The sequence below is a fragment of the Adiantum capillus-veneris genome, chromosome 15, assembly GCF_014529385.1.
Source record: "Adiantum capillus-veneris isolate H3 chromosome 15, ASM1452938v2, whole genome shotgun sequence".
Classification (NCBI taxonomy): Eukaryota; Viridiplantae; Streptophyta; class Polypodiopsida; order Polypodiales; family Pteridaceae; genus Adiantum; species Adiantum capillus-veneris.
In genome coordinates this window covers 144,571,301-144,715,479 of record NC_140945.1, presented here as the reverse complement: position 1 = coordinate 144,715,479, position 144,179 = coordinate 144,571,301, and the positions used below count along the sequence as shown (strand labels likewise).

At 43.2% G+C, this 144,179-nt stretch overlaps 2 protein-coding genes across 7 annotated transcripts; both read right to left on the bottom strand.

Annotated features, from left to right (window-relative positions):
* Positions 1-22,529: 22,529 nt before the first annotated feature.
* LOC147441617 (uncharacterized) lies at positions 22,530-25,500 on the bottom strand. The gene is made up of 3 exons (XM_086483461.1): positions 25,402-25,500; positions 23,313-23,436; positions 22,530-22,752 (listed from the first exon to the last, which is right to left on the bottom strand). Exons 1-3 carry the CDS (start codon positions 25,498-25,500, stop codon positions 22,676-22,678), a joined length of 300 nt encoding a protein of 99 aa, XP_086339587.1. The 3' UTR covers positions 22,530-22,675.
* Positions 25,501-26,876: 1,376 nt separating this feature from the next.
* Positions 26,877-113,784, bottom strand: LOC147441616 (uncharacterized). Of its 6 annotated transcripts, XM_086483193.1 has the most exons (5): positions 113,566-113,783; positions 29,404-29,527; positions 28,035-28,304; positions 27,625-27,727; positions 26,877-27,504 (listed from the first exon to the last, which is right to left on the bottom strand). In XM_086483193.1, the coding sequence occupies exons 3-5, from the start codon at positions 28,266-28,268 to the stop codon at positions 27,371-27,373; spliced, it is 471 nt and encodes a 156-aa protein (XP_086339319.1). In that variant the 5' UTR covers positions 28,269-28,304; positions 29,404-29,527; positions 113,566-113,783; the 3' UTR covers positions 26,877-27,370. The 6 variants fall into 4 exon arrangements, with proteins under 6 accessions (XP_086339319.1, XP_086339320.1, XP_086339321.1 ...); XM_086483194.1 differs by lacking the exon at positions 29,404-29,527 and having other exon boundaries at positions 113,566-113,784; XM_086483195.1 differs by lacking the exon at positions 29,404-29,527 and having other exon boundaries at positions 28,035-28,273; positions 113,566-113,784.
* Positions 113,785-144,179: the final 30,395 nt, after the last annotated feature.

Sequence of the window (144,179 nt, the reverse complement as noted above, 5' to 3'; positions counted from 1 at the left end):
AAATTTTGTCCAATTGCGAACACTTGCCAAACCTCACTGTAATCGGAGAAAGTGAGCAGGCGTGTGATGGAGTAGCTGGCGACTAAGCCCGAGAGGACGTAACCTACTCTGATACCAATTGTTGGAATTAGGGTTGCAGAGAAACGCACACAGCTTGGAGAAGACAAAGGAAGCTCAAGGCACACAATAGAGAGTGTGTTACTTAGTGTGCAATGGAAAGATAGATAGCCCTAGAGTGATGGACGTATATACAATGCTCGGGGGGGAAAACCTTCTAAAGAGGGGAAAAATGCCCTAGCGGTCCTAGTGTGTTCACACACATCACTACCACATGTATATGGTAAAAATCGCAAGGGCCCACACCCCTTGTGTGAGTGCATGGATGCATGCACGTGTGTGTGTGTGTGAAGATAGCATTGCAATCTAATTGCTTTGGTAGAGATGAGTGTTAATCATCTTGCTTGTGTGCGTGTAAAGCAATCAAGCTCTTGCTCAATTCGGTCTGCCCCAATGGAGTAGCGTTGTCCACTGCCTACTTCAATTGAAGTGTCTGTGTGTGTGTAACCAACACACAAGCGACTCCCTCCAAGCTTCTACTCCTCGCTACCTGACCTTGATTTCAAGCTTGTTAAGCTTTCAAAACTTTTGTTCTTGTTAAGCCTTGCAGCTCCTTGCTTGGTTCCGTAAGCCTTTTAATTCATACCCACAATTGCCCGACTACAACTCGGTGCCCAATTTGCTACAAAATGCCTTCAAGCTCACATACCCAACTCTCTGCAGATCCACCCCAAGCTCTAAAGATTTTTACGGATGTAGTCGAGGATGCCGACAAGCATAGCCTATGATTGAATGAGTGGCAAACTACTGCAATTGGCCCAATGGGATATTTTATCTGCTGTCGAGTTGCATGCGTCGGTGGATGTTCATCGATTAGAGCTTGATTCCTTCAATTTGATACCAATTGTTGGTATTGATGGAGGGGGCAAAAGCTTCGTAGGTGCTCGATCAGGGATGTAGGGAGGGGTGTTCTTTTTTCTATTGTAATTGTGTGCGGGATTGCTAAGCTAATGGCAGTGCTAACCGGTTCGGATACTAGTTGTTGGATAGAATGGGGTTCAAGGTGGCTTGAAATAGAAGATAGCCATGGCAGTGAAGAAAATAGAGACAAAGAAGTACACACACTCCTTTGTAAAGTGGACTCAATACACCAAAAGCATATAATACATTTTAGCATAGTGTATGTACAACATAGGCTTGGGCTTTATTGATGCATAAAGCTGGAGTGGCTATCCGACTGATAACTCTCCATGTAGCCCTTCTTAGAAGCTTACAACTCATAGGACAAATGCAAATAGCAAATAGTATGCACATGTAAAGGTGTTTCCCATAATCGCTGAAGAAGGACATGCTAATCTCAACAACAACCTATAACCTTTTCTTTCAACACTATAACCAACAAAAATACATTTGACAGCCTTATCATCTAATTTTATTCGTTGTGTTTGTGGCACCAAATCATATGCCAAACAACCAAAAACACGCATGTGCTCAATAGAAGGCTTATTATCATGCCATGCTTCATATGGAGTAATATGCTTCATATGGATTAATAGACTGCAAAGCTTTTGTAGGACACCTATTTAGTACATAAGTGGCACACATGATGGTCTCAAGCCAAAAAGAATGCGGTAAAGCTTGACTTTTGACCATACATCATGCCATTTTTGTAAGTGACCTGTTTTGCCTCTTAGCAACACCATTTTGTTGAGGTGTATAAGGCATTGTACATTGGTGTTTTATCCCACGACTAGCCAGAAATACATTAAATTCATGAGACATATACTCCCCTCCTCAATCGGAACGGAGGGTGCCCATAGTACATTTTGAGACATTTTCAACCATAGCCAAAAATTGTTTGAAGCCATAAATACTTCGGACTTTGCTTTAAGCGAAAATACCCATGCATGCCTGGAGTAATCATCAATGAAAGTCACAAAGTAAAGGTAATTGCCCAAGGACGGAGTTTGCATGGGCCCACAAACATCACTATGCACAAGCTATAACCTGCATGTGGCCCTAACTAAACCATCCTTTGGAAACTTAGAACGCTGCATCTTACCCAAAATACAGCCTTCCCAAACGTGTTTGACAAGTGTTGCAAGAGGCGGCAAAGAAGCAACCATATCAGATTTTCGCAAACACAACAAATTGGCAAAATTTGGGTGTCCAAAACGTGCATGCCAAAGTTTTGCATATGAAATAGCCTTAGAATCCAAAACTGCATTTGCAAAATTCTACCCACATTTGTCATAAAAAGTGAGCTTATATGGCCCACATCATAAAATGCTAGATGCAACAATTTCATCACAAAAACTGAGATCATGTACTGTACATCTGTCATCCACAAATTTGACTACAAGAGCAAGTCTAGCAAGTGCAGATACAAAAAAAAGATTCTTCTTGATCCCAGGTACATAAAGTGCATCAACAAGTGTGAAAGAACTGCCATTTACAGTAGTAGGCACAATATTTCCAACTCCCTGAACCGGATAACAGGCATTGTTGGCACATGTAACTGGATTCCCATGAGAGACAGACCCAAGAGAGGTGAACAAATCACGATGTGAGGTAATGTGCTTTGTAGCACCACTATCAAAATACCAAACATGTACATCTGCAGCAAATGACATGCATGCATCATGGACAACAGGATTATAGGTACACTCTGCACTAAAAGCCCATTCCAAATCAACATCAGCATCACAGTCTCCTTTCACAGAAGACTCACCAATAGCTGCATTTGTAGTGGAACAAGCATTTGCAGTGGAACCACCCTCTTTCTTTTTAGCCTGTTTGGCCTTAAGCTTAGGACACTTCTTAATCAAGTGATTCATTAGATTTACAATAATGGCAAGGCATCTTCTTTTTTCCCTTATCACCAGAATTTCCAGACGAATTGTTGCCAACAGAAGCATTAGGAACATATGATTTTGCACTTGCAGAAGAACGATAAGAAGTGGCTGCATTTCTGTTACCACCCTTTCTTTGAAAAGCAATTAAAGCCTGTTCAACTCCATACTGTCTAGTCCTGTTTTTTTTGGAAAGTGACTCTTGCAACAGCAATGTGCACAATGCATCAAACTTGACAACTTCAGGATTTCCTTGGGTCATAAGTCTCCAAGTACTAGCAAAAGTCAGGTAAGAGTTTGGCAAGGCATCAAGAACACTTTGCGCAAGGAAACTGTCTAAAATGACTTCACAGTAGAAATAAGTTGCTCATTGATATCCTTGATACTAGCAAGGAAAGTGTCCATATCATCTTCCTCAGCGTGGTGTGGTGCGGTGCGTGCAGGGAAGGGGAGAAGCACGAGACGTTGTGGTTGGAGCAACCTCTGGAACTAAGTGTGAGGAGCTCCTTATTCCTTCTATATGAAGAATAAGGGTATGTACACACGTGGGCGAGCGGGCGCCCGGACATCGGATGTCCGGTCTCTGGCAAAAGGCGTAGCATCTTTACCCCAACAAACTCCCACTTAAAGGTGATGCATCAATAAGTGAGGCCTACTAGCTAAATTACTAGTATGTACAAGAAACTAAGTGAGAGACTCTCTCATCCTATGCCCACTGGCTCACTTTGTCGATCTACACGCAGTTGTATCGGCTCTGGTAGTAGGCGAGCGTGCATACCCACATTAGAGCCTGCATGTAAATCCTGCAGACTACTTTGTATGGTCTACAAAACTCCACTATGCATCTTGCTAGTGCTAGCCATCGCATGACTGACAACCCCTGTTGCAAATGCTCCCATTCCAGCTGCTAGGTTGGGCCTCGACACTAGTAAGTCGAACATGAGATGCCCAAATGCTAAAGAAATATGTACAAAAATGGTTCTACTCGCCTCCCATGTGCTATCTATAATCACTGCATCATTAGGACTACCCATCACGTATGGATGTGTTAACACCAACACTGGGAAACCTACGTCCCTGTCACCCATAGGAAAAATTGTGTGTCCTAGCACCAACTCATCATCCTCTAGCATGAGCATATCAAAGAACTCCATATCTATCAGCTATGTTTGTGTCTCTAGGGAGCAGACCTTCTCTACCTCTACCTGCACAAACTCTGACAACACCTGTCACTAGAGCACTTCTGCTCTATCTCTGTCTCTATATAGTCTACTAGCATGTCATGCACATCTAAAAGCTCTATATTATGAGCATGGTGGATCTCACCTACGAAAGAGATACGTCTCGTCTCTCACTCAAAGCATGCCATCAACAAAACCAAGACTATGTTGCCTCGTACCTCAGACACATGCATAGATTATACCAGGTCACTGCGAGCTTCTTTGGCAATCACTAATGAACCGCAATGCATCAGGAAAGACTGCTCTCTAAGCAGTATCTGACAACCAAATTTTGCTAACTATCTCACTCAGATCAAGCTCTATCTCAGCTTAGGAACATAACACACATGTTGTAGCGTGTATGATGCACCACTGGGCAAAGACAAACAACCATCTCATGCACCCTCTATGTCAAACGCCAAACCATCGGCTAAGTGTAGACAACCAAAACTCCCACTAGAGAAGGTGCTAAACTAGTCACGATGCAGTGTGACATGGAAAATTGCATCCTCATCTAGAAACCAATGTGGAGAATTGCCAGTGCCCAAAGACGTGTAATCAGGAGGAATGCTAAAGGAAAACGTGACATCACCGCCACTGGCATATGAAGCCACTACTCTAGCATGTGTCAAAACCTCATGTGCACCATGCATAGATCTGCGTTGCGGCAAGAACAAGACCGTCATCTCTCACTGCCACACATATCTGCTGCCACAAGTGAACGTGGCAAAAAAAGTGGGAGGTAACTCGGACCACTACACAATCATGAAAACCATGACCAATCGCATTAAACCGATGCTCACATATGCACAAACAACTCCACAATCTGCTATTTGCAAGCATAAACTGGGACAAACTGCTCAACCGAGCATAAAGCGCATAATCATATATGCAAGTAGAGAGCAAACTAGCTCAAAATGCATCCCACAAGAGAAACTACCTGCAAAAATTTGCAAAAACTTGTGAAACATGTGACTAGCAAACTGCCACACAAGCATATGCTAATCCTCACTCCTACGAGAGTGGATAGAAGAACACCAAAACTGTGTCCAAGTTGACAAAACCTATCAAAGTGAGAGTGAACACTCGATCACTATCAAAGTGGGAATATATCAACCACTGTACAAGATGGCATAACACTCCAAACTTTTATGGTGAGGAGAAGAGAAAAAACGAACAGAGTTTCCTTTGCAAAATGAGTCAAAACTCAAGGCAAACCACAAGCAAAAAAACTACAGATAACTGCCAGAGTGGGAGTCAACTCGAGCACTAAACGATCAGAGAGTAAACTGCAAATACGTATAAACCATGGAGAGAATCTGGGAAAAATCCGATAGAGTTTTCCCTGAAAGCTGAGCAAAAACTCAAAAAATCTCACCAAATTGCATGAAAAATAGACACTCAGTGTCTCAATAGCAAAATCCACAAATGGCATACATAGCACTGCCAAAATCCTGGCAAGACAGCTCACTCCTAACTGAGTGGCTCTATGGCCGTATACCTGTCCAAAAATACTTGTAAACCTGTGAACTTGCTACCTATGAGCTATACCAAGATCAAACTGTATCCGCATAATGCATACTTAGCATGAAAGTGCACAAAGACCGTGCCAAAAGCTCTCTGCAATGCTCCACACAATCGTTCATAAGCACTACATGTGCTACATAAGTTGTACTGCAAAGATTGTGCAACCTGTGAGCAAAACCACTGGAAACCTGGCAAACACTACCTCATCGATCGATAAACACGTCGATTGGAAACACTATTCAAGAGCCAAGTGTGCTCAAGGAAAATCCCGCTCCAAAATGGGTCGTCGAAGACGTATGTGTTGATATGTGCCATTGAAGCCGAGAACTAGAGAATCGTTGAAGTCGAAATGCCACGGAGACTACGTCGGAGCTGAGCTGCTTGGGAATGGGCACTAGAGGAGAGACGATGCCATTCTCGCTCTATGGTCTTCTGATGTGTTGAGGTCAGGAAATCGTCACCGATGCGTCTTCCGCCACCGAGCGGAAGCACGCTAGCCAAATAGCCGCTGATCGGTGTCAAAACCGATGCGCCAAGCTAGTTAACGCAAAATCGTAGAGAAAGACGTCGGATCCCCGAGAAAAACCGCCAAAATTGGTGTTAAAACCGATGTCTGAACGACTAATCATCAATGCTCAAAGCCGAGGCCGAGTCGATGCAAAACATCAGGAAGAACGCTAAAGCTGAGCCACTAAATTAGTGTCAAGAATTGATGCCAATAGCCCTAGAGGCATGCTGAGAAAAAATGAATCAGTGTCAAAAACTGATGCCGAGGTCGCCTCCCATCGTCGGATGGGAATCTCCGATGTCAAAGGCCTACTCTCTCTCTCTCTCTCTCTCTCTCTCTCTCTCTCTCTCTCTCTCTCTCTCTCTCTCTCACTTGGTCGCTCTCTTACACGCTCTCTTTCGTTCCCTTTGGCGGTGAGAGGATCTCCCGGGGTATTCACTCTACATACAAAACGGGACGCCACCTGCGAGCGGAAAACTTTGATAAAACCCCTATATACGACTTATATTAGGGAATATGACCCCGCTTTCTACGCTTATAAGACAATCAATGCAAAAAACTATCATACCCCTATCTTACATATTTAGGTCTCACATGATCTAACTAAGTAAAACTAGTCAAAGAGCATGTACTGCCTGGAAATGTACTAAGGAACCACTTCTGTTGATAATTAGATGTACCCTCAATGTGTCTTAGTTTGACTTTCAAACTATGTGCCCGTTTAGCCTGAACTCTAGCTACTCGTCCAATTTTGACCCATCTAAACTACTCAAAAAACATGGTTATGAAGTTGTATTAGATTATTTGTGTAAATTTGCATCTATATAAACTCTTTATAGCTTTCATCCATCAACAAATGAACTATGATCACAAAACAAGCAATTGATACAAAGCAATGTTAGTTCTTGCATGTATCTTTGCAGCTAGTGACTCACAAGTTCAAGGGAAGACTCTTTTGGGAGGCCATAATTTTGAAACACAAAAGCTTCCTCTCAATTTTCCCTTTCCTCCTCCACCCCCCCCCCCCCCCCAAATGTGATACCCCCTTCCTTATTTTTAAGCTTGGGAGATAAGTTATTGGGGGCCTGTCCCTAACTTATATGCTTATGTCACTTGTAAAAAATCCCCCTCCCCTGGACTTACGTGGTGCGGTAAGTTTTTCATGGTGAATCCCCCGGGGAGGATCTCTCTCTATCCCAATCTCTCTCTCACAGCTCTCTCTCGTTCTCGGGCATGTGCGTGGGCTGGGTGGACCGGAGGTCGAAAGGTCCGCGGGGGGGGGGGGGGGGGGGGGGGGGGTCGAGGGCCTCTGCTACCAATTTTTTGCATTGCCCGTTGTTCGACCTGATTTGATTTGGTTCGTTTGCAAAACCTACTAAGCTAAAAGCCCCAAGTCCTTCTGCCTCATTTGCAGTGTTGCCAGCTGCTCCAAATTTTGTTGTTGTTCCTTGCAAGCCTTCAATGGCAAAAAAAGGTTTCCCTTGCCTTGCTCGATGGCGAGCTCTTAAGACCTCCCTGCTCAACTCACTGCTAGCCTTAATGGCCCACCCGAGTTCCTTGTTAGACTCGCTGCTACCAACTTGCTTCTACTAGCGCTGCCCGTTTGCCTCTCTCTCTCACTGCCCTGTGAATTGATTGCAAAATTCAAAAAGACTTGCCTACAATTGCTTGCACAATCTCCTGCTTTACCCTATTATGATCATCAACTGAGTGTGCTCAACAAGCCTTCCACACACTCTCAAGCTCGATTGTGGGCTTGATTCACTGATGACTGCTCCCCCCTTTGAGTCTACTACCAACCTGCTGTTCTCCCAAGCTTTTTTTCCTATAGATCTATTTTTCTACAGAGATTTCCCCTTCTCCTCAAGAGGGGTTGTGCATGCAAGAGAAGCCGAGATCCACAATCTCGTTTGGGTGCTCAACAAGTAGCTCCAATCCGATGCCACTGAGCCGGATCTACTGCTGCCGAGCTCAAGCCGCCATGGCCAAGCTCCATCGCTCCCGTGTTTGTTGCCTGGAAGCAATCGCGCATGCATCGTTTGCCGTCATAGCTCTGATACCACTTGTGAGTGTGCGTGTGTGCAGATGCGTGCGTTCGTGGTGCGTGCGGGGAAGGGGAGAAGCACGAGATGGTGTGCGTGGAGCAACCTTTGGAACTACGTGTGAGGAGATCCTTATTCCTTCTATATGAAGAATAAGGGTATGTACACACGTGGGCGGGTGGTCGGACATCGGATGTCCGGCCCCAGGCAAAAGGCATAGCGCCTTTACCCCAACACCTTGCATCACAGGGACCCACACCATTCCATTCAATGCCTGCTTTGCCCGAGACTCATCGCCAATTCACAAGTAGCCGAGCATCTTCTAATATCACATCACAACGTTCATCTCAAGGTAGTGAACACCGTGAGAGGTGGAGTGAGGGGCTGTTGTTGAGATGCTTGTTTTGGTGGTGGAGGGGGGACGAACTCCCCTGTTTCAGAGCATGGTGCTCCAACTATAGAGTATGAGGACAATGATGCTCCCGTGCGAAACATGCATGGACACTACTACAGGGTTCAAAAATCAAAAGTTTCTCCCATCCATGAGCCCAAAGCAACATGCAAAAAGTCAAGGCCAGTATAAACATGCAAAAAGTAGAGTGCATAAGACTTTCCTTCTTTCCCATTCTTTGCTAGCTCTACTTTCTACATTGATCCATGTGCAAAAGGGGAGGAGAATATATATGTATAAGGCTTTTGACTTTGACAACACCCGCTGTGTCTCACTAGAGCAATTTCACTCACCTTTGCCTTGGCAAAATCCATTAACATGTCTTGAGTTGCATGCTCAATCTCTTGAGTATATTGGAGCTTACCCACAAATGAGACACACCTAGTCTCTTGCTCCTCACATGTCATCGTCGTCAATGAGACTATGTCATCTCACACTTGAGAAACTTGCTATGGGTAGACGATGTAGGATGTAGCTCCTCCCGTAATGACTAGCAACACAACTGCATCTAGAAAGACTGATCTCAAAGCAGTATTTGACAACCATTTTCTCTCATGAGATCAAGCTCTATGCAATCTTAGGAACATAACGCACATGTTGTAGCACCATTCAAGTAGACTTTCATATGAACCAATTTTCCCCTCAAGTTTCTTGGCCTACCCTTTGATGTTTGGTGATCCAGTTGATAAGCCGTAAAATCCCTCTAAAAGCTCTACTACCCGGCTTCAAGCCGTGCCAATCCCACCACTATTGAACATTGCCAAGCCCTCCAACTGAGATGACAAAGACCAAGAAAATCATATGATTTCATATGGTTGGCAATCACCGCCGACTTTGAACTGCAATATTTCATCGATCCAGGCTCCGATTGATGAGCTATAAATTCCTATGGCCTTCAAATACCGCACACTTTGCATACAATCTTTGGTGAGGCTGCAAAATCTTCAGATGGCACACTGACTGAGGCGACCAGTCTTGCATAGAACTGGCCCCCCCAATGAAACTTCAACTGGCAATATCTTGCCAATTAGAACTCCAATTGCCAATCTAAAAGATTGACATGCTCTAGATGATGAGCACTTTAGGCCCATGCACTCACTTTAGCCCTGATTCTTCACCAAACAGATGCCCAATCCGGTACAAATCTGCAATGTACCCCAAATTCAAGCTGCTATATCTTCCTCACTGTAGCTCCAATCGACGAGCCATAATGACACGTCTATGGAGTGCTTTGAGTACTACAGTTCTAGTCCATAAAGTCCCATATATGATCACTTCAAACATTCTCTCTTTTAGCATCATTAAGACAATTCATGTCCCCTTAAAGCCTCATGTGGCATACATTTAATATAAAGCTAGCTTGTTATCAAGCCCTGATAATAAACACATAGCCTTCAAAGAAGCTTAACTTGCATCTCTCTGCTTATTTTCCCTTCATGGAAGCAAAGCTGCACGACACTGTAAGTTTACCTATAGCCACTACGAGTATACCATAAATTCTATCCTAAGAGAGTGGATACAAGAATACTAAATATGTGTCCAAGCTGACAAAGTCCCTCAAAGCGAGAGTAAATACTCGATCACTATCAAAGTGGGAGTAAATCAATCACTATACCATCATAGAATAAGACTATAGATACGTGCAAACATATGGCAAGAATCTTGAATAGAGTCTCCTTTGCAAAATGAGAAAAATATCAAAGCAAATCTCAATCATAAAAACCCGCATCCAAGATGCCAAAGTGGGAGATGATTTCAAACACTATAAACTAACCAAAAAATTGCCACATGTCCCAACATAGACAGAGTGCCGTAAAATACGAACAATGGCTCCATAGAAGCGTACAATGGTAGTTATCACATATAACATACATACAAGGCAAAATTGATACTAAATGTAGTAGGACATGTGCTCAAGCTGGTCCATGTGGTGCAAACAGTACCTATGGGGATAGACACTCTCAACGGAGTTCAAATCGTACTTCTCCATGCCATACACATAGAAACTATATGCATAAACTTCCCACACCTATGAACTACTACAAAAGCATAACTTGCCAAATACTTTTCATTTGCAAATCTATAATTTGTCAAGAGCTATGATAATTGACTAGGCTAGAGCAAGTCAAACCACAGATGTCATATATCGTAGCCCAAAAACAAAAACCACATATGGCAATGAAAATTGGCTCTAAAACATATGGAGAAAGGAAAGGAGTTGTCAAGTATTTGTGCATTATGGTGTTTTGAGTTTTGAGGTTTTGTGCTTGCTTTTCTTAGAAGTATATGAGCACTAATATGGTGAAGGTCAATCTTTGCATGTGAGTTTGTGCAGTGTTCAAAGGGATTGCTTAAGGAGTGTGTGTTGAATGGTTGAAGGGCATTTTGTGTTGAAGCACATAAGGAAGGTGTGAGTGTGTGTGTGTGTGTGTGTGTGTGTGTGTGTGTGTGTGTTGTATATGGTTTTTTTTGGTTTCCTTCTTTCTCCATAAAAGAGGGTGGTGCCCCTAAGAAATATGCGTGTGTAGGGTCTCACGGAGTGGTTGTCTGGTGGGAGCCTTGAGTTGAGCCCCATCTCACAAAATCCGCTCTCATAAAAGTGGTGCCCCCACGGAGGAACTTTCCTAATTGCCTTCTATTCTCCTCATGAACAATAGAGTTGCACCATATGCTTTTCATTTTTCACAATGCATCAGAATTAACATTTGTGTAGATCGCAAATTTTTTTACCAACAACGCATTGTTTTTATGTTTGGAGCAGAAAGACTTAGTGAAATCTTGGCATCTCCAAATCCCATCATTCTTCCATTCATTAATTATGATGATTCATTTGATGTCCATGTTTTTATTTTGTTTTGAGGCAGGGACAAGAGGCGCTTAGATAGCGATCCACTCAAAGGAAACTTTCTTCAAGAGAAAGAAAAAGGAGAACACATTGTCACATGAACCAACCTGGAGCTGCTTCTCCTTTTACACCCATAGCTCGTCAATCTGTGCACATCATAATTGCTACAAAATTTAGATTTCAAGCAACCATTAGGAGAATTTTTGGACCCACTCGCCTTAATGAAATTAATGCCTCAATCAACCCTTTTATTTTGCCTATGATAAATTATGAACTAACACTTGATGTATATATTTTCATTTTGATGTGATCACTCATCGTAGTCAAAACTTTGTGGTCCACAAGCCTCCTTGTATTGTAAAAATGTCAAGCACTTTTCCTACCTTTCATTCTAAAAATGGTGAGGATGCACAAGAATTTCTAGATAATTTGGAGATGGCACACCTCATCTCTGGGAGAGATCAAGAAGAGGTAAAGCTGCGTGCTTTTCCACTCGTTCTCAAAGGGGAGGCTAAGGCATGGTACGAGGCCTTGCAACCTCAAAACAAAACCAATTGGAAGAGGCTACGTGCAATTTTTCTTGCCAAATTTGGGCAAGGAGATACTCCAGAGGGTCTTTGGAAGTGTCTACTTCAACATAAACAGGTATTCCTTGAAGACTACCCATCTTATGAGGCCGTTTTCCTTAACCTATGGGATAGATGGGAGGCTACCTTACAAAACCAAGGTGCTACACCAAAATTTCTAAAGAAAGATAGGTTCATGGCTAGCTTGTATCCAATTTTGAAGACCAAGGTAGAGTTAAAATTCCCATCAACATTTGAGGAAGCACGTGAGGTGGCCATGGTCAAATTCAAGAAGTTAAATTTTCAAGCACATAGAACAAGGGACCTAAATGAAGTCATTGAGAGGGATTCTTCACCAAGCATGGGAGCACAAGTTAGGGGCTCTCTTGCCCAAACTTCACAAATAGGGAAAGGATCACAACAAGAGATCTTGCAAAGATTAACTCAACAACTAGAGAGTCTCACCTTGAATCTAGTGCAGGGCCTACCCCAACAATGACAACCAAGAGAAGGGAATCGCAATCAACGACGTCAAGCACAAGAGTTGAGATGCTGGAATTGCAACAAAGTTGGTCATGGCATGTATAATTTCCCTCACCCTCGAAGGCTTCCAGGGGACATATACCCTCCTAGACCCCCTCCGCTCATGGTGCAGCAAGAGCATGCTCAAGCCCCGCAAATTCTTCGTCGACCACCACCACCTCCAGTGGCAAACATCCCTCCTGTCCCACCAGTGGAGGAAGAGAGAGGAGTAAACGTCATAAAGTTGGAAGAGGAGATAGAGGTGAGCCCTATACATTTTGATGTTATGCCAGCAGAAAAGCGCACAAGAGCACACAACAAGGATGAAGACACAAGGAATGAAGAGTCAGAATCTGCAAGGAAGGAGAGGAAGAAAAAGTCAAAGAAGGAGGAAGGAGGCAAGAAGCAGAGGTCAAGGCGAAGGGAGATCGGCATCAACGATTTTCCATTAGGAAAGAATATGGAACCCTACAACATCTTAGAAGATTTGCAAACTCAAAAGCCCAATATTTCTTGGCCTCAACTCCTACATCTATCACCCAAGGTGAGAAAGCACTGGTCCAAACTTGTAAGCACAAGACTCCCAAGAAAGAAAGAAAAGGTGACAGTAAAGGCATTGACTTCAAAGCCACAAGAAGATGTGGAACCTATTGTAGATGCTTATGTAAGGGGTAGGAAGGTATCCAATGTGTATGTTGATGGTGGAGCACAAATGTGTGTGATCACGGAAAGAGCCATGAATAGACTAGGGCTTGAAATCACTAAATCCTCTAATTGTCAAGCTAGGCTGGCCAACAATGCAAGTGTGAAGTGCCTAGGGATCATCGAGAATGTAAAATTTTATGTATGTAATATAGATGCACGTGTGGACATGTATGTTATGCCAGCCAAGGGGGAGGGCTATCCCATCATCCTAGGGAGGCCTTGGCTCATTGCTGTGAATGCAGATCAAAAATGGGGACGAGGACAATTGATTCTCAAAAAGGGGCAACATGTAGTATACGATTGGCATGAAGGAAAGCAGCTCGACATCAACTATGAGACCACAGATGATGAAGAAAGAGAAGAGAGTTTTGGCTCAAGCGACGAGGAAAGTTCAACCACTACATCCAATAGCGAAGAAGAATCATCTTTGGAGGTAATGGGAATCATCTTCAACACATCAAAAACTCCATCAATAGAGGTTGACCCAACAAAAGAGCAAACAAAGGATGACAAAGGTGACCACAAGCACTTTGAAGACTTTGAGAGGATGCTTGCAAAAGATCTTACCCCTGAGGAGAAGCGGTCCTACATCGATATGCTCAAGAGGTATCCCAATTTGTTTATCACTGATTACTCACAAATTAGAGGTGTGGATGTTATAGAGCATGGCATAGAATTAAAACCAGGTACTAAACTTGTGGCTCAAAAGCTAAGGCGCCTAGGAAAAATACAACAAGAGGCACTTTTGACAGAGGTTAACCAACTCCTCAAAGCTGGTTTCATTTACCCTGTGTCTAACTCTGAGTGGGTGTCCCCAATTGTAGTAACCCCTAAAAAGAACGGAAAATGGAGGGTCTGTGTTGACTACAAACCGCTCAATGCTGCAACAAAGAGGGATCATTTTCCTCTTCCTTTCCAAGATGAAATCTTAAACGAAGTAGCCGGCTATGAATGTTACACAGTGTGTGATGGGTATTCAGGGTATTTTCAAATCAGAATAGCAGAAGAAGATCAGTTAAAAACCACTTTCATCACACCTTGGGGTTGCTTTGCCTATAGAGTGATGCCATTTGGGCTCACAAATGCTCCTAGTACCTTTATAAGGTTTACAACTCTTGTCTTTCAGCCCTTCTTTGGAAAGTCAATTAGGGTTTTTATGGATGACTTCTGTATCTATAGTAGCCAAAGACTTCATTGCCAAAAAGTTGAGGAGGGGCTTAGGAGGCTTCATCAATTTGGGGGACAGCTTAATCCTGAGAAGTGTCACATTGCAGAGTCACAAGTGGTATTGCTAGGTCATGTGGTTTCTTTGCAAGGAATTCAAGTGGATCCATCAAAATTAAATGCTCTCTTGTCACTACAACCACCAACGACAACCAAGGAGCTCATGACTTTCAACCACAAAGTAAGGTACATGTCTCGTTTCATTCACCTTCTAGCGGAAGCTATTGCACCTTTGCACAAGCTAGCAAACAAACCCACATTTGAATGGAGAGAGGAACACGAATTATGCTTTACTGAAGTAAAGGGTATTCTCAACTCTCTTCCAACAATAATGCCACCAAATCCAAAGGATACATATTACATCACGCCAAATGTAGTAATGGAGGCCATCGGTGTAGTTCTCATGCAAAAATACTTTGCAAGCAAAGTCATGACCGCTGCAGAGAAGGGCTACACCGATATGGAGAAGGTGGTATTCACAATTATGTTTGCGGTAAGAAAGTTCCAATCATATCTCTTACCTGCACCATTTGTCATTCTCACCATGGAAAACAATTTACCATATGTTGTGCAACACATGAGCCTCTCATCTAGGATAGCCAAATGGGTTCTAGAACTTCAAGAGTTTGAATACGCTTTTCTTGTGGAAGATAGCACAAGGGCAGGTCTTGCAGACATTCTCACATACAAAGTGAGAGAAAGGAAAGAGTCACCAAAGGCAGGAGACAAAGCTACACCACAAAATAATGAGGAGGAGATGGACAATGCACACATTTTGTGCTTTGATGGAGCTTACCGACGACAACACGATCAGGCAGCAGGGGGGGTTCTTATTCTAAGTCCACAAAGGGAAGTTCTTGTTAAGAAAGGTATCACCTTGGAAAATGTTCATTCTAATAATGAGGCTGAGTATGTCACCTTAAAGTTGGGGCTTGAAGAATGCAGAAAACTTGGCATCGAAAGACTTATAATAAGAGGTGATTCCTTACTAGTTATTAGGCAAATCCAAGGGATATGGAAGTGCAAGAACCCTACTCTAGTGGAGTGGCTTAGACAGGTGAAGGCTTTGATAAAGAACTTTGAAGCTACACAGGTACAGCATGTTGTGAGAACCCTCAACAAGGAAGCAGATTATCTCGCCAATGAGAAACTTCAGATCATGGTGGGAGGTGTGAAGCTCTACGAACCAAAGTACCAAGGCCAAGAGGAATTGAAGGACATCATATTTTTCCTCCAAACTGGTGAGTGCCCTAAACACTTGGATAAAGTGCAAAGGCATAGGTTGGTAAAAAAGGCAACTCCTTACCAACTCATAGGAGATGATCTGTATCATAAAGGGAAAGATTTGGTGCTAAGAAGGGTGCCCTCTATTCAAGAAATAGAGAGAATCCTCTTTTCATGCCATGATAATGTCTGTGGGGGTCATTTTTCTCATGATATTACAAACAGGAAGATTTTGCAAGCAGGGTTTGTTTGGCCAAGTCTACACCGTGATGTCCAGCATTGGTGTAAGTCATGCAAAGGTTGTCAGATTGCTGGAAATCGACGACTCACTTACGAACCTTGAATTCCAATAATTTCGTATGGTCCTTTTGAGAGGTGGGGTGTGGATGCAATAGGCCCCTTACCTCGCACATCTACCGGGAAGGTCTTCATCATTGTGGGAGTAGATTACATGACACGATGGGCGGAGGCAGCAAGTACAACACGAATTACAGCCGAGGAGGTATCAAAATTTATCTTTGATCACATATGCAGTAGATTCGGCACACCATTAGAGATTTTGTCAGATCGTGGTCCAGGGTTTAGAGCAGAGCTCCTAGATAATCTTTTGACAAAGTTAAAAGTCAAACATTTTCATTCTACACCTTACTACCCTCAGTGCAATGGGTTGGTTGAAAAGGTGAATGGAATGATATGTAAGATCATTTCTAAGCAGGTTGCAGATCGACCAAACGACTGGGATCGTCATTTGACCGCAGCTCTATGTGCATACAGAACATCTTTCAAGGTATCCACTCAATTCACTCCTTTTCATTTGGTATATGGACAGAAGGCACTCCTTCCTATTGAGGTGGAGATTGCAAGCCTACGCATTCTCTCACGGGGAGCAAAGAGGCCAAAAGAAGCTTTGCAGGAAAGAATTTTAGATCTTCAACGACTTGAGCTTGATAGAGAAGAGTCCATCGACTATTACATTGCCCAAGCCACAAGCCAAAGGGACAAAATCAACAAGAAGCTCAAGGGGAAAGGATTGAAGGAAGGTATGTTGGTTCTTCGCTATGATAACCGACTTGATACTCGACTTGACAAAAAAAAATTGCAAAGATGGGAGGGACCTTTCATGATAAAAACAAAGTTTGTGAATGGTAGTTACAGATTAGCAGATTTATCAGGAAAACTCCACAAGATCAGAGTCAATGGATGGAGATTAAAGCCCTACTTTCAATGTATCAATCCGTTGATAGGAAGTCATCTACCTACATCGTCTAAGCTCCAAATTGGCATGGCTCCCTTCGGCTTGGCAAATGCTCCACCTATTTTTAAAGCTTTGATGTGCAAAGAAGAACCAGCCTTGGAATCTCAACATACCCAAGGCAACCCTCCCATCTCCGATTTATGGGATTGAGGTAATGAAAAGCAGGTCTAATCGAGTAAAAGAGTGTATATCACTCCTCCTTTTTTTAGAAAAAATAAGAAGAAAAAAAAATAAAGAAAAGAAAAAGGAAAAAACTCTTTTGTTTCATCTAGGAGCATGAATGATCCTAGATGAAGGGGCAGGGCTAATATGAGTAGCGTTAAATGGTAACCTTGCATTTGAACTACATTTCTACTCAAATGTATATATTTTTTATCAAAGTTTTAACCTAGTGTTCATTCTCTCTTTCCGTAATAGCCTTTTTCCATACAAACACCTTACCCTTCTTAGATCTTTATGCATTTACATCATATTTCTCTCTTCATGCTAAATGTAAATAGTAAACTTAATTCTACTCTCCTAGTTTTTTTATTGCATATTCTTTTAACTAATTACCTTTACTAATTTAAATAGCTATCTACATCCCATAATTTGTAAATAAATAATTTATGGGCACTTATCTTACCCATCTTCTCTCAAGGGTAGGGTTAACCTTGTAGGCCTTCCCTTCCCCACCACTATGTGACCCAACTCTTGGATCATTTACTTGTGTTGGTCAACAAATCTTAAATATAATGTATATCCCCAATAAATCAAACTTTATTGGAGCCTAGCTCATTTGTTTAAGGTGGATTCTCTTTTGAAAAAAGCATGCTACACCTTGGATGCATGCTAAAGGGCCCGCTTGGTATTTTCATTGCCAAACATTATTTCAAATTGAGCATAATACAAATAATATCACCATGTTTTCAAAGCAAACACTATTGCATAGGGATCTCTTTCATAAGCAGAATAATTCTACTGCACATAATCGAATTTCTTGCTGCAAACAAAATTGGCCATTCTTCTTGTAGGAGAACTGCTCCAATAACTTGATTACTAGCATTTTTCATGAGCACAAAAGGTTTCATTGGATCCACAATAACTTAAGTGTATCAAAACTTTTCTATTGAGCCTCCCCCCAATTAAAGAATTTTCCCTTGAATTTTAGTTGTTTCATCACAGAGACAATAATTTTAGCATAGTTTTTAATGAATCTATGATAAAAAGGTGCAAATTCCAAGAAAATTTGGAGCTCTTCCATTTTTTGAAAAAATGCCAATTACAAATGGCATCCACTTTGGGTTAATCCATATGCATACCTCCATTAGAAATTACATGTCTCAAATAATGATTTTCTACTTTCAAAAAATCACACTTGGATTCCTTCATATAATTTGTGTTGTTATAGCAAATCAAATACCTACTTCAGATGTTGTAAGTGCTCTTTCTCACATGCATTATACACTAGAATGTCATCGAGCAAAACAATGATAAACTTTTTCAGATATGTTCTGAAAACGCTATCCATGAGTATCATGAAAGTAGATGGTGCATTGGTTAAGCCCAAAGGCATAAGCAAGAACTCATAATGTCCAAATCTTGTTTGAAAAGTAGTTTTAGTTAATGGTTTAAGGAAATGCAGACTTTACAAAGTCATGGATATGTAGAAACTGGGGATGATACTACACATCCTATTATGCATATAGGAAATGTGCCATTGTGTATGACAGGTGGTAAAGTGAAGTATCTGGATGATGTACTACATGTACCCAAAATTACAAAGAACCTGGTTTCTGTTGGGTAAATGGTTGAGCATGGTTTATAGTTCAAGTTTAACTCCGATGGTCTCTTTGCCGAAGAACATAAGAAGGATGGAAGGCTAATTGAGCAAGGAAAGAAAGTGGGCAGAATGTCTACCTTAGATGTAAATGTGCCCAAAGTGAATGATACCATGTTTGAACGAGGTGCAGATGTTGTTCCGGATATAGAGATTTGGCACAAATGTATTGGTCATGTAAATTTACAGAGACTAAAAATGATGCAGACTAAAGAGATGGTTACAGGTTTACCGATGTTTCGAGTTGTTGAAATGCAGAAAGTGTGTGAAGCTTGTCAATTTGGTAAGCAAGCAAAAGAATCATTTCCTCATGATAAGTAGGTAAGCAGGAATTCATTGGATTTAGTGCATATAGATGTATGGGGTCCAACAAAGACTGCATCTATGGGTGGATGTAGATACTATGTGAGTTTCATTGACGACCATACGAGGAAGGTATGGTCTACTTCATGAAGCACAAAAGTGATGTGTTTATTGACTTATGATAGTTATATGGCTTGTCATTGTGTGCATTTATGGTGAAGATTACAGAGGAAGTAGAACCCACATGTTTGAGGATGCTATCAAGGATGAAAAATGGCAAGATATGGATGAAGAGATGGTTGCACTTGATGCAAATGGAACATGGGAATTGGTGCCATTACCAAAGGATAAGAAGGTGATTGGATGTAAGTGGGTTTACAAAATAAAGCATAATCTTGATGGTAGTGTGAGCAAGTACAAGGCTAGACTTGTGGCCAAAGGTTATGCATAGACTTATGGGATTGATTATGAGGAGACGTTCAGCCCTGTAGCTAAGATGGATACCATTCGTGTGTTTATTGCAGTGGCTGTCGCATTAAAATGGGTGTTGAAACAAATGGATGTAGAGAATGGTTTTTGAATGGAGACTTGGAGGAAACTGTGTATATGGAGCATCCACAAGGTTATGCAAATACGACGCTACGTGACCTTGTATGCAGGTTAAAGAAAGCATTGTATGGGCTGAAGAAAGCACCTAGAGCTTGGTATGAGGATTGTGGCATCTCTCATTTCATTGAGCTTTGAGATGCCTGATGCAGACCATTCATTCTATGTGCGGAAGAATGAGACAGGAATTGTGGTAATATGTATCTATGTGGATGATTTATTGATGGAAGTGATAAAGTGGCATAAATAGAGGGCGTGTAGGCTCTACTACTTATGTAGGAATTTGACATGAAAGACTTGGAAGACTTGCGGTATTTCTTGGGCATTGAAATTATCCGCACGGAAGAAGGTGTATGGCCTTCATAAAGGCAAATGCTTTGGATATGTTGAAAAAGTATGGTACGGCTAATTGTAAGCCAGTTTCAATGCCCTTAGATCAAAATTTGAATTTGGGGAATGATGTAGGTCAAGTGCTTGAAAATGCTACCCTGTACAAGAAGATTGTGGGTAGCTTGATCTACTTGACTATCTCACGTCCAGACTTGAGATACACAGTTGGATTGGTGAGTCAGTTTATGCAGTCTCCCAAGAAACCACACTTGGATGCAATGAGGTGCACTTTGTGCTACGTGATTACTTTGAATTATGCACTCCTTTATAGGGCTGATGTGGGGTTTTAGCTCTATGGCTACATAGATGCGGATTAGGCTGGTATTACATATGATCGTAGGTCTACCAACAGATTCATGTTCTCACTTGGGAGTGTTGCTATCACATGGAGCAGCAAGAAGCAACCTACTGTGGTGCATCCAAAGTTGGTCGACCATAGAAGATGGCATGGATAGGGATGTGTAGGCTAGCATATGCATGGCAAAGACCTAGAGCAGCTACAAAGATCCTAAGCAGATAGGTAGCAGCAAATGTGTATGCCTGATGCGGTTTGTAGGCCAAGAAGAGCTCCAGAAAGGTAAAATTTAGATGGCAAATGAAAGAAGTTAAAGGTGTAGTCTTTTTGCCTGGATGTAGAGCTTGCGTTACTGAAGGACCAAGTCCATAGGCTCATCAAACGGAGCTACAGAGCCCAAGATATATTTGAGTTTGAAGGTGCAATGCATTGCAGATCTAAGACGGACGGGGCAGGTGATGCCAGGTAGTCTGAGCCGGTGTTAGTGAATAGACGTGTAGTTCTTGATTTATGCAGCCTGCTGGTCTTTTCAGATCGGCAATCTGAGTCATGGATATCAAGATACAGAGCTTCGAAGTTGTGTCGGGGACCAGGTGTACACTGAATGTTGAAGGCAAAAATAGCACTAGCGAGCTCACTGTTGTCAAAAAATGAAAATTGAAAATCTTGCGAGCACTAGTTAACTCAATGGTGTGGAAGGACCCCCCTAAACATCTATCTCATATCCCTCTATTTATCCGCAATCCTTCCCTCTCTTATCAACCCAACCCTACTCTCCAGACCTCTCTCACTCCTACCCTCTACTATATCACTATCACATCTACCTCTCTGTTCCATATATGCTATATTTCTCTGCAATCTACCTCTCTCCTCATTCCATCCTCTATCGCTCTCCTCTGTCTACCCTCTACCTTTCTTGTCCCTCTCACTCTTTGTCCCCCTTCTATCTTTTACTTCTCTCCTCCCTATACACTTTCTCCCTCCACACATATCCCTTCCCTCCTGCCTCTCGTTCTTTTATCCCTCTCACCCTTCATTCCCCTACCCTCTATCTCTCTCAAATTTCTCACCCTTTCTTCACCTCATTCCTCTATATTTTCATACAAGTGTTTGGAATGAACATAAATCACAATATGTCCATCAACAATTTAGTTTGTGTGATTACGAGATCAACATCTTTTTGCAAGGCAAAAGGGTGAAGTAATATGTTTTTTGAGTTACTGTAAAATCTCTATCAAGTTTAAGAAATCAATTTTATTATTTTAGTTCCTATCAATAATGCATTTGTCAAAGCTCGTAATTTTTAGAAAGATTTTATGGCACATTTGACTTCAAACTTTTACGCATAACGTTTTCTCACATAGAAACACGTATTGATAGAATCATTGAGAATAGTTGTGTAAATGCACTAAACCAAGACAAATTCTTTATCGTGGGTGAAGATATAATGCACAAATATGAAAGAGATGAGAGAGAGAGAGAGAGAGAGAGAGAGAGAGAGAGAGAGAGAGAGAGAGAGAGGGGTTACCTAAGAAAAGAAGGGAGAGAGATGGCGGTAGATAATAGAGATGGAACTACTTAAGATAAATACATACATAAATGGAGGAAGGGAGATAGAGACAAAGATACAGAGGAGGGATAGAGAGAGCATGCTGTGTGGGGGGGGGGGGGGTGTGTGTTGAGAGAGAGAGAGAGAGAGAGAGAGAGAGAGAGAGAGGGAGAGGGGGGGGGGGGGGGGGGGGGGGGGGGGGGGGGGGGGGAGGCAAATGAGAAAGGAGGAAAAAGTAAAGGAAAGCAAGGGAAGAGGAATCAAAAGAGATAGTGCGGGAGATGAAGAGAGACATGAGAGAGAGAGAGAGAGAGAGAGAGAGAGAGAGAGAGAGAGAGAGAGGGTGGAGGGGGGGGGAGGGGGAGGGCAAGTGAGAAAGGAGGAAAAAGTAAAGGAAAGCAAGGGAAGAGGAGTCAAAAGAGATAGTGTGTGAGATGAAGAGGGACATGGGGGGGGGGGGGGAGAGAGAGAGAGAGAGACTCATAAAGGAAGGAAAAAGAAAGGAGAGGGCGGGGAAGAAATCAAGAGAGATTGTATGAAAGACAGGGAGAAGGAGAGAGAGATAGATTGATAGATTGTATTATCGTCCACGGAGGTCAGATATGACCTATCGGACCAAAGACAAAACATTACAAACATGGGGGGATTGTGAGATACATCTCAGTTAAAAATTGAGGGTCAAAAAAAGATAAGACAAGATGAAGATGAAAAAAGTCTATGTAGAAGGGGGTGAGGAGGGAGCCGGTTTGGGAGTTTGAAACTCTTGAATAATAGCTTTACCTCCTCGGTAGACTGCCCATTTCCTTGTTGTACGCGCTTCTCGCATCTTTTGTAGTTCTACCTTCTTTTGCTTGAGTTGAGCGGGTGTAAGGTCTTTTGCAAACCACAATTTTTTGTCCTTGAGAAGCCTTGATTGCTCAAGAAATTTGATTCAGTCCACCTTGGTTTTGAAAGTGTAGATTGTATGATTGGTGCGAGGCTCGTGTGCAAGAGAAGTGATTGTTGCTGGATCACACTGTACCATGGGGATTGCGGATTGGATGCAGGCAAATGAATCGTGAAACTTGGGGCTCCCCTCCCTCCAATCGCTTGGGAGCCCACCAATGCGAACATTGAGGGCGATATCCTCCTGTTGTTGCCGTTCACACAGCGTGGATGTCACACGGTCCTCGACCTTGCTAGAGATTACCTCTTGTACTTGAGTTTTGACATCCTTTGTGACATGCATCTCTACTTCTTCTTTGGCCTTCATGAATTTGATTTCCATCTACGCGGCATCAGGTGGTAGTGAATGGCAGGGGCGGTGGGAAAAAAAACTCACTCCACAATTTGCTTCGCCAAACTCGCTTCACATCCATCCCCTTCTTTAGGGAGCGAATTTTCTTCCAAGCCAGCAAGTCTTTTCTTATCCTTCTGTTGAAAAATGTCTCCACTTTTATGCTCCATTTCCCATGTCGCAGCATGGTCTACAAGCTCCTACGATTAGAGCAAGAATAACGATCAAGGGAAGTGTGAAACTTAATATGCAATCCCCCTTGAAACTTCTATAGTTTTTTAGAGCTGTATTCAAAGCAACTCCCAAAGTCTCTTCATGTAGTCTTCTAGTGATTTATTCTTCAATTGCCACTCCATCTTTACTAGTTGTCGTGCATTCCAATTAGGTATATCTTGCCGCCTAGCTTTTTTCGACGGATTGATGTTCAACTTTGAAAGCCTCGTCTCCATCTCATGTTTGTGACGTTTCATCTCCTTCATGCATCTCCATCCTCACCACACTCATAGCTTACCACACACAAGCACATTGTGCATTTTTTCACTAACATCAAAGCATTGATCGATGGACGAAAACACGACACTTGTATTTCAACGTTGCATCAATGGCATCCACATCTGATTTAGAGATAACATCTATTCCATTCAACTCGTGCAATCATATTTACACACGGTAAGTGCTTTTTTTTTATATAGAAGTACACGAATGCACACACAAACACTCTCACACACATATGTATTCAGATTTTTAAAAACACTCACACATTCAAACATTCATTCATGCATGAATAGTTTCACAATTTCAAACAATGAGATGCATATGCATTCATCATACTCTCATCCAAAAATAAATCCTTACATGCACATGCAAAAATACAAAGGTTTGTACTCTCATCCAAAAAGATAAAAAGGGTTAAAAAAAGGAGAGGGATAAAGAAAGATTGAAAGAGACGGACTGCAGCATAGAGAAAAAGAAAGAGAAATAATGACGGATATTGAGAATGAGAGAGAGAGAGAGAGAGAGAGGTGTAGAAAAGTGAAGAGAGAAAGGTAGGGCTACAGGTAGAGGATGGAGAGAGGTTAAGAAAAATAGAAAGAGGATGAGAGGTAGAGTGAGAGAAAGGGAAATAAAGATAGGGAGAGAGTAGAAACAGAGATAGGGAGTGGAGAGATAAGGGGGAAAGTTGGAGGTAGGGAAACTTACTAGAGATTGGATGAAAGAGAAAGAGGTCAAGGAAAAAGGGATATTGAGATAAGGGAGATAGGGGGGGGGGGGGGGGGAGGGATATAGAGAGATTGAGAGGGTAAGAAGGGGCAGACAGAAAGAGGATGAGGAGAGAGAGGTGGGGAGGTGAAGAGGAATAGAAAGAGAGAGAGAGAGAGAGAGAGGGAGTTATTAAAGATTGGATAAAGGGAAATAAAAATAGAGAGAAGTAAAGACCATAAGAAAGACATAAGGGAGATAGAAGCGGGAGTTGAAGAGAGATACATACCCACAATTATGCAAGCAAAATTTTGGGAGTTGAAGAAAGATATATACCCACAATTATGCAAGCAAAAGTAGTTGATAGTCGAGAATCGCACTTACAACTGCGAAAACACTTTTCTCGTTCCACTGTCTTTTGTTATAAGTATGCTCATTGTTGTGGACTTATTCTTTTATTGTGGATCTCGGGGTGGCACGATCATATTCCAATCTTGTCCAGCAAGTGCAAGCTAAATCAGTTAAATGCAAAGCTACAAACTTGATCTTTTTCTTTTCTTTTAAACTATCACAGCCATACATTATTTCAATTTCACACATACTTAAGAAGATCATAATTGCTTACTGAACTTTATCCTCTTCTCAAGTTGGGAGAGTGCCTTTGTCTTCTTATTGTGCCTTGCCCATGTCGAGATCTTGAAGTTGAAGGAAAAAAGCTCATTCAAAAAAATGAGAAAGAGGGTAAAGAGTATCGGCGCCTTTGCTTATGGTGAGCTTTTGCTTGATTATGAAGTAACTCCGCACAACGTGATGAAGATCCATTTGAAAAGCCACCAAATGCTTTTGAAGAGTAGGATAAGCTTTGACTTCCACAAGTTCTCTTGCTTTGCTTTGAAGTAGAGCATCCACTTTTGCTTAAGTTACTATGTTGCCTTTGCAAGGCTCCTCTTCTTCACTTCATTCACCTTTTCATTCTCCTCTATTTTGAGAAGTTGCTCTTGAATGTATCCATCCTCCTCTTGAAGATTTTGAAGGGCTTGCAATATACTACTTTGTTTCTCCATTTGCGAGCACTACTAGTGCAAGAATAACAAAAAAAAACCAAAGCTTTAATGCCACTATTAGTGTCTTGTATACAATAGTATGTGTAGCAATAGGTAGTCTTTCTCTAAAATCTAAAATTTATTTGAACATTCACGACTTTTGTGATTTAAGAGAAGAAGAAGAAGGAGAGTTTTAACATCGTAGGAAACTATCCCAAGAGACCTTAAAGATCTAATCGTCGACGAGGAGAGTTGAACTCAAGACCTATTATTCAAGAGGGAAATGGCATAACCAATCTACCACACTTCGGTGATAGAAAGGTTATACCATTTTCCTCTTCTTATTATCACACACACACACACACACACACCCGCCGAGAAAAAGAGAATTTTAACGTCGTAGGAGAGAGAGTTGAAGATGGAGCAACCTCTCCCTAAGGAAATCATATTTTTGCTCTATTTAAGGACCTTAGAAGCTGAACTATAATCACTTGAGAATGAGAAGAAGACTTTCCACCCATGCATAACATACGATGTGCACTCACATACAAGCACCATGTAACAAAGAAAGAAACTCGTAGTTACTTGACTTTGTAAAGAGGTATACCTCAAGGAAGAAGTAGGGGGAGAGATTTCAGTTGAGAGCAGAATTTATAGGAGAAACAAGAGCACACAGGTACACAGCTTAAATTCAAGACAGCTAAAGAAACTATATAATTTCAACTGGAGATGACTTGAAGGTAAAAATTATGACTGAAGAAGAAAAGAGACTTGACTATGCACTTGTTGAAGAAGAAAAGAGTGCACTTAGACAACTTTAAACTCAAGACAACTAAAAATACTATATAATTGTAATTGGAGATGGCTTGAAGGTAAAAAAGATGACTGAAGAAGAAAAGAGGCTTAACTATGCACTTGTTGAAGTTGATCGAGCACCTTGGTGAATTCCATAGGGCAAACAAGTAATGTTACTCATTCTCGTGGAAAAAAAAAATAGTATTAAATGTGCATCAAATGGTTAAACCACCATGCAACATGCTATTCAAATGAAAACCCTTTTCGAGCACATTACAAATACGAATTTGGTGTTCTTTACAGTTTGAGACAAACATAATGAGCATTCACTATATATTAGATGAGCTCCTAATCATGCCATCTTAGTGGTTGCAATTGTTTTTTCTTTCATAGATTTAGCCAACACTCAAAAGAACTTATCTTGGCGTGCCATGCTTGAAGTTTACAACCACAACCACCCATGAACTACCATTCTTTAACACACTATGGGTTCACCAGTAATTTTGGCCGCTCGCGAGTATGTATCCCTTATTACACTATTATTAATCCAATTGTATCAGATTGATATAAACTACCATCATCTTACTTAAAGAGACTTGATATATCAACTTCAAACACATATTTACAATGCAACAAAAACGATATCAATAAGTTGACTTACTCATGGAGTAGTGACATCCGCTGAGGCCATTCTTTATCTATGGTGGGTCATCGATGACATGTAGCCATGCATTGGCAAAGTCTATGAAGCCATGGATCAAATAATCAGGAATCTGAAGAAGCTTGTGGAAGACCAGAACGATTGAGAGGAAAATCAAGTCCTTCCATGTTTCAAGGATATATTACTCTCATCTACATGCAATGGTTGGCGTAATCGTAGTCAACCCCGAATTTCATGGGAACCGCCAAGAGAATGACCAGGATGTGAGCAATGGATGGTGCATTAGCTTGGATTGACTTCCATTAGGCGCAAGGTTAGAGGACTTAACAGTATAAACACTCAAGGGTTGTTACCTCCCTTAATAGGGTATTGAATTCTCCAAAGATTTCCTACTAGGTTCTCATATGATTTTGGAAAAGAGTGTTTGACAAGCCTCTAAAAAGAAGTATGATTGCTTGATTGCCTCATTTCATTTTCCTGTGATGTCCTGCTGGCTGTCAACTTTTCTTCGTTGTGGACACTGGCCAACGTTCTCACATGATCCTTCACCAGCTCTTCAATGACAATGCCTGCAGTTCAAGACAGCCTCAGTTCATTATATTGAAGTAAACAGCCTTTCATACCTTTCATATACAAAACCTAGATCATTACAAAAGATGCATAACCATGTAAACATGCGTAAAACCAACCTATTGTCCGTAGTGCTGATGCAGGTAGAACCTCTTCTAAGCCAGTTTCACCAGCAGATATCAAGCGCTCCATCGCCAGCTGCTTGATGCGCACTAGTAGATCCTATGCAACAGAATACAGCCAAGGGGTACTGTTATTGGTGGTGGAGGTGGTGAAAGACCCGATTTTACCAAAGGAGAAGAAAACACGCCATGGCACCATATATTCCTAGTAGCCTTTGTTGGACACTGCACGTTTAGAGAATTTGTGCATAACCATGCAAAGGTAATGGCCTTTTCTGGATTCACTATGAAAATCATGGTTTGAGCACAAGGCATAATTATGGTTCTATTAGGTTACCATTAGCAACTATACTATCAAACACTATGGAGCACTTCAAAAATTGGAGAAATCGTTCTGAAAAACACACCAGTTGTGCTTCTGACAGTGCGTCTGGCCAAGAAGTATCCTGTTCTCTGAGCTCTGCATGTGCCCTTGAGTCTTCAAACTCCACCGTCGTACTTCGTGATAATTCTGCTGTACGCAAAGCTGTCGCAGAACCTTCCCCACAATCACTGCTGTTGCACTGACTCTTAGTCTGTGACATAAGCTTCCTCCTCTTGCTAGGAGGTGCAGCGATACTATCCATTTCAATTCTTTGCATAATCACTAAAGCAAGAAGCCACGGAAAATTTCAAGCCTGAAACACACGCATTATAATATCTGAAATTCCTTGTTCTCATACTGGGAACTTCAACAAACTTTTGTTACATGGACCCAAGAAGAGTGCCACAGAGAAAAGCCAACTATCAGCAAGCCCTGGTAACAGCAAAGAACTGTAACTAAATGTAGATTGGAACATTAGGGGCAATAGAGGCATGCTGTTCACATTCACGTCTAGCAGTCGGAACAAACCAAATGCCACTCACCTTGCAACTTCCCTAAACAGTCTCAGAAATGTGAACCACAGAAACAAAGGAGGATTTGAGATGTATGAACGCTTGCAAGAATGACAAGGACTGGCAAGAAAGTTAGAAACTCAATTACTTGTTGCGAAGACAAACGTGAACTGTCACTCGCACTGTGTGTAATCTAGACATATGTAAACGCCCCTCGTGTGCATGAATGGCTGTGAATGTGAGGGGTATGTACTCAATGCGTGCGAGAGAGAGAGAGAGAAAGAGAGAGAGAGAGAGAGAGAGAGAGAGAGAGAGAGAGAGAGAGAGAGAGGACATGTGTCCCCCATCTATCTGGAAAAGACAAAAGTACGAAGTAACAAAATGTGGTCCTGTGGTAAGGAGGAGTGGGTGATCCATGGGAGGCTAGGATGCAAGATAGAGAGTTTATTCTTAACATCCGGAGGAGGCTAGAATGACCTATGAGACCAAAAGGTTCCAAACATCTGAAAGAAAGATACATTAACGTCTCTTAAAGTCTCAAAACAGCCCATGAGACCAGAACAAGGTACACCTGATGCCCATATCTGCAAGTGTTGTGAAAAGGAAAGCAGAGTCCTGACTGAAGGCCTAGCTGTCTGTAAGACGGTGAACTAAAACGCAAAATTGAAAAACCTGGCCACAAGCAGCTAGGCACTGAAGAAATGGAGCCAAATGTAGCAAGGATACAGAGATAAGGGAGCTACTCGGGGGCAATGATATAACAGGTGAGCTATCAATATCCGAGAGAGAGAGAGAGAGAGAGAGAGAGAGAGAGAGAGAGAGAGTTGGCACAAACATCAAAAACCAAAAAAAAGGAGAAATCCTTGCTTTTATTGATTGGAAAGAAAATGAACTACTCACTTAGAAATCAGGCAGATTTGACATTTCTAATGAAAGCGATACTGCCAAGGACCCATGCGATGAAGCCAAAAATGCCCACTGCAACCATGAGTGACATGCCAGCACAAGACAAGTCAAGTACCACCTGCACCAAGCTCCCCATCACGGCAACGATGTCCTTAGCCAAGCCAGAAAAGAAAAGATTTAGAAAAACAAAACGTGAAAAAAAAGCATATCTGAAACAGGATCGTGGTTGACACAAACAGAATTACCGCAAGCATCCAACACACAATAAAAAAGAAATATATTACTCACACACATGAACTGGTAAGCAAGCCGGAGGCAGAACCATGGTAAGGGTAAAGAGAGGACTGGAACATCAACAGCATGAAAGAATAAGGAAGCCTAAAGAGGCATGGACACACAGTTTCCTACAAAAACATGTGATAGGAGTCATGACCCTTGCTGTGCAAAGTGGCTGATAAGCCTGTTTATCACAATTGGATCCTACTACAGGATTCACATTGTCCTTCAATTTCCATAGTGGGAGCTATAGCTCTACCGACCACTTGGCTCCGTGTTACAGTTGTGGGGTGAAAAGGAAAGCTGTGTATTGATGATCCTCAACTGGCAGGTTGGATTTGATAGGGTAGACCCTGATGCCAGCTTTCCTTGCTCGTCACCACTTGAGGATCCTAGTGTGTAAGGTGCAGCGGAATGAATGTTGTTCTTTCTCAAGATGGGTGACCCATATTTGCTCAAGGTTCCTTTTAATTCTTATCGAAGGGAGAGCCTTCCGTTCTTAATGGAGAGTGCTATCATCACGAACAAAGTGAGTGGACACTGTGCGTGCAAGTGTATGAGACTGAGAGATAGAGAGAAGAGAGATACGACACCAAAGACGTTGTAAAAGCCTCCTCCGAAGGCCCCACTCTCGTTGACGAGAGTGGTCTACTTATGATTGCACGAAGTGGTACAATGATGATGCATGGAAACTGATGCAACTCGGGGCTAAGTCGGTGACGACAACGGGGATGGCGACAATGACCTAAGTGCTGAAATCTGCAAACTTCTGATGGCTGTCCAAAAACGCTATCTGCTGAAAATTTGCTGCGAGTTGAAACACTGATTTCGAGGCTGTTTTTATGCTGCTGAAAACGCTGAAATTGCCTGATGAAAACGCTGGCCTGCTGCTGCGTTATAATGCTGAAAAACGCTGATTTGGTCTGCTGCGTTTTGGGCTGAAAAACGCTGATGGGACTGCTGCGTTTTGGGCTGATCTGGAAACGCTAGGTGCAAGGGAATGTTGCGGTCAAGCCAATGCTGAAAACGCCAAGGCAAGGGATGTGCTAGCGATGACAAAAACGCTAGGGCTGGTGGTTGATGGAAAATCGCCAAGGCTGGTGTTATGTCCCGCTCACACGAGAGGGGATCTAGCCCAGATGCCGTCGGGATGGGCGTCCAGTGTCCGAGCGGACGTAGTGTGAACCCGGCCAGTGTGGCCGGCCATTATTATAAAAGGGAGGCGGAGGCCTCATTTGCAGTTATCGACCCCCACTGGCAGAGCGCCAATGGTTAGCCCGGAGGCTAGGAGTGCGCGAGGTCACCTCGAGGAGGTGAGGCCGGGTGGTATGGGACGCCCGGTCTTACAGGTGCACGCCTACATCCTCGGACGCTGGCCCCAACACGAGGGAGCTGCCGGATGGTGGCTATGGTCGGGTGGTTCGTCCGACGCGCATCTGTAGGTGGTCTGTGTGGCCGGGAGATCCTATCTCCTCGTTCGTTTCATGGTATCAGAGCCGGCTTGGCTGCACGAAGGACCATGTGCACACCTACGGGCTGATTTGAGTCGGATAATCACTGTTTTTATGTAATTTTTTATGAATTAATTGATTATTTTCTTTTCATGAGCATGTGTACAGGTGAAATTTAATGCTTACTTTACTGATTTTGGATAAGAATCGGTGTCTTTAATCGGCGGGAGTGTTTAAAATCAGCAATTTTACTGACTTCTTGTGTTTTCTTGCAGTAGAATACAAGATTTGCTGATTTTTTTTCATGTGGTTTTCGATGAAAATCACTCCATGGCTGTTTAATTTGCTTTTGGGCATAAAATTCAGCAAACTCCCTCTCTGTGTACTGCTGCAGTGAAGAGCGAGAGAGAGTACCTCTCTGGACATTCAGCGCTAGAGAGAGAGAGAGAGAGAGAGAGAGAGAGAGAGAGAGAGAGAGAGAGAGAGAGAGAGAGAGAGAGATATTAATGTCTCGAAAGAGCCAAAATGGCCCATGAGACAAGAAACTATACAACTGGTAATACATCTCTCGTCTACCTGAAACAGAAAAAAGATCTACTCAACATCATAGTGATGTTTGAGTCTACAAAGCTAAAACTAAGCTAAAACTGAGAATATGTACAAATACATGACTGATCCCATCCAAATCTGACCATCAACTTCTATCTCCCTGTCCTCTATCCCAGGATATCCCAGATGGGTAGATCCAGTATAGAGAGGCCGCTGAAAGGTGGCACTCGTCTCCGATTTCAAGCGATGATGCCTTTGATTTGGTGCAAATGGCGGGGTCTGGGTCGAGGCCCGGGTGGTCGAGGACGGCGAGGATGACCCTGTGCGGTGGCCTGATCAAGACGGACTCCTCTAGGCCTCGATGGACGTGGTCCTGGGGGTGTGGTTGTATCCATAGACGGAGTCTGCGTCCCAAGGTTCTCTCCCTCTCTACTGAAGAAGTCACGCATAGTGCGCTGTCGATCTGTTGGTGGAGAACTGTCTTGTAATAGTTTGTCCCTGTGCCTCCTCAGCTCTAGTAAAAAGAGTCCGAGGCATCTCTGGTCCTCATAATCCATCACCCAACGTAATGGTCCAAATCCCTCTCTGAAAAGGCAATGGTATCTCCCCTTGATCTCGTAATAGACTGTGCAGCGGCAAATGTAATGCTCCTCAAATTCCACCTCTTGGTGGCATAGCTGACATGTCCTATCTGTCCGGGCCATCTGCATGTATCTGCCTGTCTCGATGCGTAGTTGATGGGAGGAGGTACGAATCTGTCCAATGGCACTGCGCAACCCATGTGAGAGATGTACATCCATGTATGCTGGCCGAATCACAAAACCCTCCAACGAAACATGCAAGAAGTGGTCCCTGTAATGGGCCATCTTCGTGCCTAATGGCTCTGGAGGTCGCTGCCAGGTCCTTTTTGTCTCCAACTGCACAATATCTGATCTGATCACCCGGTTGCGCTCAGTGCGCGTAAGCTGGAGGTGCGGGCAGTCCAAGCTATACTGGAAGGGTGGAAGTGCATCCATCTGTAGTCCATGTCTCCCAAACCATGTTTGCATCTGTGCATACCAACAATCATGAACCCCATCTTCTGCTAACTGTCTAGAGGAATCTAGTGCCAATCTCGAATATCTCTCTGGGGGGAGCTCCCATATGCGATGTAGGCCTGTCACACTCTGAAATATGGCCTCTGTCACTATGGAGGATGCTGCCATCTCAGCTCTGACAATAGCATGTGGTATTGATGCCTTGCACCGGATCATCTGTGCAATCATCGTAACTAGTGGTCTCTCCATACGCCTCCACTCCTCTGTACTCAGGCTAGGCCCCCACACCATGGATCCATACAACAATGCCGGGGTGACCAACGAATCGAACAACCAAAGCTTCGTGTGCGGCTCCTGAAACTGTACATGAGCACACTGCCTCTCAAGCCTCCCCAAAGCTGCGAAGCCCCTATCCAACCTAGCATCTGCTGCTTGCTTCAATGAGAAGCGCGGGCCTGTAAAAGTCACTCCTAAGTATACATAAGACCGTACCTGCTCCACCATCTCCCCTCTAAATGTGAACTGATGCTCTGCTCAAGTGACCCATGCCTGTGTGGTGTTGAACACCATAACCTTGGTTTTCCCAAGGTTCACTGTCAAGTCCCTATCTGCACAAAATCTCTGGAGAGCATCCAACTGTCTCTGTAGCCCTTCTGGAGAGTCCGAAATCAATACCACATCGTCTGCATACAAAAGAAGTGGTATCATCACCCCTGCCAGGCTAGATCCTGCATCACCATATGTATCCACATACTCTAAGAGCTCATCGATGTAAATCCCAAAGAGAGTGGGAGACAGTGGGCATCCTTGTTTCACCCCAATGGTACTTCAATAGCATCTGAAAGTCCACCTGGGGCCCTCACCCTCCCAGTCACCGACTCATACAATGCATAAATCCCCCATCGGATAGCCTCTGGAACTCCTATATCCTGTAGCCTCTGCATCAAACGAAATCTCGGGACAGAATGAAATGCCTTGCGGAAGTCCACAAAGCAACAATATAGTCTCCTCCTGTCTCCCTCTGCCCGCCGCTCCTCTATCAATGCCCGAAGAGTCAGTATGTGATCCATAGGGGAGAACCCTCGTCGAAAACCAGCCAGTCCTCTAGCTCTGTGTCCATGTCTCTCTGCCCAGACACTGAGCTCTCTCTCTACAATAGACCCATAAATCTTGGCCAGATAATGCCCAATCATAATGGTCCTATAGTTGCCCTGTACCATCGGATCCCCACTTTTGAAAAGTGGGACTATGGTATTGGCCGTCCAACTGGCTGGAAAGCCCTCACAAACCGCCCTGTTAAACATGTGTGCCAAAAGGGGGGCCAGTTCCCTACATGCATAGATGAAGTGCTCACCCACTAGCCCATCCTGATCTTGGGCTCTCCCATGCTGTAATCTGTTGATGGCCTCTGCTACCATATGTACAGTAAAGAAGTCGCTCGTGTGCGGTCTAATGTCCCCTGGCTGTGGAATGGGGGGCTGTCCTGGGATATCATATAGTGCCTCTGCATACGCTCTCCATGCCTCTGGGGTTGTAATGGGGGTACCCGGCTGTCTCTCCTGAAACATCCTCCATGCTCTCTTGCTGTCCTGACTCAAGAACAACCGGTATATCTCGTCCTCCAAGCGTATCAGGTAGGCCCTCTTCTTCCACCGAATAAGACGGCGGAAGATCGTCTGTGCATGCTTATGGCTACATGCCCCACAAGCCTCCTCTCTCTGAAGCCTCTTCCGGGTCTCCCGGCACTCATCATCATACCAGCTGTTGCACGGAGCAGTGCAACGCGGAGGGGCTGCTGATGGCATTGTACATGGGAAGGCCAATCCCGCTGATGCATGTAACACATGTGCCATACCCTGGGTGAGCTCATCCAATGTGCGATGCGGATCCAATACATACAGCCTATCCGACATTGTGGCCCCATAGATGTCAGTAGTTGCTGTAGTAAACTGATAATGTGGATGTCTAGGGGATGGGTCTCCCTGCAGCTCTGCATCTCCACCACCCATCAATGTGAAGCTCAAATACGCATGATCTGCTGCCAAAGCCAGGGGACACCCTGAAATAGTAAAATCTCTGATGTCCGGAATCAGTCATGTGATCCCATCAAGTAGTCTACCGTACTCGAACCCCCTTTGGGGTTCCAACATGTAAGAGCATCCGATCCGGGCCATCGTGGAAGGCCATTATAGATGAGCAACCCATGGGCACTGCCTAAAGCTAGAAAATGCATGCCGTATTCTGTCACATTCCCAGCATCCTGTGCCATCCTATGCATATCCAAGTCACATGGGTTCAACTCGCGGAGCATCTCGTCCTGAGTATCATACATTGCCGCTTGCTCCGTGCGAGTGCGTGCATTGAAATCCCCTGCCAGAAGTATGTCCCCCAGGCTGGCAAATCTCACAATATCCTCATATAACGGCAAAAACGGTGATTCCCCATGAGAAGCATAACGCGAATGAGCCGGTGGAAAATAGCATGCTGCAATGTACAAGTCCCTATTGCATCTCCTGCATATTCGAATCCACATATAGCGTGCCTCAGGGTCTCTATGTACAATATGTACTCTGTCATGCAAGGCATCTCTATATAATACTGCCACCCCTCTTGAGCCTCGAGTACCTCCAGGCGTCCGGGGCTGTGGACGGAACACGGATTCCCATCTATAGCCACGGACGTCTGGTAGTCGTCTCCCTGCACACTGATGAGTCTCTGTATAAATAGCTAGGTCCACCTCCCTGAATGTATCCTCAAAGTATCCTGCATCTAACCTGAGCGACCCGTTACAATTCCACACCGTGCATCTCAATGTCTCATGGGCGGCTAACCGTCAACGAGCCTTCCGCTCGGCAATGATCACCCGTCCATCTCTGTAAACAGCAAACTTTCCTTGTTTTCGGGCTTCCAATACCTTTGGCATACATTCCTTACGGTGTGCAACTTGGGCGGGGGTAAGATCCTCATCCAGGTAGATTTTCTCACCCTTCAATGCTGATCGTTAAGCCAGGAATGTATTCTTTTTCCCCATGTCCTCAAATTTCAGCATAAGGATACGACCCCTTTTGTCTGCCACATCCCCAACCCGCCATGCATCCAGCACTAATGACGACTCAACTCCCAATTTGCTACATAAAGCCGCGGCATCCTCCTTGGCGGTCTTTGCCTCCTCCCATCCCACCACTCTTAACGCGGAGGGGCCCTAACTTTGCGCTTGGCTTCCTCTTCAAGTGTAGCATTCATCACTTCCATTTGATTAGAGGGCATGCCTTTGTTTTTCTTGACAACCTCAATCCAAGGAGCGCATTCTTTCACCTCTTTGTCCACCGCATCTTTCGCCATTTCAACCCATGTGTGTACCTTTTTTTCAACATTCTCTTGCACTTTTGACACACTTGCTTCCACCGCTGTAATTGCCTCCTTGCTTTTTTTAATCTCATTTTCCATTGCCGTGGACACCTCCTGCTTGCATGCCTCTTTCATGGCCTTGCCTTCAGCTTTCAACCCCTCTTGTAACAATTTAAACATGTCCTTGGCCATGAAAGCGTGTATCTTTCCCTCAAGAGGGACCAATTCAGCCTTGAGTTGAGCTGTCATCTCCTTCTGTGATTTGCCTTCATATGTTTGCATCTCCTCCTTCCATTTTGCATACATAGAGATCCCAAGGGTGTGCATTTCTCCCCTAATCTCCGATTTAAATGCAGTCATACATTCCAGTATTCGGGATTCAACCTTTGCCATTTCCTCCTTCACATAAGCATACATCTCATCTTTGTCCACTGGTGCAGCTCGTGTGCGGGCTGATTTTGACAATCTCTTGACTGAGATAGGCGTTTGGCCAACCTCTCTCGCTCTTCTCCATACATACTTATTGAATGGCATTCTTATGTCAGGACTGAATGCATTGTTCAGATTAATTTCCTTCACAGGGGATACCGGGGGGGTGTCAGGATGCCCCTCAGGGTCCGAACGATCCATATCTCTCTACTGCATACCCAGAGAGAGAGAGAGAGAGAGAGAGAGAGAGAGAGAGAGAGAGAGACCTACCTGCGCTGCTGCTCGCTGTTGTCAATTCCCTTCTATGCTGCCTGTGTAACCTTGGATAATAGAACTGCTGTGTCCAATGACTCTGGATCCTGCGCGCTATTGCTCACCATGCGCGCGCTGTTGCAGAGAGATAGAGAGGGCCTGCTCGCTGCCCTGCTGCCCTGAGACCTGCTCACGGAGAGAGCTTCCCTCACGCTGCCCTTCCCTTCACGCGTGCTGCTGCCTTCCCTTCACACGAGAGAGAGAGAGAGAGAGAGAGAGAGAGAGAGAGAGAGATTAAAATCGTCATTACAGGTGGCAGGTCGTTGCCAAGCGTACAAGGGGCTTTCACTTGTGACAGTGAGAAATGCAGGACATGAAGTTCCTTACACTCAGCGCTAGAGAGAGAGAGAGAGAGAGAGAGAGAGAGAGAGTACCTCTCAGCGCTGCTGAGTTTTTCTCTCTGAGCGGGCAATTCCAGCGTGGAAGCTTTGGTATGCACTGGCTCCAATGTGGCGCTCGTGGCTTGTGCTGGGCACGCATACCCACGGGCCTGGATATTTCCACCTGGCTTTATTAGCTCTTCAAGGACTTTTTATTAAGCGGCCAAAGGCCCTTGACTTATTTTAAAAAAGGGGGGCCTGGACACACTACTTTTTTTTTAAAGAGAGTATGAAACCTATTGATTATTAAAAGTCACTTACAGAGACTTTAAAGTTTTCAAAGAAACTCATTTTTGGGCCTCTCTACTTCTCTCTACTGCTCCCTTCTCTCACCCGCTCCCGCGCTCCCGCCATCACCTGCTCACCTTCAGGCGCTCACGCCGACGCGTGGAGCTTTTCGCCACTTCAACTTTTCACGACCGAAAAGTCCAGAAAAGGCTCGGTTTCGCGTGAATTTTCCAATTTTTCACGCACTTCGCCATGGATTCCTCCAACTCGGATGTGCAGCGTCATGACACGCCAGGTAACATTCAAATTCCATTCACGCATGCTTTCTACACATGGATTACAAGCACTTTCCAGAGCTTCGACCAGCGTGTTATCGCTTTGGAAAATGCGAATGTTCAGACGAACCTTCGCCTGGCCTCTCTCGAAGGGGTTGTACAGGGGCTCAGTTCCTGACTTTCTACTCTCAAAAATATGGCTCAGTCGACAACTGCACGTATTTCCGAGGGCGAAACCCATCTCCAACATTTGCGGACGCAGATTGCTGCTTTTGGGCGTTAGCAGGGTGGTCCGACTACCACAATTCCGTACAAAACTACAAATTTCTTAGGTAAAGAGAAGGAGTGTACGGAATTGGCTGTAAATAAATGGCTGCACCAGTGGACCACATACTTTGATCTCCATGGGGAGCATGATGAACGGAGGATTCAGACGATTCCTCTTTATCTGCGCAGTAAGGCGCTTACCTGGTGGCGTGACATGACAGAAAAGCCTACGACGTGGGCTGATTTTTGCGTGAAATTCAAGAAGGATTTCGCTAAAATGGACCCTTTGAAAGCTTACGCCAAACTGCAGAGTCTTTCGATGAAAACTCTATCTTTTGATAAATATACGACAGCTTTCAAAGAGGCGCTCACCTTCTGCAAGGTGGATTCCACACACGCCGTGCACATGTACTTGCTGGGGTTACATGAAGATTACCGTTGGGCCTTAATCAAGGACAAAGCCCCGACTGATGTCGAGGATGCAGTGGCAAAGGCCAGGACGTTCCATTTGATAAATGGAGCGAATTATGAGAAGAAAAGAACTGCAGACCATCAATCCAGTGAGGGTGCTTCAAGGAAGCGACCCCGATTCCAGCATAAGTCCAAATCACCGCCGAGATCTTCTCAAGAAAAGAAGAAAGCCAGAAACGCTTCAGTTGTAGATGTAACAAACTTGGACACTCCAAGTCAAGAATCAACCGCGACAGCACCAAATAACCACTTCAAAACAATTCACAGATCACAATAGATTTGCACTGGCCCGGCGGAGTTCCGTGCCTAGAGATATTGGCCCCAAAGACTGGCGCCCCTTTCGGTATTTCTTTTTGTATTAATCAATCATCAAAGTACAAGAGAGCGGTTAGGGTTTCACTCTCAGACTCTGCGTCCAAATGTTTTGAGAAGTGAGGCCCTCACCACTAATTTAAAGGTTACAAGGGATGCCCAAAAGCAGAGCCCCAAAAGCTTTTAAAATCAAAAGCATCAATTCTCTCTCTCTCTTAGAGACTCTTTTCTTTTTTTTTATAAAAAAAAAGCAAAAGCAAAATTCGCGTCGCTCATCATTTTCCAAAAATATATATATTTTTTTATTTTTTTATTTTTTTATTTTTTTTTTAATAATCCGCCTCCGCGATTTCCGGAATTTAGGGTTTTTGGCAAAAATTAGGGTTTGCAGGAATTTTAGGGTTTCTGGCAGAAATTAGGGTTTCTGCTGTCCGCTACGTCATCACTTTGTGACATACCCCCCTCTTGAAAGCATTGTAATCGACCGCGATTACGCCTGCAAAACCGACAAAAGCCATAAACCGTCTTAGCAGACACTGACTCTTAGTACCTACGTACTAGGAACACACATCTAGCACATGTACAAAATCGACAGTCACATCACACGACATCACAGGACATCACCAGACATCACAGGACATCACATGACATTCAACATTCATTCGGATCTTAGACCATGATTTATCGGCAATGTAGCTAGCAATCACATCTAGGTCCAATCGGGACCTCATCGATGTCCGATTGACTAACCCCTATTGCAACCATGTCTATTCGAGATCAATCAGACCAAAATGCTGCAGTCATTTCGGCTATCAGTTCCTGCACTCACAAGAAGTCAAGAACAAATCAGTATCATAATCAGGAATTCCATTTCATAAAGTCATCCAGCAGAATACTGTCAGCTCTCAGTATCCCTGAAGCTCAAAGAGACATCAGTGACTTTAGTATCAAAATCGAGGCATCTGTTGACAAAGGAGTGGAGTGACTCCCCTCTTGTGCATCCCACTGCACCAAATCTCCGGCCAAGCTGAATTCTAGGTTCCGTTTGGAGTAGACTATGCTAAACCAAAACATCGAGGTAAAGTTTCACAATCCGAGGAGTATCTACTAGGTCCTCCTCCTCCATCCACTTCGCATCAAATGCAGGAAAGTTCTTGAACTTAACCAAGAACCGCCTTCGGACTTTACCCTTATTCTTCGTATCATTATGTGCCAAAATCTGTTCAGGAACAAGGATCTCCTCGTTTTCTTCCACTTTGGGTTGCTCATCAGGCTCCCCATCATCAGGCACATCACCCTTAACAGGGTTCAAGAGACTCACATGCAATGCATTGTGAATCCTCCAAGTATCTGGCAGTTTCAGTCGGAAGGAGACTTCATTTATCTTTTCAGTAATCTGGAAAGGGCCGTAGTATCGCATACTAAGCTTTGGAAAAAGCCTCTCCTTTCCCTTGTTCTTTCGTAGGCGTGCCTTCTCAAAGCGTAAGAGCACCCAATCATCCTCCTTCAATTTCATGTCGCGACGATGGCGATCCTCTGCTTTTTTTCTGTCGTTCTTGAGACTTCTGCAAAGTCTCGCGAACCTTGGCAAAAGCCGTATCCAAATCTCGCGAATATTCATCCGCTTCAAATTTCTAATCTTTCGTGCTCAGGAAGGATGGAACCTTCGCAACAGTTTCAACAATCTCACATGGCGTCTTCCCCGTCGAAGAGTGTATCGTGTTATTGTAGGCAAATTCCACCAAAGGTAAGTTCTTTTCCCATTGAGTCTTCTGATGCGAGATACAAGACTTCAATAAATCTAAAATCACTGAATTGGCAATCTCAGATTGCCCGTCAGTCTGCAAGTGGAACGATGACGAGAAGTGCAACCGCGTGCCAATGTTCTCCCAAATTGCCTTCCAAAACAAACTCATAAATCTAGGGTCTTTGTCGGAGACAATCGTCTCAGGCGTGCCATGTAATCGGAAAATCATCGTGATCATTCTGTATTCTCGGGAGATCAAAAAAATGAAATCCATTTCAATATTTTCCCAGGGGCGGGTGGGTATGGGTAAAGGCTGTAACAATCCCTGTGCTTTATGCCTGTCAAACTTGACCTTCTGGCATACCAAGCAACTGCGCACAAACTCTTCCACATCCTTCTTCAGTCTCCACCAAAAGAAATCTCTCTCTACCCCTTTCATGGTGGTAGCAATGCCGCGGTGACCCGTAAAAGGTGGACAGTGGCAATCAGTCATAACCTTTTCCCTCAACGGCTGTGTAACGCACAACATAGTCTTTTTCATCAAGTAGCCTTCCCGAAGGGTGTATCCAGCTACTGTCTCCCCATCCCGTATCCGTGTGAAAATATCTGCAAAATCTGTATCTGTGGCACACTGATCGACCATATCCTCGAAGCTCCTATGATGTATCCCGGAAATAGCCAGAACCAACGGTTTCCGAGACAAAGCATTTGCCACCACATTCTTCTGTCCCTGCACATGGACAATCTGGAAGTGGAACTGTGACAAGATGTTCACCCACCGCATCTGCTTTTCCGAAAGCTGCTTCTGTGACAAGAAGTAGCGCAAACTCTGATGGTTTGTAAAGACAGTAAAATCCGCTCCGAGTAGGTAATGCCGCCACTGAGTAAGAGCATGGATAACCGCCAAAAGCTCTTTCCCATAGATCTGTGCTGTCATCTCCGGCCTAGAGAACAAACGACTCTCGTAAGCTATGACATGGCCTTCTTGCATCAAGACCGCACCCAGACTATGACCACAAGCATCACAAAATACTTCAAATGACTTCTGCAAGTCCGGCAAAGTCAAATCTGGTCGTGTAGTGAATTTCTCTTTCAATGTCCGAAAGGCAGTCACCTCTGTGGGTCCCCACGAAAAAAGGTACTCCTTTCTGTGTCAAGGTATGCAAAGGGGAAGCAACCTCTGCAAACTTTCGTATGAACCGCCTGTAGTACGAACACAGTCCCAAGAAGCTTCTAACTTCATGGACATTCCTCAAATCGGGCCAATCACGGATAGTCTCTATCTTGGCCGGGTCCATTCGCACTCCTGCTGCTGACACAATGTGTCCCAAAAAGTGTATCTCTAGTAGGAAAAATTCACTTTTCTTAGCATTAATCACTAACGTGTGATCTCGTAATTGCCTGAAAGACTTGAAGCAGATGATCTCTGTGTTCTGCCTCATTCTTGGAGAAAACAATGATGTCGTCAAAGAAAGTGCCAACAAATAGTCTGTACTCTCGAAAAATCCTGTCCATCATCCGGTTAAATGTCGCAGGAGCATTGGTTAAGCCAAAAGGCATCACCAAAAACTCAAATAACCCAAAAGTCATCCGAAAAGCTGTCTTGTAGACATCTCCTGGTGCTATCCTGATCTGATGATATCCACTCTTCAAGTCAATCCTGCTAAAGCACGAGGATCCCTGTAACCTGTCGAGTATATCATCGATCCTAGGAATCGGAAATCTGTTCTTGATGGTGATTTCGTTGAGAGTGCTATAATCGATACACATTCTCCAAGATCCGTCTTTCTTCAAAACCAACAACACTGGAGAGCAATACGGTGAAGTACTAGGCTGGACAAGACCCTTTTCCAAGAGGTCTTTCACTGAGTTCATAATCTTTTCATTCTGTACTCGGCTCACACGATAAGGTGGCCGATTCGGTGGCGTGCTTCCAGATATCAGATCAATGATATGATCTTCAGGCCCTCTCAAAAGCAATCGGCATGAGCGTGGAGAAAAAAATCTTGGCGTTCTTTTCTTCAGGTCAAAACATATTCAACTTTTATCCATCGTTCAGTTCTCCCAAAAGAATGAGTAAGAAAACTGAAGTTCATCAACTACAATCTCTAAGCCCTTCATTTATCAAAGTCGCTTTCTCGGCCCGGTAGTCAACCACGGCGTAGTTCTTGTGGTACCAAGGGATCCCGAGTAGAACGTCACTCACGTGCCCTGAACACCCCTGTCATTGCAAACGAAGTTTGCCAATGCTCGGTGTAATGGCAACATCCCATCCGGGTGCCAGTCAAACTACCTCCGCCTGTGGCGTCAGTCTGTCGAGCGTAGTTCCAAATCGAGCCGCCAATTCCAAGTGAAAAGAAGTTGGCCTTGGCTCCTTCAAAAGAGCTTCCTGATCCTTCGCTTTGCCCCGAAAGCGGCAAAGTTTGTACTTTCATTAGATTCGGTGCAGGTCCCACACCATGTGGTACCAGTTATGCTTTTCTATCTGCCTTTTCTGCCACATTCCTCAGCTGCTCTCGAACTCTCAGACCTGTCGTCGTTTTTATCATGCTGTTCTTTCTGTGCGGTATCAGGGCACTTCGTGGAAATATGTCCAGTTTCCCCGCATCCAAAGCACTTCCCCTCCCTGATGTAGCGAGTCCTCTCCTCAGGCGTAAGCTTGGGTCGTGCATCCTTTTTTTTTCTCTGGGTTGCTCTTTTTCATTCTACTTTCATTCCCAGGAGTCTGTTCGGCTCGTTGTGTCATGGTCTCATCTGTGGGGTAGGTCAGACTGCCAGAGTGAATGGCAAAGCTCCGCTTCGCATGACTCATCAACTCCTGAATAGAAGCTGACTTCTGTTCCAAGCAGTGATCTCGGATCTCTGTAGGTAGACCCAAGGTAAACCGCTCAATCTGTTCTCTGAATGAGATCTTCTTGAATGAAGAGGCGGGTAGAAAAGAGCTCCAGAATCTTTCACAATAAGAATTCACTGTATCGCTCTTGGTCATCCGGAGATGGTTCCAAGCAGCTCGTATATCTCGCTCAAACTCTTGAGTCAACCAAGAAGAAATAAAAAGCCTCTTGAATTTCAGCCATGTAACTGGCACAGTCTTGCTTGATAGAAGCGTGGACCACCAAGTATGAGCATTCCCCTTAAAGTAAGAGGCAGCTCTCCGAATCTTGGAGTGCTCTGAATAGCGTCCTCCCGCGAACGCGATGTCAAAGACACAGCCTTCGAAGCATCTGAGTCTCCTGAAAAGTATCAAACTTGATCGAGTGGCCACCTTCCTTAAACTCTCGGACTTTCTTGCTTTTATCTTCGAGAAAGTCATACTGGTTGGCTTTGTAAAAATTCTTCTTGTTCGCATAAAACTTTCCGTCATCGGAATCTGAGCTGTCTGTAGACGAGTCCTCAGTAGAACTGTCAGTCTCTGGGCGAGATGTAGCCTTCTTTGCCTTTTTCTTGCCCTTTCCGAAGCTTTGTGTCTTGCTTCGCTTTTTGCTTTTTCTGTCTTCTTCGCTCTAATCCGAGGAGCTAGAAGAACTGTCAGAAGAAGAAGAAGAAGAACTGGGTACTCCTTCAAATCGAACACGCTTCTTCCGTTTCTTTGCCTTGTCAAATGTCAACCGACGACCTAAATATCCCGGGAAGTCAGTGCCTTTCTTCTGCTTTTTGCCGTGCTTTTTGGCTTTCTTTTGCGTGTCAAAAAGCTGAGCAATCCGTGCATCAACCACGTTCTCCAGTTCCTTCTCCGTATATTTCTTGGAGACAGAAGGTTTCTTGAGAGCGGGTTTCGAGAGTGGTGTTGTGGTTCTCTGCCACTCCATCTGTACCTCTTTCAAAGAGGTCTGGTTCATATATTTTGCCATCTTCGGGTCCTTGGCAAAATTGAGCATCATCTTTGTTGCATCGCCGATCAACTGGCGACGCTCTATCTCTCGCCGCTCCGCCTAAGTAGGCCAAGGCGGGCCATATTCTCTGCCTGAATCTTCGTTGTGATCCCAGCCCGCATCTCCAGATGCAGAGGGAGTCGACTGATCATTGCCTGAAGCCATAGGTGCCGCGGAAAAAAAAATTCGGGGATCGGATTTCCCGTAGAAGAGAAATCGGCCAGGCTCTGATACCACTGTAACAAACTTGGACACTCCAAGTCAAGAATCAACCGCGACAGCACCAAATAACCACTTCAAAACAATTCACAGATCACAATAGATTTGCACTGGCCCGGCGGAGTTCCGTGCCTAGAGATATTGGCCCCAAAGACTGGCACCCCTTTCGGTATTTCTTTTTGTATTAATCAATCATCAAAGTACAAGAGAGCGGTTAGGGTTTCACTCTCAGACTCTGCGTCCAAATGCTTTGAGAAGTGAGGCCCTCACCACTAATTTAAAGGTTACAAGGGATGCCCAAAAGCAGAGCCCCAAAAGCTTTTAAAATCAAAAGCATCAGTTCTCTCTCTCTCTTAGAGACTCTTTTCTTTTTTTTTATAAAAAAAAAGCAAAAGCAAAATTCGCGTCGCTCATCATTTTCCAAAAATATATATATATATTTATTTATTTATTTTATTTTATTTTTTTTAATAATCCGCCTCCGCGATTTCCGGAATTTAGGGTTTTTGGCAAAAATTAGGGTTTGCAAGAATTTTAGGGTTTCTGGCAGAAATTAGGGTTTCTGCTGTCCGCCACGTCATCACTTTGTGACAGTAGATGCAGTGAAGGAGGGGGCTTGCTTCGGATGTGGCCAAACGGGTCACAAAATCAAGGATTGCCCTAAGAAGAAGAAGACACAAAAACCGCAAGGCCGTCCTTCGGTTCAGATTCACGAGATCTCAGGTAACTCTGATGTTGTTCAAGTTGAAATCTATCATTTAGCGCACAGTTCATGCACAAATTGTACTTTTAGCACCAAGGTGTTTGGTAAGCACGATCTTCTCCGTTTCCCCGGGAAGATCAATGGTCACGACGTGACCGTACTCCTTGATAATGGAAGCTCACACAATTTTGTGGATGCAAAATTGGTGTAGAAACTAAACCTGCGGACGCAGGACAGTGACCATGAGTATCGCGCGAAGATGGCTCGTGGTGTGGATACGGATGTATGGAATCGGATGGTTCCAGACTTGTCGCTCGAGCTGGCTGATTACAAAGAGAACCTGGACTTCCACATCATGCACCTGGACAGAGCAGATGTTATTTTAGGAATTCCATGGTTTTATGATAAACAAGACTCATTGTATATAGACTATGTACATCACTCTCTTGTTTTTATTAAGCAGAACATGCCTCATGTATCTGTGTCACTTTGTAATCAGAAGTCTATAAATAATGGTTTTGCAATACCAGTTGTTACTGCTTTGGAAATGTATAAAGAAATAAAGTCTTCTGATGTTGACTTTTATCAATGTGTACCATCTGCTTGGTTTGATTCATTAGTGCTTGGGACTTCTGATTGAATTTCGTAAAAATGTTTCATGTTCTTCTGTTGAGCTTGGGGATTCCGACGAATCCAACCTTATCCGGGAAATCATGAGTGATTTCAAGGATGTTTTTCCTGATGATCTACCTCCTGGCTTGCCGCCTTCGAGAGGAGTAGATCATGGCATTGAGTTGGTGGCGGGTAATCAGCCCTTCTCAAAGCAACCATATCGGTTTAGTAAAACCGAGGACGAGATTCAGCGACAGCTGAAGGATTATCTCGACAGGGGTTTTGTTCGGCCTAGCAAATCCCCGTGGGGAGCGCCAGTGCTACTTTCTTGAAAGAAGGATAACACTATGCGCTTCTGCGTGGGTTACAAGGGGTTGAATAAACTTACTGTCAAGAACAAATATCCGCTCCTGCGCATGGACGATCTGATAGATCGGATCCATGGAGCGTTGTATTTTACGAAGATAGACCCGCGATCAGGCTATCATCAGATAGGGATCAAACTGGAAGATATTCCTAAGACAGGCTTCCATATGCGTTATGGTCACTACGAGTTTTTGGTCTCGCCTTTTGGTTTGACCAATGCTCCCGCTACGTTCCAGCAGATAATGAATGACCTGCTGCGACCATTTTTAGGCAACTTCGTTGTTGTATTTCTCGATGATATCTTGATCTACAGCCGAAGTTTGTCTCAGCACCTAGTGCATATACGTACTATTCTCGAAGTACTGAGAACTGAGAAGCTTTACGCTAAGGCTTCTAAGTGTGAATTCTTTAAGAAAGAGCTTCTATACTTGAGTCACATCATTACTCGCGATGGAATTCGCGTCGACCCTTAAAAGTTGGATAAAGTGCGAGATTGGCCCATTCTGAATAATGTGCGCCAAGTAAAGTCCTTTTTAGGCTTTACTGGATTCTTTCACAAGTTTATCAAGGATTACTCTAAAGTTGCTACTCCGCTTACGCAACTTTTAAAAGGAGGGATGAAAGGGCCGAAGACTTCGGGTCCTCGTCGTAAAGGTAATCCCCCTGTTGTCTGGAATGAGCGTCTCGACGAGAGCTTTCGGACACTAAAGCACTTGGTGACTACTGCGCCAATATTACACATTGTGGATCCTAGCAAACCGTTTGTGGTTGAAACGGATGCTAGTGATTATGCTATTGGTGCGGCATTATACCAGGATGGACGTCCTGTTGCGTTTGAAAGTAAGAAGCTTTCTGACGCTCAGATGCGTTATCCAACGTATGAAAAGGAGCTTTACGCCGTAGTCCACACCCTGAGGAAATGGCGGCACTACTTGTATGGCTCTACGTTTGTTGCGTGGACAGATCATCACTCCTTGCGCTATATCTGTGATCAGGGTGATCTCAGAGGCCGGAAGGCTAGATGGGTTGAGCTTATGCAAGAGTTTGACTTTGAGATCCGTTATAGGAAAGGATCCAGCAATCGAGTTGCTGATGCGCTCAGTAGGATTCCTGAGGTCAATGCCTTGTCTATGACTGAAATCTTGACGGATTTCTATCTCTCTCTCCGAGGGCTATGTCGTTCTGACCATTTTGGCAAGATATGGAACGAGGTCGAAGTGGGGCATGACTCGCATACAAGCTTGGGTGGTCCGGAGACCCAAGTGAGTCGTGCTGGAGAGACGAGACAACGACAATATTCCATTAGAGGTGGACTATTGTTTAGAAATGGTAAAGTCTACATGCCGGAAATCAATGAGATTCGACAAAGGATTTTATGCGAATGCCACGATGTTCCTAGCGCTGGGCACCCAGGCATCCAGAGAACTTTGGCTTTGGTCAAGCGATATTTCTATTGGCCAAGAATGCGCTCTTACATAGAGAGCTATGTGAAGAGATGCGCTCAGTGTCAGGTCAATAAGGCAGAGCGCCTTAGAAAAGCTTTCCTGCTATACCCATTGGAAATCCCAGATGCCAAGTGGCAGAGTATTTCCATGGACTTCATCGTTGGTTTGCCTAAATACTAGTCAGGGCAATGACGCTATTTGGGTTGTGGTTGATAGACTCACAAAAATGGCAAAGTTTATACCAACGAAGTCGACAGTAAAAAGCCATGAGTTGGCGGTTTTATTTGTCGATCAGCTTTATAAGCTCTATGGTCTCCCAGAGGACATCGTCAGTGATCGAGATGCTAAGTTCACTGGCCGATTTTGGCGAGATGTGTTCGCTCATCTTCAGATGAAGTTGAGTATGTCGTCTTCTGACCATCCCGAGTCCGACGGACAAACTGAGAGAATGAATCAGACGTTAGAGGACATGTCGAGAGTCTATGTCTCTCACAGGCAGTCTGATTGGGAAAGGTATCTTCCACAGTTAGAGTTTGTCTATAATAGTAGCAAGCATTCTACTACTGGATTTAGCCCGTTCATGCTGATGTATGGATTTGAGCCTAAATCCCCGATTGCTATTGGCTTAGAGAAAGTCAAGGACCGCCAAGCTCGTGATTTCCTGTACGACATGCAGGAAATGCTCGAATTGGCCAAGGATAGCATAAGAACGGCTCGTGATCGAGTCACTACTTATGCTAATCAAAAGAGATCTCCAAGGACTCTAGATGTGGGACAATGGGTTTATTTGTAGATACCCAAGGATTCCAAGACTATGCGAACAGGAAAGCATTATAAGCTTTCAGCTAGATATTGTGGTCCGCTCTTGATCACAAAGAAAATTGGCCAGGTTGCCTACAAACTAGCTCTTCCTTCGGATGTTACTGTACATCCAGTGTTTCATGTCAGCCGCCTTAGAGTGAAATTGGGCGAAGCTGATGTTGTCGTGTCTATTGAGGAAAATGTATGGCAAGATATGCAAACTGAGTATATTCCTCGAGAACCAAAAGCAGTTTTGGATCATCGTACCCGTCATTTGTGACAAAAGACTTACGACGAGTACTTAATCAAATGGAAGGGTCAATCTGAAAGGTTAGCTACTTGGGAACCTGTTAGAGCTTTGAAAGCTCAGTATCCCCACTTCATTGATGAGGACATCAATGGTTCTTAAGGGGGGAAGTATGTTATGTCCCGCTCACAAGAGAGGGGATCTAGCCCAGATGCCGTCGGGATGGGCGTCTAGTGTCCGGGCGGTGAACCCGGCCAGTGTGGCCGGCCATTATTATAAAAGGGAGGCCGAGGCCTCATTTGCAGTTATCGACCCCCACTGGCAGAGCGCCAGTGGTTGGCCCGGAGGCTAGGAGTGCGCGAGGTCACCTCGAGGAGGTCAGGCCGGGTGGTATGGGACGCCCAGTCTTACAGGTGCACGCCTACGTCTTCGGACGTTGGCCACAACACGGGGGAGCTGCCGGATGGTGGCTATGGTCGGGTGGTTCATCCGACGCACATCTGTAGGCAGTCTGTGTGGCCGGGAGATCCTATCTCCTCATTCATTTTAGCTGGGGGGGTTCTTGATGGTTCTTGCTGAGAAGGTGCCTGTTGAGCGGTGGAGCTCTTGCTGCCTCTTCTGCCATTTAGTGCTAACTTTGGTTTGCTATTATATTTCCTTATCCAAATTGCCCTCCCTACTTTTGTTGGAAAGTCACTTAAATTAATAAGTGAAAAATGTCAAAAATAGGAAAAATAGGCTAAATGCACTAGAAAAATCCCTTAACTGATTCTAATGGATTCTGATGGGAATACTGATGATCATGTTGTGTGCAACCAGAGGATATGCATCTATGCTAAGTGACTGGGCATGCACGGTCTACGAATAGACTCACAAAAAGTGTCAGATCACTTTTAATCTAGACTGACTGGACTAGACGGAAACCTTGTTATGGTGTAGCTTGTCCACGGACACATAGGATTGGATGTGTCACGTGACATCCCCTCTTTTTAAAGTGAGGTACTAGTACCGAACTGTATGGCGTCGAGGGAGATCGCCAACAGCATCCGGAATCCTGGAAGGGACTCTTCGCCGGCCCACTCTGCTGTGTGGGTCGTGCGGTACTTGAACTTCATAAAGGTCTGCAACGCTTGCTTCTTTGGGCCGCGCCAAAAGCGCCACAGTCTTTTGTGGCTCCTTCGATGCTTCAACTTCGTCTAGAGTCGTGCTTCTTCCTTCTTCAAGAATCTCCATGGCTGAAAATTCTTGAAACCATTTCCAACACAAAACCATGAACATACACCCATTCCATGTAAAGTGAGTGGAAAAAATCTTGTCTTCTCTAAAGACTGTGTATGCAATGTAGATGAACATAGAGACGGAGTGACAACCTGTTCATCAAACACATGCAAACAATGAGACCGAATCTTTCTCTTATGATCTAGAGCAATCAACTGTGGCAATTCACAACGGAAATGCCCATGCTTGGTGCTCATACTGTCATGTGCTCGTTCTACGAATGTGTCATGCCAAGAAAGAGACATGGAATGTGACTTCCTTACATACATACCTTTCAGCTTTTCATGAAAAATCCGCATACACTCGTACTCATTCATGAGAGAAACGTGCTCAACGTACAATATGTCATGCCTAGGAAAAGGGATCACATAAAGACGCTGACTAAAATAAAGGAAACGATCACGAATGAAACACTCGAAAAATGTGTGCGTATCAATCATGCGAACACCTAATACTTCCTGTGAGGGTTCTTGAGACCTAGGCTTGAGAGCCAAAATCGGTGCTTCCTGAAGGGGTTCTTCCTGAGTGGGTTCTTTCTGAGGGGGTTCTTGTAACCTAGACGCGAGAGCCAAGATCGATCCTTCGTGATTGATCGAATCTGCAACGAGGTTAGCTTCGCTAGAAAAAGCATCAACTAACACATCATCCTTGTGAACAATCACGTCATCTTCATGCAACTCATCATGCTTGTGAGAAATCACATCTTGATCATGCAAATCATCATGCTTGTCATTATCATCCAAATCATTATGCTCATCATGCTTGTCATTATCAATCAAATCATCATGCTTTTCACAATCATGCAAATCCGGTGTGTCATGCTTTGGACAAAAAGAGATTGAGAGAGTCTCCTTCTCATGAATCCATTCAATCTTGTCCTGCATATTAGCAATGAGAGGTGGAGAATGAACAATGGCCTCTCCATGAATGACAATGGAAGAATCACTTTTGGCATTTAGAGTGAAAGTGTTAGCCTCCCAATCAATGAGAGGGTTAGCATCACGAAACCATCGAATGCCCAAAATCATATTACATCCTAAAAGAGGAGAGACAACAAATCTTCGAGTGAAGGCAGCTTGCTGAATTGCAAACAACACATCAAGGCACTCCTCCGTGATGAGAGTGTCCATACCAGGAACAAAGCCAGAGACCTCGATAGGAGATCTCTGACTAACTTCTAGACGAGCTCTCTCAACAAGAGAGGGACTGATCACATCATGCATACTACCTAGGTCAAACAATATAACAAAACGCTGCCCCGTCATAGGACCATAACATTTAATGAGAGAATCATCAATGGGAGGGTCATGAGAAACTTGGGGCACACTCGTGTTATCATTAATTGCATTGACAGAGGAAGTGGGTTCTGTGGATTTTTTAGATTCATTCGATTCAAGCTTAGGACATGTTCTTTTTATGTGATCCTTAATGTGACAATGAAAACAGCAACCTTCCTTAGAATAAGTGCTTTGTTCTTCCGACGTGATGTATCCTCCTACAATTCCTTGTGCTACCTTTTCATCTCGAGTAAGCTTAGGTTTAGCGATTGTGTTAGCCTTACCCTTAGATTTATTGGAAGAATTCTTTTCTGAGAGACTGTTGGAAGATTGGTTAGAAGAGTTACCATTCTTACCGTTCTGAGGGTTCTGAGAAGTCTGCGAGATACTTGTGGACGTCTTGTTCTCCTTAGGCTTTCCCTTGTTGTGCTTTATCTCCTGTGCGAGAGCAATCGCTACCGCCTTGTTGAGATCGATTCGATCGAAGACTTCTACATCAAACTTGATATAGTTGTCTAACCCAAAAAGGAATGCCTCTTTGCGTTCATCATCCGACTTGCGTAATTGGATACCTAGCTGCAAAACACGATTAGAAAAAGACATAACCGGCATACCATTTTGCTTGAGAACGTGCCAATCGTCCTTCAATCGTGCGAGGTACTGAGGTGGCATAAACCGCGCCTTGAGCTTGTCTTGGAAATCAGCCCAATTGAAGTAAAGGGACGTGAGTTCGTCAGCTTCCTCTAGGTGCGAGGCTAGCTATGCCTCTTGCCATGCCTGGTACCAATTGATGGCATCATCGGCAAGGTACATAGCTGCCGTCAAAACCTTGCTATTTCCTGTCTTCTTAGTTGTCGCAAAATAAGCATTAAATTAATGCAACCAAGAATGAATAACCGTAACATCCATCTTACTATCATACTTACTGAAAGTCAACTTCTCTGTGACGGGGTTGTTGGAATCCGCATCATGGCTTGCGCCACTTGAAGAACTCCCACGATCTTTGGTTGGTTCGGATTTCGAGGCAAGTACTTGTTGAATCAATTCTTGAGTGCGTAGGTCTCTTTGAGCCTCACACTCGGCCTCTCTTTCTGCTTTTCGTTCGTTTCGTTCATCGCGCTCGCGTTCGAAAGCAATGCGATTTGCTTCTTGTTGTGCCAACGTAACTCGATTCGCTTCTTGTTGTTGTATTGCATTTTTTTCATTTCGTTCTTCGCGCTCGCATTCCAAAGCAATGGGAGTCACTTCTTGTTGGGCCAGCGCAATGCGATTCGCTTCTTGTTGTGCCGCCATCATGTCCAACATCGACTTGACCATCATCTTCATGGAAGTTGGTACAACTTGTGGCGTAGATGGAGAAGGGGGAGGGTCGGAAAAATCTCTTAGTGGGGAAAACTCTTCGTCGCCTCTCTCATGCTCACCACCTGTATGCGAAGTATCCATTCCACTTCAGGTGATGACCATGCACTATGGATCTTTGGTTCTTAAGTCCACGAGGGACTTGGGTTCTTGAGGGTCTTAGGTTCTTGAAGTTCTTGAGGTTTTCTTTCGCTTGCAAACCGTGTTTGAGAAGGATCTTCTCTTCACCCGAGTTCTACTCCTTTCTGCGGGCGCACCCCTTGGCGGCCTTGCCCTCACACAAGGGTTGCTTTTTCCCACCTCACGTCGATTGGCCGGCCGCTAAGTGCACGGTCCGCTCTCAATGAGTGAAAAGAGACACAAGGGAAGGCTGGACAAGCCCTTCTTTCCTGGGATTCCTGTCACTCTTCAAAAACACGCTTAGGTATCGACACGCCCAAGCTAACTTGGGTTCGTGCGACCGCAACAAGAAAAAAAAATTCTTCTGGTTCTTTCCTTGAGTGATACAGAACACTGCCAAAGCTCTGATACCAATGTAAGGTGCAACGGAATGAATGTTGTTCTTTCTCAAGATGAGTGATCCATATTTGCTCAAGGTTCCTTTTAGTTCTTATGGAAGGGAGAGCCTTCCGTTCTTAATGGAGAGTGCTATCATCACGAACAAAGTGAGTGGACACTGTGCGTGCAAGTGTATGAGACTGAGAGATAGAGAGAAGAGAGATACGACACCAGACACGACGTAAAACCCTCCTCCGAAGGCCCCACTCTCGTCAGCGAGAGTGGTCTACTTATGATTGCACAAAGTGGTACAATGATGATGCATGGAAACTGATGCAACTCGGGGCTAAGTTGGTGACGACAACGGGGATGGCGACAATGACCTTAAGTGCTGAAATCTGCAAGCTTCTGATGGCTGTCCAAAAACGCTATCTGCTGAAAATCTGCTGCGAGTTGAAACGCTGATTTCGAGGCTGTTGAAAACGCTGAAATTGCCTGACGAAAACGCTGGCCCGCTGCTGCGTTATAATGCTGAAAAACACTGATTTGGTCTGCTGCGTTTTGGGCTGAAAAACGCTGATGGGACTGCTGCGTTTTGGGCTGATCTGGAAACACTAGGTGCAAGGGAATATTGCAGTCAAGCCAATGCTGAAAACGCCAAGGCAAGGGATGTGCTAGCGATGAGAAAAACGCTAGGGCTGGTGGTTGATGGAAAATCGCCAAGGCTGGGGGCTTCTTGATGGTTCTTGCTGAGAAGGTGCCTGTTGGGTGGTGGAGCTCCTGCTGCCTCTTCAGCCATTTAGTGCTAACTTTGGTCTGCTATTATATTTCCTTACCCAAATTGCCCTACCTTCTTTTGTTGGAAAGTCACTTAAATTAATAAGTGAAAAATGTCAAAAATAGGGAAAATAGGCTAAATGCACTGGAAAAATCCCCTAACTGATTCTAATGGATTCTGATGGGAATACTGATGATCATGCCGTGTGCAACCAGAGGATATGCATCTATGCTAAGTGACTGGGCATGCACGGTCTACGAATAGACTCACAAAAAGTGCCAGATCACTTCTAATCTAGACTGATTGGACTAGACGGAAACCCTGTTATGGTGTAGCTTGTCCACGGACACATAGGGTTGGATGTGTCACGTGATATAGTGCTTCCATGTCTTTTTGTGCGTGTTCTAAACAATTTGGCCCATATATTTTTCTTTATCATGACATACCCAACCCACTTGTCTGCTGACTTGATTGCCTGCATGCTTTCCATCACACTCTGGTGTCCTATTTGGAAGGCATGGATATTTCATGTGGAAAGTTGCACATGGAGCCCCACAGTACATAGTTGACCTTTGGGATCAAGTCACCATCTGTAACATGCAGCGGAAGTGATTTATAGTGATAACTCAAGATGAGTGCTCGATGCGTACTCAAGGTTCCTTTCACTTCAGAAGAGAGTTCCTTTTACTTCATGAGAGAGATGTGCAATAGACTAGAGAGAGAGGGAGAGATACTCTGAATGAAGGTTTTGTGGGTGATAAGATAGAGAAAGAAGACTTAACACATGATGGTGTCCCAAACCCCCCTCCAAAAGCCCTCCCTCTTTGTCGCTAGAGAGGTATTTGCTTTAGATTGCACAAATGTTGATACAATGGTGTTAGATGCTGAGATGCTCATAGAATCTGGCAGTAGATGCTTGGATTTGCGAGGCTAAGGGGCTGAAAATAGAAAACGCTTGAGGAACTGATTTGCGACAGTACTAGATGGCTGAAATCTGTCGTCAATGGTGCTTGAGGGCTGAATGCTGAATCAATGAGGCTAATGGATGCTGGAAAACTGCAAGGCTGATTTGTTGCAGAAGCGCTAGTGGATGTTGAAAGCGCTAGGGCTGATCTGAATTGGGATGTTGAAAACGCTAGTGGATCTTGGGAGACTCCGGCTGAAATCATTAAGTTTGTGCTGAAAACGCCAATGTGAGGATGAAGAGGAAAACACTAGGGTATGCTTGTGCTGTTGTGTTTGGAGAGGTGACCCCTGGGGTCACCTATATAGGGTCGAGCAGATATATGGGACTCCACGACTTTATAAATCATGCTATATGTCAATTATTATTTAAGTTGAAAAACCTATTAACAAGAGATGCTTGCTATGCAGATACTACCTTGTATGGGAACACTCCCCAGGTGCCCACACCTAGCAAACAATGGCTATGCTCATGTGCAATCAAAGTGCCTAGACATGCACGTTTTACATACAGGCTCACAAGGGTGCCACTACTAAAACACTTCCTAGGCTATCCTAAACCCTAGAAATAGAAGTTACAGCTTGTCTACATGCACATAGGGTTAGATATGCACGTGACACCGTTCCACTGCCAGAGATATCATTGGAAGATAACCTCCCACAAGAAGGCCCCTCTCAAACCATTGCAACAACACCGAACTCCGCTTTGTTGGACTCTTTGGTGTAGCCTCAAACCCAATGACACCGATACAAGGTCGATTGTCTTGTTTGAGAGGACCAAGACCAAAAATCCTTGCACGGACCACCTATGGATCCTCTCATTAGTTTTCCCCCTACCCCTCCATCCTCGCCACCTAATCCCATGGATTCCATTATCCGGATGATGATGGATGCTCTAGTTGTAAGGTGCAGCGGAAGTGAATGTTGAACTTTGCTCAAGATGAGTGCTCCGAACTGTGCTGAAGGGTTCCTTTTACTTACGGAAGGCTCTTCCGTTCCTTTAGTGAGAGAGTGCAGATGATCACAACCAAAGTGGATAACACTGTGAATGAAGGTGCTGAGAATGTGAGAGAGAGAGAGAGAGAGAGAATATGACACCAAAATGTTGTCAAACCCTCCTCCAAGGGCCCCACTATAACCGGCCTGTACAACATGGAGGGCGGTACTATTTCAATTACCTGTTAACTTTACACAGAGCACTGAGGAGGAAAGAGAACACAAATGCGTCCAGGGACTAGAATGTCACTGCGCACACGAGACCGACACCCTGTAGGCCCCAAAGACTCGCGCCCCTTTCGGTATTTCTTTATTCAATTTAAGGTAGACGATCCGACCACTTAGTACAAGCTTTCACATAGCTGTCCAAACCTGGCGAGGGCTGAAAACGCAGGTTTCTAACCTGATTTCGGCAACATAACGACGCAAAAACCCCTGTAGGTCAAGAGTACTTGTCTAGGGCGGATTCCCTCGCTATCTCGAAGCTTTCTGGTGAGCTGTCAAAGAAATTCAGCGTGCTGTTATTCTCTGTTTTTCACAGCCGGGTGCCCAAAAGCCTGTACACGCATCCCAAGGCTCTCACGAGGCTCCCCTGGTGTTCTCTAGCAGTTTAGGTGCGAAACCCTAAACCTGCAGAAAAACACACCAGGCAGGTGCGAAACCCTAAACCTGCAGAAAAACACAACAGGCTGTAATTCCCTATTTCGGATCGTTTTTAGCAGAGTGAACACGCCTGCGCGTGTCCCAAGGGCTCCAACACACAATGGAACAGTTCCCCTGTGAATTGGACGAGTTTTCACGAGAGAAAACTCTCCAAACTCCCAATCTTTCGCGATGAAACTGTGCGTACCTGTTGAGGATAAGCAATTAGCTAATCCAGTTCCTGTTCAGAAGGCTGTTGCCCTGGCAAACGCGCATAAACCCCCAGAATTGTACATATTCATCTGAGTAGCCCAACTAGTGGGGCATTACCATATGTGCCAAAGGGAAGAGAGAGATGCACGAGAGCAAGTCATCGCGCTACATGAGACAGAGGAGAAGGCAAGCTTTCCATTAAAGCTGTAGACCTGCACCCACTACTCACACACACACTGTAGGTCACTTCTATGAGCAAAAATCAGCCCTAGCCTCAAATGGCGCCTCCTCTTGCTGAGGTGTCTTGCAGGCTGCTCTCCTCTTGCCAGGTGTCCAGTTTGCCCCTTTGAGTTAATTCCCTAGTTCCCACTCACTTATAAAGTTGTAAGTGACTTTCCGAGTGGCCCAAACTTCATTTGGCGCACACAGGCTTCCATACTCATAAGAATTCAGCGCTAACTGGCCGGTCCAATTCCAGATTGACCGACCTAGACTCCCGATGTGAGAAACCCGTTCGGCCGTAGCCGTTTCACACTGGCCATGCAATGTCCACTCAAGGGTTCCTGGGAAAACAAGTAAAAATAAAAATAAATAAAAATATCTAGTACTTATTTACGGAAGGCAACATGAAAAATACACCTCTTGGTGACACACCCCGCCCTTGAAATACTGCAAGCGACCGCTTGCATGCCAATAATACATGCGGTATCTCCTGATATCACATATATTCTATGATGGGAATCCAAGATATACATGCTTCCGGAAATGTAGCGTTGGACGATTAGACAATCCCACCAACTGGCTACCACACATATATCAAGCATAGAAGTCTTTTAGTGTACTCTCAAGCACAAACTTCTCTAGCTAAATTCTGTACGGAAAGAGTAGATACAATTGCTTAACTACTCTCTTGAGCATCATGAACCATGCTCTTGCCTTGCTCCAAAAAGGCTATATCAAGTCACTGTGGGTTCCATCTAAAAGGCTTCAAGATATAATTGCAATAGCTGAGGCAAATCAACCAATTCAGACTCTTCCATCCATTTGGCATCCAAAGATGGATAGTTCTTGAACTTCACCAGGTAGCGTCTTCCAACCTTTCCTCTAACCTTCCTTTCCTTATGTGCCAATATCTGTTCAGGAACAAGGACCTCATCCATTTCTTCCACTTCGGGTTGTTCCTCATCAAGCATATTCTCTGACACATCACCAATAAAGGGTCTTAGAAGGCTGACATGAAAAGCATTATGTATTTTCCAGCCTTCTGGTTGTCATTCAGTTAAGAGATTTTTCCAGTGCATTTAGCCTATTTTCCCTATTTTTGGTATTTTTCACGTATTATTTTTAAGTGACTTTCCAACAAAAGTAGGTAGGGCAATTTTGCTAAGTTAATATATAAGCAAACCCAAGTTAGCACTTTCTGGCAGAAGAGGCAGTAGGAGCTTCCCGCTCAACAGGCAACTTCTCAGCAGAACCCGCAGTACCCTCAGCACCCGCAAGGCCTTGGCGATCTCCCTCCCCAAGCCTAGCGTTTCCAGTTCCCATCACCATCAAGACCCCACGATTTCTTGGCGTTTTTCCTTGCAGTCATCGCCAACAACTTCAGCACCCTGGCGTTTTCAGCCATGATCGCCAGCAGTACCCAAATGCATTAGCGTTTTTGGATTTCAGCAGTAGCAGACCCAGAACAAGCATAGCGTTTTCACTAACGCTCAGCAAGCAGGTAGCGTTTTTGGTATCCAACAGAACCACCCATTCCCTGGCGTTTTTCCACAGCATTGCATCGCCACAGATACCCAACTTGCTAGCGTTTTCACTACAGCTACCATCAGCCCCAAGATTTGCAGAATCCCCATCAACCCTAGCGTTTTTGCTAGCGACAGAGCAACACCAGCGTTTTTGGTTTTCAGCCCAATTTGCAGCAGATGCACAACGTTTTCAGCAAGCCTTAGAAACAGACAGTTCATCCTCGTTGGATGCAGAACAACCGCCATTTTCAGCCATAAAAACGCAGCCAAAACAGTCATTTTCAGCCACCGAACAGTCCCGAAATTCAGCAGATAGAAGACCACAGATTTCAGCCCTAAAGTCGTCGTCGTCATCGGCATAGTCTCAGATTGCATCAGTCCATTGCATCGTCATTGTACCACTTTGTGCAATCATAAGTAGACCACTCTCGCCGACGAGAGTGGGGCCTTCGGAGGAGGGTTTTACAACGTCTCTGGTGTCGTATCTCTCTTCTCTCTCTATCACTCGGTCTCATATACTTGCACGCACAGTGTCCATTCACTTTGTTCGTGATCATAGCACTTTCCATTAAGAACGGAAGGCTCTCCCTTCCATAGGAACTAAAAGGAACCTTGAGCACAGTTCGGAGCACTCATCTTGAGCAAAGCGTAAACAATCATTCCACTGCAACTAACACTAGTAGCTTCAACCTGTAAGCTACATCGCTGATCTTTTCCGAAATCTGAAAAGGACCATAATATCGCATATTGAGCTTAGGAAACAAACGTTCCTTGCCTTTCCTTTTCCTTAACCTGGCCTTTTCAAAGCGCAAAAGCACCCAATCACCAAGTGAAAATACAAGTTCACGACGGTGACAATCAGCAGGTTTCTTTTGCTTAGCCTGAGTCTTCTCAAGAGCAATCTTTATCTTCCTGTATGTTTCATCCATATCTTGCACATACTTGTCTACCTCAAATATCTTGTCCTTAGTCTGCAAAATGGGCGGGACTTTCCTCCCTCCTTCCACTATCTCAAATGGTGCCTTACCTGTTGACGTATGCGCAGTGTTATTGTAAGCATATTCAACCAATGGAAGATGGTGTTCCCAAGTTGCCTTGTGCTCTGACACATAACATTTGAGCAGATCCGGGACAGTAGAATTTGCCTCTTCTGATTGTCCATCAGTTTGCGGATGAAACGAAGATGAGAATTTTAGCGTAGTGCCCATATTCTCAAACAATGCCTTCCAGAAAAGACTCGTCATACGTGGGTCCCTGTCACTGACAATTGACTGAGGCATCACGTTGCTCATGAATATCTTGACCATATGTTCAGGCTTTATCTTCTTCCTAACAGGAATGAAATGGACCTGCTTACTGAACCTACAAATGATAGTCCAGATCCCATCATTGCCTGTTTGCGTCCTTGGAAGATCAAAGATAAAGTCAATGCTTTTCCATGGCCTTTCAGGGATCGGCAATGGCTGCAACAATCCCGGTTGCTTTTGTCTGTCAAATTTGACTTTTTGGCAAACTAAGCATGATCTTATAAATGTGTCAACATCTTGACGTAAAGCTGGCCAGTAGAAGAATGCCTCAACCCCTTTCACTGTCGCATCAATTCCACAATGCCCAGCATAAGGTAGAGCATGACTTTCCATCAAACTCTTTGGCCGTAATTGTTTAGTAATGCATAACTTTCCATGCATCATGAGAAAGTCATTCTTAAGCATATAGTGCTCATGATGTTGCCCATCAACAAGCTGATCATAGATCCTTGCAAAATCTGAATCTTCAGCATATTGTGTCTTCATCTCGTCTAGTTCACAATGGTACGGAATTGACACTGCTGAAATTTGGGGCTTTCGTAACAACGCATCAGCTACCACGTTCTTTTTCCCTTGCACATGCACAATCTGAAAATGGAACATTGACAAGATGTTCGCCCATCGCATGTGCTTCTCAGACAACTTCGTTTGTGTGAGAAAATATCGCAAGGTTTGATGATCTGTTTGGACAACAAAATCAGCCCCTAGCAGATAGTGTTTCCAACTAGTGAGAGCGTGAATTACTGCCAACAATTCTTTCTCATAGACTTGGAAGTTCCTTTCGGTCTTCAAAAGAATTCTGCTCTCATATGCGACTACTCGGCCATTTTGCATTAGAACTGCACCAAGACTATGGCCACACGTATCACACTGAACCACAAAAGGTTTCGAAAGATCTGGCAAACTGATTACCGGATCTGAAGTCGGCTTCTCTTTAAAGTGTTTGAAAGCTAAAATTTCATTGACTGTCCACTTGAAAGTAACTCCTTTTCCTTGTAGTGCATGGAGTGAAGAAGCAATCTCGACAAAATTTCAAATGAACCTCCTGTAGTAGGAACATAAGCCTAGAAAGCTTCGAATGTCATATACGGACTTCAAGTTTGGCCATGACCTAATTGCTTCCACTTTGGCGGGATCCATGCGTACCCCATCCTTTGAAACAATGTGCCCAAGTGAAAAAGAATTCACTCTTCTTCGCATTAATGAGTAGCTTGTTCTTACGTAACTCACAGAAAACTGCAGTCAAGTGATTCCTATGCTCCTCTTTGGACTTTGAGTAGACAATCATGTCATCAAAGAAAGTACCCACGAAGTTTCCATGTGGTCTAAAAATTATGTCCATCATTCTATTAAACGTGGCAGGAGCATTTGTGAGACCAAATGGTATGACAAGAAACTCATAGAGACCAAATATAGTCCTCAACGCAGTCTTATGGACATCTTCTGGCCTAATGCGTATCTGATGGTAACCACTCTTTAGGTCTATCCTTGTAAACAATGACGCTCCCTCAAGCCGATCAAGAATGTCATCTATCCTCGGTATCGGGAACCTGTTCTTGATGGTATTCTTATTCAAGGCGCGATAGTCAATGCACATGCGCCATGAACCATCCTTCTTCTGCACTAGGAGTACATGCGAACAAAAAGGGGATGATGTAACCGGCCTGTTCAATCCAAAAAGGGCGGTAGACTTTACTTCAAACCTTGATTTAGCTTTCACCCATTATTAGTCGTCTATTTTACCTGTACTTTCAAGACACAACAAAGGGGAGAGGGATACAGGCTGCTAGATTGCACCTGTATGAGTAGACGGACACCAGATTGGCCCCTAACTTAGGCGCCTCTTTCGGTATTTCTTTATTGTTCAAAAGAGGGAATAAACGCTGTGGTTCTTTCAGAGCTGCCCCGCACAACCTTGGCTGAATTTTCACTGTTCTGGCCTGATTTCGGCAGCATAACTGTACTAGAACCCTTCACAAACAGTATTCCCATGCATTAAATGACTTTCCCGACACATACGGGCACTTTGCAAAACCTGGCGAGAATCTGCAGCACGCTGAATTCTCTGTTTTCAGCCCCGAAATGCGCCAGATCACCTGTACAGCGGTCCCCTTGCGTCCCCTAACCTCCTGGGGGTATTAGGGTCCGTTTAGGGCCAAAACCCTAAACCTACAAAAATACACAGCAGGCTGTAATTTACTGTTTCGGGCTCCGTTTCGCGTGCCGGTCGCATCCGTAGCAAGTCCTCGAGCTCCCGCACCTGTAGGGCTACTTGCCCTTTGAATCGGACGAGATTTCTGGCGTGAAACCTCTCCGAATTCACCTGTACCTGCGGGGGGATTAGCCGCTAGCTAATCCAGTACCTGTGCAAGAGGCTCTTGCCTCGGCAATCGCGCATGAACCCACACAACTGTACATTGGTCAAATGAAGAGCCCACTAGAGGGGCATAACATACTGCCAAAGGGGAGAGAGAGGGCAGTGCGTAGCGTGCAGGGCATCACTCCTGGCACCGCACTGTACATAAGAGGGAAAGCAAGCACTCCATCGCTCTTAACCTGTGACAAAAGCTGCAAATGAGCCTCTCCTAGCTTAAAATTCAGCGCCAACTCTCTCTTGCATTAGAAACTGCACCAGAATGTGCCACTTGGCACATTTATAAGCATTTTCCCGTTTCGGGGTTGCCGTCTAAAAATATCCCAACCGGTTGCCCAGTTGACTTCACGGTAGAGTAAGAAAATGTTCCCCATGTCAAACTGCACGTAATGACGCGAAGACATTTTCAGGTCCCAAAATAGCAGTTCCCTAATTTTTAGGAGATGCTGCCATTGTATCTTTCTAGGTCATCCGACCCTCTTTGTACACTGTGTCCACACCCAGAATTGAAATGTAGCCTCTGTAGCAAAGGATTCCAGTTTGGCTAGTCAATGACCCCACTTTGGCTAACCATAGTCTTTGTCCAACCTTAGTGCTCTCTTGCCCTCAGGCCTGGACTCCCTCTGGACAGTTCCACACTAGCTATGCAATGCAGGGCAGTTAGATTTCCCGAGAGGTGTTTCCAAAAAGTGAAAGTAAATAGATAATAAGAAAGAAATCAACAAAAAGGATAGATAGTAGTCACACGCTGGTGATGAAACCAGCCTGTTCAATCCAAAAAGGGCGGTAGACTTTACTTTAAACCTTGATTTAGCTTTCACCCATTATTAGTCGTCTATTTTACCTGCGCTATAGTGACACAAGAGAGGGGAATGGGATACAGATGCTAGAATGCACCTGTATGAGAAGACCGACACCAGATTGGCCCCTAACTTAGGCGCCCCTTTCGGTATTTCTTTATTCTTTAAAAGAGGGAATAAATGCTGTGGATCCCTACAAGCTGCCCCGCACAAACTTGGCTGAATTTTGACTGTTCCGGCCTGATTTCGGCAGCATAACTGTACTAGGACCCTTCACAAACAATATTCCCACGCATTGACTGACTTTCCCGACGCATACGGACGCTTTGCAAAACCTGGCGAGAATCTGCAGCATGCTGAATTCTCTGTTTTCAGCCCTGAAAATGCGCCAGATCACCTGTACAGCGGTCCCCTTGCGTCCCCGAACCTCCTGGGGGTATTAGGGTCCGTTTAGGGCCAAAACCCTAAACCTGCAAAAATACACAGCAGGCTGTAATTTACTGTCTCTGGCTCCATTTCGCGTGCCGGTCGCATCCTTAGCAATTCCTCGAGCTCCCGCACCTATAGGGCTACTTGCCCTTTGAATCGGACGAGATTTCTGGCGTGAAACCTCTCCGAATTCACCTGTACCTGCGGGGGGATTAGCCGCTAGCTAATCCAGTACCTGTGCAAGAGGCTCTTGCCTCGGCAATCGCGCATGAACCCACACAACTGTACATTGGTCAAATGAAGAGCCCACTAGAGGGGCATAACATACTGCCAAAGGGGAGAGAGAGGGCAGTGCGTAGCGTGCAGGGCATCACTCCTGGCACCGCACTGTACATAAGAGGGAAAGCAAGCACTCCATAGCTCTTAACCTGTGACAAAGACTTGCAAAATGAGCCTCCCAGCTATAAATCACGTTTTTGCCTTCTCTATAAGTAGTAAACTGGCCTCAGAGTGCCAAGTGTCACTCATTTGTGCATTTTCCCGCTTTAGACCCTCGGGTCTAAAAATATCTCACCTGCAACCTCTGTTGACTTGGCCACAGAGTAACAAAATGATCCCCATGTCAAACTGCACGTAATGACGCGAAGACATTTTCAGGTCCCAAAATAGCAGTTCCCTAAATTTTAGGAGATGCTGCCATTGTATCTTTCTAGGTCATCCGACCCTCTTTGTACACTGCGGCCACATCCAGAACTGAAATGTAGCCTCTGTAGCAAAGGATTCCACTTTGGCTAGTCAATGACCCCACTTTGGCTAACCATAGTCTTTGTCCAACCTTAGTGCTCTCTTGCCCTCAGGCCTAGACTCCCTCTGGACAATTCCACACTAGCTATGCAATGCAGGGCAGTTAGATTTCCCGAGGGGTGTTTCCAAAAAGTGAAAGTAAAGAGATAATAAGAAAGAAATCAACAAAAAGGATAGATAGTAGTCACACGCTGGTGACAGGTGACATACCCCCCTCTTGAAATCTCAAACGTCCTCGTTTGCATCTATGTCGTACATGCTTCTAGTCAACACTGATGTATTCAACACCTGTCGACACATATACGACACATACATGCTCATTGTCAACCCTGGTGTATTCAACACCTTGTTGACTCATGTATTGCCTGCGTGTGAACCCTGTCCCAATGACATAGTGGTAGCTTCGCACTCTGCCATTGCTTTGAGTCACTAACTTTCCAATGACAAAATGGTAGCTGCACATTTTGCCACTGTCTTATAGTACACGTTGGATCCCGTAACACTTTCGAGCATACCCAAACCAACAGTTTAAGAATGCAGTTACACATGTACTCTTCAATAGAAGCAATCACTGTATCCTTGACAAACTGACAAGAAATACTCACTTCTATAGCACTAACCAAACTTTTGGACATTCCATAAGAGCAATTGCCAAACTGACAATCTGTACAGCTCTAACATTCATGTAACAGGTATTTCATTTGAGCTCACTTTAAATACCTTGTACATCATTTGTTTCAGAAGCCATTGTCACACTGACAATCCATGTAGCTTTGAAACTCAAGGGGTCAAGGTAGGTTGCAAATCGAAGGCTTCCAGGTAAAGTGATAACACAGTTGGTGACTCTACAAGTTCACCTTCTTCCATCCACTTAGCATCCATTGGTGGATAGTTTCTGAACTTTACCAAGTATCGCCTAGCAATCTTGCCTTTCACTTTCCTTTCTTTGTGTGCCAAAATCTGTTCCGGGACCAAGATCTCGTCAAGTTCCTCGACTTCCGGCTGATCTTCAGCTGGCATATCTTCTGGCACATCACCCACATAGGGTCTGAGAAGACTCACATGAAATGCATTGTGAATCTTCCAACTGTCAGGCAATTTCAGCCTATATGCAACATCACTTATTATGTCGCACACTTGAAAAGGCCCATAGTAACGCATGCTGAGCTTTGGAAACAGTCTTTCCTTGCCCTTCATCTTCTTTAACCTTGCCTTTTCAAAGCGTAAAAGCACCCAATCACCAAGTGAATATACCACTTCACGACGGTGACGATCAGCTGCTTTCTTTTGCTTTGCCTGAGTCTTCTCTAAGGCCACTTTGACCTTCTTGTACATTTCATCCATGTCCTGAACATACTTATCTACTTCAAATATCTTGTCCTTTGTATGCAGTATGGGAGGAACTTTCTTGCCACCTTCAACTATCTCAAAGGGTGCCTTGCCAGTTGATGAATGCACTGTATTATTGTATGTATACTCCACCAATGGCAAATACTGCTCCCACTTTCCTTTATGCTCTGACACATGGCACTTCAGCAGATCTAGGACAGTAGAATTTGCCTCTTCTGACTGCCCATCTGTTTGAGGATGAAATGACGAAGAGAATTTGAGCGTGGTGCCCATATTCTCAAACAAGCCTCTCCAGAACAAACTTGTCATGCGTGGATCACGGTCGCTAACAATCGATTGTGGCATGCCATGATACTTGAAAATATTGCTCATAAACAAGCGTGCCATCTGATCTGGCTTTATCTTCTTCCTGACAGGAATAAAATGAGCCTGTTTGCTGAATCTGCAAATAATGGTCCAAATACCATCGTTTCCTGTCTGCGTTCTCGGAAGATCAAAGATAAAATCCATAGCAATACTTTCCCATGGTTTATCTGGAATAGGTAGTGGTTGCAATAACCCTGGTGCCTTTTGCCTGTCAAACTTGACCTTTTGGCATATTAGGCATTCTCGCACAAAGGCATCCACATCTCTTCTTAATGTAGGCCACTAGAAGAATGTCTCAACCGCTTTAACTGTAGCATCGATACCACGATGCCCTGCATACGGTGGGACATGACTCTCTTCCATAACTTTGCGTCGCAATGGCTTTGTGACACACAATCTTCCATGCATCATCATGAACCCGTCTTTAAGAAGATAGTGTTCATGACGTTGTCCATCCATTAGTTGCTCGAAGACCCTTGCAAAATCTTCATTATTTGCATACTGTTCTCTCATATCATCAAGTTCATGATGATAAGGAATCGACACAGCTGAAATTTGTGGCTTCCTTGACAAGGCATCAGCCACAACGTTCTTCTTGCCTTCCACATGCACAATCTGAAAATCGAACATGGACAAGATATTTGCCCATCGCATATGCTTCTCAGATAACTTTGTTTGTGTCAAGAAGTATCGCAAGGTCTGATGATCCGTTTGGACAACGAAATCTGCACCTAGCAGGTAGTGTTTCCAACTTAAGAGCGCATGAATCACAGCCAGTAACTCTTTCTCATAGACCTGCATGGTCATCTCTGGCCCTTGCAAAATTCTGCTCTCATAGGCTACTACCCTACCATCTTGCATTAGCACTGCACCAATGCTACTACCGCAGGCATCACATTGGACCACAAATGACTTCCTAAGATCTGGCAACACAATGACTGGATCTGAAGTCATCTTTTCCTTTAAGAGATTAAAAGCTGAAATCTCTTTTTGTGTCCATCTAAAGGTGACTGCCTTCTTTTGAAGAGCATGTAAAGGTGAAGCAATCTCAGCGAAATTTCGGATAAACCTTCTGTAATAGGAGCATAGTCCCAAAAAGCTTCGGACATCATGCACCGTCTTCAAATCTGGCCATGACTTGATCGCTTCAACTTTTGCAGGATCCATTCTGACACCATCCTTTGAGACAATGTGTCCCAGAAAGTGAATCTCTTCCAGAAAAAACTCACTTTTCTTTGCATTGATGAGCAACCTATGACTGCGTAGCTCTTTGAACACAATGGCCAAGTGATGCCTATGCTCCTCTTCATTCTTTGAGTAGACTATCATGTCATCAAAGAATGTACCAACAAACTGCTGGTGTGGACGGAAAATTCTGTCCATCATCCTATTGAACGTAGCAGGAGCATTTGTGAGACCAAAGGGCATCACTAAAAATTCGTAAAGGCCAAACGTCGTTCTAAAAGCAGTCTTGTGCACATCCTCTGATCTAATGCGGATCTGATGGTACCCACTCTTTAGATCTATCCTGCTAAACATAGCTGTTGCTCCTAATTTGTCCATAATATCATCAATTCTAGGTATAGGGAACCTATTCTTGATGGTATTCTTGTTCAGTGCACGGTAGTCGATGCACATACGCCATGAGCCATCCTTTTTCTGCACCAACAACACTAGAGAACAGAATGGAGATGAACTGGGCTGAATCAGCCCCTTTTCTAACAGCTCCTGTACTTGACCCATTATCTCTTTCTGCTGAGCCGCACTAACCCTGTACGGAGGCTTATTTGGTGGGCTACTGCTTGGCACCAAATCTATCGCATGGTCCTCGGGTCTCTCTGGCGGTAATTGAGACGGTAATGAATCGGAGAAACAGTCACTATAAGGTTGTAAAAACATTGACCTTTCTTTATCTAGCACAGATAAATTCGATTCATCACAATCTGACACTTCACGTGCAAAAACCAAGTACGCAGAAAGATGCTTTTTCGTTACAGAAGTAATAGCAGAAGCTGATACAGTAGGAATAGACTCCCCTTTAAGCTTTACATCCAGAATGTGAGTCTTTCCCCTGCTCTGTACAGTGATCTTTTTGTTGTAGGCATCCATGATTCCCTGTACACGAAACAACCAAGGAATACCTAGCAACACATCACATCCGTCCAGTGACATGATGTAAAATTCTTCAGCATCTACATAGGACTGGATATGTAGATGCAACTTTCCAATGATGGGTGTCACGGCCTCTATATGGCCAGGACATGCCAAACCTGCCTCTGCTGTATACCCCATCTCTTCAGGTCTGATTCCCAACTTTGAAGCCAATTCTGGGGAAATAAAGTTGGCTTTGGCACCTGGATCAAAGAAGATAAGCACTGTTTGATCCCTGACCTTTCCCCATGCTCTGCAAAGCTCACTTGCATCTGAATTTGGCTTGTCGCCCACCATATTTGGCACTAGACCAGCCATGGGCTTCTTTCCTTTCTTGTCTTCCTTGTCATCAGAATCAGCTGGCCTTTTCTTTGTAGGACAATTGTAAGCAATGTGGCCAGGCTGCTCACATATAAAGCATTTGTTCTCTGTCCTCGGGACCTTCTTTTGCTCTTCTGACTTGCGAGGAAAACGTCTTTTCCATTTCTTTGCTGGTCCTTTTTCTGATTCAGCCGTAGCTTTGTCTTTCCCTGCGCTGGCTGACTCTTGAGTCCCTTTAGGAGCCTCATTGGGAACGTGCTTCTTGGCTGAATTTTTCTTGCCTGATCCTGCTTTGACGCCAGTGTTAAATTCACAATCTTCTCCCTTGAGCAAACCATTGCCAATGTTTGCTACCTCGATGAGCTGCGTCAAAGTAGTGACTTTTGTCTTCGTGCAGTATTTTCTCAATCCTTTGGGTAGGCCACAACAGTATTTTTCAATCTGTTCTGTCAATGGCACAAACCTATAGGAAGTTACTGGAAGTAGAGCTTTCCAAAACTTTCGATTGTAATCATCCAGATTTCTGCAAGTGGCAGCATTTAGCTGGTGCCATTCTGTCATGACATCTGCTTCAAAGTCATCAGATAACCATGCTGCCGCAAAAATCTGCTTGAAGTAAATCCATGTGGACGGAGTTTGCCCTTGAAGCAATAAAGTTGTCCACCATTGTCCCGCATTCCCTGTCAAGAAAGTGGCTGCCTTGCGGACCTTTGAAGCCTCTATAAAATTTCCCCCTGCATAGGCCTTGTCAAACTGCTGGAGGAATGAGAGAGCCTTCTTCCTGTCATCAAACCCTGTAAAGGTCGTGAATGACACACCTTTGCCACCTTCTTTGTACGGAGTTGGCCTCTCCAGCGGCGTTAAATTGTCATATGGAAGTGACTAAAACATGGGAACACTATTAGGGTTCATCTGTGTTCCTTGGCCGCTATTAACTTGACCTGGAAATGCCATATTTGGCTGCTGATTTGTAATTCCAGCCATACCAAAATTTGCCTGTGGCATCCCAAATTGGCCCTGAGTGCTTTGAAACCCTGGTAGCATGCCTGTGACACCATACATGGGGTTAGGCATCATTGTTTGAGCACCCCCGAACACTGTTCCTGGCGTGTAAAACTGATTTCCAGGTGCATGACCAACCATGCTCTGGAATACCGATCCACCTCCAAAATAGCCAGGGTGTACTGAAGGTGGTGGGAAGACCTGTTGCATAGCCTGTAGGTTACTTCCCTGCCCATTAGAACCAGCTATAGGCTGCTGAAAGTGGCGGGCTGAACTAGTACAGCTTGAAAGACTGGCATCTCAGCCACCTGTTCTTGCACCATAGGCATAAGTTGTGGAGACTGCATGTTCTCCGTCAAGTGTACAGGTGTTTCCATTGACTGTGCGGTATGAATCACCTATGCTCGTGCCTTAACAGGCTTTTGAATATGATCCAGTGACCCAACTTGCTGAGACGGAACAGGAGGTTGCAGAAAGGCTAAAAACCTCGGGTTCTGCATTACTTGTGTGAACATAGCCACAGCAGTAGTCAACTGGGTCCTGAATATATCGTCATCAGTCTGTGGTGGTCTTGAGGACTCACCCACTTCATGTGTCTGTTGATCCTGTGAAGAGGAAACCTCTTCAGTCACATCATCTGGTCTGTCAGCCATAATTGCAATTCCCTGTGTCTGGTCTATGATCCCCTGTGTCTTCAAGCCCAAAACTGACCAAGGCTCACTTCTATGGAAAAAAGTGATTTAATTCCGTCGATGGAACCATGTAACCGGCCTGTTCAATCCAAAAAGGGCGGTAGACTTTACTTCAAACCTTGATTTAGCTTTCACCCATTTATAGTCGTCTATTTTACCTGTACTTTCAAGACACAACAAAGGGGAGAGGGATACAGGCTGCTAGATTGCACCTGTATGAGTAGACGGACACCAGATTGGCCCCTAACTTAGGCGCCTCTTTCGGTATTTCTTTATTGTTCAAAAGAGGGAATAAACGCTGTGGTTCTTTCAGAGCTGCCCCGCACAACCTTGGCTGAATTTTCACTGTTCTGGCTTGATTTCGGCAGCATAACTGTACTAGAACCCTTCACGGTCAGTATTCCCATGCATTAAATGACTTTCCCGACGCATACGGGCACTTTGCAAAACCTGGCGAGAATCTGCAGCACGCTGAATTCTCTGTTTTCAGCCCCGAAAATGCGCCAGATCACCTGTACAGCGGTCCCCTTGCGTCCCCGAACCTCCAGGGGGTATTAGGGTCCGTTTAGGGCCAAAACCCTAAACCTGCAAAAATACACAGCAGGCTGTAATTTACTGTTTCGGGCTCCGTTTCGCGTGCCGGTCGCATCCGTAGCAAGTCCTCGAGCTCCCGCACCTGTAGGGCTACTTGCCCTTTGAATCGGACGAGATTTCTGGCGTGAAACCTCTCCGAATTCACCTGTACCTGCGGGGGGATTAGCCGCTAGCTAATCCAGTACCTGTGCAAGAGGCTCTTGCCTCGGCAATTGCGCATGAACCCACACAACTGTACATTGGTCAAATGAAGAGCCCACTAGAGGGGCATAACATACTGCCAAAGGGGAGAGAGGGCAGTGCGTAGCGCGCAGGGCATCACTCCTGGCACCGCACTGTACATAAGAGGGAAAGCAAGCACTCCATAGCTCTTAACCTGTGACAAAAGCTACAAATGAGCCTCTCCCAGCTTAAAATTCAGCGCCAACTCTCTCTTGCATTAGAAACTGCACCAGAATGTGCCACTTGGCACATTTATAAGCATTTTCCCGTTTCGGGGTTGCCGTATAAAAATATCCCAACCGGTTGCCCAGTTGACTTCACGGCAGAGTAAGAAAATGTTCCCTTTGTCATTCCGGAGGTAATGACGTCAACACATTTTCAAGTCCCAAAATAGCAGTTCCCTAATTTTTAGGAGATGCTGCCATTGTATCTTTCTAGGTCATCCCACCCTCTTTGTACACTGTGTCCACACCCAGAATTGAAATGTAGCCTCTGTAGCAAAGGATTCCACTTTGGCTAGTCAATGACCCCACTTTGGCTAACCATAGTCTTTGTCCAACCTTAGTGCTCTCTTGCCCTCAGGCCTGGACTCCCTCTGGACAGTTCCACACTAGCTATGCAATGCAGGGCAGTTAGATTTCCTGAGGGGTGTTTCCAAAAAGTGAAAGTAAATAGATAATAAGAAAGAAATCAACAAATAGGATAGATAGTAGTCACACGCTGGTGACAGATGAACTGGGCTGAATAGTCCCTTCTCTAAAAGCTCGTTGATCTGACTCATAATCTCTTTCTGCTGGGCTGCACTAACCCTGTATGGTGGTCTATTCGGTGGACTAGAACCTGGCACAAGATCTATGATATGATCCTCAGGTCTCTCAGGAGGTAACTCCCCTAACAAAGGGTCCAAAAAACAATCACTGAAACCACTCAAAAAAGTTGAAATGTCTTTATCTAAGGTAGACAAATTAGATACAACTTCAGGTACTTCTTTTGCAAAGATCAAGTACGCGAAAAGATGATTCTTTATTACGGACGAAATAGCAGAAGCAGAAACAACTGGAACAGACTCGCCTTTAAGCTTTACATCAAGGACATGAGTCTTTCCCTCTATGTATAAGGGTAATCTTTTTGTTGTAAGTATCCACCATAGCATGCAACTTGTAACACCGTGGGATACCCAGTAACACATCACAGCCCTCAAGTGGCATAATATGAAATTCTTCCGCGTCCACATAGCTCTGAATGTGCAGACGAAGCTTCCCCAAAATGGGAGTAACAGGCTCTGAATGAGCTAGGCATGCCAAACCTGCTTCCCCTGTCATACCCATCTCCTCTGCACGAATGCCCAACTTTGATGCCAATTCTGGTGATATGAAATTTGCACGTGCTCCTGGATCAAAGAAAACCAACACTGTCTTGTCTCTTACTTTGCCCCAGCTGTGCACAGTTCCATGGCATCTATGTTTGGCTTGTCTCCAACCAAATCTGGGACAAGTCCTGCACTCGGCTTTGGCTTCTTCCCTTTAAGGTCTGACTTGTCATCCTTATCCTGTGACTTCTTTTGTGGGCATTCATTTGCAAAATGTCCTTCCTGTTCACAAATGTAGCATTTCTTGGCCTGTCACAAGGCGGGCACCACGTGCCAATAGAAAAGAACAGACTGAACAGACTTTAGCACTTCAATAACAACTGAACTGTAAGAGAGAGACGACACGTGACACCGAGTGGCGGAATTCCACCCCAGAGAGTATTGGCCCCAAACATTGGCGCCCCTTTCGGTATTTCTTTATATTGCATCATCAAAGTACAAGCCGGTACTCCAGACTCTGCACCTTCTCCAGGAAGCATGCGAGAGAATGAGCCCTAGCCTCATATTTAAAGGCCCTTGGCCTAAAAAGCAGTTTACATGAAAAGCTTTCAAACTCAAAAGCTTCTCGTCCAAAAAGCAATGCCAAAAGCTGCCAGTGGAAATCACGGAAATCCGTACAGCCTACCACGTCATCATGCCAACGCAATTTTCGGAAATCAGCCACGCTGTTGCAGTTTTAGGATTAGGGTTTCCAGAATTAGAGTTTGCAGGTTTTAGGGTTAGGGTTTTCAAAATTAGGGTTTCAGTAGTTAGGGTTTTTGGAATTAGGGTTTCAACAGTTAGGGTTTCTGGAATTAGGGTTTAAACAATTAAGGTTTCTGGCAAAAATTAGGATTAGGGTTTTTGCTCTCGGGCAACCACGTCATCACTTTGTGACACTTCTTCTGTTACTTGTTCTTCTTAGGGTTTAGGCCCCTCGGCCGGTAGCTACGTTCTCCAAGCTTTGACACGTCAGCAGTTTGTTACATGGCCTCCCTAAGAGCTTTCCTTTCTTCAAAGGTTTTGCCACAAAAATGTCTTTTTTGTCCTTGTCCTCGTCCCGAAGAAGATTTGGACGTATCAGCTTCTTCAACGGAGGGCTTCTTTGTGGGAGGCTCAGAAGGCTTTGCTGCAACATTGTCCTTGGCTGAAAACTGTTTGCCCTAGAACCCTTTCTTGTGGCTATTAAATCCATCGGAATCTCCTTCGACAGATTGCTGGCCACTCTTGCATTCTCAATCAACTAAAACATATTCATGAAAGTAGTCTTTGTGCAGTAGTCCCTGATTTTCTTGGGCAATCCGCAAGAGTATATCTCAATCTGTTCTGACAATGGCACAAACCTGTAAGAGGTGACTGGCAACAGTGCGGCCCCAAACTGTTTATTGTACTCTTTCAGATTCGCACATTGTTTAGCATTCAACTCGTGCCATTCTGTCATCACATCCACTTCAAAAGTGTTTGTCAGCCATGCAGGCGCAAAAAGCTGTTTGAATTGGACCAACGTTGTTGGGGCTTGACACTGGTTCAACAATGTGGTCCACCATTGAAGCGCATTCCCTTTCAAGAAAGTGGCAGCCTTGCATATCTTATGGAGATTCCGTGAAGTTTCCTCCAGCATAAGCTACATCAAACTGATGTATGAAGGTCAAAGCCTTCAATTGATCCTCAGTTCCTCTGAAAGTTTCAAACTTCACTCCCTGCCCACCTTCCTTGTAATCCTTAGGCTGACTCAAAGGAGCCACATTATCATAAACAGGTGTCACCAGCGTGTGACTACTATCTATCCTTTTTGTTGATTTCTTTCTTATTATCTATTTACTTTCACTTTTTGGAAACACCCCTCGGGAAATCTAACTGCCCTGCATTGCATAGCTAGTGTGGAACTGTCCAGAGGGAGTCCAGGCTTGAGGGCAAGAGAGCACTAAGGTTGGACAAGGACTATGGTTAGCCAAGTGGGGTCATTGACTAGCCAAAGTGGAATCCTTTGCTACAGAGGCTACATTTCAGTTCTGGATGTGGCCGCAGTGTACAAAGAGGGTCGGATGACCTAGAAAGATACAATGGCAGCATCTCCTAAAATTTAGGGAACTGCTATTTTGGGACCTGAAAATGTCTTCGCGTCATTACGTGCAGTTTGACATGGGGATCATTTTGTTACTCTGTGGCCAAGTCAACAGAGGCTGCAGGTGAGATATTTTTAGACCCGAGGGTCTAAAGCGGGAAAATGCACAAATGAGTGACACTTGGCACTTTGAGGCCAGTTTACTACTTATAGAGAAGGCAAAAACGTGATTTATAGTTGGGAGGCTCATTTTGCAAGTCTCTGTCACAGGTTAAGAGCTATGGAGTGCTTGCTTTCCCTCCTATGTACAGTGCGGTGCCAGGAGTGATGCCCTGCACGCTACGCACTGCCCTCTCTCTCCCCTTTGGCAGTATGTTATGCCCCTCTAGTGGGCTTTTCATTTGACCAATGTACAGTTGTGTGGGTTCATGCGCGATTGCCGAGGCAAGAGCCTCTTGCACAGGTACTGGATTAGCTAGCGGCTAATCCCCCCGCAGGTACAGGTGAATTCGGAGAGGTTTCACGCCAGAAATCTCGTCCGATTCAAAGGGCAAGTAGCCCTACAGGTGCGGGAGCTCGAGGACTTGCTAGGGATGCGACCGGCACGCGGAACGGAGCCCGAAACAGTGAATTACAGCCTGCTGTGTATTTTTGCAGGTTTAGGGTTTTGGCCCTAAACGGACCCTAATACCCCCAGGAGGTTCGGGGACGCAAGGGGACCGCTGTACAGGCGATCTGGCGCATTTTCAGGGCTGAAAACAGAGAATTCAGCGTGCTGCAGATTCTCGCCAGGTTTTGCAAAGTGCCCGTATGCGTCGGGAAAGTCGGTCAATGCGTGGGAATACTGACCGTGAAGGGTTCTAGTACAGTTATGCTGTCGAAATCGGGCTGGAACAGTGGAAATTCAGCCGAGTTTGTGCGGGGCAGCTTGTAGGAACCACAGCGTTTATTCCCTCTTTTGAATAATAAAGAAATACCGAAAGGGGCGCCTAAGTTAGGGGCCAATCTGGTGTCCGTCTACTCATACAGGTGCAATCTAGCAGCCTGTATCCCTCTCCCCTTTGTTGTGTCTTGAAAGTACAGGTAAAATAGACGACTAATAATGGGTGAAAGCTAAATCAAGGTTTAAAGTAAAGTCTACCGCCCTTTTTGGATTGAACAGGCCGGTTTCATGGTTCCATCGACGGGATTAAATCACTTTTTCCCATAGAAGTGAGCCTTGGTCAGTTTTGGGCTTGAAGACACAAGGGATCATAGACCAGACACAGGGAATTGCAATTATGGCTGACAGACCAGATGATGTGACTGAAGAGGTTTCCTCTTCACAGGGTCAACAGACACATGAAGTGGGTGAGTCGTCAAGACCACCACAGACAGATGACGATATATTCAGGACCCAGTTGGCTACTGCTGTGGCTATGTTCACACAAGTAATGCAGAATCCGAGGTTTTTAGCCTTTCTGCAACCTCCGGTTCCGTCTCAGCAAGTTGGGTCACTGGATCATATTCAAAAGCCTGTTAAGGCTCGAGCACAGGTGATTCATACCGCACAGTCAATGGAAACACCTGTACACTTGACGGAGAACATGCAGTCTCCACAACGTATGCCTAAGGTGCAAGAACAGGTGGCTGAGATGCCAGTCTTTCAAGCTGTACCAATTCAGCCCGCCACCTTTCAACCGCCTATAGCTGGTTCTAATGGGCAGGGAAGCAACTTACAGGCTATGCAACAAGTCTTCCCACCACCTTCAGTACACCCTGGCTATTTTGGAGGTGGATCCGTATTCCAAAGCATGGCTGGTCATGCACCTGGAAATCAGTTTTATACGCCAGGAACAGTGTTTGCGGGTGCTCAAACGATGATGCCTAACCCCATGTACAGTGTCATGGGTATGCAACCAGGGTTTCAAAGCACTCAGGGACAATTTGGGATGCCACAAGCAAATTTTGGTATGGCTGGAATTACAAATCAGCAGCCAAATATGGCGTTTCCAAGTCAAGTTAATAGCGGCCAAGGAACACAGATGAACCCTAATAGTGTTCCCATGTTTCAGTCACTTCCATATGACAATTTAACGCCGCTGGAGAGGCCAACTCCGTACAAAGAAGGTGGCAAAGGAGTGTCATTCACGACCTTTACAGGGTTTGATGACAGGAAGAAGGCTCTTTCATTCCTCCAGCAGTTTGACAAGGCCTATGCAGGGGGAAACTTTACAGAGGCTTCAAAGGTCCGCAAGGCAGCCACTTTCTTGACAGGGAATGCGGGACAATGGTGGACAACTTTATTGCTTCAAGGGCAAGCTCCGTCCACATGGATTTACTTCAAGCAGATTTTTGCAGCAGCATGGTTATCTGATGATTTTGAAGCAGATGTCATGACAGAATGGCACCAGCTAAATGCTGCCACTTGCAGAAATCTGGATGATTACAATCGGAAGTTTTGGAAAGCTCTACTTCCAGTAACTTCCTATAGGTTTGTGCCATTGACAGAACAGATTGAAAAATACTGTTGTGGCCTACCCAAAGGATTGAGAAAATACTGCACAAAGACCAAAGTCACTACTTTGACGCAGCTCATCGAGGTAGCAAACACTGGCAATGGTTTGCTCAAGGGAGAAGATTGTGAATTTAACACTGGCGTCAAGGCAGGATCAGGCAAGAAAAATTCAGCCAAGAAGCACGTTCCCAATGAGGCTCCTAAAGGGACTCAGGAGTCAGCCAACGCAGGGAAAGACAAAGCTACGGCTGAATCAGAAAAAGGACCAGCAAAGAAATGGAAAAGACGTTTTCCTCGCAAGTCAGAAGAGCAAAAGAAGGTCCTGAGGACAGAGAACAAATGCTTTATATGTGAGCAGCCTGGCCACATTGCTTACAATTGTCCTACAAAGAAAAGGCCAGCTGATTCTGAAGACAAGGAAGACAAGAAAGGAAAGAAGCCCATGGCTGGTCTAGTGCCAGATATGGTGGGCGACAAGCCAAATTCAGGTGCAAGTGAGCTTTGCAGAGCATGGGGAAAGGTTAGGGATCAAACAGTGCTTATCTTCTTTGATCCAGGTGCCAAAGCCAACTTCATTTCCCCAGAATTGGCTTCAAAGTTGGGAATCAGACCTGAAGAGATGGGGTATACAGCAGAGGCAGGTTTGGCATGTCCTGGCCATACAGAGGCTGTGACACCCATCATTGGAAAGTTGCGTCTACATATCCAGTCCTATGTAGATGCTGAAGAATTTTACATCATGCCACTGGATGGATGTGATGTGTTGTTAGGTATTCCTTGGTTGTTTCGTGTACAGGGAATCATGGATGCCTACAACAAAAAGATCACTGTACAGAGCAGGGGAAAGACTCACATTCTGGATGTAAAGCTTAAAGGGGAGTCTATTCCTACTGTATCAGCTTCTGCTATTACTTCTGTAATGAAAAAGCATCTTTCTGCGTACTTGGTTTTTGCACGTGAAGTGTCAGATTGTGATGAATCAAATTTATCTGTGCTAGATAAAGAAAGGTCAATGTTTTTACAACAATATAGTGACTGTTTTTCCGATTCATTACCGTCTCAATTACCGCCAGAGAGACCCGAGGACCATGCGATAGATTTGGTGCCAGGCTGTAGCCCACCAAATAAGCCTCCGTACAGGGTTAGTGCGGCTCAGCAGAAAGAGATAATGGGCCAAGTACAGGAGTTGTTAGAAAAGGGGCTGATTCAGCCCAGTTCATCTCCATTCTGTTCTCCAGTGTTGTTGGTGCAGAAAAAGGATGGCTCATGGCGTATGTGCATCGACTACCGTGCACTAAACAAGAATACCATCAAGAATAGGTTTCCTATACCTAGAATTGATGATATTATGGACAAATTAGAAGGAGCAGCTATGTTTAGCAGGATAGATCTAAAGAGTGGGTACCATCAGATCCGCATTAGATCAGAGGATGTGCACAAGACTGCTTTTAGAACGACGTTTGGTCTTTACGAATTTTTAGTGATGCCCTTTGGTCTCACAAATGCTCCTGCTACGTTCAATAGGATGATGGACAGAATTTTCCGTCCACACCAGCAGTTTGTTGGTACATTCTTTGATGACATGATAGTCTACTCAAAGAATGAAGAGGAGCATAGGCATCACTTGGCCATTGTGTTCAAAGAGCTACGCAGTCATAGGTTGCTCATCAATGCAAAGAAAAGTGAGTTTTTTCTGGAAGAGATTCACTTTCTGGGACACATTGTCTCAAAGGATGGTGTCAGAATGGATCCTGCAAAAGTCGAAGCGATCAAGTCATGGCCAAATTTGAAGACGGTGCATGATGTCCGAAGCTTTTTGGGACTATGCTCCTATTACAGAAGGTTTATCCGAAATTTCGCTGAGATTGCTTCACCTTTACATGCTCTTCAAAAGAAGGCAGTCACCTTTAGATGGACACAGAAAGAGATTTCAGCTTTTAATCTCTTAAAGGAAAAGATGACTTCAGATCCAGTCATTGTGTTGCCAGATCTTAGGAAGTCATTTGTGGTCCAGTGCGACGCCTGCGGTAGTAGCATTGGTGCTGTGCTAATGCAAGATGGCAGGGTAGTAGCTTATGAGAGCAGAATTTTGCAAGGGCCAGAGATGACCATGCAGGTCTATGAGAAAGAGTTACTGGCTGTGATTCATGCGCTCTTAAGTTGGAAACACTACCTGCTAGGTGCAGACTTTGTTGTCCAAACGGACCATCAGACCTTGCGATACTTCTTGACACAGACAAAGTTATCTGAGAAGCATATGCGATGGGCAAATATCTTGTCCATGTTCCATTTCCAGATTGTGCATGTGGAAGGCAAGAAGAACGTTGTGGCTGATGCCTTGTCAAGGAAGCCACAAATTTCAGCTGTGTCGATTCCTTATCATCATGAACTTGATGATATGAGAGAACAGTATGCAAATGATGAAGATTTTGCAAGGGTCTTCGAGCAACTAATGGATGGACAACGTCATGAACACTATCTTCTTAAAGACGGGTTCATGATGATGCATGGCAGATTGTGTGTCACAAAGCCATTGCGACGCAAAGTTATGGAAGAGAGTCATGTCCCACCGTATGCAGGGCATCGTGGTATCAATGCTACAGTTAAAGCGGTTGAGACATTCTTCTATTGGCCTACATTGAGAAGAGATGTGGATGCCTTTGTGCGAGAATGCCTAATATGCCAAAAGGTCAAGTTTGACAGGCAAAAGGCACCAGGGTTATTGCAACCACTACCTATTCCAGATAAACCATGGGAAAGTATTGCTATGGATTTTATCTTTGATCTTCCGAGAACGCAGACAGGAAATGATGGTATTTGGACCATTATTTGCAGATTTAGCAAACAGGCTCATTTTATTCCTGTCAGGAAGAAGATAAAGCCAGATCAGATGGCACGCTTGTTTATGAGCAATATTTTCAAGTATCATGGCATGCCACAGTCGATTATTAGCGACCGTGATCCACGCATGACTAGTTTGTTCTGGAGAGGTTTGTTTGAGAATATGGGCACCACGCTCAAATTCTCTTCGTCATTTCATCCTCAAACAGATGGGCAGTCAGAAGAGGCAAATTCTACTGTCCTAGATCTGCTGAAGTGCTATGTGTCAGAGCATAAAGGAAAGTGGGAGCAGTATTTGCCATTGGTGGAGTATGCATACAATAATACAGTGCATTCATCAACTGGCAAGGCACCCTTTGAGATAGTTGAAGGTGGCAAGAAAGTTCCTCCCATACTGCATACAAAGGACAAGATATTTGAAGCAGATAAGTATGTTCAAGACATGGATGAAATGTACAAGAAGGTCAAAGTGGCCTTAGAAAGGACTCAGGCAAAGCAAAAGAAAGCAGTTGATCGTCACCGCCGTGAAGTGGTATATTCACTTGGTGATTGGGTGCTTTTACGCTTTGAAAAGGCAAGGTTAAAGAAGATGAAGGGCAAGGAAAGACTATTTCCAAAGCTCAGCATGCGTTACTATGGGCCTTTTCAAGTATGCGACATAATCAGTGATGTTGTATATAGGCTGAAATTGCCTGACAGTTGGAAGATTCACAATGCGTTTCATGTGAGTCTTCTCAGACCCTATGTGGGTGATGTGCCAGAAGATATGCCAGCTGAAGATCAGCCGGAAGTCGAGGAACTTGACGAGATCTTGGTCCCTGAACAGATTTTGGCACACAAAGAAAGGAAAGTGAAAGGCAAGGTTACTAGGCGTTACTTGGTAAAGTTCAGAAACTATCCACCAATGGATGCTAAGTGGATGGAAGAAGGTGAACTTGCAGAGTCACCAACTGTGTTATCACTTTACCTGGAAGCCTTCGATTTACAACCTACCTTGACCCCTTGAGTTTCAAAGCTACATGGATTGTCAGTGTGACAATGGCTTCTGAAACAAATGATGTACATGGTATTTAAAGTGAGCTCAAATCAAATACCTGTTACATGAATGTTAGAGCTGTATAGATTGTCAGTTTGGCAATTGCTCTTATGGAATGTCCAAAAGTTTGATTAGTGCTATAGAAGTGAGAATTTCTTGTCAGTTTGTCAAGGATACAGTGATTGCTTCTATTGAAGAGTACATGTGTAACTGCATTCTTAAACTGTCGATTTGGGTATGCTCGAAAGTGTTACGGGATCCAACGTGTACTATAAGACAGTGGCAAAATGTGCAGCTACCATTTTGTCATTGGAAAGTTAGTGACTCAAAGCAATGGCAGAGTGTGAAGCTACCACTATGTCATTGGGACAAGGTTCACACGCAGGCAATACATGAGTCGACGAGGTGTTGAATACACCAGGGTTGACAATGAGCATGTATGTGTCGTATATGTGTTGACAGGTGTTGAATACATCAGTGTTGACAGTAAGCATGTACGACATAGATGCAAACGAGGACGTTTGAGATTTCAAGAGGGGGGTATGTCACCAGCGTGTGACTACTATCTATCCTTTTTGTTGATTTCTTTCTTATTATCTATTTACTTTCACTTTTTGGAAACACCCCTCGGGAAATCTAACTGCCCTGCATTGCATAGCTAGTGTGGAACTGTCCAGAGGGAGTCCAGGCCTGAGGGCAAGAGAGCACTAAGGTTGGACAAGGACTATGGTTAGCCAAGTGGGGTCATTGACTAGCCAAAGTGGAATCCTTTGCTACAGAGGCTACATTTCAGTTCTGGATGTGGCCGCAGTGTACAAAGAGGGTCGGATGACCTAGAAAGATACAATGGCAGCATCTCCTAAAATTTAGGGAACTGCTATTTTGGGACCTGAAAATGTCTTCGCGTCATTACGTGCAGTTTGACATGGGGATCATTTTGTTACTCTGTGGCCAAGTCAACAGAGGCTGCAGGTGAGATATTTTTAGACCCGAGGGTCTAAAGCGGGAAAATGCACAAATGAGTGACACTTGGCACTTTGAGGCCAGTTTACTACTTATAGAGAAGGCAAAAACGTGATTTATAGTTGGGAGGCTCATTTTGCAAGTCTCTGTCACAGGTTAAGAGCTATGGAGTGCTTGCTTTCCCTCCTATGTACAGTGCGGTGCCAGGAGTGATGCCCTGCACGCTACGCACTGCCCTCTCTCTCCCCTTTGGCAGTATGTTATGCCCCTCTAGTGGGCTTTTCATTTGACCAATGTACAGTTGTGTGGGTTCATGCGCGATTGCCGAGGCAAGAGCCTCTTGCACAGGTACTGGATTAGCTAGCGGCTAATCCCCCCGCAGGTACAGGTGAATTCGGAGAGGTTTCACGCCAGAAATCTCGTCCGATTCAAAGGGCAAGTAGCCCTACAGGTGCGGGAGCTCGAGGACTTGCTAGGGATGCGACCGGCACGCGGAACGGAGCCCGAAACAGTGAATTACAGCCTGCTGTGTATTTTTGCAGGTTTAGGGTTTTGGCCCTAAACGGACCCTAATACCCCCAGGAGGTTCGGGGACGCAAGGGGACCGCTGTACAGGCGATCTGGCGCATTTTCAGGGCTGAAAACAGAGAATTCAGCGTGCTGCAGATTCTCGCCAGGTTTTGCAAAGTGCCCGTATGCGTCGGGAAAGTCGGTCAATGCGTGGGAATACTGACCGTGAAGGGTTCTAGTACAGTTATGCTGTCGAAATCGGGCTGGAACAGTGGAAATTCAGCCGAGTTTGTGCGGGGCAGCTTGTAGGAACCACAGCGTTTATTCCCTCTTTTGAATAATAAAGAAATACCGAAAGGGGCGCCTAAGTTAGGGGCCAATCTGGTGTCCGTCTACTCATACAGGTGCAATCTAGCAGCCTGTATCCCTCTCCCCTTTGTTGTGTCTTGAAAGTACAGGTAAAATAGACGACTAATAATGGGTGAAAGCTAAATCAAGGTTTAAAGTAAAGTCTACCGCCCTTTTTGGATTGAACAGGCCGGTTACAACAGGTGCCTGCAAAAGTGGTGCTCCACGATTGCCCATTCCAATACTCGCATCACCTGTTTTACCTGTCGTATCTGCATTTTGGACATATGACAGCGAAAAACCAGCCATACCAAATTGTGTTCCAGGCACTCAAAACTAGCCATAGACACCCTAAAAACCTGGTTGAACACCCATGTTCACGTACATAGGGTTACCCATGCCTTTTTGCATTGTCCCGAACACATTTCCTGGCATATAGCTTGTGGAAGGTCCAGCCATAGCTTGAAACACTGAACCACCTCCAAAATAAACAGGACAAGTAATAGGTAATGGAAGGGTCTGACGCATAACCTGTTCATTACTCCCTTGACCATTCACAAACGGTTCCTGTTCAGATAAATCAAGTTGCTTTGGATCATTGAACACCGCTAGTTGCTCAACCACATGGGCTTTCCCTCGAGCATCGTGAGTCCTCTGCGCATTGGAAATCTCCTTTTCCTGCAACGGCTCAGTCATACCCTGTATAGGAGGCTGAAAACCCTGTGTCGGAGCCTGTAAGAACTCCTGCATCCTTGGATTGCTAGCCAACTGTTGAAACATGTCCATGCAGCAACACAGTTGAGCTCTAAACAACCTGTCCTCTTCTTGAAGAGTTGAAGAACCTTTCTCTCTGCCATGTGAGGAAGATCCCTCTTCAGGTACTTGGTCTCTCTTCTCTGCCATAACGACAAGCTCTGTGTTGCTTTCACCCACAACAATCCACGCTGCACTTTTTGAAGAAAAAGTGACCATCCCGGCAATGGAACCATATAACCGGTTTGTACAACGTAGAGGGCGGTACTATTTCAAATACCTGTTAACTTTACACAGAGCACTGAGAGGAAAGAGAACACAGATGCATCCAGAGACTAGAATGTCACTGTGCACACGAGACCGACACCCTGTAGGCCCCAAAGACTGGCGCCCCTTTCGGTATTTCTTTATTCAATTTAAGGTAGACGATCCGACCACTTAGTACAAGCTTTCACAAAGCTGTCCAAACCTGGCGAGGGCTGAAAACGCAGGTTTCCGACTTGATTTCGGCAACATAACGGTACAAAAACCCCTGTAGGTCAAAAGTACCTGTCTAGGGCGGATTCCCTCGCTATCTGGAAGCTTTCTAGTGAGCTGTCACAGAAATTCAGCGTGCTGTGATTCTCTATTTTTCACTGCCGGGTGCCCAAAAGCCTGTACACGCATCCCAAGGCTCTCACGAGGATCCCCTAGTGTTCGCTTGCAGTTTAGGTGTGAAACCCTAAACCTGCAGAAAAACACAGCAAGCTGTAATTCCCTGTTTCGAATCGTTTTTAGTGGAGCGAACACGCCTGCGCGTGTCCCAAGGGCTCCCGCACACAATGGGACAGTTCCCCTGTGAATTGGACAAGTTTTCACGAGAGAAAACTCTCCAAACTCGCAATCTTTCGCGATGGAACTGTGTGTACCTATGGGGGATTAGCAATTAGCTAATCCGGTTCCTGTTTAGAAGGCTGTTGCCCTGGCAACACACATAAACCCCCAGAACTGTACATATTCATCTGAGTAGCCCAACTAGCGGGGCATTACTGTATGTGCCAAAAGAGAGAGAGAGATGCACGAGAGCAAGTCATCGCGCTACATGAGACAGAGGAGAAGGCAAGCTTTCCATTAAAGCTGTAGACCTACACCCACTACTCACACACACACACACACTGTAGGTCACTTCTATCAGCCCCAGCCTCAAATGGGCGCCTCCTCTTGCTGGGGTATCTGCAAGCTGCTCTCCTCCTACCAAGTGTCAAGTTTTCCCCTTTGAGTTAATTCCCTAGTTCCCACTCACTTATAAAGTTGTGACTTTCCGAGTGGCCCAGAGTTCATTTGGCGCACACAGGCTTCCATACTCATCAGAATTCAGTGCTAACTGGCCCAACCAGTTCTAGACTGACTAACCTAGACTCCCGATGTGAGAAACCCGTTTGGCCGCAGCCGTTTCACACTAGCCATGCAATGTCCACTTGCACCTTTTCAACGGTTCCAAGGAAAACAAGTAAAATAAAAAATAAATAAAAATATCTAGTACTTATTTACGGAAGGCAATAGGAAAAATACACCTCCTAGACACCCACTCTCTATGGCGAGAGAGGTCTATGCTATTGATTGCACAAATCTCGTACAATGGTCTAAATGCAATGGACTTGCCGACGATGTTGACGCGATGATGACGACGACGAGATGGGCAGAAATCTGAAAACGCTAGGGGCTGAGATCTGCAAATCTGGTATCTGCTAAATTCTGACACTAAGTCGACGAGGACGGTGATGACGACGACGCGACGACGATGCGCTGAAAATGTAGATGCTGTAATTTGTGAACAGCGAGCTGAAACTGAAAACGCTGGTTGATCAGACCACGCGACGAGGATCTGCTGCGGGAAGGTGAGATGTTAGGTGCAGCGGAATGAATGTTTGCGCTTTGCTCAAGATGAGTGCTCCAAATTGTGCTCAAGGGTTCCTTTTGTTCTTATGGACGGTAGAGCCTTCCGTTCTTAATGAGAGAATGCTATGACAAACAAAGTGAGTGAACACTGTGCGTGCAAGTGTATGAGACTAAGAGATACAGAGAAGAGAGATAGGACACCAGAGACATTGTAAAACCCTCCTCCGAAGGCCCCACTCTCGTCGGCGAGAGTGGTCTACTATTGATTGCACAATTTGGTACAAATGGAATGCATTAGACTGATGCAAGTCTAGGCTATGTCGACGGTGACGACGAGACCAACCCAAGGGCTGAAATCTCCAAACCTTTCTACTGCTGTCCAAAAACGCTATGGGCTGAAATCTGCGACTAGTCCAAAAACGCTGATTTGAAGGCTGTTTTCTGTGGGTCTTTGACGTTGAAAATCTGCAAGTTTAGGGCTGAAAACTGAGGTCTTTATCTGCTGCTGAAAACCAAAAACGCCATGGGGATCTGATGATAAAAAACACTAGCAGTTGTGGTCCTTGCAAAAACGCTAGGTGCTGGGTACTGTTAGGTGCTGGGTACTGTTGGCGATGCAGTGATGGGGGCTTTTCACAAGCCAAGCTCCCATACCCCTCTTCTCTCGTCCCCACCCCATGAAAACCCCCTCTTAGGGAGGGAGTGATAAAAGACATTGGAAAAAGTAAGAAAAAAAATAAAGTATGATTATGTAAATATATGAGAAAGGTAAAATAGGCCACCTCATGCCTGCGGGGCAGCCCATCCCCACCTTGCCTCCTTTTTCTTCACTGTTGCCCCACTGTGTGTCCCTTTTCCTCTCCTCCACTCAAAAGGTCAACCCCCTCTCTCTTCCCCTTGTCCTTTCTCCTTTCTCTCTCCCCTCAAGCTACCCCACCTCTCACCAATAATGCATTGTAACTCACCAATAATGCACCCTAACTCACATGCAACTTACCCTATCTTCCAAAATAGTATACCCCACCCCCTCTTTCTCTCTCCTATCATATCCCATGACCCAAATACCCCCCTCTCTCTCTAAAGGGCGCCATGTCTCTTGTCTTGTAGCTAAATAACCTCCCCCACACTCACACACACTCAGTTTCACTGAAAAAGGTGCCCACAGACCCATCTCCACCCGGTGGTTACCTGATTTTTCTTGTGTTCACACACATCTGCACACAGATTCACCTCTGAACACACTCCCCTCTCTCCCCTCTTGTAATTACTTTATTCTCCATGTCACCTCTCACTTTTTTTCATCAACCCATCTCTCTCTTAGTCTCTCTCTCATGAGACTGCTGTTCTGGCACATATACACACAGCCAGACAAGTGGGGCCCACAATCACATGGCCTATGTAGATAATGATTTCTTCATTTCTAAATTCTAGAATTTCTCCCCCCTCCTTCCCTATATAAAGAGGGGTCACCATCACACTAAGGACACACACACCATCACCAAAGAGTACACTATGCACTATGTGTGCCTAGTGCACACACACACACCCACACCATCACCATCACCGCAATCACCATGCTCGTCTTGAGCATGACCTCTACACCCTTGGGCTATAGAAGATGAAGGGAAACTAAATGAAGGATGATGGCCATAACCCTCGTGCGAGTCTTCGCCATCAACTCCCACCTATCCGCCATGTGCTCTACCACGCTCTCCCTTCTCATTCCCCTACCCTATGCTCCCCATTTCATCGCCTTATTCTCTAAATAAAGCTTGAGGTTTTGTGAGTATGTTTTCTTGCAATGTTTTGCCCATGTGAGGTGTGCGGAATCGCCACCTAGTCTTGTGTTTGGAGTGAGCTTGTGTATGTGTGAAGGGTGTGCGGATTCGCCATCCTTTTGTGGTGCCTAAGTACTAAGCCGTTATACCCCCTCCCTCGCTCTCTCTCTCTCTCTCTCTCTCTCTCTCTCTCTCACTTGATCTCATTCCCTTTCCTCTTCATCATTACTCCCAAGCATCCATCTCTCTTGGATGAAAACTTTGTTATGGTGGTGTGTTGTTTGCGTCCTAGCCGCTGAAGCTAGGTGGTGCCCCCTGTTTGCTTTACCATGACAGGCTCGAGGCGCGCCATTCGGTCCCCGGTGTTTTAGAGGCCGTCGGGGGTTCGGGGTTCGCTTTGCTCCCGTCAGCAGGTCTGATGCAAAAACGCCAAGCTGGGGATTTGTGCAAAAACGCTAGGTGAGGAAATCTGCTGCTTGGAGGAGAAAGTCCACCAAGGTTCTTCTGAGAAGTTGTCTGCTGAGCTTGGCTCCTGTTGCCTCTTCTGCCATTTAGTGCTAACTTTGGTTTGCTTATATATTTTCTTACCCAAATTGCCCTACCTACTTTTGTTGGGAAGTCACTTAAATTAATAAGTGAAAAATACCAAAAATAGGTAAAATAGACTAAATGCACTGGAAAATTTCCCTGATGAAATCTGATAGATTCTCAAGGGAATATTGATGGTCATGCTGTGTGCAACCAGAGGATATACATCTACACTAAGTGACTGGACATGCACGGTCTACGAAGACTCACAAAAGTGTCAGATCACTTCTAAATGTAGATTGACTTGACTGACTGAACCCTGATCATGCTGTAGCTTGTCCACGACACATAGAGTTAGATGTGTCACGTGACATCCCTCCTTTTCAAAGTGAGATACTGGTACCGAACAGTATGGCGTCGAGGGAGATCGCCAATGGCATCCGAAATTCTGAAAGGGACTCTTCGCCGGCCCACTTTGATGTGTGGATCGTGCGGTACTTGAACTTCAGAAAGGTCTACAAAGCTTGCTTCTTTGGGCCACGCCGAAAGCGACAAAAATTCTTATGTGGCTCCTTCAATGCTTCAACTTCATTGAGAGTCATGCTTCCTTCTTCTTCAAGAATCTCCATCGAGAGTCATGCTTCCTTCTTCTTCAAGAATCTCCATTGAGAGTCATGCTCCAATGTAAGGTGCAGCGGAATGAATGTTTGAACTTTGCTCAAGATGAGTGCTCCGAACTGTGCTTCAACTTCGTCGAGAGTCATGCTTCTTTCTTCTTCAAGAATCTCCATGGCTAAAAATTCATGAAACCACTTCCAACACAAAAACATAAACATACCCATTCCATGTAAAGTGAATGGAAAAAATCTCGTCTTCCTCAAAGATTGTGCATGCAACGTAGATGAACAAATAGACGGAGTGTCAAACCGTTCACCACATACACGTAAACAATAAGATCAAATCTTGTCTTGCTGATCTAAATCAATCAACTGTGGCAATTCACCGAAAATGCCGATGCTAGATGCTCATACTTTCATGTGCTCTTTCTACCAATGTGTCATGCCGAGGAAAAGACATGGAATGTGACTTCCTTGAATGCCTACTTTTCAGCTTTTCATGAAAAATCCGCAGACATTCGTGCTCATCCATGAGTGAAACGTGCTCAACGTACAATATGTCATGCCTAATAAAAGGGATCACATCAAGACGCTAACTAAAATACAAGAAACGATCACGAATGAAACACTAGAACAATGCGTGCGTACTAATCATGCGAACACATAATACTTCCTGTGAGGGTTCTTTGGACCTAGGCTCGAGAGCCAAGATCGGTTCTTCTTGAATGATTGAATCGTTCTGTGGAGGTTCTTTAGACCTCGACTCGAAAGCCAAGATCGGTTCTTCGTGATTGATCGAATCTACAACGAGGTTAGCTTCGCTAGAAAAAGCATCCACTAACACATCATACTTGTGAACAATCACATCATCTTCATGCAAATCATCATGCTCGTGAGAAATTACATCTTGATCATGCAAATCATCATGCTCGTGAGAAATCACATCTTGATCATGCAAATCATTGTCATTCAAATCATCATGCTGCTCACAATCATGCAAATTCCGTGTGTCATGCTTTGGAGAAGAAGGGACTGAGAGAGTCTCCGTCTCCTGAATCTCTTGCATCTGTGCCGGCACTTGAGAAAAGAGTCGCAAGAACTCTTGCATGTGTCGGTCGCGCTGTTCTTGTCGTGCCTTTCTTTCTGCTTCTCCTTCTGCTTTGTCGTCTGCGTGCCTACGATCCATTTCTGCTTTTATTTCTGCGTGCTTGCGATTCATTTTTGCTATTCTTTCTGCATTTCTTGCTTCGCGTTCTAAATTCTGTTCCAGAAACATCAGCTCCAACTCCTCCATAGGAGTTAAGTGCAATCATTGTCGTAGATGGGGAAGGGTCAGAAAAACCTCCTGGTGACGAAAATTCTTCTTCGCCTCTCTCATGCTCATCACCTCTAAGCGAAGTATCCATTCCGCTTCGAGTGATGACCATTCTGAAGTCGTGGCTTCTTGTGGGTTCTTGTGGTCTTGGGTTCTTAAGTTCACGAGGAACTTGGGTTCTTGGGTTCTTGAGGGTCTTGAGGTTCTTGAGGGTTTTCTTTCGCTTACAAACTGTGTTTGAGAAGAATCTTCTCTTCACCCGAGTTCTACTCCTTTCTGTGGGCGCACCCCTTGGCGGCCTTGCACTCACACCAAGGTTGCTTTTTCCCACCTCACGTCGATTGGCCGGCCGCTAAGTGCACGGTCCGCTCTCAATGAGTGAAAAGAGGCACAAGGGGAGGCTTGACAAACCCTTCTTTCTTGGGATTCTTGTCACTCTTCAAAAACACGATTAGGAATCGACATGCCCAAGCAAACTTGGGTTCGTACGACCTCAACAAGCAAAAAAAATTCTTGTGATTCTTGTGGTTCTTTCCTTGAGTGATACAGAACACTGCCAAAGCTCTGATACCAATGTTAGGTGCAGCGGAATGAATGTTTGCGCTTTGCTCAAGATGAGTGCTCCAAACTGTGCTCAAGGGTTCCTTTTGTTCTTATGGACGGTAGAGCCTTCCGTTCTTAATGTGAGAATGCTATGATCACAAACAAAGTGAGTGGACACTGTGCGTGCAAGTGTATGAGACTAAGAGATACAAAGAAGAGAGATACGACACCAGAGACGTTGTAAAACCCTCCTCCGAAGGCCCCACTCTCGTCGGCGAGAGTGGTCTACTATTGATTGCACAATCTAGTACAAATGGAATGCATGGGACTGATGCAAGTTTAGGCTATGTCGGCGATGACGACGGTGACGACGAGACCGACCTAAGGGCTGAAATCTGCAAATCTTTCTACTACTGTCCAAAAACGCTATGGACTGAAATCTACGACTAGTCCAAAAACTCTGATTTGGGGGCTGTTTTCTGTGGGTCTTTGACGCTGAAAATCTGCAAGTTTAGGGCTGAAAACTGAGGTCTTTACCGGGCTGACTCTGCTACACTTTAGGTGTAAATTGCTGGTCTTTATCTGCTGCTGAAAACCAAAAACGCCAGGGGGATTTGATGATCAAAAACGCTAGTAGTTGTGGTCCTTGCAAAAACGCTAGGTGCTGGGTACTGTTTGCGATGCAGGTCTGATGCAAAAACGCCAGGCTAGGGATCTGTGCAAAAACGCTAGGTGAGGGAATCTGCTGCTTGGAGGGGAAAGTCCACCAAGGTTCTTGTGAGAAGTTGCCTGCTGAGCTTGGCTCCTGTTGCCTCTTCTACCATTTAGTGCTAACTTTGGTTTGCTTATATATTTTCTTACCCAAATTCCCCTACCTACTTTTGTTTGGAAGTCACTTAAATTAATAAGTGAAAAATGCCAAAAATAGGTAAAATAGGCTAAATGCACTGGAAAATTCCCCTGATGGAATATGATGGATTCTGAAGGGAATACTGATGATCATGCTGTGTGCAACCAGAGGATATGCATCTACACTAAGTGACTGGGCATGCACGGTCTACGAATAGACTCACAAAAGTGCCAGATCACTTCTAAATCTAGACTGACTTGACTGACTGAACCCTGATCATGTTGTAGCTTATCCAGGAACACATAGGGTTGGATGTGTCACGTGACATGAGATCTGTGAGGTTCGAGGTTGCTACTACGAAGTCTAACTGCTGAAAACTGACGACGCCGATGCTATGTGTTATCTGTCGCCGGGAATCTACAAGACGCTAGGTATCTGCAAGATGCAAAAACGCTAGGCCTGATCTGCTGCAAAAATACTAGGCTGGTTCTGTGTTCTGCTAACGCTAGGGCTGATCTGCTAAAAAAACGCTAGACTGGTCTTGAGCCAAAACGCTGGTCTTCATCTCCTGTTGACTGGAAACACTAGGCCTCCTGCCGGTCTTGCGGAGAAGGTGCCTGTGAGTTGGTGGACTCATGCTGCCTCTTCTGCCAAAAAGTGCTAATGCTAGCTTTTCCTATATATTTACTTAGCCAATTTGCTCTACCCAGTTTCCCAACAAAGTCACTTATTAATAATAAGTGAAAAATGGCTAAAATAGGAAAAATGGGTTCTGTGCACTATAAAATGCTCATGATGGCTATTGACTGTACTTCTCATGATCATGTTGTATGCAACCAAAGGATATGCAACTACTTTAAGTGCCTGGACATGCACGGCCTGCGAACAAACTCACAAAGGTGCCAGAACACTTTCTAAGCTGATCTGAACCCTAGACCTGAAGTAGATTGTCCCCTGCACATAGGGTTAGATGTGCACGTCACATCCCCTCCTTTTTAAAGTGAGGTAATGGTACCCAATTGTATAACGTCGAGGGAGATCGCCAACAATGTCTGGAATCCTTGGAAGGACTCTTCGCTGGCCCATTCTTCTTATATATTAACTTAGCCAATTTGCCCTACCCAGTTTCCCAACAAAGTCACTTATTAATAATAAGTGAAAAATGGCTAAAATAGGGAAAATGGATTCTATGCACTATAAAATGCTCATGATGGCTACTTGTTAGCCTGTCGAGAATAAGATTCCTGAGCCGTGCTTAGCCGAAGCTTCACACTCTCAGAAATCTCATCCAATAACTGACTCTCAGCATTGGCATCAGGCATTTGATTGACCGATCTAGTCAAAAGTGACTGGAACGGACGGCCAAAAGCTGCCTCATACGGAGTTCGACCAATAGCAAAAGAAAAGGAATCACTTAGAATAGCCTGAACCAATGGGAGATAGAGCTCCCATTGAGACTGTTGATCATGAACATAAGATTTTAACACATCAAAAGCCAACTGATTATAAATTTCGGTTTGACCATCTGACTGTGGATGAAAAGCGGATGAAAAATTCAACTTTGTGCCCAAAGTTTCAAAGAGTGCACGCCAAAAGTTGAACATCCCTATCTGAAACAATGGACTTTGGCAAACCACAGAGGGGGTACCAATGCTTGATGAACAATCGTGCAACATCTTGTGCAATAACTGTGGCTTTGCAAGGAATCAACATGCAAAATTTGCTGAAACGATCAACAATTGTTAAACATTGTGCGTTCCTTGAATGCAGACTTGGTGGTAAGTTAGTCACAAAATCCATAGAGATATTTTGAAAAGGTCCCTCGGGAATAGGCAGCGAAAGCAAGAGGCCTTGCTGCTTACCCCGAGGAGGTTTCACTTTTTGACATATAGTGCACTGTGTGACATAACGAAACACATCTTTCCGCATTTTAGGCCAATAAAAAAAACGTTCAATCTTTTCTAATATGATGTTCATACCCCTATGCCCACCCGTGAGAGAATCATGTGCATCATGCAATATGGTTGGCTTGAGAGAGGGCAACACACATAAACGCTAACGAAAAAATAACAATCCATCACGAATGAGATAGTTGTTGGGCCCTTGGAAAGCAAGAGCCTGCAACCAACACTTACCAAACTCCGAATCTACATACTGATTCTTCATGCTGTCAAAAGACTCACCCTGTATAGAAAATGTGGTTCTTGACTCAAAAGCCAAAATCTGTCCTTTGCGACTCAACGCATCTGCAACAGGGTTAGCTTTTCCAAGCACATACTCAATCAAACCGCCAAATTTCTCAAAAAATTGTGACCACCGCGCTTGGCAATCACTCCAATGTGCACTAGGCATAGACTGGAGCCACTTGAGGACTTGATGATCTGTGTGCACTGTAAACTCTCTACCGTACAAAAAATGCTTCCAATGCTTAAGAGAGTGAATGACAGACAACAGTTCTTTATCATAAACTGAATAATTCTTTTCCGCACTATTGAGCTTCTGGCTAAGGAAAGCTACTAGGCGACCATGCTGCTGGAGCACAGCGCCTATGACGACATTGCTCGCATCCGTCCATACCTCAAAGGGATCATCCCAAGAGGCAAGGATAAGACACGGTGCTTCTGTCACCGCAACCTTGAGATCTGCGAAAGCCTCAATGGTTGCCTCGGGCAAGTCTACGCGCTGACGGCGAGTCTTTACCCCTTTCAAAACATCAGTCATAGGTGCAGCAATGCGTGAAAAATTCTCTATGTGCGAACTATATGCTTGACATAGACCAAGAAAAGAACGCACATCATATGCAGTTTTGGGCAAATCCCAATTACGAACCTGTTCCACCTTCGCGGGGTCTAGCTTGACGCCTTCTGCAGAAATGATATAACCCAGATAAGTGACTTCAGCAAGAAAAAATGCAGACTTCTTAGTTACAATGTACAACTAACACTCATCCAAACGAGTTAGTACCCTTTCAACATCTCTTTCATGTTGCTCCCACGATCCAGAAAAAATGAGAATATCATCTAAAAAGATGAACACACATACACCTACCATATCGCTGAAACGACCTACCATGAGACGATTGAACGTACCAACGGCTCCTGTCAATCCAAAAGGCATAACAACATACTCCCATTGCCCTCGCTCGATGCGAAAGGCGGTCTTGAAAATATCGCCTTTGAATACCCGTACCTGATGGTATCCACTTTTGAGATCGACCTTGCTGAAAACCTTTGCCCCATTGAGCTTATCAAGGATATACTCAATGCGAGGCATCAGAAACTTGTTCTTAACGGTCATCTTGTTTAATGCCCTGTAATCAACACACAAACGAGACGAACCATCCTTCTTGCGAACAAACAAAATAAGGGCAGCAAAAGGACTTACACTAGGACGTATGAATCCTCTAGCCATCAACTCCGTGAGTTGTCGCTCTAACTCTTCCTCTTGTGACTTGTTCAAACGGTAGGGAGCCTTACTGACAGGCTGCGCTCCCTCCATAAGCTCGATGCGATGGTCCTCCAGCCGCTCGGGTGGGAGACGAGGTGGAAGATCATCCTGCAAGAAGAGATGTTTAAACTTTGTAAACAACTCCGAATACTTACCTTGAGCCTGAATGCTCTGGGAAACTGGAGTAGCATACATAAATGCCGCTTGTGCTCCTCTTCGTAATGCACGCTTTACCTATACATGCGAGATGAGAGGCAAAGAATGCAAGCCCTCCTCAGCACGAATGATGAGGAGGAAATCAGTGTCGGAATGTAAAGTGATCGTGTTAGCCATAGTAACAGGGAATGGCCATTTTCAGGTCTCCGTTCCCCGTTCCCATTCCAAGTTCCCGTTCCGAATCCCCGTTCTGTGTTTCAAACGTGAGTACCCGTAACAGGAAATGGCATTTTGTTCCGCGTTCCCGTTCCCCGTTTCCGTTCCGGTTTCCCGTTCTTGGTAACTATGGTGTTAGCACCAAATTTAATGTGAGCGTCAAGTTCACGAAACCATTTAATGCCCAAAATCATATCACATCCTGAGAGAGGAGATACAAGAAATTTCCTGCGAAAAGAAGCTTGTTGAACGGTAAACATCACATCAAGGCACTCCTTCGTGATGAGAGAGTCCATACCAGGAGCGAAGCCAGAAACCTCGAGAGGAGCTTTCTGACTAACCTCTAGGCGGTCTCTCTCAACGAGAAGGGGACTAATCGCATCGTGCATACTGCCTGGATCAAACAATATGATAAAACGTTGCCCCTTTACATGACCATGACACTTCATCAATGTGTGTGTCAGAGTCGGGAGAAGCTGCAGGTTGTGTTGTGACAGTCCTTGTGGTAGTTGTGGGTGCCTTTGGTTCTTTAGGTGGGACTGTCTTAGGACAGGCCTTCTTAATGTGACCCTTGACGTGACATTGAAAACATCTACCTTCTTTAGCATAAAGCACATGTTCGTCAGCCGTGATGTATCCTCCTATAATTCCTTGTGAAGCTTTTTCATCAGGAGTTAGCTTAGGTTTGGAAGGTGCTTTAGCTTTACCCTTAGATTCATTGTTCGAGTTCTTTTCCGAGGAATTAGAGAAAGACGGGCTAGAAGAATTACCATTCTTACCGTTCTTACCATTCTGTGTGTTCTGAGAATTCTGCGGGGTTCCTTGAGAAGTATTGTTTTTCTTAGGCTTTCCTTTGTTGTGCTTCATCTCGTGTGCGACAGCAATCGCTACCGCTTTGTTGAGATCGATTGGATCTCGTACCTCGACATCATACTTGATATACTCGTCCAATCCGTAAAGAAATGCCTCCTTGCGCTCCGAATCCGATTTGCGTAATTGAGTGCCTGTCACAAACGGGAGCGCATAACAATATAAAATACATTCGAATAAATATACTTTATCACTTAGTACTGAAGCCAAAGGATATAGAGAGAAATAGATAGAGAGAGAGATAGAGAGTGAGAAGATCGACACAGTACTAGGGACCAATAGAAGGGCTAGTCCCCCCCGTAATAGTATCTTTATTACTGAGGAGAAGTCTATACAAGCACTTGAACCGAACGTATTACCACGTTCGTTCTAGAATAAGACTTGATGGTTCCTGGAAGCCTCGGCTTCCGATTCTTAGGGCAAAACCCCTATTCCAAGGAACTTCCGTTCCTTATTCCAAATCCTTGAGAACCAAGGTTCTCGCCTCTGGATCTCACCTTCCAGACTCAAGGCATGACATCCCTGCAACTCTCTTTTCCACCTCTGTTTCCAGAGTCCTCTTCCCACAGAACAACTCTGCTTTCCCGGAAGCGAAGACCTTCCCTTGGGAATTTCAACTTCCGGATCACATCTCGAGAGTCTACCTCTCTTCGATCCGTGGGCCTGCTTCCCAAATTCGGGTACGAAACCCTCGGGCTGATCTGGCTCTAGTTCCTCAGAGCGCTTTTCTCCTGCAGAGGCTCGTGCCTTCCTCTGCTCCTACTCCCTCACTAAGAGGAAGTACACCTGTAAACAAATACTCGTAGATCATAACATGAAAATGTTACCTTCAAAATCTCGACGCTCGAAACGCAACTCGGTTCTCGAAAAAGCAATTCCCCGGAAGAGATCTCTGTATAGAAAAATCCTCTCTTCCAATCCTACACACAAAAGAGGTGTGTTCTCGGGTTCCTTCTCATAAATCAGCCCCGTCTACGACGTTTATGGGCTAAAAACAGAGAAAAACAGCAACTTGTCGCGATGCAACTCGATTCTCGAAAAAGCAATTCCCCGGAAGAGATCTCTGTATAGAAAAATCCTCTCTTCCAATCCTACACACAAAAGAGGTGTGTTCTCGGGTTCCTTCTCATAAATCAGCCCCGTCTACGACGTTTATGGGCTGAAAACAGAGAAAAACAGCAACTTGTCGCGATGAAAACATGCTTCGTAGGCACTTCTTCGCGAGGGAACTCGCACACTGGGTCTTGACGACATCTGGTACACTTGGGGCAGCCATGGGCATCACCGGCAACGTCTTCTTTACGGCTGAAATCTACAGCAGCATCTCCTCCTTGCAAAGATTGGTCTTCCTCTGAGTGAGGGCATGTGATACTTTTATAGCTCTTAGCCACAAGCACGAATAGCTGCTCGCGTAGAGATCGCAGCCATTTTTTTATTTTTTTTTCAAAATTTTTTTTTTCACCGTTCTGCCAAAAAAAGAGAGAGAAAACGCTGGTTGATCTGTTGCCTTATTTATCAGATGGCTGCCCACTTATTAAATGGGCGGCCGGCGTATTTTAAAAATAGTCTGAACCTGCCCAAAAACTCAATAAAACCTTGTAAGTTAAAAACAATGCTTTCACAGCACTTCCCAGGCGTCCCTGGATGCAATCACACGCACAATTGCAATGGAAACATAAACTTCCTCGCGGGAAAGCATTTGCTTTCCCGAAAAGCAATGCGCTTTCTCAGAAAGCATCTGTTTTTTCCTCTGAACCCATCTTCATTCAAGTGCTTGTTTTTCCTTGTGCACAATTCTAACACAGTTCGGAATTTCCTCCCGACTATGGATATTCCCTTTCCGATGCACCCGTCACCCACCTTGTGACGCATCAGGAATACCCATCACCTAGTCTTTTCCTACCGAACTTACGGTACAATCTCCTTCACGATGCTCTATGTCACCCATCCTATGACGTATCAGACATGTCCGTTCCCGGATAGTCGGATACTTCTTTCCGATGCTCCCTGTCACCCATCCGATGTGACGCATCAGAAGTACCCGTTCCTGGTGGCCTTACATATATTCCCGTTCTCAGTGCTCCCGTCATTACTTTGAATGACGCACTAGGAATACTCTGTACTCGGATGTCTCCGGTGAGAAAAGTCCTCTCACTTAAAATTCCAATAATTCATTTAGAATTATTTTTCCTTGGTGTTCCAAGCGAGAAAACCCTCTCACTTATAAATCCAATAATTCATTTAGAATTATTTTTCTGTAAGATAAAGCCAATTTAGTAACATCCCTCTCACTTATAAACAGTTGTCCTCAACTGTAGAGGTCCAACTGAACTGCCGAGGAGAAACCGGAAAGATTCCAAATCTTGCTCAATGGTGAGTTGAGCTAGTCCTTTCTCAAAAGAGAACTTAAAAATTAAATTAAACAAAGATTCAATAATTCAATACTTACCTTACCAGTTCATGTCCTTCCTCTAGTACCTCGAGGATATCCTTCACCATTCATTCAACTTACGAACCATGTAAGAACTCATCATTCGTGTCTTTCCAATAGATCGAAAGTTTCCTCATCCGAGAATCTGTTAACTCACTTTCGCCTTCTCAACCTCGAGAAGAATAATCCTCTTAGAAATCAATCTAGGTATCTGTCCTTGCGCTAGTCCAGAGGGTATTAAACCTCTTGTGTCCTCCCACATAGGGAATGCTCAAGTCATAGAGCATTAAGCTCGATGTCTTTCTTTCACAAACAAAGTTTGCGATCACCTTAAAGAAGGTTCTTGTTTCGGGCCGTCGCTCAACGTAGGCCGACGGTTCCAATCCGAAGATTCTTTGTGCACGGCGGCACTTCCTTCCAATCTTTTCCTCCTGCGAGTTATTACCACCAGCAGTGATTTCCCGACGCCCATTAGCGTCTCTTCCTTACAAAATCATAAAAAAATGATTCACCTTGCGAGCATCAATGACGATTTGCAAAATCTCAGGTAGATAGGATTCTAGCCATAGCATTTTCTGAACGTACGTTCAAACCCGGTTCACAATAGAGCGAACCTTCTTTGATTCTCAGGGATGTTCTCCCATATCTAATTCTTACCATTTTGAAACGGTTGGCGAGCTATATTCTTACGAACATAATAGTTCGAATTTATTCCAGCAGCGTGTAAATGCTACTTGACCTGCTCATGGAGAAACATATACCGCAACCAAAAGTTGCTTCTGTAATGGTAAAAGCACATAGCATACTCAATGATCAACGATCATCAGAAAACCTCTTCTCCGTAGAGAAACTTAAATTCCTTCTACCGAACACATCTCAAATAGAGATTCTCGTGTCGGAATATCCTTGCGCACAAAAAGACGCTCAAGAGAGTATAACAAACTCTCGTCCAGTTCCTGGCATAGGTCTGCATCTTCGTGTGTTATCCATGTACTCAAAAGTGTACATAATTCTTAAGCTGTGTTAGAGTTTTGGTGAACCTGGGAAATTTCCTTCCCTTCGTAAGATCCTTAGAGCGAAGACGCTCAACTTGACGATCCCTTGGCTCGATCTTAGACCAAAACTCGCTCATCAAATAATTCTTGGATTTCTCGAGCACAGGCCGTAGTCGTCATTGGTTCATTCCCTCGTAAAGAGAGTGTTCATTCACTTGTGCGAAAAGCACTACCATATCTTCCCTTACCGGGTAGGAGGTGTTGGTTCATAAGGTCCTCAAGCTTACTGAAAGCCCTTTTCTTTGGTTGAAATCTCGGAATGGTTCCTTCCTTTTTGCCGTCCTACCCGCAATAGCACGTAATTTGTTGGTGAACTACCGGATACGAGATCAATAGTTGACCTTCCGGATGGTTGAGCAAACCAATTCATCGCATAAAGCAATGTTTCAACTCAATTCTACTCTCATAAACACTTGAGAGTGATTGTCCTGGTTAGACACATGCATATCTTGTGCATAAAAGCAATACGCAGTTTATGAGTTCCTCAAAGATTTAACTTTGATCAAAGACCTACCCTCTCACTTAAAGTTCGAGGGTCTTTTGTTCAAAATCTCACGAGTTAGATTGAATTCCCTTACTCCAAACTTTCTCCGGATAGCAATGTATCCTTCGAGGAGAGGTAACAAAAATTTATTGTTTCTGTGTTCAATGGTTCCCGTCCCACTGTGGGGATTAGATTCTCTTGCAGATGCGTTACAAAATTCGGGCAAAAGTCCTTCGTTAAATTTGTTCATCTTTCCTTCCTCAGAGAGAATCAAGAATGGAGCTACCTTGGCAAGAGTGAACCACTACTTGCTTTGACTCGCTCGTGTTCCTATTAGGCAAACCGATCCCAATCTTCTTGAATGCCTTCCTCAAAGCGTAGAGGAAAAAAAATTTGTCGGAGAATTCAACCTTAAATTGTTTTTGTAAGTTCCTTGCAGAGCTTTGGTATACCACCAAGTACTTGCAATCCCCTTGAGGTGTTTGGTCACATACCTCACCTTCGATACTTCTCAGAAATTGCCGTTTGCAAAGTCAACTTCAAACTGTCGAATGAAAGCAGTAGCTTTCAGGAAATCTTCCCTTCCGTCCAAAGTATCAAACTTGACTGGAGTGTTTCTAGGTCTAGAGACCGTCTTCATATCCTTCCCGAGATAACGGGATTTCTTGGCTATTGTTCTGGATTGATGTTCACAGATATCTTCTGGATTCTGAAGGATCTCGAGCATTCCGCTCCTTGGATTCTCTAGGTTCTTGAGCATCATGTTCTTGTCGCCTTCTCAGAGAATCCCAAATCTTGTGTCGCCTTCTTGCAGAGAGAAAAAAAATTTCTAACTCTGCGATCTTTTCCTACAGGACTTAGGTTTCCGCCTGCTTACTTCTCTCTTGGCTTGTCATGGCTTCTTCCCGTATCTTCCCAGAGTCGTCCTCTTTACAGAGAAAGAGAGGAGACCATGCTCTGATACCACTGTCACAAACGGGAGCGCATAACAATATAAAATACATTCGAATAAATAGACTTTATCACTTAGTACTGAAGCCAAAGGATATAGAGAGAAATAGATAGAGAGAGAGATAGTGAGTGAGAAGATCGACACAGTACTGGGGACCAAAAGATGGGCTGGTCCCCCCCCCGTAATAGTATCTTTATTACTGAGGAGAAGTCTATACAAGCACTTGAACCGAACCTATTACTACGTTTGTTCGAGAATAAGACTTGATGCTTCTTGGAAGCCTTGGCTTCCGATTCTTAGGGCAAAACCCTATTCCAAGGAACTTCCGTTCCTTATTCCAAATCCTTGAGAACCAAGGTTCTCGCCTCTGGATCTCACCTTCTAGACTCAGGGCATGACATCCCTGCAACTCTCTTTTCCAACTCCGTTTCCAGAGTCCTCTTGTCACAAGGCAGTCACCACGTGCCAATAGAAAAGAACAGACTGAACAGACTTTTAGTACTTCAATAACAACTGTTCAATAACAACTGAACTGAGAGAGGGAGAGAGAGAGAGAGAGAGAGAGAGAGAGAGAGAGACGACACGCGACACGGAGTGGCGAAATTCCACCCCAAAGAGTATTGGCCCCAAACCTTGGCGCCCCTTTCGGTATTTCTTTATATTACTGCTGATTCGCAAAGTACAACAGCCGGGGAGCACCTCCTCTGCAATCTGCGTGCTGAAGAGTGCCAGAGAGGGCCCCCAAGGCTCATATTTAAAGGCCCAAAGCCTAAAAGCATCAAATATGAAAAGCTGACCCCAAAAATTCACTTTCCTAAAATTTCGGGATTTCCCTAAAAATTCGCCGCGAATTCCGGGATGTCCGTACAGGTGCCACATCATCATATTTTGATGTGCAAAGTCTTTTGAGTGTGTTCTGCTTTATTTTTAATGCCTTTATGCCACTTGGGACCCCATCGGACGGGATCCCCATAAGTTGGTAGGACTTCTTCTTCTGTTGCTTGTTCTTCTTAGGGTTTCTAAAATTAGGGTTTGCAGGTTTTAGCGTTAGGGTTTTTGGCAAAAATTAGGGTTAGGGTTTTTGCTCTCATCTGTAAGTTGGCTCCATTCTTTAGGCTTTGACACGTCAGCAGTTTGTTACATCTCCCCTTCTTGAAAGAGTAATCGTCCGCGATTACACCATACCTGCAAGACAACTCAAGTTAGCTCAAAAAATTTCCGAGGGTCATTCCGAGGGACATTCCGAGGGACAATCAATTTGCTCTTTTAATAAGGAGTTAGCTTCTCCTTTCTGCTCTTTTGATCAAGGAGTTAGCTGCTCCTATCAGTTGTTTTGATCAAGGAGTTAGCTTCTCCTTTCGTCCAAATCGGAACTCTTGATATTCCGGCGTAGTAAAATTAGCCATCACACCCAGACCGTACTGATCTTCCTCGGGTGTCTTGATGCACTAAAATTACATACCCAGGCAATCTCATCCAATTAGGAATATTCAGTGGTTGGCACATCACAATGCAACACAAATGCTCACATATGCATGTTACAAGACATAGAAACATAAAGCCACCGATGAGCACTCCCCCCGCAAATAACCATCCAGGTCCGGGCCATGAGCTGTTCAACGACTCCCTCATCACTCCTCCCGCGAATAACCTAAAAAGGTCCGGGCCATGAGATATAGAGGCCTTTTACAACCAAATGCCCCCCAGACCGCAGCCTGCGTCGTTTGGAGGTGCTGAGAGTAACCAATGCTCAGACTTCTTAATACTCCTCCCGCATAACCATCCAGGTCCGGGCCATGAGTAACAACAACAATACTCCCCCCGTAAATAACCACAAGGGTCCGGGCCATGAGTAACAACAACACTTTTCAATCATTCAATACTCCCCCCGCAAATAAACACAAGGGTCCGAGCCATGAGTATGAACAAGCATTCTCAAACATAATTTCTCACTACTCCACTCGGGAGTAAAATCACCAATCATTGAAACCAGTATTAAAACCAGAGTCAAACAATTCAAATCGGCACCAAGACAGGTTCAAAACAGATACCATCCATTTCAAACAAATTTCAAACAGGATCACCAAACAAGTTCTCAAACAGATTTCAAACTTAAAAACGCAATCTCGACATCAGTCGAGCTCGAAAAGTCGACGGACTTTCCATCCTGGAACCTGCACCAAAAATTAGGGTTAGGTTCATTCCGTAAGGCCGTAGCCGAGCACAGCATGGTCCATCAGCTCTTGGACAGACTGTGTTTCTTTGGCGGCGATGGTAGTCCCAAGATAGCAATCGCACCGAATCTCCAAGGTCATCTGCTTGTGAAGAGACATCTACTGAGAGATGTCGAGAAATTTCAAGTTATGATCTGCTAGGGTTTCCATGGCAAGCATTTCAGGATACCCCACTCTGCCAGAAGTTGCACTCCGAAGGAAGATGTCAGAAACCATATAACTTCGGGCAAAAATTTTCTTGAAAGCTTGCCAAGTACTTGGAGTATGCTGCTTGGTAGCTATAGACATCAACATCTGCATGGCACTGCTTCTGAGAAAAACAGTGACTTGAAACAAATCTGGATCCTTCTCTTGCATGGCTTATGCCATGTAAGACATGAGCGGTGAAGACTGGAGCGCGCCCGATGCGCGATGAAGTAAGGGTGGGAGTGGCTGATACCTCAAATATAATTCAATTCCAATAGCTCTGTCTGCTCTTTTGTAGGATCGGTATGCTTTCAGAAAAGCACACGCCTGATGCTCTGATACCACTGTCACAAGGCAGGCACCACGTGCCAATAGAAAAGAACAGACTGAACAGACTTTTAGTACTTCAATAACAACTGAACTGAGAGAGGGAGAGAGAGAGAGACGACACTCGACTTGGATTCTCTAGGTTCTTGAGCATCATGCTCTTGTCGCCTTCTCAGAGAATCCCAAATCTTGTGTCGCCTTCTTGCGGAGAGAAAAAAAATTTCCAACTCTGCGATCTTTTCCTGCAAGACTTAGGTTTCCGCCTGCTTACTTCTCTCTTGGCTTGTCATGGCTTCTTCCCGTATCTTCCCAGAGTCGTCCTCTTTACAGAGAAAGAGAGGAGACCATGCTCTGATACCACTGTCACAAACGGGAGCGGGAGCGCATAACAATATAAAATACATTCGAATAAATAGACTTTATCACTTAGTACTGAAGCCAAAGGATATAGAGAGAAATAGATAGAGAGAGAGAGATAGAGAGTGAGAAGATCGACACAATACTGGGGACCAAAAGATGGGCTGGTCCCCCCCCGTAATAGTATCTTTATTACTGAGGAGAAGTCTATACAAGCACTTGAACCGAACCTATTACCACGTTTGTTCGAGAATAAGACTTGATGCTTCTTGGAAGCCTCGGCTTCCGATTCTTAGGGCAAAACCGTATTCCAAGGAACTTTCGTTCCTTATTCCAAATCCTTGAGAACCAAGGTTCTCGCCTCTGGATCTCACCTTCTAGACTCAGGGCATGACATCCCTGCAACTCTCTTTTCCAACTCTGTTTCCAGAGTCCTCTTGTCACAAGGCAGGCACCACGTGCCAATAGAAAAGAACAGACTGAACAGACTTTTAGTACTTCAATAACAACTGTTCAATAACAACTGAACTGAGAGAGGGAGAGAGAGAGAGAGAGAGACGACACGCGACACGGAGTGGCGAAATTCCACCCCAAAGAGTATTGGCCCCAAACCTTGGCGCCCCTTTCGGTATTTCTTTATATTACTGCTGATTCGCAAAGTACAACAGCCGGGGAGCACCTCCTCTGCAATCTGCGTGCTGAAGAGTGCTAGAGAGGGCCCCCAAGGCTCATATTTGAAGGCCCAAAGCCTAAAAGCATCAAATATGAAAAGCTGACCCCAAAAATTCACTTTCCTAAAATTTCGGGATTTCCCTAAAAATCCGCCGCGAATTCCGGGACGTCCGTACAGGTGCCACATCATCATATTTTGATGTGCAAAGTCTTTTGAGTGTGTTCTGCTTTATTTTTAATGCCTTTATGCCACTTGGGACCCCATCGGACAGGATCCCCATAAGTTGGTAGGACTTCTTCTTCTGTTGCTTGTTCTTCTTAAGGTTTCTAGAATTAGGGTTTGCAAGTTTTAGCGTAAGGGTTTTTGGCAGAAATTAGGGTTAGGGTTTCTGCTCTCATCTGTAAGTTGGCTCCATTCTTTAGGCTTTGACACGTCAGCAGTTTGTTACACCTCTTCCCGCAGAACAACTCTGCTTTCCCGGAAGCGAAGTCCTTCCCTTGGGAATTTCAACTTCCGGATCACATCTCGAGAGTCTACCTCTCTTCGATCCGTGGGCCTGCTTCCCAAATTCGGGTACGAAACCCTTGGGCTGATCTGGCTCTAGTTCCTCAGAGCGCTTTTCTCCTGCAGAGGCTCGTGCCTTCCTCTGCTCCTACTCCCTCACTAAGAGGAAGTACGCCTGTAAACAAATACTCGTAGATCATAACATGAAAATGTTACCTTCAAAATCTCGACGCTCGAAACGCAACTCGGTTCTCGAAAAAGCAATTCCCCGGAAGAGATCTCTGTATAGAAAAATCCTCTCTTCCAATCCTACACACAAAAGAGGTGTGTTCTCGGGTTCCTTCTCATAAATCAGCCCCGTCTACGACGTTTATGGGCTAAAAACAGAGAAAAACAGCAACTTGTCGCGATGCAACTCGGTTCTAGAAAAAGCAATTCCCCGGAAGAGATCTCTGTATAGAAAAATTCTCTTCCAATCCTACACACAAAAGAGGTGTGTTCTCGGGTTCCTTCTCATAAATCAGCCCCGTCTACGACGTTTATGGGCTGAAAACAGAGAAAAACAGCAACTTGTCGCGATGAAAACATGCTTCGTAGGCACTTCTTCGCGAGGGAACTCGCACACTGGGTCTTGACGACATCTGGTACACTTGGGGCAGCCATGGGCATCACCGGCAACGTCTTCTTTACGACTGAAATCTGCAGCAACATCTCATCCTTGCAAAGATTGGTCTTCCTCTGAGTGAGGACATGTGATACTTTTATAGCTCTTAGCCACAAGCACGAAAAGCTGCTCGCATGGAGATCGCAGCCGTTTTTTTTTTTTTTTTTTTTTCAAAATTTTTTTTTTCATTTTTTTTTTCACCGTTTTGCCAAAAAAAGAGAGAGAAAATGCTGGCTGATCTCTTGCCTTATTTATCAGATGGCTGCCCACTTATTAAATGGGCGACCGGCATATTTTAAAAATAGTCTGAACCTGCCCAAAAACTCAATAAAACCTTATAAGTTAAAAACAATGCTTTCACAGCACTTCCCAGGCGTCCCTGGATGCAATCACACGCACAATTGCAATGGAAACATAAACTTCCTCGCGGGAAAGCATCTGCTTTCTGGGAAAGCATCTGCTTTCTGGGAAAGCATCTGCTTTCTGGAAAAGCAATCCGCTTTCTCAAAAAGCATCTGTTTTTTCCTCAAAGTTTCCTCTGAACCCATCTTCATTCAAGTGCTTGTTTTTCCTTGTGCACAATTCTAACACAGTTCGGAATTTCCTCCCGACTATGGATATTCCCTTTCCGATGCACCCGTCACCCACCTTGTGACGCATCAGGAATACCCATCATCTAGTCCTTTCCTACCGAACTTACGGTACAATCTCCTTCACGATGCTCTATGTCACCCATCCTATGACGCATCAGAGATGTCCGTTTCCGGATGGTCGGATACTTCTTTCCGATGCTCCCTGTCACCCATCCGATGTGACGCATCAGAAGTACCCGTTCCTGGTGGCCTTACATATATTCCCGTTCTCAGTGCTCCCGTCATTACTTTGAATGACGCACTAGGAATACTCTGTACTCGGATGTCTCCAGTGAGAAAAGTCCTCTCACTTAAAATTCCAATAATTCATTTAGAATTATTTTTCTGTAAGATAAAGCCAATTTAGCAACAGTGCCGAGCTGCAAAATACGATTAGAGAAAGACATAACCGGCATACCATTTTGCTTGAGAGCGCGCCAATCGTCCTTCAATCGTGCAAGGTACTGAGGTGGCATAAACAGCGCCTTGAGTTTGTCTTGGAAATCAGCCCAACTAAAAGAGAGAGACGTGAATTCGTCGGCTTCCTCTAGGTGCGCGGCTAGCTGTGCCTCTTGCCATGCGTGGTACCAATTAATGGCATCACCGGCAAGGTACATAGCTGCCGTCAAAACTTTGCTATTTCCTGTTTTCTTAGTTGTCGCAAAATAAGCATTAAATTGATGCGAATGAATAACCGTAGCATCCATTAAATTGATGCGAATGAATAACCGTAGCATCCATCTTACCATCATACTTACTGAAGGTCAACTTTTCGGTGACTGGGTTGTTGGAATCCGCATCGTGGCTTGCACCACTTGAGGAACTCCCACGATCTTTGGGTGGTTCGGTCTTCGAGGCTAGCACTTGGGAAATAAATTCTTGAGTGCGTAGCTCCCTTTGAGCTTTACGCTCGGCCTCCAAGGCTGCGCTTCGTACTGCCGCTTCCTCCTTTCTTAGTTCTTTTCTTTCTGTTCTTGTGTCGCGTTCGCGTTCTAAAGCAAGGCGCTTGTCTTCCTGTTGTGCCGCAAGTCTGGCGTTTCTTTCGTCGCGCTCGCGGTCCTTGGCTTCTTGTTCACAGTCCTTTGCTGCTTGTTCTGCGGCAATTCTTGCAATTCTGTCGTCGCGCTCACGGTCCCTAGCTTCTTGTTGTTCTGCTTTGCTTGCGAGTTGTGCCAATGCAACTCGATTCGTTTCTTATTGCTGTGCCATCATGTCCAACATCGACTTGACCATCATCTCCGTAGGAGTTAGGACAACTCGTTGCGTAGATGGCGAAGGGGGAAGGTTGGAAAAATCTCCTAGTGGGGAGAATCCTTCGTCGCCTCTCTCATGCTCATCACCTGAATGCGAAGTATCCATGCCACCTCGGGTGACGACCATGCACTAGGATCTTTGGTTCTTAAGTTCATGAGGAACTTGGTTCTTGAGGGTCTTGAGGTTCTTGAGGTTTTCTTTTGCTTGCAAATCGCGTTGGAGAAGGATCTTCTCTTCAAGGCTGAAAACTGAAGTACAAAAACGTTGGATATGCTGCTTTGCTGGTGACCAAAAACGCTGGAGGTTGAGGCTGCTGCAGGTGTGTAAAACGCCAACGATGCTGCCCTTTTTGGCGATGGTTGCAAGTGGGGAAAACGCCAAGGGGGAGAGAGACTTGATGGCGATCCAAAACGCTGATGGGCTGAAGGGAATGGGTCTCACCAAGGGAGGCTTGGAGAGGGTCTTGTTGAGAGAGGGGAAGCACCTGCTGCTTGGGGGCCTGCTGTGCTCCTTGCTCATCTTCTCTATTATGCTAACTTGGGTTTGCTTATATATTAACTTACCCAATTTGCCCTACTTAGTTCCCAACAAAAGTCACTTAATAAATAAGTGGAAAATGTTAAAAATAAGGAAAAATAGGATAAAGTCACTTGAAAAATCCCCAAACTGACTCTGATGGAATCTGATGGAATCTGATGGAAATGCTTATGCTTATGCGGTGTGCAACCAGAGGATATGCATCTACACTAAGTAACTGGGCATGCACGGTCTACGAATAGACTCACAAAAGTGCCAAATCACTTCTAATCTAAACTAACTGGACTGACGAGAACCCTGCTATGGTGTAGCTTGTCCACGGACACATAGGGTTGGATGTGTCACGCGACAACTGACTGTACTTCTCATGATCATGTTGTGTGCAACCAAAGGATATGCAACTACTTTAAGTGCCTGGACATCCACGGCCTGCGAACAAACTCACAAAGGTGTCAGAACACTTTCTAAGCTAACCTGAACCCTAGACCTGAAGTAGCTTGTCCACATGCACATAGGGTTAGATGTGCACGTGACATCCCCTCCTTTCTAAAGTGAGGTAATCGTACCCAATTGTATAGCGTCGAGGGAGATCGCCAACAATGTCTAGAATCCTTGGAAGGACTCTTCGCCGGCCCATTCTTGTCACATGACACATCCAACCCTATGTGTCTGTGGACAAGCTACAGCGTGATCAGGGTTCAGTTCAGTCCAGTCAGTCTAGATTAGAAGTGATATGGCACTTTTGTGAGTCTGTTCGCAGACCGTGTATGCCTAGACACTTAGTGTAGATGCATATCCTCTGGTTGCACACAGCATGATCATAAGCATTTCCATCAGAATCCATTAAAATCCTTCAGGGGAATTTTCCAGTGCATTTAGCCTATTTTACCTATTTTTTACTTGTTTCACTTATTATTTTTAAGTGACTTTTGTTGGAAAGTAGGTAGGGCAAATTGAGTAAGTTTGTATATAAGCAAACCTAGACTAGCACTAAATGGCAGAAGGGGCAATAGGAGCCAAGCTCAGCAGGCAACTTCTCAAGCAAGAACTTGGTCGATCCCCTCCAAGCAAAGACATCAACATCTAGCGTTTTGCTAGCTTCATCCCTAGCGTTTTCAGCAGAAGAACATCGCCATCACCTACATCAGCCTGGCGTTTCTCCATCAAAAGATCATCGCCACAGACCCCATCCACTAGAGTTTTTGAAGAAGCTCAACATACCTAGCGTTTTTGACGGTTTTCGGCCACAGCAATGCAACGTTTTCAACAATGAAGCACCTGCATATTCAGCCCTAAGGAGTAGCAGATTCAGCCCGGAAAGACCATCAGTTTTCAGCCTTAAGAACCTCAATTTTCAGCCCTGAACCTGCAGATTTCAGCGACAAAGACCTACAGAAACAACCCCCAAAATCAGCGTTCGCAGATTTCAGCCCATAGCGTTTTTGGAAGCAGATAAAAGATTGCAGATTTCAGCCCTTAGGTCGGTGTCGTCGTCCCCGTCGTCATCATCGACATAGCAGACTTGCATCATTCACATGCATTCAGTTTGTACCAAATTGTGCAATCATAAGTAGACCACTCTCGCCGACGAGAGTGGGGCCTTCGGAGGAGGGTTTTACAACGTCTCTGGTGTCGTATCTCTCTTCTCTCTCTATCTCTCAGTCTCATACACCTTCACGCACAGTGCCCATTCACTTTGTTGGTGATCATAGCATTCTCTCATTAAGAACGGAAGGCTCTACCTTCCATAAGAACAAAAGGAACCTTGAGCACAGTTCGGAGCACTCATCTTGAGCAAAGCACAAACATTCATTCCGCTGCACCTTACATTGGTATCAGAGCTTTGGCAGTGTTCTGTATCACTCAAGGAAAGAACCACAAGAATCACAAGAATTTTGTTTGCTTGTTGCGGTCGCACGAACCCAAGTTCGCTTGGGCGTATCGATTTCTAATCGTGTTTTTGAAGAGTGACAAGAATCCCAAGAAAGAAGGGCTTGTCCAGCCTCCCCTTGTGCCTCTTTCCACTCATTGAGAGCGGACCGTGCACTTAGCAGCCGGCCAATCGACGTGAGGTGGGAAAAAGCAACCTTGGTGTGAGCGCAAGGCCGCCAAGGGGTGCGCCCGCGAAAAGGAGTAGAACTCGGGTGAAGAGAAGATCCTTCTCTAACTCGGTTTGCAAGCGAAAGAAAACCTCAAGACCCCCAAGAACCCAAGACCCTCAAGAACCCAAGTTCCTCGTGAGCTTAAGAACCCAAGACCACAAGAAGCCACGACTTCACTGGATGGTTATCACTCGAAGCGGAATGGATACTTTGCTTGGAGGTGATGAGCATGAGAGAGGTGAAGAAGAATTTTCCCCACCAGGAGGTTTTTCCGACCCTCCCCCTTCCCCATCTACGTCAATTGCACTAACTCCTATGGAGGAGTTGGACCAGATGTTTATGAAAAGAAAGTTAGAACGCGGAGCAAGATATGCAGAAAGAATGGCAGAAATGGAACGCAGACACGTAGAAAGAAGAGCAAAAAGAGAAGCAGTAAGAAAGGAAGCCAAAGGAAGACAAGAACAGAGCGACCGACACAACAAATAGTTATGGCAACTCTTTTCTCAAGTTCACACACAGATGCAAGAGATTTGGGGAAAGGAGACTCTCTCAGTCTCTTCTTCTCCCAAGCATGACACACAGGATTTGCTTGATTATGAGAAGCATGATGAATTGAATGATAATGATGAGCATGATGATTTGAATGACAATGATTTGCATGAAGAATTGCATGACAATGATGAGCATGATGATTTGGATGATAATGATAACCATGAGTACCCCTTGCATGTTGGCTTGGCTCCTGCCTAGCTCAGTGTAGGGATCACCAGGACCTACGTGACCGTAGCACCCAAGTACCAGTAATACCAAAGTATCCCGCAGTACCAAGCACCAAGTACCCGCACTACCCTTCAGCACTTCAGCAATACCCAACGTCAATCGCATTAAGTACCCATTACCATCTCAGCATCTCAACATTTAGCATCATTGTATCAACATTTTGTACAAGTAATAAAGCAAGTACTTGCTCCGACAACAAAGCAAGGGGGCCCTTGAGGATGGTTGGGACCCAACATGCGGTGTTCTCTCTTTTCCTCTCTCTCTGCGTCTCTCTCTTTCATTGTCTTCAATTCAGTTCTCATTTCAAGTGAAGTAAAGTAGTCTCAGCGTTTTTGCATCAACATTTAGCCCTACCCTCACCATTGATCTCAGCCTCGTCGTCATCAGATTCCCAACATTTTTGCATTCAGCCTGTTGGCGCCTTTGCATTCAGCCATAGCCTCGCCGCACAAGCACCTCTACCAAGCACCGTCATCGCCATTGTCGTCGTCGTCGTCGTCGTCATAGCAAGTTCAGATTTCAGCCTAAGACCAACGATTCAGTTTTCAACCCTCAAGCATCACTAGCGTTTTCAGATTTCAGCCCATTAGCCTCGCCGTCGACATTGTCGTCATTGTCGTAGTCGTAGTCATCGTCGTTGTACCAAGTACCCGCTGTACCCATTAGCACCTCAACAGCACCGCAATACAAGTACACCTCGTCCTCGTCGATCGTCGTCGACGCAGTACCCCAATATCTAGTACCCCTTGCGTGTTGGCTTGGCTCCTGTCTGGCTCAACGTAGGGATCATTAGAACCTCCATGTTCTCAACACCCAAGTACCGGTAGTACCAAAGTATCCCCCAGTACCAAGCACCAAGTACCCACAATATCCTTAGCACTTCAGCAGTACCAAGCATCAATCGCATCAAATACCCATTAGCATCTTAACATTTAGCATCATTATATCAGTATTTTGCACAAGTAATAAAGCAAGGACTTGCTTGGCAACACAAGGGACCCTTGAGGGTGGTTGGGACCAAACATGAGGTGTCGTCTCTCTTTCCCTCTCTCTCTCTCTGCATCTCTCTTTCATTGTCTTCAATGAAGTAAAATAACCTTGTGTTTGTGCGGAGTACTAGATCCACGCTAAATCCTTAAACACTTCCGCTGCAGCTGACATATTTGGAGTCACTGAGTCCTGGAGTAATAGACTTGGACACTCCAAGCCAAAGATCTAATGCAACACATGCGAGAGAAACTGAAATAACTGAACAAAACTGAGCAAAAGAGACGACACGGCATGGCGGAGTTCCACGCCCAGAGATACTAGCCCCAAAGACCTAATGCGACACATGTGAGAGAAACTCAAATAACTGAACAAAATTAAGCAAAAGAGACGACACGGCACAACACGGCGGAGTTCCTCGCCCAGAGATACTAGCCCCAAAGACTGGTGCCCCTTCTTGGTATTTCTTTATTATTACGCTTACACAAGTACAAGGTCCAAGGGTCCTCTCTCTCCACAGTGCTCCCAAGCTAATTATCCGGTAGAGGCCTTGGCACCCTTTTGAAGGCCCTTAGCCTGTGAAAAGCAATTACATTAAAAGCTATGGTCCCCAAGAGCTTCAAGTCCCAAAAGCATGTGCGCTCTGCATAGTTACCCAGAACGGGAAATCGGAACGGGAAACAGCAACATGCATGAAATGTCATTCCCTGTTTTGGATACTCACATTTGAAACACGGAACGGGGATCCGGAACGGAAAATTGGGATAGGAACGAGGACCTGAAAATGGCCATTCCCTGTAACTATGGGGCCCCTCTGGGCTATCTTGTAAAACAGAGACGTCAGTACAATGCCACATCAGCAACACAATTCATGGCACAGTTTTCAAGCTGTCCATACATCCTGCCACACCAGCTGCTTCTACGCAATTTTGGTCCTTCCTTAGCTTTTATGTTTCATAATTTTGGGCCCTCATAAGTGGTACCATAAGTTGGTAGAACTTATTAATTTTGTCCTCTTTAATTTGGCCCACCCAGATAGGTGCCATAAGTTGGTTAAACTTCTTCTACCTCTTTTGCTAGGGAGTTGACCATGCCATGTCATCACTTTGTGACACCTGGACTTTACTTTATAGGCACATTACACATACTTTAAAAGCATCCAAAAAAGCAACTCACACTCAACGCGTTGCAAAGTCTTTGACATTCTCCAATCTCTATGTTGTTCAGTCAGTAATTTATGAACACCTTGCCTCTGGTGTGTGAGAGACTCCAATAACGACAACATGCAAAAATGAACAACACAGAATTTGTGTATAATCATGAGCCAGCCCAGTGAGTTCAACAGAAAACTACAGAACACATCAATGGTGCAGGGTTGGAATTTCATCAAAGTTTGGAAGATGGGCAGACACAAGAAGTTTAACAGAACTCGCAAAACATATCAACTATGCAGGGTAGGAATTCCATGTTACAAGAAGGAGAGTGCGAAGTTGTAGCAAATAAGAGCTCAAGGCTAGAAGCCTCGGGCTGGAGATGTGGCTACTTCTCATGCCCTTTACTATAGATGTACTCAGCTATTATCTACTTGGAAATCACAGCTGATTTTGCATATCAACACGTGAGGGTGTGTCGTGAGCGCACATTCAACACCAGACTGAAATCGAGGCTGATTTTGCATATCAACAAAGATACATGTGAGGGTGTGCTGTGAGGGTACATCCAACACCAGACTTGCGATGTTAATGACATAAATCAGACATAAAATCGATAACAAGATCACAAAGGCTCTGTAACCACAATCAGCAGTTTCAATTGACAGCCCAAGAGATCAACAGCAGACTAGCCGATGTAAAAAACACAAACGCTAAGAGTGACGACAATCAAAAATTCCACTTGACCACCCACGAGCAGTCTCATCATATCCTACCTCAAATATCCATGGTCGACACATATGCAGCCAAACTGTAGGTAACGCACGTGAACGCGCCGCTAATATTGGGCACTTCAGGCACCACTAAGAAGGCTCTCTGAGCCTCCTCTCCTCAACTCGACAACGGCATGCATCTAGAAGTGTACTGGCAGCGCCTCGTGAGGACTCAATGAGGAGGAGGAAAATGGGAGAGTTTCTAACGAGAGTTGAGGAGTACTTCGGAAACAAACTACTAATTTAGAAAGTGGCCTATGTCTAGAACTTAATATTTTAAGCATAACTTTTGCATATGACATAAAAATTTCATGAAACTTCTTGAGCATCTTGTTAGGATGTGTCTAAGACTCTCATAGTCATATTTGAGTTAAAAATGCTAAAAAGAAAATTATTTTTTTTAAAAGCTTTTTTTGCATAAAATTTCAATTTACTACTTAACTTGGGCGAATAGTAAATGTTGTTAGTATAGACTTATTAAATATCTGTTGAGGGATTTTTCAAAGAAGTTTGACTTTGTTCAAAAAACAATTGGTCTACCATTGAGTCAATTTAGTTTTAGAGAGGCCATGCAAGGACAACTTCAATCCTTCATTCATTTTTTCAATGTTTTTTTATCAACTCATACTATGTGTTGGACGTATTTTCTTGAGAGAGTTTCTTGTTTAGACATCTAAATAGCTATTGAATTATTTTTTTACATCTTCAAGCCACAAAAGTGGCTATTTTTTTATAAGACTAGTGCTAATATTACAATGAAGAAACAAGAAACTATTCACACGTAGCTTCCAAGTGGAAATGTAAATATGGATAATGGGATTCACTGCTTAAATTTATTACTTATCCTACCAAGTCAATTGTGGCAACTAACAAGTGGTATATATAGGGGTGGTCATATAGTTTAATATACAAAATGTGTTTCATCATTGATGTATGTGGTTTACATAAATAGCTACAATTGTCACTACCAAATGCTTGTCAAAAGGTTAATCTCTATCTTTGTCGAGTGGGGTTGCTTGACTTGTGATCAAGCTGTGTAACGACGTGGACTATGTGGGACTTCGATGTAGCACCGATTGTTTTTTGTGCATGTGATGCAATATCACAATGCGCTCATTTTTGTTGTGTTGTTGGTTTGTTGGTGGCTCTAAGGTCTCATTCTTCATTGGACTTTGCATTGTTGTGTCTGAATTGCTCTTCTTCACCGGCATATGTAGCAATGTTTCTGTCAAGAAAAGAAGCATTGAAGATTTTAGCATTGTGATCGTATTGAAAAGCATGAAAACTTGGCACCAGGGAAGGGAAAGAAGGTATACCTAATATTTTGCTTAGCCAAGGGGAGACTACAGATACAGGGCGGGCAGCCACCCACATTATGCAACAATTGGTACCAAGCATAGTGTGGTCAAAGTTAATGGCAAGGTGCAAGAGCTCAGTATGCACGTGCAAGTTGTTGCATAAAAATTTGTGTCCACAATTGTGGAGGGTAACTATCGTATGTACTCATCACAAGTGTGGTACATATAAGAGTCCGCAAGATGGTGGCAAGGTCGACTTTGGTACTACACATGGCAGTGCATATCGGTGCCATCTGCAGGTTCTTATACACTCTAGGTATAAGAATTGTTTTATAAAATTCAAAGACCAAGTGACCGATCATGCATACTAAATCGAAGAAGTGTTGCATGCTCGAATGGCAGTATGCGCATGTGCGTAGAGTACCGGGGCTTAAATGCGGTTACAATTAAGAACAAATACCCATTGCCAAGTGTAGATGAGTTGTTTGATAAGCTCACTCATGCTCGCATTTTTACGAAAATAGACTTGCGGTTAGGATATCATTAAGTCCGTATTCAACTTGCCGATATACCTAAAACTGCATTCCAAACACGGTTTGGACATTACGAGTTTTTGGTGATGCCCTTTGGGTTAACCAATGCGCCTGCAACATTCATGACACTTATGGATAGTGTCTTGAAGCCATATTTGGGCAAATTTGTCATTGTTATGGATCTTTGACTTTAATGTGTTCCTTGGATACCAACACCTGCTTGACATTTCTTTGCTTCTTTTGGAGACTTTGCTGCGATGGAGATTTAGGTTCCAAAACCTTTTGTTTAGGGATCCATTGCATTGTTGAAGCTTTCGTTCTTGGTGTAGAGGCTTTGCTTGAGCTTTGATGTGGGCTTGTCGAAGGTAAAACTGACCTGCGAGGATGATTTTCTTCAATGTTTAGTTTGGCCTTAGCTTTTTCTGTTGCAGATGGTTGTCTTTTTTGTTGATGTCTCTTGGACCGTCTTTGTTGTTGTTGTTGTTGATGCTTTTTGTTGTTGCCCGAAGAAGATATTCTTCCAACTCTTTGTTAGAAGAAGAACACTTACAACATCTCAGACAGGTGTTTGAGTTGTCACGCACAAACAAGTTATATGCCAAGGAATCTAAATGTGATTTTCTAAAAGATGAAATTCATTATTTAGGGCATGTTATTTCAGCTAACGGGCTATACATGGATCAATCCAAAGTGGATACCATCCAGAAATGGCCTCCTCCTAAAATCTGGAAGAATTACATATATTTTTAGGATTTGCAGGTTTTTACCGAAGGTTCGTTAAAAACTATGCTCAAATTGCTGTTCCTATGACGGATCAACTAAAAGGCAAAGGTAAAGCTTTTCAGTGGGGATCCGCTCAGCAGCAAAGTTTCGATACGCTCAAGGATGCATTAACTACATCTCATATACTAGCTATTGTAGATCCTTTGAAACCATTCGTTTTGGAAACGGATGCCAGTGACGGTGCTATTGGAGCAGTCCTGTTACAAGACGGACGGCCGATTGCATTTGAAAGCAAGAAGCTTGATGCAGCTCAACAGAACTATTCTGCTTACGAACGCGAACTCTATACAATAGTGTCTGCCTTAAAAACATGGTGGCATTATCTGTATGGTGCTCAGTTTGAGATTGTGTTTGACCATGAAAGCATCAAATGGTTTACACAACAAACGGATTTAAACGGTCAAAAAGCCAGGTGGACCGAGATCGTTCAGGAATATGACGCCAAGCTAAGGTATCGCAAAGGCCGATACAATGTAGTGGCAGACGCTCTAAGTTGAATGCCAGAGATCAATTCGCTCTTGTTCACAGAACTTCGTAGTGAATTTTTAGATTCTCTCAAGGGAAAATATGAACATGATGAAGCATATTCCAAAGTGTGGAGCCATGTTCAAATGAGGGGTCCTTCTCACTCCAATGACGGTAGTGTACATTTAACCTCCACACTTAGTTCTCCTTTATCAAGTGATGAACTACAACGATGGAAGCATTTTACCATCGACAATGGGTACCTACTCCATAAGGGGAGAGTTTGTATACCGACGGACATAGACATTCAGCGCCAAATTCTTTATGAATGTCATGATAGTCCAAGTGCGGGGCACCCGGGGATTGAAAAAACTTATGCTCTTGTACGATGTAGATTTGCTGGCCAGGTCTACATGGCTTTGTTCAAGCTTATGTCTTGCATTGCCAAAAATGTCAAGTTAATAAGGAAGAGCGCCTGAAAGCAGGAGGACTCTTACATCCTTTGGACACTCCCAATGGAAAATGGAAAAGCATCTCTATGGATTTTATTGTAGGTTTACCAACCACTGTACGAGGTCATGACTCAGTATGGGTGGTGGTAGACAGGTTGACTAACTATGTAAGTTTATTCCGACCAAATCAACGGTTAAGACACCAAAACTAGCCAAGTTATTTGTGGACAATCTATACAAATTGTATAGTTTGCCAAGTAACATTGTTAGTGACCGTGATCCCAAGCTTAACAGCCACCTTTGGAGAGCTGTATTTAAACGATTGGGTACACAACTAAACTTCAGTACAGCTGATAATCCAGAAATGGATGTTCAAACGGAACGGGTTAACCATGTACTAGAGGATATGCTAAGAGCATATGTCAGCAAAAAACAGTCAGACTCGAAAGAATACTTACCTATTCTCGAGTTTGCCTACAACAGTGCTAAGCATGTCACAACAGGTTTTAGTTCTTTCATGCTCATGTACAGGTTTCAACCTAGGTCACCAGTTACGGTGGGGTTGGCAATCGAAAAACTCCAACAGGTTAAGGATTTTCTCCAAGACCACATGGATATGCTGAAACTGGCTCGTCAGAATGTCTAGCAAGCACAGGATCGGTATAAGAAGTACGCTGATGAGAAACATCGACAAATTACCTTCGAAGAAGGGGAGGAAGTATTTTTACGTGTGCCAGAACATTCAGAAAGTCTGAAAACTGGGCCGACACCTAAATTATCTCCTCGATATTGTGGGCCTTTCAAAATACTCAAGCGAGTAGGTGATTGTGCCTACAAATTATTATTACCTTCACATTCTCGCATTCATCCGGTGTTTCATGTAAGCCGTTTACGTAAGCGGTTACATGGGGATGACAATGTCATTGACCAACAGGTTTTGGTTGATTTCATTGAACCTCCTACCCTACCGCATGAACCTGAACGTGTTCTTGATTATCATGCGTTGCGTACACATCATCACGTACGTCAACAAGCCTTAATCAAGTGGAAAGACCGACCTGAAAAAGGTGCCACTTGGGAAAACATTAGTGTTCTTAAGAAGAAGTTCCCCACTTTTGTTTTCGAGGACGAAAACTCTTCTTAAGGGGGGAGTAATGTTAGGACACCGGCAAGGCCGGACTAGATAAGGGTAGGGTCGGGCTAGGCGGTGTGGAACGGGGAGTCCAACTAGGGCAAAGGGCCAGGGGCTTGCCTATATAATGGGTGGTTGGGTGGTGGACTCTCAGTCTCTAGCTTCCCTTATCTTACAGTGGGCAATGCAAGAAAAGAGCGAGCAAGCTGCAACAACAAGCTCATCCCATAGTCAACAACACGAAGCTCGAGCCAGGTAAACTCCCACGCTCTAAGGTTTGGGAGGCAAGGCAGCTCGGAAAGATAAATATGTAAGTTATTTTTAATTTTGCAAGTTCGGATTATAAGGTTTTTTAGCTTATGAAACTTTTTTGGTTATTGTTAACTTAGGAGCTGTCCTAATAGAGAGATGGTCAAGTATCAAGAGACGCACAGAGTTTGATACTTGGTGATGGTTGTTGGAAAATCATCATATCTCTTGTGAGCAATTCTACTCAGTAGTCGAATCTCTACAAGCGGTAAGTGTAGACAATGAATATTGTAATAATAGTTAATATTAGTTATTGACCTATTTTTGGCTGGTGTAGAGTGAGAGCAATCCAACATATGTAGTTGAGGACAAGGACAAGGAGAATGAGGATAGATAGGTATGTTTATGTACTCCTCTTCTACAAGTGCTGATGTGGCACAAAAAACACTCATGTTTTGTATATAAAACTTATTATCTTTTTGTACACTTTTAAAAATGCAATTGATATTTGATATGTTTTATGCAGGTAAAAAATAAACATGCTCATTTGGGCCACCTGGCTTGGTAATAGTCACGGACATAATGTGCGCAAAAACTGGTGTGGTAATAATCGTGGTTATATTTTCACGACTATTATCGCGTATATTACCCCCATAAACCATTGCCGCGTACATTCCCGTTGCTATTACCGCTCATGCAAAATTTTCTCTTTCTATTTTCCTTTGTTGAACCGCGGTAATGCTGGCGGTTCTACACTTCATCTCTTATAATGTTATGCGACAGAGGCATTGTGCTCATGGTGTGACTATGTGGGTTACTTCAAAGAGTTCTCTAGCACATTTTTGTGCGGATTTATGCTATGTATGCATATGTGGATACAGAGTGAGCTAGTTACAACTCGCAGGTGGCAGATTCGTAGATTTATTGGATTTTGGACAGGTTTAGGTATCCATAGAGCCACTCATTCAAGAGTGAGCTAGATTTCCAGGGTTTTGGCAGTTTATGTATACATATGGGGATTTTCTAGTGAGACATTGAGTGTCTGTTCATGTTTATGATGGGATTGTGGTGAGATAATTTTAGATTTTGCTCAAGATTCAGAGGAAACTTTGTCGGATTTTTTCCAAATCCTTTCCATGTTTTGTGCATATTTGCAGTTTACTCTGATGGTTTAGTGGTCAAGTGTGACTTCCACTTTGACAATGATCAAGTTTTTACTCTCACTTTGACAAGTTTTGTAAGTTTGGACACGGATATAGTGTTCTTGTATGCACTCTCGCAGACAATACGTTGCATATACTCATTGTGGCTACAGGTTGTAGGTAGTCACAAGTTTTGGTTCTACGGGTTGTAAGATAGTCTATACGCAGGTTTCACATCTTGCATGCAGTTTTCTTGTGGGATGCGCTTTGAGCACTGTATTTGCTCTCTACTTGCATATATGGTTATGCACTTTACGCTTGGTCGAGCATATTTGTCCCAGATTGGGCTCACATGGTTTAATGACATTATTTATGCCCATAGATTGTAGACTTTATAGTGTATCCTTATTGTAGAGCCATTTTAAGCATATGCAAGCATCGATTTTGATGTGGTTGATCATGATTGATGTAGTGGTCAAGTAATCTCCCACTTTGTTGCCATTTTGGCATGGTTTTTGGTTGAATTACTACCTGAGATTTTTCTCATCTTACAAGGGAGGCTTTGTCAAATGTCTCCTAGGATTTCTCACCATAGTTTTGGTTTCTTGGCATCCATTTAGCATGTATGTGTGATGTTTCAGAGTTTGCAGACACGACTCATGAGAGATGAAAGTCTCGTTCATGCTGATACTTGTGGTTGGAATTCTGATCACACAAGGCACATTAGGCACCGTTATTTGAAACGTATGCATGCTAAAGTGGCACCTTCATATGCTAGTGATGGTGATGTCATATTCACCTTTAGAGTACCTCTTGCTTACGTGTCTTTGAGAGGTGGCACTTCTTCCCGTTGGTTGCTAGATGATGATGTAGTTTTCCACATCACACTACATCGTGAATGGTTTAGCACTTTCTCTAGTGGAAGCTTTGGTTGTGTGCACTTGACCGATGGTTTGGTGTATGAAATTACATGTGTAGGAGATGTTTGCTTGTCATTACCTAATGGTACATCCTATATGCTACAACATGTGCGATATGTTCCTCAACTGAGATAGAGTTTGATCTCAATGAGATAGTTAGCAGATTGGGTGTTAGATACTGCTTAGAGAGAGGTCTTTCCAAATGCATTGAAGATCACTAGTGATTGCCAAGGGATCTCGGAGTGGCTTATTATATCCTATGCATGTATTTGAGGTACGAGACAGCATAGTCTTGATTTTTTTGATGGCATGCCTTGAGCGAGAGATGAGACGCGTGTCCTTTGTAAGTGATCTCCACGATGCTCACGAGACAGAGCTTTTAGCTATGCAGGACATGTTAGTAGATTTGTTCAGGTGACTCATATACGAGACCTACTAGTGTTGAGGCTTGATCTAGCAGCTACAATGGGAGCATTTGAAGCAGGGATTGTCAGTCATATAATGAATGACACTAGCATGATGCATTGTGGAGCTATGCAGACCATACAAAGATGTCTGTGGGATTTGCATGCATGCTTTAGCATGGAGACACATACTCACCTATCACTAGAGCTGATATGGCTACATGTAGATTGAGAGAACGAGTGAGTGGGTATAGGTTGAGAGAGTGTCTTACCTATTTCTTGTACATACCAACAGTTTAGCTAGTAGGACCCACTTATTGGCACATTTTTCTTTAAGTGGAAGGTTGTTGGGGTAAAGGTGACTTGCCTTTACCCGATGTTGGAGATCCGATGTCCGGCCACACACTGACCACACTTACCTTTATTCATTATGCATATACATGAATAAGGAGCACTCTCACTTCCTCTCTTGAGAGGCCTACTCCACCCACTCACACTGTATCTCCTACTTCTCCCTTCCCCGCACCGCACACACACATATCCGTGCACTCATATCACCACCCATAGTGCCCCCAACTGTAAGACAATGTTCTTTGCCAAACAAGGAAATTATACTTAGCCTTATATGCTTGAGCCTATCCCTTTGTCGGCAATATTCACACACTATCACAACCAATTTGCTTAGCTTCTACTCCTTGCAATGTGAGAGAGGGAGATGGGGCAATGGAGCAAAGTCAAATCAACTCTACACATTATGCTCATTGCAAGTTTGAGAGTTTGAGTACATACTATTAGAGTGCTCAGCTTTTTCTCACATCCGAACTTTCTTCCCTCACATTTCAACCATGACTTAGACGACCTACACACTTCCTCTCCCAAACATAGTGTGGGCTCTTCATTTGTGATTCTCATCATCACAGCCTTGGAGTATCGAGAATCACTTATTATCCCCATACATAGTACATTACATGTATCTTTGGTCCCATAGGTCATATTTGACCTCCAAGGATAATAATAAAATCTCTCTCTCTCTCTCTCTCTCTCTCTCTCTCTCTCTCTCTCTCTCTCTCTCTCTCCCCTTTATATCTTACTTTTTTTACTGTCGGAGTTGGTAGTAGTCTCACACTTATACACACACACACACACACACACATGCACATACATATATGTATGTATGTATGTGTGAGGCCAAGGGCTAGGTGGGGACCGACATGGGGTTTGCATATAAGATAGAAGAGAATGGCTAGGTGGAGCATGGGCCTTCATACCCTTTAGCCTCTCACTGGTATTAGATCCCCAATTCACAATCCCAAAAGGTGGTGTTTTTGCATGGCATGCAAGTACGTGGAGAAGAGGACAAAGGAGAGAAAGCCGAGCTTGGCATACCTACATGAAATCTCTCTCTCTCTCTCTCTCTCTCTCTCTCTCTCTCTCTCTCTCTCTCTCTCTCTCTCTCTCTAGGTGCACGCAGGCCCAAGTAGTGCTTTATGTTTTTGTGGCACCACGGGAGGAGCATGCTCCCACTTTCCATCTCCTTCCCCCTCTCTAAGCAGGTGACAACACAAACATCTAGGGGAGGTTTTCACACCACCAAGGTGAAAGACCTAAAAATTTTGAGCTTTACCTTGGAGAAGAGGTCCTTCCCCCCCACACAATTGTGTGACAAAGCAATAGGTAGACGACAAGCATATCAAGAACAGTAAGGATGCTTGCAAGTGAGAAGCATCATTGACTGCAATTGTAGAATTGATTTGCCCTTTTCAAAAGTTGACAAACTTTGCTAACTTTGTAAGCTTCAACCTAGGGCAATTCAAACCTATGGTAGTTTCTATTGGTTGTCCAACAAGGTCATTGGGTGGAATATTGAAGTTGTAATTAACATTGGCTTGGATTTCAACAAGTTATTTTGAATTTTTGGAGTTTTGATTTGGCATGGCCAATCGGTCTCTTTCCGGATATTGTTTTCTTATGGACAAGACCTAATTTCTTTTTGACAAGTTTTGTACGACGCTTTTTATACACGGTATTCATCTCTAATCTTTTACACAACACTGCATCATGGATTCAGACATAGACATAAAATCATCACTTCGATTTTTAGCATCCTGCACCCGTTACACCTGCTTTTGCATGCAATCGGCTACTCTCATGGAGGGTACCTGCACGGCCACATGCACAGATGATAACATAGAATTTCTTGATTTATAGGAGTTTAGAGCATTGCAATCATTTATGTATGCATGTTTGAACGAGAATGTCACTAAATTGTCTACTCTAGTAGTGCAATATATGCATTAACAAACCAAGGGCCATGTAACTGACTAGCGTGGGGGTTTTTTGGGCATTGTGCCTACAATTCAATCCTTGACGTGCCAAAGCACCGCTCCAATCTGGACTCATTGCCAATTCTCACTCAAGAGGAGGTGAATGAGTTCTTGATGAAAAACATGAGGCCACTGGCCTTTGAAAGGAAGGAGATATGGTATATTAAATTGGGAGTGGTTGCATGGATTAAGGTCATCATTATGTCATAGCTATGAATATAATAGTATAATGTTTGAATCCACTAGCGTGCATGTGCTACTATTGGGGAAAAAGGATGTGCCTTCCTCACCATTAATTTGTACAACTGAGAGCTTATGAAGGCCTCTTCTAATGATAAAATAGAAGAAATATTATCATGTTACTCTTTGCATCATTTTTTATCAAATACTGAAAATAATTCAATTATGGTTGATGATTTCTCAACGCCGCATGCTTTTCTTCTTCTCTTCCTTCTCTTGCTCCTCTATCACCATAACAAGGAAATATTGCTAGTCAATTGAAGGAACTTTTAATTGCATAAAAAGATGTATTTTCAAAAGATTTCTTGTGTTACCACCGACACATTTTTGAAACATGGTATAGATGTGGTTGCAGATAGTAATCCCATTAGTAAAACCCCCTATAAAATGAGCCATTCTTTGACTATTGAGGCAGAACGTTAGCTTGCTAACTACCTCAATGAGGGTTTGTTCGACCTAGTTCTTCACCATGGACATCTCCCATTCTGTTGGTGAAAAAAAAGATGATAGTATGTGCATGTGCATAAGTTATAGTGGTTTGAATAGGGTTACTATTAAGAACAAGTATCCATTGCCACGGGTGGATGAGTTGTTTGATAAAATCACCCATGCCTATATTTTCACAAAATTAGATTTGCGGTCAGGGTATCATCAAGTGCAATTCGGCTTGCCAATTGCTGGTCATGTGATTCGATGCACCAGAATCCACATACCAGACATTATCACTAGATTTTTCTACATTTTTAGACATAGTATTCAACATGTGCTGCATCACAAATAGCCTCTCGAGCTCACCTGCATTCCTGTTAGTAGTTGCATACTTGTTTTGTTGCCTCCTGTCTGGATAGTCATGTTCAAAGTGACCATGTCTTCCACAACCCCAACATAATGTAATTTCCATGTTGACCTGCATTCTTGCGTTGCGCATTTCCACAACCTCTTGGACTCCCCCTGCCTCGAAAGTTTCCTCAACCACCACTTATGTTCTGACCATGATTGTTGTTCTACTATTGTGCTTGGTGGTTGCCTCTTCCTCGGCTTCGTCCACGACCTGCACCACGTCCTCTTCCTCTTCCTTTGTTGTTGAAAAGGACTTGTTTAGAATTGTTTCCACCCTGTGTAGAGGAGTCTTCCTGAAGTTCCTTCTCTTCCACAATCAATAAGGACACTAAATCTGTAAACGAGGGAATGTTTTGTCGAAGATGGATGCTTGTTTTAAATTGTTTGTACTCATGACCCAAACCTCGCAGAAAGACTTCTACTTTATGATCATCATCGACTGTAACACCAATCAATGGAAGTGACTCATATATGTTCTTTATCTTCAGTAATAGTCATTGATGGATATACTTTTCTTCTGCATGTATTCAACTCAGTCTTCAACTGTAGCTTCCTTGCCTTTGTATTGGTCACATCCAATGACAGAAAAGTGTCTCAAGCCTCCTTAGGAGATTGAGAATTCTGTATATGCCCAATCATAGTGTCTTGTACACTAACAGAAAGCCAGTACATGACCTTCGAGCTCCCTGGTTCCAATCTTTAAATGTCTTAATATGCGCAGCAGTCACACCTTCCTTTGGCAGTAGTGGTGCTACCTCAAGCTCTCCATCAATGTAGTCCCAATAACCTTTGCTCATAAGGAAATTGGTCATTCTAAACTTCCAAGCATGGAAGTTGTTCTTGTCCAGGTTCTCATTCTTGGACAACATGTTTCCAACCCTTCACACAGTCTCTGGACAGCTTGCTAAAAATAGTCGGTTACCACCTGTAAAACCTCTTTAAGTCATTTTGCCCTTCATATCGGATTCTATTGCACGGACCCAAAATTCTCCAATCACATTAGATTCTTCTTCTCCAACCTTGACTCCTTTCTGGTTAATAGGCTCCACCTTCAACCCATAGGTGGCTGCTTCAACCATTGAGATGGCATGGCTAGTAGCCACATCCTCAATTAGCTTCTTCATCCCTCATTTGCCAAAGTTTGTACCTAGGGACTTACCTATTTCACTTAAGGGAATCCTACCATCTTTAACGAAAGCAAGCTCCTTCATCAAAACATCTTTAAAACTTTCACAATCTCTCCTTTCATGGTTAGCACTATCACACCATGCATCTATGTACAAAGTCTTCTTTGTTTTGAGGTCTTTGCCCTACAGATTGTCCTAATGGTTTCCCCTTTTCTTCTAGCCATGAAAGCTTTAACTTAGGTCTTGCATTCCTTTGACAATATCATATAAGATGGATTTTTTGCTCTTGGAACCACAATAACATGCTTTATGGACTTCTTAGAAATGCTTCTAGCTCAAGTAGGGTTGAGTATCATCTTGTCTCTTTGTTATTGTGGCTTAGCTAGCAGTGACTACATCTTCGAACTCATTCAATCAATATTTAGGCCCCATTCAACATCTTCGTCCTCAAGTAGTAACTTCAACTTCTCTTGAATCTCTTTCCCTATAGCCTTCAAAAAGAGCTCTATTTTCTTTGAGTTTAAGGTAGCCTTTTCAGTCCTTGACAATTTATCATAGCATCATTCAAAATTCCTTAGAAGTTTGGTAGGTGAAAGTCCCTCTTTTGGCCAAACTACTGACTCTAAAAATGTTCTCTTTGTCACCCTTTCAGAGTCCTTCGTGAAATTCTCTTTGTTGAAGGCTAATTTGAATGCTCCCAAATCTCCCATGTTCATTTCCCCTTACATAATCTCAGGAGCCACAGCTAGCTCAAGAATTTGTACCATTGCTACTTCAGACACTCGATGTAGCTCCATCTCATTTACATAACTAGAAAGATACTTTGTTACATATTTACCATCAAATTGTCCCATCTTCTTCACCACTAATTAAAGTTCTTTGGTTAATGAAAATTCCCTTCTTTCAACATCTTGTTGTTGCTGTAGCAAAGGCTTGAAACCTTTGCATTGTGATCGGGTCAAACCACACCCCATGTTGTTGTTGTTGCTCCATAGATTTAAAGCTTTGATTTGAGACCTTCAAAGAAGATTTTGAACCCTCACCCTATCCTACTTCGCATCAAATTCACAAAAATATGTCAGAAGTGTGCATGTAGCTAGGGAAGCATCGAGCCTCTGATTGTGCAAGAGTTCGTAGCAAAATCAAGCAAGTCACAAAAGATTTGAAGCAAAAGACACACTTAAAATAAAAAAAACTCCATACATGTTATAAAATAACCAAGATCAACTCAAAGCTCTTGTTTGTGTGATGATTTGGTGTAGCCTCGCTCCGAATTCCACAAATACACCGCATGTTTGTCCTATCAAAAACCCTTTATTTCTTCTTCAATTCTTTGTTGAGGCCATTCCATAGAAGATTCATCACTTCCAAATAAAATACCACCCACATTTTTGGGGAGATAAAACCCTAATTGGATCACCCACATACACGAATATAAGGTAGGAACAGTGTAGGACTGCACTAGCACACATAGAAGAAGCCTCTGTATCCCTTCTCACAAAGGCGTAACACTAGGTTGGTAACCTAACAGGGCATAAAAGTGTCCTTTCAGGGTTTTGAAAAAAACCTCCAAAACCATAGTAGATCCACTCAGTTTGTAACATTCTTTCATGAGGTTATAGTTCAAGGCCTACTACACATGGAAAAATTAAGAAACTTGTAAAATTTCTCATCTTTTGGTCACACCAAGCCTCCAAAGTTGATGGACCAGTACATTTTCATCAAAACAATCATTTCTTACGTTTTGTTGCATAAAAATAAGATTAGGGATTTTTGTAGGACTTGAGATAAATTCCCTAGTTGACATCAATGGGTTGGTGATCAGAACATATGATTGCTTCTCACTCACTATTTTTTGTTTTGCCAATAGAAATAGGTACAAAAAAGTTGAATTTTTATCATTTTGCAAACCTATCATCAAAGTTTCTATAGCCACGCTCAATACAAATAATATATGCATGTTTTCTTAGTTCCCTATTGTCCTTTAGGTTCATAAGAAGCCATGGAGCATGTCAAAAGAATAATACATCTCTTACCAAGGGGAATCTTGGGGACAAAGATGAAGTGCTAAATACAGCAAACATGAAAAAACTGGGTTCAACATTAAGAGTTGTAGAATCCCATAGAAACTATTCAATATCTAGCCAAATTTGATCCTTGTGACTAGATATGGTTACTACCTACAAAATGCATGTAGTTGTCACAAGAAATTAACAATATTGAAAAAGCTCTACTTGATATACCAGAATGTTTCGTTTTCTTCTATAATTGAAAAAATCAACCATTGTTGTCTACTATGCAAAATAGGGTATTAGGTGCCCCAAAACTCAAGGAATATTAGCTTTATGTTACAATATGCAACATAGAAAATCAAAACTGCATTTAGATATCATGAAAGCCACCAAAAAAATCATAGAAGAGCTAAAATTGGCTAAAAAACAGGATTTGACAATTTTTGTAATTTGGTCATAGGTTACAAGTTTAACATTTATTTATCCCTAGAAGCATCAGGACATGTTGAGGACTACTAAAGATATTTCTCTAGCATTATAGACCTAACAAACATGAATTCTAGAGTGGTATAGTTGCAAAAAGTTGAAAAAAGCCAAAAACAAGACCCGTTTTTTCACACAGTTTAGGTTGTGAAATGTTGTGCAAGGACAAGGTTAAAGATGGAATTGATATTCCAAAAAAATGTCGAGTTTTTTTCAGCTCATGAGACAACTTTCTAGACAGATAGCACCTCAAAATCCATTTTGAAACTCTTGACATAATTCAAGAAAAATGGTCACTTAACAAGACATAAAAGTGTCCCAGGACAAAAAAATTGCCCATTACCAACCTAGAGTTAAAGAGTTGATCTCCCCCTTTAAAAAATATCTTCACTTCCTAACAATCATGGCCACCATTATTGATGTGAAATTTTGACCCTTTTTTTTCCCCAATTTTGGGTTATTTTTTACCATTTCATGGCCATTTTTTGACCATTTTAGCCCAAAAATACCCCCTTTTTTGCTCGTGAAAGCCCAAACGAGCTGGGTAAAATCCCTAAATTCATGTAAGAATTCCCTTGGGCTAAAATTACATGCTCAGTCTCATTTTTCCACTTTGGGAGCACTTCGAATACATCATTTACAACCATGCATGAAACCTCTACAAATATGAAGAAGGAGGTGTCCGTAATGCAGGTACTAAACTCTTACAATTCTAAATTGTTGTGAACTTTTAGGTGCTTAAACCACTTCAAAGTGGACATCACTTGAGAGATCAAAGTGCTTGAAAGTGATTAAAGTACTTTAAAGTGGTAGGACCACTACCAAGTGCATGAGAAGTGATAATGCTTATAAAATTTTGAGACTTTTTATACCACTTAAAAGTGCTTAAAAATGCTTGTAGGTAGTTGGAAGTGCTTAAAAGTGATCCAAAGTGTTTCAAAGTTCCTCAAAGTACTTGGAGTGCTTCATAACATCAAAGTTCTATAAAGTACTACAATATGTTTCCAAGTGCTTGAGACTTCTTGCTACTGCTTCACCTTATGGGCATTTCCAAGCTCTCTACACCACTTTAAAGTGCTGTGGGTACTCTAAAGTGCTTCAAAATTCTTCCAAGTGCTTAAGATTACTTGGAAACGATTCTTCTTCAAAGCATCTTCAAGCACTTGAAACCACTTCGAAGTATTCAAAAGCAGTCCCTAACACTTTGAAACACTCTAAAGTGCTTGAAAGTTTTTGAAAGTGCTTCATTGTGCTTCCAAGTGCTTGAAAGTGATAATGTCTGATAAACCTTCAAGCTTCATGGTTGGTTGTCCAATTTTTAATTTTCTTTTGTTTTTCATTTTGTATACCAGAGCATGCAAGAAGCTTTAGCTTCTTGGAACTTTGTATTTTTTTCATGCTAAGTGTTTTCTAGCCAAAATTGTGACCTGAGTTGAATACCAATGCATTGACTAAATATCATTCTTCACTTTGAAGGAGTACTTCTCTGCAAAATCTACTACAAACACCACTACATTGTCAAGAAAGTTATCCAAACATTTCTTGAATTGTTGAGCTTGCCATCTATAGACACAGTTCATTAATTTACTTAAGCAAAGAAACGAAACACATTGAGCTGACCTGCCAAAGCATGAGGTCTTTTCAAGATTTTGTGATACATTTCTCATCCACTTCCTGCGTAGGAGCCTCATCAAAAAGCTTTGCAATCATCCTAGAGATATCATCACTCTGTCCATCTGGACACAACGACAGCCTATCGATGCCACAATGTTTGCATGTTCCCAAAAGACATTTTCTGTGGTGATAAGCACTTTCAATGAGATTTGGACACAATACAGATTCCCATAGGTCTATTAAGCATGGAAGTGTGGCATTCAATGTTGGAACTGCGGTGTTCCGTCATGGAAATAAAAAACAACACACCTGCAAAAGCATGACGTTCCATGTAGCTTGTATCTTCCCAGGCACATCTCATTGAAGGCTTCCTTAAAGTATGCAAGATGGACATGGTATTCACAATAGCAAGTGTTGTAATCCTTCAACTTGCATACAAAGTATGGCTTCAGACCCTCAAAGCATCCGAGGGAGATCCTAATGCTAGGATGAGCCTCTTGGACTTGCATCATGTAGAAGTCTCTCTTTGAAAAGAAGACACATTATTAAGTATTGGAAACTACTTGCAAGCATAGTAAAACACATATAGCTAGACTTGAGATGCACTTGGAATCGTTAATGAGCACCTGAAATCACTGAGACGCATTTATAAGCTTTTGAGAGAATCTGAAAGTACTTGAAATTTTTTTAAAGCACTTGAAATCATTTAATAGAACTTGCAAGCACTCAAAAACCTTCAAAAGCATTGGTAAGCATTAAAAATCATTCAACAACGTATGGAAGCATTTGAAATCACACAAGAGCACTCAAAGGACTATCTTCAAAAGCATTTTGAAGCACTTGGAGTCTTTCATTTGCTTCCCAAATCACTCTGAGATATTATGAAGTTTTGGAAGCACTAAGAAGCATTCAGATGAGCTTGGAAACATTTGAAAGCTTTCAAAAGCATTCAAAAACACAGGAAAGTATTGGGAGGAACTTGGAAGCATTCAAAATAGTTTGGAAGCATTTGAAAGCACTCACAAGCATTGGGAAGCACTTGGAGGCACTAGGAAGCACTTGGAAGCATTGGGAAGACCTTGGAAGCATTCAAAATATTTTGGAAGCACTCAAAAGCATTAAGAAGCATTGGGAATCACTTGGAAGCACTAGGAAGACCTCGGAAGACCTTGGAAGCTCACTAGGAAGAACTTGGAATTCACTTGGAAGCATTTGAAAGCACTCACAAGAATTCAAAAGCACTTGGAAGCACATGATAGTGCTCAAAGGATATTCTTTAGAAGCACTTTGAAGCACTCAAAGTTTGTATTGATCTCTTGAAAGAACTTTGAAGTATTTGGCTATTGGAAGCACTTGAAAGAACTTAGAAGCATTAAAAAGAACTTGGAAGCACAGAAAGAGGCATTTAAAATCTCTCAAAAGTATTTAGAAGCCCTTCCAAGTGCTTGGGAGCTTTCAAAAAGATTTTAAAGCACTAAGAAGTAGTCATGATCACTAATCAGCACATGGAGGTACTTAGAAGCACTTGGCATGGTAATCCACAAGAATGGATTGTTAAGCACTTGGAAGACCGTGAAGAATTTGGAATCATTATGGGACATTTGGAAGCACTTGGATGCACTAATAGGAAATCTTGCTCAGTTGGAATAATTTATAAGTCTCAATCAAACACTATATAGCACAGTTAAGTATTATAATGAACTAATATACACATGAAAAATTGGAGGCACCTTCAAGATGTAAATGCATTTTTAAAAGATTACAAACACATAGTAAAGCACCTAAATAACACTAAGTAAAGCATTATGACACACTCCCAAGATGTTTGGAATGATATACCTGAGGAAAATTGAGTAGATGCACTGGATGCAGTACATGCACACTCTTGCCTATTCTCTTTTGAACAACATCTTTATTGTTTGGTGAGATGTGGGTCTCCACCGACCAAAATTGAAACACAATTTCTATGATTTTGGTCTTAAAGATGCTTCCTCTATGAAGTTGACAGTGACAAGCATCTAAGGGAAGTGCCCCCTCCTCCACATCATGTTGCAACCAAAAATTGGCAACAATGACATTTCTTTGTTGAAGTTCTAAAGCCTTAGCAACATCTCCACTGCTTATTTGATTGTTACCCCCACTTGCTCCATTGAGGCATGCCATGACATTAGCATGTTGTTGTGATGTGGAACATACATAGAGGGAACGAATGCTAGGAGATTTATTTTGAGACTTTTTAGATACATAACTATATTTTCCATAATGTACATATGCATATCTAAGTATAATAATAAACCTTCTATCTCATCCTATTATTTATCTCAAGGGTAACATATTATTACTTTACCGTTAGAAAGTATTTTGGAAAAAAATGTCAATAGTTCCACCTCTTTAACTTGGAGCAAACAACACCGGGGTCTCTCTTTCTACTATCCCATTATCACCTCACACTATAGCTAGATCCTATAGCTAGTGTAATTTTCTATATATATATATATATATATATATATATATATATATATATATATATATATATATATATATATATATATGTATATATTCTATGTATTTTTCTTATATTTCATTTTAATAGCTACTAGGAAGGAATCAAATCCTCGTGGGACACTAGCTTGCATGATTTTCAAAGATACTAGATCCTATAGCTAGTGTAATTTTCTATATATATATATATATATATATATATGTATGTATGTATATATTCTATGTATTTTTCTTATATTTCATTTTAATAGCTACTAGGAAGGAAACAAATCCTAGTGGGACACTAGCTTGCATGATTTTCAAAGATACTCCTATTTTAATGCATTATTGCAAAGAGGCTTACAAAACTTTTTCAAAGAGAAATATCATGCTTTCATATTGCATGAGGTGTCTATTGGAATCAAATGGAAGTCTAGGCTAAGGAGACCACAAGAAGACTTTTGCTGCCAAAATGATACCCTATTTTGATGATTTTTTAACACATGGTTCCAATCCAAATTTGAAAAAAGATATAAAAAATGAGCTGAATTTTTTGCCGCTATTTTTATTTTTTTATTTGAAGCTACGATTGAGGAGATATGCTCAAAATGGTGGACCCCAATCTGTCCATATCATGCAAGGACATCCCATTTCAAACCTTGCCAGTTTTTGTTCACATTGGCTCCCCTCTTTCTTGTGTAATCCTTGGGGGTTCCCTTCACCTATAAAAGGGGACCTCTTCTTCCTTGAAAACCATTCATTAGGGAGTGAGAGGATTAATGCCTAATTGTACTTAGCCATAAACATAAGCCTAAGCCTACACTTGCTTCTTGAGGAAGACTAGCCAATCTTGCAATCTTTGGAAGATCAACTCTAATCAAAGAAAGACTTGAACTTGGTGCATCAATCAAGGCCTGAAGTCTTCCCTCTTCTTCTCTCTCCATCAAAATGGCAAATAACTCCCAAAGGGTTTGTCGAGTAAGATGTGTTTTACTTTGAGGTTTTATTGGTTTCTTGTTGTTTTCTTTTCCATCTCTAATCCAACCTATATTTCTAACTTACTCTATTTCTCTAACCAAATCTATATCTCTCTCCCTTACATTCTTTGCTAATCTATCTCTCCAACTATCTTTCTCCATAATCGTATGTGGACAAATCTATCTCCTCATTGTGGAACTAACTCACTTGGTGCAATGTGCACTGGGTTCTTATCTTCAATGTTGTTCGGTGTTCATTGTTCACCTATACATTAATGTCCTAGATGGGAATCTCATTGAAATCATCCATGTTTTGATCTACAAGGACCAAGTCACCCCCCACATGATGCCATCAACTATAAAGCAATTGATACAATGAAGTTTTGGGTATGGATCATGTATTTATAGGTAATGGAGCCAGATTGCACTTTGCAAAGGACTCCATTCATTGTTTTTTAAGCCCAACCTTCATCCACAAATTCAAATATATCTTCACTATCTAAGCACTTAACCGATATCATTTTTCTAAACACTTTCACATCTACCTTTGCAAAAAAAATCCACAAATACAATGATAGGTATAAGAATTGAAACTCTGCTCTGCTTGCTTGCAATGTTAGCCTTTGGATCTCATAAAAGATCTTGCATCGATAGATTTCACTTGTTGTTGAGCTTGGTGTTGGAAACTCTCGAATTCCAAAATCAATCATGGCAAGCTTGGAGACAGTACCCCAATCCTTCACAGATTTTGGTAGAAAATAAAAATGATCATAAACAGTGGGGATTTAACATTTGCGAGTTTTTCATTTCAAGTTTTGTTGACAATTTTAGCAATCTTTAGAGTTTTTTTAACCAAATATGTGTCATAGCATAAAGTATATATTTAATGTAATTTTCAATAGTCATAAGACTCCATATATGTGTGGTTGATGGAGAGAGAAAGTATAAATTGTAGAGAGATAGTATTTATGCGAGTTACCATTGGAAGAAGAGATCATAAATCCTTGAGAGAAAGAGAGAGAGTGACTTCTCTTCTAGAGAGAGAAAGTAAAATCATAGAGTTGTATATCACTACGCAGAGAGAGAGAGAGAGAGAGAGAGAGAGAGAGAGAGAGAGAGGGCATAACGACGGAAAAAATGTAAACAAATAAAATCACCATTTCACAACTCATGCCATTAGAGTCAAATATGCTCGCAACGCATGTGATCAGAGTCAAATAATCCACAACATATAAACATGTGATAAAGTAAAAAATCATGCAGAATAGAGACAATACTAATTTCAGAGTTAAATATAATCCACAACATATATAAATGTGATGAAGTCAAAAATAATGCCAGATAGAGACAATACTATTTTTCCCAAGCAATTTCTTTTTGAAACAACATAAGTTTGAGGATGTAAGTACATTCGCAAAACTACCACAGGATAAGATCAAAATTAGAGTACAAAAAAGGATAGTCGCCATAAATGTAATGGTCACTCTAAAAGGCAAGTAATTTGCTCCCAAATAGCTTGCAAGATGCTTCATATCTTTTGCTTGAAATTTGAAATCCTTTGCTGCATAAACAATGTTTTTTCAAGATAAATAATCACAAGTATAATAAACCAAAATAAATACAGAAAAACACTTTTATATCATAGATCAATATTCTAGTTGAGTGAAAGAAGCATACCAAACTAGTTGTAATTAAATGGAGGGAGAAATCATCCTTGGTTGTCCAAGAATAAAAGCGATGTCCATTGGTGAGAGGGTTGGCTGATGAATAATCATGTGCTCCTTAGGTTCAAGTCCGAGCACTTTTGTGTACACATAGTATATATGTTTGCATGCCAAAAAGGATTTGTTGGTATTCTCTCGCTTTTGAAAATCCGGACACGTGCATGCTGGACTCTGTTTTATATGAATCTCATAACTATTTTCAGTGAGAACTCGGAAAATTACATGCTCTTGAGACCTTTTCACTTCATCCAAAAATATAATTGTCATACTATTACATGCTTCCAATTTCTTCATGGCCTCTTTAGAGATTCCATGCCTCCACTTTTTCTTCCTCGAGCTGCCACCACCTTCTTTGCAGTCGCCAGCAAGAGGTTGTGGATTTACCATTGAATTCTCTGTCCGAAATCCACTCTGATGCAGCGCGGCAAGTTCCTGTGTGGAGATATCTGTCCCTCTTGCTACTGGCCAAACATTTGGAGCAAGAGGTAAATCTTTGACTTGTCTTTTGATTGATTGGATATGCAAAATATCATGATTACAAAACCGTAACCATTGCTCGATTGTTTTACCCTTGAACATTCTTTCGGACCATATACATGGAGCAACAAGACCAATTGAGCGACTATGCAAGATATTGTCACAATTTTTTCTCCCTACTGTTCCAAAACATTTTCTTTGACTTTGAATGGGCATTCTCCTGAGGGCCCACTGAGTGCGTGGCACATCACTCTCAAACACATTGTTTGTTTTAGATGACAAAGGTGTGGTTGTTTCTTTTTGAGATCCAATATCATCATCACTGTCACTAATTTGCAGCGGAATGTTAGAAATACCTGGTCCTTGGGTATCAAACTTGATTTTTTTTGGTCGACCGCGATGGTTTCGTTGCTTAGATTCCATGACATATTCCGGCCGATGGGAGCTACTTGTTCCTGTTCTGCCCCTCTTTTTGCGTTGTATTGTTTCTTTGTCTCCATGCAAAATTGGCTGCGCATACATGGGAGTCCCTACAACAGCCTCGTGTAATAGATGGGCCACGTTGGTTGGAGTTGGAGTTTGCTGAGATTCAACTCGAGAAAGCAAGGTCTCCATTGTGGGACCCGTTCCTATATAACGCCCAGTAGTATATCCCAAACGCTTTGCACATTGAATATATGAGTTTATAACATCTGTTACACATGCATCATACAAGGATATTTTTCCCTTTCCACCTTCACCTGCTAACCAACTGGCATGTACACTTTCTGATAAATTAACATTGGGAATTTGTGCCCGCTCCATGGACTTAGACCACCCTATGAAATGCAAAAAAACATGAACTAAAATTTATAAATTTCATATATGAAAAGAAATTTTTCTAAAAATATAGATTGTCATAAAGGTACTTACATCTGTTCGAATTCCTCCCCAGTGTGAAATTCGTTGCTCCCACCATTTAAACCATCTGCTCACTCTTGTGATGCTCTCTGTAGATAGATGTTGTCTCCACCACTTTTGAATTGAAAGTGCCTTTTGAGATGCAAGCACAATGGTCTTACAAGCTCTCCAGTCCTCACACATATCAATGTGTTGATTTGTTAGATGTTGAGGTATCCACTTTTTAGCATAGTTGTGGAGACTCTGCTCCCAATGAAATAGGCATGATCGTTCACGTCCCTCCATGATATTATCTGGCCCGCCATTGAAGACTGTTCGAATAGCATTCCAATTTGCATCAGCTTCATCAGACATAAAACCTGCAAAGTCACCTGCACCATGTCCGTACTTTTCCATTGTTGAATTAAGGCTCTCCCAAAAAATAACTTGAGTCGTTGCATCCTCCTCTTTAGTTTCACATATAGCAATTATTTGTAGTGATCGTATGCTGCAAGATATTCAACATAAACATTTTCACACATCTTCTTTTATTTAATGATAAAAAAATACGAGATATTTAAATACTTAAAGATTACCTTGGATCATAAACTGAGCATGACATTGTTGCCCATCCATCTATTCTATGGGTAAAATCAAAATGTACCCACGCATTTCTCAAGTCACCAGTTTCAGTTCTTTTCATCCGATTTACTAGATCAATCCCAGAACCTGGTCCTTTAGTGGACATTTTAAATAGGAAGCACTTGTCATCCTCTTCACCCTGTCCAGGAAATCTACTCCCATGAAAAAAAGTAAACATGCACTTTTTTTGAAGCAATAAAATATTATCATATCCATCCCCAATAATAGCACCTTGACTCTTTCTCTCCTTTGAAACAATTGAAGAAAACCTACACGATGCATCACAAGAAGGCTAAATTTATAATAGTTAAAAAATTAACAAATTCAAGGAACCAAATTGAGTTTTCTTACCCTTTGGTTTGAACCAGTGGCATCATTTCTTCCAAAAAATCATTGAATTGTACATCGGATGTAGCTTCAGCTTCCTCACCAATCAAGGAGTGAAGAACAAGTTGTTGAGCCACCAACATTTGAATTTTTCTTGGGCCACCCTTTTCTATTTTTAGTACTGCACCTACCAGTTTCCGCACTCTTGAAATAGCAGCCCTAGAGGTTCCTACCTTAACATTATGACAATGTTTACCAACATGTATTGCCAGTCGCGACATTGTACCATCTCTAGGCAAAACATAATAGATTTTGCAGGGACAAGCAGCAACACAAGTAACAACCTTCTGACAATAATGACAAGTTATTGTTGTATTCTCTTCCATTGCAAGGTAGTCCTTTTTCACCTGTCTGTCCAAATATCCATGAAAATCTCTACTATTGAATTCTTGTTCCTTAATATAATGAGGACACGTTGAATAATTACACTGCATGAATCCCAAACAGTGGCTTAGACGAATTGTGCATGCTATTGCCATGGTTGTCACAGATGGGCGAGTCCACAAGTGACCATCAAAGCGTTGTTCCATCCCTGTCATTCGTTTTGTTTTATCCTGAGTCGCAGGTAACTCAAAACACAAATTTCCATCATAATGTTGTGGAAGTTCAGCAACTTGCAAAGGAGCTCCACATAATGTTAACAGATCATTTAACTTTTTTGCCCCTGGATTTTGTTGAATCCAAATGATGATTGACTGAGTTTTGAGCTGTCCTATATCGTCACCACTACTTTCAAGATGCACAATGCTTAAAACATCTTCAGATATCTCTTTGTCATCTCCTTTCTCATTGTCAGATACCTGTATAAATGTGTCTAAATGAAGCATCTCAAACAAGCTCGAAAAAGAACCATCTATTAAGAAATGCTGATGAGCTTCTATATCCCACTGTGGTTGCAGCAAGACTTTTGTTAGGCCACAATCACTTTCAATAAGAGCAGATAGTGACTGAAAATGGAAAGATGGAGGAAGCAAACTCTGCAAATAGTAAGCACTAAGCAACAATGAGTTTCCCTTCAACTGAATGTCGCGGTTGACTATCCGACCACCAACCTTCCAAGTTATTGTTACTTTCATGTTGGACATATTCTCTCAAGCAACAGATTACAGGGTGGAGATGCGAGAAAACTGTGGTGGATTAAGTGAAGGTGGTGAAGGTTAATGAAAGTTAAAGATAAAGTGAAGGTTAATGAAACTGGTGAAAGTTAATGAAAGATGTGAAGGTTAATGAAAGTGAAAGATTGGTAGGTAGACGAAAAGACAGTTGCATGAGATCTTGTGACGGCTCAAAGAATAATGAAAATCATAATTGAAGAAGTGCATTTAATATATGACGGTTCTGAATGTATGTGCAGTGGAATATGTCATCAAATTTGAGGGGCCATTTAATTTCTAAATGGTGGTTCAAGGACTGCATTTAATGCAGTCTAATAGTGTCTTCATCTTTTGTGTATGTGTGTGTGTGTGTGTGTGTATATATATATACATATATATATATATATATATACATATATATATATATATATATATATATATATATATATATATATATGTATATATATATATATATATATACATATATATGTATATATATATATATATATGTATATATATATATATACATATATATATATATACATATATATATATATATGTATATATATATATATATATATATATATATATATGTATATATATATATATGTATATATATATATATATATATATATATATATATATATATATATATATATATGATTGTGTGAGTGTGTTTATAAAAAACGTAACATTTTATATGACTGACTTTGTATAAAAAATGTAGCAATTTTTTTAGTTAAGTTATATATATGATTCCACCTTGCCATTTTATATATATGTGTGTGTGTTTTTGGTAGTGTGTATATATAATTATTTTAGTTAAGTTATATACATTACTGTGCGTGTGTATAAATGATTTTGTGGGTGTGTGTAAACAACGTAGCATTTTATTAAGTTAAGATATTTAAGTTAAGTGTATGTGCACATAGTTTAAGTTAAGATATTTTTAAGTTGAGTGTATGTGCATTTTTTAAAGTTAAGATATTTAAGTTGAGTGTATGTGCACATAGTTTTTACATTTTGTGTGTGTGTATGTGTGTGTGTGTGTGTGTGTGTGTGTGCATGACTTAACTTTAAGAATGCTACGTTTTTTATACACACAAACACATACAATCATTTTTTTAAATATATGGTTGCGTGTGTGTGTGTGTGTGTAAAAAACATAGTATTTTTTTAGTAAAACTATATATATGAATCCATTTTGTGTATATCTTTGTGTGTGTATATACATATATATATATATAAATGAATGTGTGTGTGTGAGTGTTTATACCACAATATCATTTTTGTAATATATGGTGTGTGTGAAAAAAGTAGTAGTTGAGATGAAAGTGGAGTGAAGTTTAAATGGAGTTTTAATTGAGATTGAAGTGGAGTGAAGTGAAAGTGAAGTTTTTCTGTGAAGAAGGAGATGAAAGTGGAGTGAAGAGAAAGTGGAGTTTTGCTGTGAAGAAGAAGGAGTAAGAGAAGACAAGGTACTGTGTGTGTGTGTGTGTGTAGATTTTCTACTCACGTGTGTGTGTGTGTGTGTGTGTGTGTGAGTGTGTGTGTGTGTGTATGTGTGCTTACCTGCGCATGCTCGCCCGATCCACCGGAGGAGGTCCAATGGAGCTCCTATTGAAGCTCCCCCATGCCTTGAAAGGCATGGTGAGAAGGCAGCGCGCGCGCTGCCCTCTCACCATGCCTTTCAAGGCATGGAGGAGCTCCAATGCCTCCATGCCTTGAAAGGCATGGGGGAGCTCCAATAGGAGCTCCATTGGACCTCCTCCATGCCTTGAAAGGCATGGTGAGAGGGCAGCGTGCGCGCTGCTTTCTCACCATGCCTTTCAAGGCATGGAGGAGCTCCAATGGAGCTTCCATTGGACCTCCTCCGGTGGATTGGGCAAGCGTGTCCAGGTAAGCACACACACACACACACTCACACACACACAGTGATACACACACATCAAAACACTTGCACACATAGCACAAACACACACACAGTCATGTATACGCACACACATTACACTTGCATACACACACATACATACATACATACATCCACATATATAAACACTTGCATTCACAACATCAACACACTTGCATACATACACACATACACATATAAACACTTGCATTCACAACATCAACACACTTGCATACATAGCACAAACACACACACAATCATGCATACAGACACACACATATTACACTTACATTCACACACACACAGAATCATGCATACATCCACACACACACACACACATATAAACACTTGCATTCACACACATCAACACACTTGCATACACACATATTAAACACACTTAGAGTAACAATTACAATGATGTAAGAACAGGTCATTGTAGAGAAGAGGTATACAAATGTCAAAGTGGATTTGTATTTTTCCTTGCCATGAGCAAGTTGAGAATGGTTTTTTTTGTAATTTCCATTTTACGTCGTTATGCTGCCGAAATTTAGAATTTTATATTTGTATTGTCAACCATATACACACATACACATATATAAACACTTTTATTCACAACATCAACACACTTGCATACACACACATATTACACTTACATTCACACACACATAATCATGCACACATCCACTTGCATACACACACATACATACATACATACACCCACATATATAAACACTTGCATTCACAACATCAACACACTTGCATACATACACACATACACATATATAAACACTTGCATTCACAACATCAACACACTTGCATACATAGCACAAACACATACACAATCATGCATAAAGACACACACATATTACACTTACATTCACACACACAATCATGCATATATCCACACACACACACACATATAAACACTTGCATTCACACACTTTAACACACTTGCATACACACTTACAGTAACAATTACAATGATGTAAGAACAGGTCGTTGTAGAGAAGAGGTATACAAATGTCAAAGTGGATTTGTATTTTTCCTTGCCATGAGCAAGTTGAGAATGGTTTTTTTTTTCAGTTTGCATTTTACGCCGTTATGCTGCCGAAATTTAGAATTTTATATTTGTATTGTCATTGCTAAGAAGATTTTTGTTGTTTGTGGTTAATAGATTATGGCTTGTACACCATCTAAACGTGGCAGGACAGGTATCTCTCAAAGTAAGTTCAAATACATTAAGCTATTTGTTTTCTTTTCTTTTGTCTCATCATACTCACTAAACTATTTGTGTTCTTATTGTTTTTTGCTTGTAGGAGTAGGATACACATTAAGGTCTGGCACTACAGGGCATAGGGCCAATGCACGATCTTCCATTGCTTCTTCCAATGTCCATCAAAAGGAGGATATTTTGGGTGATGTGCATGAAGAAGAGGATATATTGAGTGATGTGCATGAAGAAGAGGTGTTCATAGATATTCATGCTACACAAGGTGAATTGGTGGCTCACAGCGTGTTTGAAGCAACAACAATTGTTGCTAAACCTCCCGATCATCCAACAGTATTTGGAAAGGATGTTCATGGTCGAATATTAGAGGAGATTGTAGAGGGTTTTATTGTAAAGAGAGGTGGGGAACCTCCTTGAATTCCTCTTTGTAGATTGATGGAAAATGAAGCCATTAGAGCGGTGGGTCCAGGCACTGAGGGCTTGGTGAAAAGGTTTGAGATGTCTGGATACAGTGTGCTTTGGAGCTCCATTTCTTGTGTCATTTAAGAAGCTAGGCCATGATCAAAATTATGTTTCCGACTTAGACAAAGATGAATGGGGGCCTATTTGGCGAGAAATAAGCGATGATTTTGATAATTCCCTTCCCCTTGAGTGGGAAGACTTAAGGGGAAAAAAATTTATCGTTTGGGATGGTAATCACCGTTTGAAAACTTGGATGCGCTTTATAAAAACACGTAAGTGATTTCTTTTTTGTTTAATGTAAAGTTGACTTGTATTACTCTATGCTTTCTAATTTTCTTTTTTGTTGTTGTAGAATTTTCAATGATAAAGTGGAGACATTGTTCTGTGAAATGTCAATTTGTCTTTGTTGATAGAAGTGCAGAGGGGGAGCTTATGCTAGCTTTGCGCTCTCAAAATGAGTAAGCACATTTGTTGTTTTGAACGTTATTGCTATTACTTTATCGATGTCATTCTACTGCCATTTAATTTAAGATATTGTGGTTTAGGATTGGTAGAACCACTGTGAGCACAAATTTTGGGCAGGAGATCTTCTTGTTCCAAAAACTGGCTGTGGCAAGCAAAGATTCTTTAATGAAAGACTTTCCCCAAGATTGGATTCGATGGATAGAGGTAGAGCTTGCTTGTGAGAAGAAGGCATCTAAAGGGAGTTGGTACAACGCTCCTGCTCTTTTATTAGCAATGCTCATATGGAAGGTATATTTTTTTGCCTTAAAGTACACTTTTTATGTAATTTCTAAAGCTTGACATTATTTTGTAAAATATTACTTTTTTTTTTCATTTGCTCTACAAAAGGAAGACTTTGACTTGTCTCTTATCAAAGAGATGCAAGAGATCAATGATCCCTCGATTTCACTGCCAGAAAAGGAAATGGTTGCTCGAGGAAGAGTAGAAAAAATATTCAAAGAAAGAGCTTATAAGGTAAACACTTTCTCTTCTCCCCGTTTATGTTTGAATTTCTACAAAATTGTAAGTTGACATGTCATTTGAATTTGATATATTTGATTGAAAAATTGATTTGATTTGATCTGGTGCTAATGTAACATAGATGTTGGCCATTGCCAACCCCGCCAATGGCCAAGGGTTCTTCTCTTTATTATTTAACTTCAATTGGATAAGAGAAAAGGATCAAGTGGGCCTTACAAGAGACAAAGTCCACTCTTTGGCAACTTCTAAAATATCACCAGAGAGGTAATAATTTTTGGATAAAAAATACACATGAAATCATCAAATGAATCAATGCATTTATGGTTTGTTTATTGTTTGCTCTATAGGAAAAAGGAAATATTGCACTCTTTGATGCATTGCCGTGTAGATGATGTTACTTCTGAGCGTTATATTAGTGCAATGAAATTTAGAATGTACTTGCGTAAAGAGTGGTATTGGGGAAGTATCTTGAAGCAATGCTTGAGGATCAAAGGGAAAATGATTGAAGAAATGCCGGAGGGCTTTGAAGCATGGTTTCATCACCAATTGAGGGACCACATTGATAAAGCTTTTGTGGAGCTTTGGAGTAAGCTCAACACAAAAGAGTCGGATGAAAAAATTCCAGAGCTTATGGAATCTTCAAGGAGAGTATTATTCAGGTAATACAATTGATATCTTTATGGTTGTTATTATATTTTTTACTTAGAGTTTGTATAATAAATAAGTCACTTAGGAAAGGAGCTCAAATAAAGTTAACTGCATTTTATGTAGATGGCTAATTCAGCTTTACGATCAAACTTTGTTGGAGAAGTTGCCAATTGCTGTTGAAAGTTGAAGGGACCTCTCTTGTGAGGAGTGTATGTATCCACTATGGATGAGAGATTATGGTTTGATTGCTTGGGAAATTGAGTATTGCCCTTGGTGGCTAGATTACACTCGAGGCACCTACCCACGTGATGAAGGGAACTTATATAAAGGTTATTTTTGGCATTTATAAAAACTACAAAATTGTTAAAGTGCTCATACTATTTAGATTATGTTTGTGAGAAATATATTTTTGTTTGCTTTAGAGCACGTTCTTGAAAGAAATGAAAATGGTATTGAGGAGATTGGCTCAGCTTCCAAGTAAACAATAGTACAATCTCCTCTATAAAGAAACGATTGGATTTTATTAGATCCAAGAAGCCCAAGAAGTCTCCCAAAAAGAACCAAAAAGGTGCTCAAGGCTCCACAGGTAAACTTGCTTGTATAGATATCTAGCTGTCACTTTCTTTCTACTCAACAATTCTTGATGAAATATTTTATTTTCTGATTATGCAGTGCCTTCCATAGATTGTGATGTGAACGTTATTGGG

Coding starts and splice junctions, on each gene's coding strand:
- LOC147441617 (XM_086483461.1), bottom strand. CDS start 25,500: ATGGAGAAACAAAGTAGTATATTGCAAGCCCTTCAAAATCTTCAAGAG. Junction 23,437..25,401: donor AAATAGAGGAGAATGAAAAG/GTGAATGAAGTG, acceptor CTCTAATCGTAG/GAGCTTGTAGACCATGCTGC. Junction 22,753..23,312: donor CCCTAAAGAAGGGGATGGAT/GTGAAGCGAGTT, acceptor GGAAATGGGCAG/TCTACCGAGGAGGTAAAGCT.
- LOC147441616 (XM_086483190.1), bottom strand. CDS start 33,226: ATGGTGGAGCAGGTACGGTCTTATGTATACTTAGGAGTGACTTTTACA.